This window comes from Rhinolophus hipposideros (genome assembly GCF_964194185.1).
Source record: "Rhinolophus hipposideros genome assembly, chromosome: 7".
NCBI classification, from domain to species: Eukaryota; Metazoa; Chordata; class Mammalia; order Chiroptera; family Rhinolophidae; genus Rhinolophus; species Rhinolophus hipposideros.
This window is the reverse complement of record NC_138053.1, coordinates 34568473-34708635: the sequence shown is the minus strand read 5'-3', so window position 1 is coordinate 34708635 and position 140163 is coordinate 34568473. Positions and strand designations below refer to the sequence as shown.

General features: G+C 35.2%; 1 protein-coding gene across 1 annotated transcript; it reads right to left on the bottom strand.

Moving 5' to 3' along the window:
• Positions 1-29625: 29625 nt before the first annotated feature.
• On the bottom strand, positions 29626-111576 carry CHD1 (chromodomain helicase DNA binding protein 1). Its single transcript, XM_081054291.1, has 36 exons — positions 111021-111576; positions 108801-108999; positions 84969-85170; positions 83292-83423; positions 80888-80952; positions 78758-78907; positions 78346-78617; positions 76631-76856; positions 76139-76239; positions 75729-75907; positions 74590-74717; positions 73389-73605; positions 72502-72591; positions 71260-71450; positions 70375-70563; positions 68985-69147; positions 68002-68154; positions 65812-65883; positions 65196-65345; positions 59856-60004; positions 59403-59499; positions 59196-59291; positions 57236-57412; positions 54223-54383; positions 52882-52923; positions 51588-51718; positions 50815-50953; positions 50441-50591; positions 49143-49265; positions 48182-48307; positions 46963-47103; positions 43530-43708; positions 37024-37120; positions 35948-35999; positions 35193-35403; positions 29626-34138 (listed from the first exon to the last, which is right to left on the bottom strand). The coding sequence occupies exons 2-36, from the start codon at positions 108851-108853 to the stop codon at positions 33793-33795; spliced, it is 5151 nt and encodes a 1716-aa protein (XP_080910417.1). The 5' UTR covers positions 108854-108999; positions 111021-111576; the 3' UTR covers positions 29626-33792.
• Positions 111577-140163: the final 28587 nt, after the last annotated feature.

The following is a 140163-nucleotide window of genomic DNA, read 5'->3' as shown; positions in this document are numbered from 1 at the left end:
TAAATGCTTATCTTAGAGTGTCATTTCCTTTCATCTCTTCATCAATTCAACATAAATTAATTTATTGAAATAATCTATATAATGTTGTTAAGTGTAGCAAAGTTTATAATCTAGAAATCATGTCTTCCTGTAATTTACAATATATGTCAAAGGACAGAAAAGTAATCTCTTCTTCAGGATTAGTCTCACCAGTGGTTTGATGTGTCCCTTATTATTGACTGTGTTTGTTTTTTGGCTTTTTTTCCCCCAAATTGCTACCAGAATTAGTTGCACAAAATACAGAATTAACTTTGAGTAGACTGTCTTTTAACTTGCATTAATTTAGAAAGAGATTCAAGCATTTTTTTTTTGCCCATCAATAGAGACAAGATCATTGTAAAAGTCTCAACATTTTCCCCTCATGCTCCATATAAAAGAGAAATGTGAATAATTTTGATGATAACTAACATAAATTAACATTGGGAAAACTGTTATCATCTCTTTGTTTAAACAGGGTCATTAGGTAGGCTTGGAAACACCAAAATATTTCCCGATGCTCAAAAATTTCTATTCTTTGTATGTTTTAGTCTTCTTAAAAAGACAATTTAGTTAAGTGAGGTCTTAGAAAATTCCAGATGATAAATATACAAGGTCTGGCATCAGAAAGAGAGAAAAGTGTGTGAGAAGGTTGCAGTTTTTTCTGACAAGAACTTCGTCCTGCCTCACCTTTTGGTACAATGCTCCATTGCTTTCTTCATCTCATGAGCAAAGATTCAGTCCCCAATCCTAGATCCTATCTCCAGTGTAAGCCTGGCTGCCATGTATCAGTATGGACAGTCCTGATGGCTTCCAAGCTCTCTGAATGAGGAGATTAAAAAGAAAGTAATGAGAGGCTGGTTCACTGGAGGGCACTTTGAATCCATTGTGAACATAGGTTCAGTATGTAGGTCAATGAATTTTGGGAGTGGGCTCAGGTGACTCATTGAAGAAGCTTACTTCCTTGGGCTACTTTTGACCTCAATTTAAGCAATTTACTTACAGTTGGAATAATGTCGTTTTAACATGACCTTAAAATAAATTGAACAAGCCGATTGACAATGCAATGATCACCCAATATGAAGTACTTTTTTTTTTTACAGGAAAGAGATGCATTTAGATCGTTGAAAAGAACTTTATAGGGACCAAGGTGGCGGACATGGGAAGACATTTCAGAAACAAAGATAAATGATTTGTTTTTTAGAAGAATAAATAGATCCGTGTTCCAGACACTCCATTTCATTAATCAAGTTGGCAGCAGCATCAACAATCTCAATTGCTAGCAAATGATTAGATTATGTAATTAAAATGGGAAGAATAGGCCCAAATAGAGAGTGTAGACTAAACTTTATAAGATTTAAAAATACTCTCAATATATTCTTTTCTGTGTTATGCTGGATCACACTTTTGTTGTGAGAATGAAAAATCTCAAGGATATGCTTCTTCTTTACAGATGATACATCCCTTGTTCTCTTAAAAATCATACTACTTTGATTCTCAAGTTTACTGAACTACAATTATCTATTTAAAAAACAAATCTGCCCTCAGTTATTCTGCTCTTGTTGTTAAAAACTAACTCCTGAAGGTCATAGTTTTACATTGTCCATGCATTGTATTGTGCCATTCCCAAGTATCTCTAGGTACTGAAAAAAGTTTAAGGTAAGCAATGAAATCACTAAAAGAAAACTGGATGCAATATGCTCAAATTTCAGAGAAGAAAGGAGTATTCTTTTCATTCCACCCATGGACAGTGAAAATGATAACTAAAGGCCTTGACTAACCACCAAAATCTTTCCACAATCTTTTCCAAGTGATGTTTCAGGTGGGTGCAGATAGGTATTTAGGACATTCAAGCTCCAAGTCCTGGGCCTTCAATGCCTCTTGGCAAAACACTCTGATGATTCAATGCTACAGCCTGATTTATCTGGTCCCCAATGACCTGGGGCTCTTGCTTAATTAATCTATCAGGTTGGTGCAAAAGTAATTGAGGTCTTTGCAATTATTTTTAACCTTTTAAACCACAATTACTTTTGCACCAATCCAATACAATGTATAAGAAGAGGACCTTCCCAGAAACATTTCTGCAATTTCTTTGTCATGAAATAGTTTGTAAGAAAGCTCTCCCATTGACACCTTACTCAATATAATATTGTATCTTGTGTAGATTAATATTACATTTGTCCCCAAATCATTTATCTGGCAAATTCAATACCCTGAACACAGCCAAGAATAAATAGGAAGATAAAAAGTCATGTGAGCCAACAAAGGAAACTTACATAATATGTGCACAAAATCTTGTGCATTTTACTCACAGGAGAATCTCTCTAGCCATCACGCAGGGCTTATTTACTTCTGTTTTAGATACAATTCTTACATGCTAACCCACCAACTTCTTATTCAGTATCAGAAGAAAAGCAACAAATATGCAGAGGGAAGAAAGAAGGCTGGCAGAAGCAGGCACACTGGCAATCAACAAAAATAAACCTGACAGCTGCTTTGGATGCAGGAGCGAGAACTTCAAAACATACATCAGAATAAAAGACACAACATTCTAAATTAGAGTTGGGGAGCAAACAGGCTTATCATGCATCTCAATATCCCCTTTCGGCCATCACTAATGTTCATAACTGTGGAACTGAGTCATCAGGAGAAAGGTTAAATTATATTTTAAATCCTCCAAATAAAAAGGCAGAATACGTATTGCCCATTATAGAATTTTCTCAATAAAAATGGCTGAAATAAGGGGTTTCATTCACTCTTTTATTAAATAGACATAGAGTGTTTATTGTGTGCCAAGTTCCATTTCCATCCTCTGCCTTTTGTTTTTAATTTTTGATAACTGAGACGTGGAAGATAAGCTATCTACTCATTCCTAATGACATTCTCTAAGTTACTCCTTGACTAGGCCAGGCCATAAAGATAGCGTGTGACTGCCCAGTGTTCTTCCTTCTGCAGGTTAGCTGCTGCCAGATTGCTCTCAGTGGGATGTTTACAATGTGATTGAGAGGAATGATGAGACACAGCCCAATAAAACCTGCTGCTTCATTAACTTTGAGAAACTTAGTGGAAATAATAGATATCAGAACCTGGGAGAAGCGTTTCTCTCCGTTCTTAACATAAAGGATAATACTATATCTTGTTTTCAAGTTATGGGCTCTATAAATCATATAACTGATCACCTTTCCTATCTTGCCTTGATACCATAAAGCTCAAGACTCAGATTGTGTGATCCACTTCTCATAAATGTAAGGGCATTTATAGATAATTAAAATCTCTCAGTGAGGCACTGAGAGATTAATTATCATACTGTGGCCAAAAATAGGGAAAGTAACCTCACAGGGTGATCTGAGGCCCCAGGCATATTATTGTTTAGTGAGAGGTTTATCTTTATCTTAAGCAAGCCCTTTCCATTGTTTCTGTGCATCTAGGTTAACACGTCTTTTGAAATAACATAACCCTCCTGAAGAGAGCACAAAATCTTGTTAACTATCCTGTAATCCAATCCCCACCTTGCTCTCTCTCACCTCCATATAATCTTCCTGAACTTCAAATGCATAAAAAATGATGCGAACCTGTTATTCCCTGGAACATTTGAGATCTTGCTCCCCCACATATGTCATCAGTTTGGCTCAAACAAACTCATAAAAATTCTCTACAGATTTAGACGTTTCTTACATCAACAATGTGTGTCTTTTAATCTAAATGAAATCTTTTTGGAAAAATAAGAAAATATATAGCAATCCATAAATAATTAATTAATAAGTGAACTAGAAAATTCACTTACATGTATATCCTTATTTTCTAATAGGGTCAAATATACCAGAAATAGATATAGACTTAAATAGGGATAGAGATATATAGATATAGGTATAGGTATAGACACAGATAGATATGTGCTTAAACTCAAGTGATTTTAAAGTGTTTTTTGAGGTTTTTCAATGCAACATGCTGTGAAAAGTATCTGGAATTATTGAAAATCATGGGACACCTGGGTTAAGTAGCTGGGTAAACTTGAATGGGCTCTTTACTCCCAATGCACAGTGTTCCTCTCCTGGATTGATGTTAAAGCCCTTGAGTTTGGCTCTGGACGTTTCAGAGGGTAAAGGAGTCATTATCAGCTCAGACAAGACTAATCTCACTACCAGGTACAAAATGGCAAATAAAATACCTCTTGACTTCTTAATCACTTTTAAATCAGCCCAAAATTGAGAACAGTAAAGAAACAGTAAGTCAATTTATGATGATTCTAAAATAAATCCATAATCACTGAACCTCATGTAAATCAGACATGAATAGGGGAAGAGTCGTCAGAGCGAGGAAACATTCAATGATGGTAAAGGAGAAGGGAGATATGGTGGGAAAGAGGCCCATTTGCCCTGTAGCCCTTCTGAAAGGCTCTGGAAGGGGAGGAATCTGGTGCTAACAAAGGCCTGGGTGATTCTGGCAGCTGAACACAGGTAAGTTACAGGTGAAGCAGTAAGACCCTAGGTCTCCACTCAAAAACTGGCCAAGAGAAACAACGTAAAGACACTACCATTGGGGGAAACCAATAGAAAAAAATAATAACTGAACACTCTACTACCCTACAGTGAAGCTTGCCCACTGGGTCAATAAGACCAACTACCCACACACAGATTTCAGTGAGTCTCTGAGTGCCCACACCCACACGTGAATGGGAGACTTGGATCACCAGCAAGTCAAAGGGCCCACCCCTCTATCCCCACCCCATTGCCACCCAAGCTTAAGAGAGAGACTGTCTGTCATGCAGGGATTCTGGTCCCGCTCTCGGCACAAGAATGCAGGATATGGTGAGACCCAAAAGGAACAGCCACGGAGCAATGGATAGGGGGTTCCTACCACTATATTCTCACTGGTGGCTTGGTTGGAGATGCAGGAAGCAGCCACATGATCTGCAATCTGCCGTCCGTTTCTCTACAGCCAACAAACAACCCCACTTGCTAGACACAATCCGTTTCTCTGACAACCAACCCACCCCCTAGCATAGCCACGGCAGTTATATTAGTGGCTATTGGCTCACTGGTAACAGCTGGTGGCCATCCAGCCACAGCGGATGGCCATCTGATTACAGCTGATGGCCATCTAATAATCAAGCCAGCATCTTTCCACATGAGGCCGAGAGCCTGGAAATTGCTCTCTGGGACTCTGTCCCCACAGAGACACACACACAGAGGAAGAAAATGGGGACAGTGCGGGGAGGATATTCTCAGACATACAAGATGTCACATCCACAAGCAAAGGAATTCAATTCTATTTTTTTAAATTGTAAGAACAAGTAGGAGCTCTGGAAAATTAAAAATATGATACTAGAATTAAGAAATCACTTGGAGAATTGGAAAATAAGTCTGGGAAATGTCCAAGGAGGTAGAACAAAAAATATAATAATAAAATGAAGTGACAGACAATAGAAAAATGTTTTGTGTTTTCTTTTCCAGTATCAATTTTATAAACATCCACTCTTAAGAGTTCCAGAAAGACCAAACTGAAAAACAATTTGGAGAAAGAAAATTGAGGAATGCCAAGCAAATAAAAATGTAAGACAATGAATTCCTACAGAGGGCACGGGGGGAGGGGGTGGGGAAGTTGTACAAGAAAAGTTGTGTGCAATATTTGGCCCAGGGAAGAGAAAGATTTGAATATAGTAATGGAAACACTATATGAATTTAACTAAAACTTGTGATCGTACTATGTTCAAAAAGAGAGGTGGAGGAAGGATGCAAGAGGCCAAACACTGTTATCTGCTATTACAAACATTTAGTAATAAATGTTTAAAATTGATGAACATCAATTTTAAGAGAAAGCAATAAATACATAGAAATACAGCGTTAAATACCAGTGGAACGGAAGCTAAAATTTTAAAGTGGTTATTTTTAGGGAGTGGGATTTGGGCATGAGAGGGTCATGGGAACTGTGTGTAGGTTTTTCATTTATTTGTTTGTTTTTAAGTCTTTTAGTACTTTAAAAAATTTTGACACCAGGAGCATGATTACTCCAAAAAATTAATAACATGATTAAAACATCTACACAATCTCCTCAGATCACAAAAATGACTATCCTTTGATATAGAGCTGTTGTTCATTGAAAGCATATGGATAGTCTGATGACATCACAGGGGATTTCCTGGGTGACAGAGTGAAATTTCAGGTAATACATGTCAGAATCTAGCTCTGTCTGCATTTGAAGTTCGTATAGCTCTTCTGTCAACTTACGTGTCTTCAGACTATTAAAGTTCTACTTCTCTGAAACACAGTACAAAGTTTTTACACTCTGAAGTAAATACCTCAGGACAGTTCTTTCCAAAGGGTTTTCTCCCAAAACATTTCTGAAAGCTTACAACTTTGCATATAGTTCATAAATTTGAAATGTACGATTAATTATAATTTTTGCTAAAATTTCATTTGTTCCTAATAATTTCTATGCTATTAGAGGTTGTATATTTAGACTGTGTTGATCAGAAACTCTTGCTTAATATTCAATTCAACTGATACATTGTCTTTTTTGCTCATGGTCTTTTCAAGTCAATTGAGCATCATCATTTAAATTTGTTAAATTTGCATTTTTCATTGTTATCATCCTAATTCAAAGAAAATACACCCATAGCTTAAAAGTAGTTCATTAAACCTTAAAAGGAGTGATGAAAATGGTAAGAAATACTGTAGCTCAGAATAAAAGTAGAAATATAACTAGGGAGCAGACCGCAGTGTGACTATAGAATGTGAATCTGCAGGAGCCAGAGCAAGGACATCTAAACGTGCAATGATTTTGCACACACAGCCAATAAAGCAAAGTGTGATTAAGTACGATGATGAATATAAGATAAATGAACTTTACTGGAAAATTGATCCACTGTCACCAGTCCCAGTGCATTATCTGTTAAAACACTTGTCTATGACGGCATATAGCCCTAGAGGATTTTATGCATAGGGACAGTTCTTGTAAAATCAGTCACAGTTTTATAAAACTATGCAAAATAATGCTATTTGCTGAATTTTTTTCTGAAAGCAGATAAATGAGCAAATTACAGACTGATATTTACTCATATTTATACATGTCCTACCCTTTATTGCCGTGAAGCCCTTAAAACCAAAAAAGGTCAATGTCAAATGTTATATTGGAGAGAAAGCAGAATAATTCTGAAGAAAAACATGTCCAAGCAACGTCTTACCAGGTATCAATAACTAATAGAATACCATAACAATGAAACGACGTGATACTGCCTCAGAATGCAAAAAAAATAAGCTAGTGAAAGGACTGAGAGCCAGAAGTTGACTCAAGTGTGCATAGGAACTTGATACGTGATGGACTTAATCAGTCAAACCGGTGGGAAAAGAAGTATTTATTAAAGTGTGCTTAGACTGTTGCTTATTCATATGCAAAAAATTAACATGGAAATACTTGGAAACACATTTCAAATGATTTAAAGACATCAATGTCAAAAGAAAAACCTCTTTAAATGTTAGAAAATATAGATTTATTTTTTTATGACCTTAAATTAAGAATTTCTTAAACAATATACTAAAAGCAAAAGGCAGAGATTTCCAGTCAAGAGGACGGAGTAGGTAAATGTTGTGCTCACCTCATCTCAGGACCACATCAATTACAACTAAACTACAGAACAACCATTGTTGAGAATCACCTGAAGTCTAGGTGAAGCAAAGCCCTACAACGAAGGATATACGAGTACAGAAGAAGCCACCTCAAGACTGGTAGGAGGAGCAGAGACCTGGAACGGATTGTCCCACACCCTCATGTGGCCATTAAAAATCTGGGGAGATATCTTGACTGTGGCAATCCCCCCACCCCGAGAAGGGAGGGGTCCCAGTCCCACCCCAGCGCAGGGTTTCAGTGCTGGGGAGAGAAGTCTCCATAAATTCTGGCTGTGAAAATCAGTAGAAATTTTGTGTGAGTCGGATGGAGGGCAGCTGCACTCCCAGGTGCACAAGGGGCCACACATGGACTCACTGATGGAGTCGCTTCCTCTGAGCGCCAGATAGGGCAGCAGCTCAAAAGGCACCAGGGACATATGGAGAGGAACTGAGTTGTCTAGCTTCAAGGTGAGGGCTGGAGGGGAAGCTTACTCTCAGAGGGAGGAGCTGGCGGAAGCCACTGTTTCTTTGTTGAGCCCTCCCCCTCCCAGCATACACATACATGCAGACGCGATATCCGGGTCTCCATCAAACTCGCTATCACCAAACTGGAATCACTGCCCCACCCTAGTGATTCCTGGAAAAGCTGCCCCACTCAATTTTCAGGCACAACCAAGCTGCTTCCAGTGGCTTTTCTGTATAAACAGCCTGTCTTGGCTCATGCTGCGGACTTTCCTAAAATCTCTCAAATGTTAACAAAACTCTAACAAGCAGCATCTAGCTTTGGTGTGTCTCATACCTCTGGCTGAGCAGCTCTAAGCCTGGCACTAATGACAGCAGGCCTTTGTTTGTGACTTGGCCTCTCAAGGGACCTCCAAGCACAGCACAGGTGGTAGCCATCTCTGGATTGCTTTGTGGCTCACGCCAGGTGGCCCCAGGCAGGGCACAGACCACAGCTGAACTTGGTCTGTGGCGAGTCTCCTCCCAGGAGGCCCCAGGTCTGACTGCCTCAGTGACCAGCTTGAGCCAGAGCATCAGCCAGCCACTTCCAAGGACAACACATGCAAAGGGAAGACTGGGCAGGCACCAGAGCCCTGCTAAAGTGAACCCTGCTCTTAAGGGTCAGCCCCCGCACAACAGCTCCTCCACTGTAGTCAGAGCCAGTCCTCCCAACCAGTCAGCCTGAGGGTCAAGCCCTCCCATTGATGTACAAACAACAATCACATCTCAACTACAACAGGAAGGCACACAACCCACACAAGGAACACACTGGAGCACCTGGCTTTGGAGACCAGGGAGACTACCCGACTGGGTCCCACAGGACACTCTACTAAGACCAGAACGTATAGCATTCTTACATAGAAACAAACACAAGAAGGCAGCCAAAATGGGGAGACAAGTAACGTTTCCCAAATTAAAAGGAACAGAACAATGTTCCAGAAAAATAACTAAAATAAAATGGAGACAAGGAATCTACCAGATGCAGAGTTCCAAACACTGGTTATAAGGATGCTCAGTGATCTCAGAAATCTATGTAATTTTACCTGAAATCTATGTAATTTTACTAACAATTGTCACCCCAATAAATTTTTTAAAAAATCAAATTTTGGGGCCTGCGTACTTCTCAGTGTTCATCACGTGTTCTCACCTCAATTGATTTCAACGGTCCAGAGGTAAGAACAGTCCCGTGTTTTCATTTGCTTTAAGCCAGTTAGGGCAATGACCTTCCCAGTGGCTTCTATGAAGACTTTCTAAGGAGTACGTACATGCACATGATTTCCAGATCCTCATTTCATACGTAGTATTTCCTAAAATTGTTCTGTCTGAAGCCATCCCTGGGGTTAAAGATTATGCTGGTTTTCCTTTCCCACTCCCTCTTCGTAATTGTTCTCCTGATTTACAAATGAAATGCTTCTCCCTCACCCATCCCTAGTCTTACCATGGATCAGTGCCTTGATTTGAAAAACTTCGGGAGCCTCCAGCCTTGGGACAATTCAAAATATTGCTTAAGTAAGTGAAGGACTAACGGATGGGTAACAATCATTTTACAAATCAAGTAGTTTTCAATTTTTTTCTTACCACAAAATAAGGAGGATCTATCTAATCCAGTCATCAACTGACAGATCATTAAAACATTTCTGATTATCAATCACTATGTCACTTTTGGCGTATCACACAGGAGGAGTTCAAGTTTGTCAGAGTAACAGAAATAAAACTGATGCTGAATCCTATCTCATTCTAAAATAAATACATCCTTATCCATCTCATCCATATCTACATTTTAAATACAACTTTACTTTTCAGGTTTAATAATTAGCAATGTTTATAATATATTCATAATAAATTAGTAACAACTAATAATTACAGTCACTTGAAAATTTTTAAAAATATATTTCAATTTATATATGTATAATATATTGTTGTTGTTAGTTTGTTTTTTGCAGAGAAGCATGAGAGGGTGATCCAAAAAACCTTACAGGTATACATATATGTATATGTATGGAAATATATATATGTATGGAAATAGAATTTATATACAAGTTAAGAAGAAAGTCAGGAAAAAATTTTCAGTTGCTAAAGAAAGCTTTCCATATAATTTTTTAGGGTTCAAAAAAGTCGTATTTAATTAATTAAATACAAAAAGAGGCCAGGCAGAGCCAGGGAAGAGGGGTACCACCCACAGAAGTACAAGTCCCTGGGGGTCCTCCCTCTCCTGCACCCCACCATCTAATTTTTAAATGGACGGTGATGGGAATCAAATTGCTGTGATATTTAGATTTCTTTGGCTATATGGAAAAGGTGATATAAATTTCATATTTAAATGTCAATATTTAAAATACACGAAAAATTATATCCTTTGTTATAACTTAGAAAAATTATGTACTTAGGTTGAGAATCTTTAGATATCAACTTAAACTGTTTGAGGTGATTCATAACTTTTGAAATTACTTTGGAAATCTGAGAGCAAAAGTTTTGCAGACACCTGTCAAAGGTGGTTCTGTTTAATGGGTGAGTTCATCCTGCCCTCTGGTGGTTATAAGTGGTTAGAACACATAAAGTGCAAATTCGGACATAGTGAAATTTTGGAAATACAGGAATTCCATTTCCTTTTGTTGCACTGAATAAATAGCAACTTGTAGAGATGATTACATCTCTAATATAGTCACAAGTTTTATGAAATTTTAATGTAGTAAGAGGATTTTGAAAATTAGGGTTTTACAATGAATCAAAAAGTCAGCTTTAATTATTGTAACTTGGCATTGACCAAGCAAAAAGATATTTGCTTTCCAGAGACATCCAGACAGTACTAAAGAGTCCAGAGACATGACATGGATACTCCATGAACGGAGTGAAAAAGCGGCCCATAGATTCAGGTTGTTCTCAGTGCAATGGTGGAGGTTTAGTTTTGTGTAAATCTCCTCCTAGCGTCTTCTCTCCTTGGCCACCTCTGCCCCCAGGGACTCCATGCCCTGATGCTGTAAGTAACTAGGATGTCCATTATGGAGAGTGTGGCATAGTGGAAAGGGCAGGGGATAATGAAATTGGAAACATCTATATCTGAATTTTATCTCCACCCATCACTAGCTGTGATCTGGGGGGAATCTCGGTCAGTTTCCTCAACAGTACAATGGTTAAAATAGTGGACTCATAGGAGCCATGTAAAACCATAAAAGCACATAGATAAAGTGCTTATTAATAGCAACCAACTGTAATTATTGTTATTTTATACATTTGAAAGATAAGCTGGTCTGTTCATCTGAAGGATACAATAGTTCTCTCTCTCTCTCTCTCTCTCTCTCTCTCTCTCTCTCTCTCTCTCTCTCTCTCTCTCTCTCTCTCTCTCTTTATACACAAAGGGTACCAAAAACACACACGCACACACACACGGTGCCAAAAAAATGCATACACATTTTAAGAAAGGAAAATTGAATTAAAATTGTAATACTCAATATATGCCTATAACAAAAGATGAATACAAGTCACATTTGACTTCTGCAATGACAAGAGGTGCTCAAAGTGGTTACCATCAGCGTCCGGACACTTCTGATTACGGCGAACTACTGCTTGAGCAACGTTGACCAAAGTGTCCACTTGTGTACATTATTTTGGCACCCCTGGCATAATCGGAAAAATACTTTGGAACCCTCTGCATTCTTAGAGTGAGAAAAGAGGTGACAGTTTCAAAAGATATCCTATATATGAGAAAAGTTCATTGCAATGGAGCAAAGGTATGCGGGGCCCAAGGAAAAGAGGAGAAAGGAATCTGCGAGTCTTACAGCAGCTAGTCACTAGTGAACCTCTATTCTTGCCCTCTTCTTTCTACAATAGCAAGACTATCTTGAATTCCATACTAAGTATAAATTATTTATTAATCTAAATGCCAAAATTACTGAAGAAATAAACATAGATGAGGTGGTGTTTTATTTTTGTTTGCGCGTGTTATTTTCACATCAGTTAGAATAAAACCATAATTAAGTAGATTTCTATTTACAAGAAAATAAGTTAGAAACTGAGGTGAGGAGGAATGGTTTGAGGGAGGAAAATGCGTTGCTAAAGATTAAACAGCATTTGAGGTGCTAGAAGACAACCAGATTAAAACGTCCAATAAGCCTCTAAAAATAGCACTCTAGGGTTTGGGGAGGTCACCATTGACAGTGATGTGGAAACCATCCACTGAAACATAAAACACAAAGCAGGAAAGTTGATGGGGTTGCCAAAGGAGAATGTGTGACGAGAACAAGAGCTTGGTGCATTTTTTAAGGATTTCAAACCGAGAAAGAGGTCTAATATAAAGAGGTCTAAGATAAAACATCCACTATGTAGCAGACACTATTGCTTGCCTCTGAGTAGCATTTTTCCTCTTTCATTCTTGTTTTCCAAACCGCAGTTTATTCCATTTTGCCTCACTTCGCTAAGGGAAGGGTGAGCTACTGCAAGCTCCAGGGGTAAATCCTTATTGATCTAAGCCAATCATTGTGCTCCATTCCTCTTGCCATCAACTGGTCTCAGCACATACACATACAAAGTCTGACAATTAAGTTCATGAACTAGTTGCAATGATGTTGCTAACCTATCTTTTTATTTTTTTTAAAGGACTTTATTGAGGAACAGTGTGTACTTCCAGACCTTTTAACCAAGTCATGTTGTTGGCCTTTCAGTCTTAGTTGTGGAGGGTGCCATTCAGCTTCAAGTTGTTGTCCTTTCAGTCTTAGTTGTGGAGGGCGCAGCTCAGCTCCAGGTCCAGTTGCCATTGCTAGTTGCAGGGGATGCAGCTCACCATCCCTTGCGGGAGTCAAACTGGCAACCTTGTGGTTGAGAGGACGCGCTCCAACCAACTGAGGCATCTGGGAGCTCAGGGGCAACTCAGCTCAAGGTGCTGTGTTCAATCTTAGTTGCAGGGGGAGGAGCCCACCATCCCTTGCGGGACTCGAGGAGTTGAACTGGCAACCTTGTGGTTGAGAGTCCACTGGCCCATGTGGGAATCGAACCGGCAGCCTTCAGAGTTACGAGCATGGAGCTCTAACCACCTGAGCCATCGGGCTGGCCCCGCTGACCTATTTTGATATCAGAGGAATTATTCATTATGATTTTGTACCAACTGGACAAACAGTTAACCAAGTTTACTATTTGGAAATGCTGAAAATACTGTGTGAAAAAGTCAGACAAAAATGACCTGAACTTTTCACCAACAATTCATGGCTCTTGCATCACGACAATGCACCAGCTCACACGGCACTGCCTATGAGGGAGTTTTTAGCTAGTGAACAAACAACTGTACTGGAACACCCTTCCTACTCACCTGATCTGGCCCCCAGTGACTTCTTTCTTTACCCGAAGATAAAGGAAATATTGAAAGGAAGACATTTTGATGACATTCCGGACAGGAAAGGTAATACGATGACAGCTCTGATGGCCATTCCAGAAAAAGAGTTCCAAAATTGCTTTGAAGGGTGGACTAGGCACTGGCATTGGTGCATAGCTTCCCAAGGGGAGTACTTTGAAGTTGACCATAGTGATATTCAGCAATGAGGTATGTAACACTTTTTCTGGGATGAATTCATGTACTTAATTGTCAGACCTCGTATTGTATACACAATTCTGGCCAATGAATTATAAAGGGAAGCCTGCTGTGGAGACTTCTAGGAAAGATATCTTTGCTGCTAATGAAAAACATGTGAGAAGAGAAGCTTCCAATAATATGCTGGATGTTGCTCCTCTTTGAATTGCAGCAGCCAGCTTGTAGTGATGAAAGAAATCATCTCACAGACAGCAGAGGCGAAAGTGGGAGGCATCTGGGTTCTTGATTCTGTCATTGAACTGTTGATTACTACTCCAGAGATACGTATTTCAGGACTGGGGGAGAAAGCTTCATGTTCAAACCAGTTGAGTAAGAATTTCTGTTACTTTACTTGCAGCCCAATGTGCAAATTAATACATAACATACAGTCAGTGTCTTAAAACCAAGGAGAGCAAGTATCATCAGTGTCAAAGTTCCCCATAATTCAGCAAGAATAAGAAGAAAAAGAATCACTGGTCTAGAACCAAACTGAAAGTGAAAAAAATTAACATCTTTAATTTTCTTTAATGTGCATGTGGTATATTTAATGCATGTAGCTTAGAAGGGCATTTTAATCATACTTGAGTGAATAAATAAAATATTTTGTTTCAGTCAGAGTTTAATCAGAAAAGAAGAAAAACTAGGAGATAGATGGTGGATACATAGATAGATAGATAGATAGATAGATAGATAGATAGATAGATAGATAGATAGATAGATAGATAGATAAATAGATAGACAGACAGATAGAGAGACAGATGAAGTAAAGGGATTTGGTACAGGAATATGACCGTATTGATTGTGGGAGCTGGTTAAGTCATTTTTGTAAGGCTGTTGACTTCGCATCTGATGCTGCAGCTTGAAGTCTATGCAGCAGACGTTTGGGAAAGGAAGATGCGATGTCAAGTGAGGAAGAGCAAGAACAATCCCAAACTCACAAACACAAGCTGGAGACCACAAGAACAGCCTGACAAATGTGTCAATTCTTGTTGCCTTTCACCTTAATGGAGTGAGTGTTCTGCAAGAACGAGGGCCCATCATTAAGCCCAGGAGTCGGAGAACTGGGGAGGCAGGGACTGTGCAGTCCTGGCCACTGCCACACACTAGCAGGTGAGTCACCACCAGATAAGCGACAAGATGTATATCGCATAAATGGCTGCTTCGTCACTTCTGCCCTCCAAATCCCCCACAGAATTCTCTCTCGTCGCTCACTTTAACTGGCAATGCACAGGGAAGGGAATTCTGGGGAATATAATATAGCGTAGCCAAACTGACACATTACAAAGTCACCAAAACTTGCCAGTCTCTTAAGAAAGACAGAGAGTCTGTATCATCATGGTGTTACTTTTTTGTAATCTAACAGGATGGACTTTGGAGAGAACATTTAAATATTTATATTCATCCTTACCAAAGTCTTTTAATGACATCTGCTTTGCAAAATACTTGCACTTGCTCGGGCATCCTATTTCAATTAGAAGTTATAAATAAGAGAGCTTATAAATAAGAAATTATAAATAAGAAGTATAAGTAAGGGTACACTGAACTGTACTCTGAACTTGGTGAATATGCAAATAGTGAGAATGCGCAATCTGAAAGCAGTTGCTTTTACAGACCTATATTTCTTGCTATGATGGCAAGAAACTTCTGCCAAAATGCCACCCTCTAGTCTCAATTTTGCCCAAATTGATCAAAAGTACTATTGTCCCCACCCAGATTTAAGCCCATAATGAGGGTCCTGTAGGAACAAAGTAATGTGAAAAACAAGTCTTTAATATCTGAAAAACCTATTTTGCAAACATGTTTTCCTGTGTTATAATTGAACCAAAGAATCAGCAGCAAATAAATCATAGATGTGTTCAGAACTATATATTTAATAAGGGCAAAGGTAAGAAATATGTATTTACTACTGAGTTCACCAAGAATTAACCTGTATCCACTTGAGTGGGTCAATTTAATTCTTTGTGTCTCTATTTTCTTATATACTAAGTGAAATAAATGAGGCAAATTTTAAGATTAATTTCTGACTCTGATTCTATATAAATAAGAACCTCTAAATGTATCTGTATACTTAGTCCCAAAATACTTAAGGAATATAAAATAAAACTATTTAAAATATAAAAATACTTCCACTAATTGCTCTGACATTGGCATAAATATACTATACACATATCATTGTAACAGATGCATTAACTGTTTAATAACGATTTGCATAGACCAAAAAAGACATAAATCCAACCAGAGAAATTCTACATCAAATATAGCACACATTTTTCTTTGCATATTTTTAATTTGTATTAATTAATTACAAACCTTAAGATCCAAATAAATAGATATATAAAGAAAAAATGTATTTGCCTAAAGATACATAAATTTCCACATCTGCTCTGAGAACAGCAAAGAGGGTAGATTTGTCCTACTACATAGTAACACTCTTGTGATACAATAATAATAAGGCGTCAGACAAGTGGAAGATTGAAACAAAATAGAAAGCACAAATTTGAACTCATATACATGAGTATACACAGAAATTTGATATATGTCAAAGGTTATACAACAAACCAATAGGAATAGGAAAGACTATTATCAGATAGTGTTAGAAGAACAGGTTCATGATATGGAGAACACTTAGCTTATATTCTTACCTAAAACCATAAACAAAGTAGCCTCCAAATTAATTAGAAATTAAATGTGGAATCTATATAAAAAATGAATAGAAAATAATATAGGAAAATATTTTGTGACCAAGTTGCAGTTAAAGGACTTACTCAAAAAAGTACAGGCCATAAAGCAAGGAAAGATAATGGATATGATTATCATTAAGAATTTTTGTTCAATAAAGTATCTTTTACAATATTTTAAACCAATAGGGGATTAATTTCCTGGCATTCCTAAGGAGTCATTAAGAATCAACAAGAAAAAGAGAGAAGCAATAGAAAAATAGACAAATTATATGAACAGGCAATTCACAGAAGAAACTCAAATGAATATGAGATATGAAGAGATGCTTGAACTCACTGTTAATCCAGAGAAATGCAAGCAAAAACAAAAATGAGAATTTTAAAAATAGCATATGAAAAGATGCTTTACATCATATGTCATTTGGGAATTGCAAATTAAAATAACAATGATATCCCACTACACATCTATTAGAATAGCCAAAATCCAAAACACGAACAGCACAAAATGCTGGAGAGACTACAGAGCAACAGAAACTCTCATTCATTGCTAATGGGAGTGGTACAGCCACTTTGGAAGATAGTTTGGCAGTTTACAAAACTAAACATACTATTACTATATGATCTCTGGTATTTACCCAAATGAGTTGAAAATTTATGTTCACACAAAACTCTGCATGTAAATGTTTATATGAAGGCTACATTCATAATCGTCCAAACATGGAAGCAACCAAGATGTCCTTTAGTACATCAAGGGATAAGTAAACTGTTACACCTAGACAATGGATTATTCTTCGGCACTAAAAAGAAATTAGCTATCAAACCATGAAAACATACGGAGGAAACTTAAATGCATGTTCCTAAGTGAAAGAGGCTACATACTATATGATTCCAACTGTATGACACTCTGGAAACAGCAAAACTATGCAGATTTAAAAGTACCAATAGTTGCCAGGGGTTGGGGGAAAGAAGGAATGAATAGGCAGAGCATAAAGAAATTTTAGGGCAATGAAACTATTCTGTATGATATTATAATGATGAATACATTTTATTATACATTTGTCAAATTCCTTAGAATATATACCACCAAGAGTGAATGCTAATGTAAACTATGGACTCTGAGTGATAATGATGTATCAATGTAGGTTCATTGATCATAAAAAATGTACCACTCTGGTGAGGAATTTTGGTAGTGTGTGGAGGTTGTGCATATGTGAGGGTAGGGAGTATATGGGAAATCTCTGAACCTTCCACTGACTTTTGCCATGAAGTAAACCAACTAAAATTGTTCTAAAAATAAAATCTTTTTTTTAAAGACAAGCAATAAAAAAATCAATAAAACCAAAAGGTAATTTTTTTTTAAAAAAATGTTCAATAAAAATGTTAAACTTCTAGCTAGAATGAATAAGAAAAAGAGAATACACAGTGATTAGCATCAGGAAAAAAGAAGTATTACTACAGATCCTACAGATATGTAAAAAATTAAGGAATAAGAATTACTATATGCCAAAAAAACCAAACCTGACAACTTAGAGAAAATGTACAAATTCCTTGAAAGACACAAATTATCAACACTGACTAAAGAAATAAAATATCTCAATAGTCCTATATTTACTAAAACTAGTCTAGACAGCCTCATTGATAACTTGTATCAAATATTTAAGGAAGAAATAATATGCCTACACAACCTTTCAGAAAATAGAGGAAAGGAATATACTTGTCATCATTTTATAAAGTCAGCACTATCCTGATAGTCAAACTAGAAAAAATAAGTTACAAAATAAAACCACAGACCAATATTACCATGAACATAGATGCAGAATCCTAAACACAATATTAGCGAGTGGAAGTCAACAGTATACAGAGAGTGGAATACATCTTGATAAAACGGGGTTTATCTGATGAACGCCAGGTTAGTTTAGCATTTAAAAATTAAAGTAATTCATATTAATAATAAACAATAAAGAACATATCTCGACAGACATTTATGATAAAATATCTCCTCAAAACAAGAACAGAAGGTAATTTACTAATGCTGATGGAAAGCATCTATAAAAATCTCACAGCTGAGATTGTGCTTAATAGAGAAAGGTAAATGCTTCCACCCTGAGATAAGGGATAAGCCAAGGATGTCCACTGTCACCCCCTATCCCATCTCAATAGTGGTGGTTCTACCCAATGCAGTAAGGGAAGAAAAAACTATATACAGATTAGAAAGAAAGAATTGAAGCTGTTTTTATTTGCAAACATGATCATGTATTAGAAAAACTTAAGGAAATTAACTTCCAAAATCTACAGAATTAATAATTGACATTAGTATGTTTGTGGGACACAAGGTCAACACACAAAAATCAATAGGGTAACTACACACTAGCATAAAAAAATTGATAATTGAAATAAACTATTTACAATGACATACAAAAATATTAAATATGTAGACATAATTTTAACAAAATAAATGCAAGTGCAAATCACTGAAAACTACAACACATTTGAGAGAAATTAAATATGCAAATAATAGGAAAGATAAATAATGTTCATGGATGAGAAGATTCACTATTATTAAGATGCCAAATCTCTCTAAATTTATATAGATTAAAGGCAATTGCAATATAAATCCTAACAAGACTTTTTGGGTAGAAATTTACCAGCTGACTCTAGGTATATGAAGGAATACAGAGGACCTAGAATAGCCAAAAGAGTTTGGAAAATGTACAAAGTTGCAGCACTCTTACCACCCGACTTCAAGAATTACTATAAAGCTATAGTAATTGAGAACTTTTTAGGAGATCCAAGATGGTGGAATAGATAAACACTGTGCCTGCTTCCTTACGTGAACAAATTAAAATTACAACTAACTTATAGAACAATCAACCTGGGGAACCATCGGAAGTCTGGTTGAACAGAAGTTTTATAACCAAGGATAGAAAAAAGAAGCCATGTAGAGACTGGTAGGAGGGGATGGAGAAAGGGAACTGGCTAACCCTAAACCTCCGTGTTGAGGTTGAGAACCAGGAGGGATATCTCAGTAGCAGAGGATCACCATAGAGGAGCAAGGGACCCCAGCCCAGAGTACTGGTGCTGGAAAAAAGAACCCCCACAACATCTACTTGTGAAAAACAGTGGGGATTCTGACCATTGGGGTTGGACGGAAGGCAGCAAGAAACCCAGGTGTCCTCTTAAACAACCGGCACACAGACTCAGTCACTCCCAGGAATTTACCTTGGGTTCCACTGGAAGAAGACTAACTTGGGGGACTGTTGGAGACATACCGAGGATAGACTGAGTTGTGTTGCTTTGGGTTGAGGGCTGGAGGACAGTCGCCATTTCCCTGTGAGGAGATCTCTTCCCAAGCAGCCAGCAGGCACGAATCATCTTTCCTGTGTTGAGCACGCCCCCACATGGCCAAATCTAAATCTGATTGTCCTGGTGAGTTCTGCATCTCTGCCCTGCTGACTCACTGGGACCCCGCCCTACCCAACTCCCCCACTTTCTTCAAGGGCAGCCAGCCCCAGCTCGCATTGCACTCTTTCTTGGAAAATTATCATAGTCCAACAGACCCCAGGCTGGCTGCAACTGGCCTCAGTATGCTCTGAGACTTTTGCTGAGTCACTTCAGGCTCAGCACTGGCACCAAACCAGAATTTACATTAACTAGGCGACCACAGATCTTCTCACTCTAGTGGCTCCCTAAGACTCTGCCTCACCCACCTTGCGTAGCACACGAGGCTTTATCAGTGACTGAACCTTAAGTGAGCTGGCATGTGGCAGCAGGCCTTGAGGTGTCCTGGCATTTTGCGAGGCTACCATAAGCCTGGTACTGGTGGCAGACATTCTCAGTTCACAGCATAGCCTCTCCCACATGCCTTCAGGGTTAGCAGAAGCAGTGAACATTGCAGATCACTTTGTAGCTGCTACCAGGTACTCCCCGGCCAGTCACAGGCAGTGGGTGACCTGGGCTTGCACCAGAGCCCCTCCCAAAAGGCCCCAGAACCAACATACTTGGAGGTTGGCTTCAGACCATAGCAGACTGCCACCCAATTAGCCCCAGAAGTGGCACATCCAAAGATAGGTCTTAACAGGCACCAGAGCCCACTGGAGTAAATCCCACTTACTGAGGTAAAGCCAGCCACATAATAGCCTGTAAGCTGTGGACATGGCCAAACCCCACAGCCAATCAGTCTGAGGGTTGATCCCCCTCCCTCGACATGCCAATAGCAAACAAACCTCAACTATAACAGGAGGGCACTCACAACCCACACAAGGGACACTCCTGGAGCACCTGGTGCAGGTGACCAGGAAGATTGTGCCACTGGGCCCCACAGGGCACCTACTACAAAAGGCCACCTGGCCAAGGCTGGAGGACATAGCAGACCTACCTAATACATGGAAATAAACACAGAGGCAGCCGAAATGAGGAAAACAAAGAAATACATCCCACATGAAAGAACAGGAGAAAACTTCAGAGAACTAAACAAAATGGAGGCAAGCAACCTACCAGATACAGCGTTCAAAACAATAGTTATAAAGATTGTCAAGGAACTTAGTGAGAACTTCAACAAAGAGATAGCAAGCATAATACAAGGACATAGAAACCATAGAAAAAGAACCAGCCAGAAGAATACAATAACTGAAATGAAGAATGCACTAGAAGAAATCACCAGCAGACTAGATGAAGCAGAGGATTGAATCAGTGATTTGGAAGACAAGTTAATTGAAAACACCCAATCAAAACAGCAAAAAAGAAAAAGAATGCAAAAAAATGAGGATAGTTTCAGGGGCCTCTGGGACAACATCAAGTGTAACACTCACATCAGGGTATCAGAAGGAGAAGACAGAAAGCAAGGGATTGAGAACCTATTTGAAAAAGTACCTGAAAACTTTCCTAACTTGATGAAGGAAATAGATGTATGAGTCCAAATCCATACGTTCAAGTCCAGGAAAGTGCAGAGTCCCAAACAAAATGAACCCAAACAGGCACACCGGAAGACACATTATAATCAAAATGGCAAAGGTTAAAGACAAAAAGAAAACCCTAAAAGCAGCAAGAGAAAGGCAATTAGTAACTTACAAGAGAGCTCCCATACGATTGTCAGTTGATTTCTCAACAGAAATTTTGCAGGCCAGAAGGGATTGGCACAATATATTCAGCATGATGAAAAGCAAGGATCTGCAACCAAAATTACTCTACCAAGCAAGGTTAGCATTTAAAATCAAAGGACAGATAAAGAGTTCCCCTGACAAGAAAAAAGCTAAAGGAGTTGATCACCAAACCAGTATTACAAGAAATATTAGAGAGGCTACTTTAAGATGAAAAAGAAAAGATCAAAATTATGAATAGCAAAATGGCAATAGCTACTTATCTATCAACAATTACTTTCAATGTAAGTGGTTTAAACGTTCCACTCAAAGACATAGGAGGACTGAATGAATAAGAAAACAAGACCCTGGGGCGGCCGGATGACTCAGTCGGTTAGTGTGAGCTCTGAACAACAGGGTTGCCGGTTCGATTCCCACATGGGCCAGTGAGCTGAGCCCTCCACACTAGATTGAAGACAATGAGCTGCTGCTGTGCTGCCAGAGGGGCGGCCGGATGGCTCAGTTGGTTATAGCGCGAGCTCTGAACAACAAGGTTGCTGGTTCAATTCCCTCATGGGATGGTGGGCTGTGCCCTCTGAAACTAAGATTGAAAATGGCAACTGGATTTGAAGCTGAGCTGTGCCCTCCATAACTAGATTGAAGGACAACGACTTGGAACTGATGGGCCCTGAAGAAACACTGTTCCCCAATATCCCCCAATTAGATTTAAAAAAAAGAAAGAAAACAATATGCTTACATATGCTGCCATATGCTGCCTACAAGAGACTCACTTTAGATTGAAAGACACACAGACAAAAAGTAAAGGGAAAAAAGAGATTTCATGAACAAACAAACAAAAACTGGGGTAGCAATGCTTATACTAAACAAAATAGACTTTAAAACAAAGGCTATAACAAGAGACAAAGAAAGTCCCAGTAATCCTACTTCCTGGTATTTATCCAAAGAAACCCCAAATGCTACTCAAGGGGACGTCTGCATCCCTATGTCCATTACATCATTGTTTACAATGGCTAAGATGTGAAGGCAGCCTGGGCGTCTGTCAATAGAAAAATGGACAAAGAGGAGGTGGTACATATATGCAATGGAACATTGCTCAGCCATGGAAGGGAAACTGTTCTTGCCACCTGCAGAGGCGTGGATGGACCTGGGGGCAGGAGGGATATTGTGCTGAGTGGAGTGTCAGACAGAGAAAGACAGATGCAATGTGATTTCACTTACATGTGGAATCTAAAGAACAAAATAAACAAACAAAACAGAAACCAACTCATAGATACAGAGAATATATTGATGGTTGCCAGATGGGAGGGAAGTTGGGGGAGAGTAAGAAAGGGAATGGATTAAGAAGTACAAATTGGTTGTTACACAGTAGTCATGGGGAAGTATCGTATAGCATGAGGAATATAGTCAATAATATTGTAATAACTATGACTGGTGCAGATGGGTACTAGTTTTGTTGGGGTGATAGATGGTAGGGGGTGGGGAGCAGGGTGAAAAAGTTGAAGGGCTTAAGAGGTACAAACTGATAGTTACAAAATAGTTATGGGGATGTGGGGTAAAGCATAGGGAATATAGTCGATAATATGGTAATAACTATGTATAGTGCCAGGTGGGTACTAGAATAGTCAGGGGGATCATTTCTTAAATTATACAAATGTCTAGCCACTATGCTGTACACCTGAAATTAATGTAATATTTAATGTCAACTGTAATTGAAAAATTTAAAAAGGGGGAAAAGGTGAAGGGGAATAAGAGGTCCAAATTCCCAGGTATAAAACAAGTAAGTCATGGGGATGTAATGTGCAGCATAGGAAATATAGTCAATAATATTGTGATAGCATGGTACAGTGTCAGATGGTTGCTGGAATTATCATGGTGATCACTTCTTTATGTATATTAATGTTGAATAACTATCGTGTACACCTGAAACTAATATAATATTGTATGTTAGCTATATTTTAATAAAAATCTTTAACAAAAAAGACCATTTACTTTGGCAAAAGGATATATAGTCAACAGAATAGAATGTCCAGAAATAGACATACACATGTGGTCAATTGATATTTTATAAAGAGGTAAAATAATTGAGGGAAAGCTTACACTTTTCAATAAAAGATGCTGGAGAAACTAGATATCCATGGAGGGGAAAAAAATGAACCCTGACTCTTACCTCACATCATACAGAAAAATTAACTTGAAATGGAACCGTGACCTACATAAAAGAGCTAAAACTATAACTCTTCCAGAGAAAAAATACAAGAAAATCTTTGTGAACTTAAGGCAGACAAAGGTTTCTTAGTAGATGGGATACAAAATGTATGGAATATTAATGGAAAAAAAATAGAAAATGGACTTGATAAAAATCTAAAACTTTTGCTCTTTGAAAATTACTGTTAAGAAAAAATAATGCCATTTGGAGAAAATATTTGCAGTACATACATATGGTAAAGAATAGGTATTCAGAACATTACAATGCTTATGGAGGATATTGATAATGGAGGAGGCTGAGCATGCGTGGGGGCAGGTAGTCTATAGGAAATCTCTGTCACTTCTACTCCATTTTGTCATAAACCTAAAACTGCTCTTAAAAAATGAAATCCTTTAAAAAATATAACAGAAACAAAAAAGCTTATAACTCAATAACAAGAAAACAAACCACCCAATTACAAAATGGGCAAAAGATTTCATAGGTACTTCACATAAGACATATAAATGGCCAAAAAACACATGAAAAGAGATTAATATCATTAGTCATAAATAAAATGCAAATAAAGCCATAATGTGACTGCATTGCACAACTATTATGATAACTTTTAAAAAAACTGACAATAGCCAGCACTGGCAAGAATGAAAAACAACTGGAAATTTCATATGTTGCAAAATAGTATGGCTACTTTGGACAACAGTTTGGCAGGTTTTTCTCTTTTTTCTTTCTTTCTTTCTTTTTTTTTTTTTTTTGATTAGTTTATTGGGGTGACAATGGGTAGTAAAGTTACATAGGTTTCAAGTGTACAATTCTGTAATACATCATCTGTATATCACATTTTGTGTTCACCACCCAGTCAGTTCTCCTTCCATCACCATATATTTGATCCCGTTTCTTGAAAAACTCAGTATTTACTATACGACTCTGCAATTCTTCCCCAAAGTATTTACTCAAGAAAACAAAACATGCACAAAACAAATTGTAAAGGAATGTTCTTAGAAGTTTTATTCATATTAGCTAAAAACTGGAAACCAGTGAGTAGCATATCCACACAATGGAAAATCACACAGCAATAAAAAAAGAATGAATTATGGATATAGACAACATGAACTAATCTCAAAAACACTATGTTGAGCAAAAGAAGTCAGACAAAAGAGTGCATACTGTATGATTTCATTAATTTACTTATTAAACTAGTTAGATAAATCTAATTTGTAGTAATTTAAAGCAGATCAGTAAGTGGTTTCCTGGGCCACAGTTTAAGTATGAGGATTGTCTGTGAAGGGCACAATGAAAACTTCTGGGGTGATGGAAATACTCTACATCATAATTATGTTAGTGTATGCACTTTTGAGATCTCACCAAACTGTACATGTAGAGTGCATGCAATTTATATTATATAGTAAAGTTGAGTAAAAAAAAAAAATCCACCCATTTGAGAGTTTCCCTCTCATGATGTAAATAACTAAGAGAACATTCCTCTTATCCGTTAACAAGAAAAAGATGGTTAATCTAAATAATCATCATTTTCCTTGAACCTGTTAGAGAGCAGAGGTCACCATGCAACCAAGCGAGCTGAATTCTAAAGAATGACAAGACTCTCCAAAAGCTGACATACATAAACCTTATACTATATTTGACATAATATGACACGAAGAGAGAGGGCACAAAGAAAGTAAGAATAAATCAGTTAAATTTTAATGAATTCTTAAAGGCTGAGTGTAGGCTGGTGCTGTAATTTCACTGCAAATGCAGTGAAAACACAGGAGTGTTGCAGGAAAATTTAAATTTTCAAGGGAAACACAGTAATAATGTCCACCGGTAAAAGAACAACTTAAGTACCAGGCTGAGATAATTCAGTTTCATCATTAGATTCCTTTACAACACAAAGCTATCTTTCGATGTTTGATAAAAAGCAAGTACTGTGAGAAAAACAGGTAATGAGGATGGCAGGCTCCAATCTGATTCCATGAGTTAAGAAGTTGCATACATCACATGAATAAGTACTTATGGTTCTTTTATGAATAAAAAACAAATTATGATTTTTCTTTTAATTCTCAGAAAACTAACGTTAGAATGGAACTTCTTTAAGATCAAGGTCATCTACAAAAAAACCTACAGCTAATACCATACTCAGTGGTGAAAGATCGAATTCTTACCTCCCCCAACCCCAGACAGGAATAAAGACACTCATTCTTATCAACATATTACATTAAGGCAAGAAGAAAAGGCATGAAGATTGTGAAGATATAAATAAAACTTTTTTCATAGAAGATACATTATACTATGTAGAAAATCTCAAAGAATCTGGAACAAGCTATTAAAACTCAGTAAGTATAGCAAGGTCACAGAATAGCGGTCAAATCTAAATATCAGTGAATATATAAAAATTGAAATTAAAAATAATTTATAAAAGCAGGAAAATATGAACTACTAAGGGGTAAATCTAACAATATATGTGCAAGATTCATTCAATGAAGAAAACCACAGCACACTGATGAGGGAAATTAAAGACCTAAATAATGGAGATATATGCTGTGGCCACAGACCAGAAGTTTCAATATTGTTAAACTGTCAATATTCTCCAAATTGATTATAGGTTCAGTATAATTTCAATCAAAATCTCAGTAGGATTTCTGGTAGGAATTGACAAGTTGATCCTCAAATGTACGTGGAAAAGCAAAAGAATTTAGAAAGCCCAAACAAATTTGAAAAATAACAAAATTTAGAACTAATATTACCCAATTTCATCTACCCATACTTTTAATTTAGTATATATAAAGTACAGTAATCAAGATAGTTTGCGTTGACACAGGGACAGAAATATAAATTAATAGGACAGAATAGGGAGCCCAGAAACAAACCCACACATATAGACAACCGATTTTCAAAAAGGTGGAATAGAAACTCAGTGGAAAAGAAGAGTCTTTTCAACAAATTGTGCTGGAAAAATTAGATATACATATCCAAAAAACAAAAACAAACCCACTCCCCAACACAACTTTGATCCGTACTTCATACTATATACAAAAATCATAGACTTAAATTCAATTCCTAAAAATGTAATCCTTCTAGAAAAAAACATGAGAAAAATCTTTGTGACCTCAAGTAAGGCAAAGATTTCTACACACAAAAAAATGAACCATAAGAGAAAAAAACGGATAAAGTGGAATTTATAAAAACTTTTAAAATACTACATTTCAAATGACAGTTAAGAAAATGAAAAGACAAGCCATAGCCTCAGAGAAAATGTTTGCAGTTAATCTAATAGATGACTTGTATGAACAATTCTATTTTATAAAATTGGAAAAAAATTTAAGATACTTTACCAAAGATAGGGATGTCAAACAAACACATGAAAAGATGTTGACTATCAATAGTCATTAGGGAAATGCAAATTAAGTTACTACACACCTATTAGAATGGTTAAAATGGAAAAAACCTCCAATACAAAATGTACATGGATACAGGGTAATAAAAACTCTCATCTGTAGTTGGTGGGAAAGTAACATGGTACGTGCACTTTGGAAAACAGTTTGGTAGTTTTATAAAGTAAAACTTGATTATACAATCTAGCAATCCAACTCCAAAGAAAAATTTTACCTAAGAAATTTTACCAAATTTTACCAAAGAAAAATTAAAATATGTCTACCCAGAGACCTGTACTTGAAATGTTCATAGTATCCTTATTCATAATAGCCAAAAGATTGGAAACTCAGTTGGTGAACGGATAATCAAATTGTAGTATATCCAACACCAAGACTACTACTAAGATATAAAAAGGAATGAACTAATAATAAATGCAAGAAAAAAGATGAATCTCAAAAACATAATGCTAAGTAAAAGGCAGGCTCAAAATCCTAAATTCTGTGTGATTCCATTCATATAACATTATGGAAAAAGTAAAACACTAGGGACAAATTAGTTGTTGCCATCAGATAGATTGGAAATATTGGCATCTTAAGTACATTGGTGGTTGCATAACTATAATATGTCGAAGTTCACCATACTGTATACCTAAAGTGGATGAATTTACCTTATGTAAATATGCCTTAAATTTTTTAAAATGGGAGAGTAATTTTTGCTATTTCCCTTTAAAAACATTGGAGATGCAACATATTTCTCTTGCACTACAGCATCTTTACAAGTTGTCTTTTCTTCACTTGTAAATAGGAAGATAGTGTATCATGCTATCTAAAAACATATTTTTCTACAAAAGATAAAATACAAATAAAAACATTTTGTATTTTCCTATTACATAGCACATATCTGAATCTCTTCACAAAGTATACTTCCTAAGTAGCCATAAATTACAGAAACCAATTTTTCATTGATACGGAGTATAAATGTATTATCTATAACTGTAATTAATCTCTACTATTCGTCAATAAAATATTAAAATCATATTACTTGGGGCCTTCCTCTGCCAATTTTAATTCCTAGACTTTGGTGTTTCTCTATTTCTCAGGTACCTCAGGTGATTCTTACTAGTCAAGTTTAAAAACTGGAAGATAGTAAACAGACTCTACTAATAGTGATACTATTGATAAGGCATACAAAACTTTCCAGTAACACTAACAAATCAGGTAACAGCGGCAAGACAAAAAATTTAGTAATGCAGGCCATTTATGGGACATAGCATTCCTGGGAAAGATACCAAAATAATGAAAAAAAAAAATGCAACTGGTATCAGCACTGTTTTAGTTAACTCCGGATAAAGCTGTGAACAAAAACCAGTCCTCGCCCTAATAAAGCATACGTTCTAGTGAGGAAGCAGTCAGTGATGAACGAAAAAAATAAAGACAAGTATTGGTAAGTGCTAGCATAAAAAGCAAGATAAGAAACATAAAAATAATAGGGGAATGAGTACTCCTAACCACTTTCAGCTTGGCACCGCCTGATTGGAATCAACTTTTGTTCAAATAAACTCTTAAAAATTTTTAATATGCCTCAATTTATCTTTTAACAGTTCTAGTGTCAGAAGAGGAAACCAAACTAGACTCCTCTCCCCTCCAGCCCCCACAGGAGCAATCAACAACCAAGCAAAGGTAACTGCTGAGCCATTTGAGCTGGCTGCTTTCTCGCTGCCTCTGGAGACAGTTGGTCGATAAATCCCTCTTGAATCCTGGATCCTAGCTCCACGCTTCTGCATTATGAGTTTTCAGACTTTGAGCATTTCTTTTTCCAGACAGAAACTGGAAATGGGCTGTAGTCAGACTGGGTCTGGGGTCAGACTGAGTCCGACTTAAGCTGAACTGGGTCCTGTGTCAGGCTTCAGGTAAATAAAACCCTGTGTTATGGCTCAACAAGCAGGTTAACCTTATAAAAAGATTATCTGTGATTACAGTGGCCACGGTGAACTTTTAACCTAGAACTGTTAATTAAACAAGAAGGCTATTAGACTAAGGTGGTTCAAATGTTGTGGAGGCCTATGTAAAAAAACCAAAACCTGAGTCTGTAAATGCCTCAAGGTTACGACATCTATACACTAAAGACAACCAATCACAAATAGCTAACTAACTAGGCTTTTAAGTATAGCCAATCAATAATTTCCTTGCTTTGCTTAGACCTTTTCTCTATAAAAGTCTCTCCCTGAGCTTGTTGGTGGAGCACTCCTAATCACTTCTGATTTGACATTGCCTAATTCTAATGGATTTTTGCCCAAATAAACTCTTAAAATAAAAAAAAAAAGATAGGGGCAAGACAGTAATTCGGAGAACTGAGATGGCATTTGAATGGGGACCTCAATTAAGTGAGGGAATGAGCGCTCTACAAATCAGGGATGAAAGCATTCTTGATGGAAGGAACAATACTAAGACCCAGAAGTGTTTTTTGGTGTATTCTAAGACCAATGGGAGTAAGCACGAAGGAGGCGAGAACACAAGTACCTGGGGGAAAGCGTCATAGATTAGAGAGTCCAGTCACTTATCAAAGACTATGGAACATTGTAATTTTTTTTTTTTTTGTCATTGGTGAGGAAGTGTTGAGTCTGGTTTTAAAATTTTAAGATTAGATACCTATTAGATATCTAAATGGAGATGAGTTCAGGGGAGTGACTGAAGCTGCAGATTTTCCAGAAATGGAAAAAAGAGAAATAGTAAAGCTGTTGAGAAAGAAGACAGAAATCAAGTATCATATGAGCAATACCATAGAAATTCCAGAAAGTAAAAAAAGAATTGGGCAAAGGCAAAACCTGAGCAAAGACTCAGTACAGTGCAACTGCTTGAACACAAGGCAAAGATTTAAAAAGAAAAAACAAGTAAAAATGCCAGTTCAGTTACACAGTTCATTCTACACATGGGAAACTTAGTTGTCTACATTAATGAAATTACAATGCAACCCACACTTCTGCCACATAAAACATATCATGAATGCAATCAATATCCTTAGCTCATTTAATAGAATCATTATGAGCTGTTTTTTCCTTTACTGTTTACACCTCTTTAATATTTAGATCAAGACTTAAATGTAGAGTGGAGCATGAAATTAAAAGCATCTCATTCATTTGGGACTTTGAACTACTAATCCTGTTTTAAACATGTACTTTTTTTAAACTGAAGGACAAGGTGGCTAATCGTCTTTTAGGATAGAAAATCTGACACATGAAGCCCCATTGGAGAATTTGTATAGATCCTTAAAAAATTCTGAAAAGTAGTTTTTAAAATCCTACTTTACCAAGGAATCTCACCTTTCATTCTTGGACATGGCTATCATTTCCTATACCTAGGTTTTTATAAAGAATCCAAAGATTTTCTGTAATAAAATCAACATACTAGGTTCAAACAAACAAACAAAAAAGTAAAGCATAGTGTTCTACAAATTCACTAGTTATTGCCAGGTGAAAATAGAATTTCAATTGAGCTGTTTTCTTGTAAATATTTTAAGTTACATACCTTAAGAATTTTAACACAGAATTTTTTACATTTTTGTCCCAAGATTTTTGTTGTTGCACTATTGCCTAGTGCCTCCCCTCAACATGCTCCACCCATCACAAATCTTGCATAAAGTGCTGCAATAATATGTAACTTTCGTTTTTATTTTTAAATGGAGTCTTGAATTTAAGTAATCTCTTTGAGGTAGCTAGATTAATATACGTAGATATATCAATTCTGAGATATTTTAAATTATCTTTTGTTATTACTTGCTAAGAAACAAACTACTCAAAATTTTAACAATAAGCCACATTTACCAGTTCACACTTGAGTTTCACATGAAGCTGGGATAGAAAAAACAAAATCCCATATTTAAAGATTAGTTGCTTTTCCATCCTTCTCCCTCAACCCCCCAAAGCTATCATAATTATATAAAGCTATGGAAGTTACGTATGGTCCAAAGGTTTTTCTAATCGGGAAGAGTAATGCAGTGTAAAGACAAGAATTATGCCATTTACTCCTACTACATGTTTTTCATAAATCTCAGGAAATGAAATCTGTGTAAATCAGCATACAATATACACAGCCCTTTCATTAACTACAAAAACAGATTACAAAAGGAAAATTATCACATATGTAATCTACTACATTGTACACAACTAAAGGGTCTAGTTTTATTAAGCCACTCACTCGAAAATTAGTGAATGAATCACTCGCACTCGTTTTCCAGCTTTTCAGTCTGAAAATTATTTCTAACATATCCTAAAAAGAATATCTTTATAAGCAAACAGGCCATTGCTTTTAGTAAGAATCATTTATTGTATATTATTAAAGTGGAGGGTTAATTGGTACAGTACTATGCATAATCTCTCATCCTTGAAAAATTAAACACAAATGGATAAAAAAAGCAAAGCAGAATGAGCATGTAAAGACAAAAATTAAGCATATTTTATAGAGAATGTTCTGTTATATATATGTACTTATGTTCTTCTCCACTGTGTCATAATAACTTTATGGCTTGTTCCTTTTCTATTTAATTGCTGACTTCTTACAAATAATGAACATATTTTCCATCAATTAATAAATGTTACATACAGTTTTCGATTTTTCATTCAACTCATTAGTTGACTGAAACATACAACTAAATGTAGCATTAAGAAAGTTAGAGCCCATTCCATTGTCTCAAAAAAATGTAATACTGTTCTTTTATAATTTGCGATGGGATACAATGCAAATATCCCAGCTAGAAAGTGATGAAATGCCAGCCCTGATCTGTTTTTTGTGTTAATTTTTTTGAGCATTACAATTTTTGTTATTAAATGTTATCTTGTGGAATAAAATAATTATTTATCGTAAATGTGAAAAAGCTTAAAAATTGTGTACCGGTACTAAATTATTTTATCATTTTCATACTTAACTATAAATCAGATATTCTAAAATTGAGTTATTCCTCCTGTTACTGATATACCAGGAAAAAATAGATCACCATTCTTCATGGTAATTACTGAAAGGAGGAATAACTGCTTAAAATAAAACAAATAAAAAATGGAAACAAAGCTTTGTTTTGTACCCAAAGTGTACATTTTAGACCTAATCGGATAAAAGGAAAATATTTTAAAAAACACATCTATAAACAAATTTCTGTCGATTGCTCCCAAAACTAAATCAATAGGGACACATTTAATATTATTGAAACATATCAATATATTTATCAGTTACGATTCAAATTTGTTATATCACAGCACACATCCAAGAATGTATGCTTCATCAGTCAAAAATTCCCACTGAATAGCATAACAAAATAAAAATCTGTGAATAAATATAAGGCATTCTAAAATAATATCTGCAGAAAACCAAAGAGTCCAACAAAATTTTCTATGATCTAAATTTTACTTCATAGATTCATATAGTCTTCAAAATAGATTTAGTTGTAGTGCTACACATTATTAACTATATTCAACTGCTTACCAAAATATCCTTTTGCTGGCAGCTAAATGTTACTACTTAAAAAAAAAAGTTAAGTGCTTGAGGGAATAAGAATGCAGCAGAAAATTACAGGAGCCCACATATCCTTTTTCTTAAATTTAATTTGTCATATATAAGGTTTTTATATACAATCAGTGTGCATTGTAACAGTTTATATTAAAAGTCAATCAAGTTTATCTAAAATGTTACCTGGCTGCATAGCACATTTGACATTATTGCCCACATGGAAAGGGAAAACAAATGGATTTACAATAACTTTTGGCTGTTTTGGATTCTGAAAAGTGTTCATACACCTACCCTTTTAAACCAAATGCATCTGAAAATGATTCCAGAGCATGCAGTTTATATTTGACATATTATCTCACCACTTTGTTACTACAAACACAATATTGACTAAAAAAGAAAAAAAGAGAAAGAAATAACATGTATCTAATAAAATAGTCAATATAAAAAGAGGACTAATGGAATTAAGTGGCCCCTTTCCCCATTTTTTACATTCTAAACAATGATTCCATCAAGACAAATCATTAAAAAGTGTTATTACACTGATTTTTTTTTTTTAAAAATGATAAGAAGGCCTGAGTTGGTAGGGAAAGGAACAGTCAAAAAAAGCCTGAGAAGGGGAAGGAAGTAAGGAAAGCTCATTTAATCCATTTACAATAATTTACAGTCATTTTTTTTTGTGTGTATGTAAAAAGGCATAATAATAGATCACAAACAGGAAATTCCTGGCTATTTTACAGATATAAGTACAGAATTTAAATATTCAAGCTTGTGATGAAAAGCGGCAAGGTGGTCGCAGTGTACAATGTAAACAAGTAGCTTTGGAAAGTGAACAAAGTCCTTGAGTGTTTTTTCTTTATTAAGAAAAGAACTCTCTTTCATTCCTTCCTGAAACATGATCACAGGTCAGAGTAAAGTTCATATACAAACATAATTTAAATGGAGGTCAGTCTAAAATCACTGACTTAAAAAGTTTCATCCAGCCTATATGGAAGGGCAGTGTTGAGGTCCCTGTAATAGTAAACATTTTCCATTTCTTTAAAAAAGAAAAAAAAAAAGCACTACAATATTTGTAGTACAGTGCAGCATAATCCTTAAATATAAAAATATTTTCTCTTCTGTTGGGATAATAGACCTTGCATCCTGGAAAGAAGTAACAATACTGCTACTGATAGAAGATCTGTTTATATCTTTCAAGTCATGTAAGGCAATTACTGTGTTGGTTTATGATATATGGCTAAAAGAAAAGTCCAGAAAGACAAAAATAGCAGTTTTTGTTATGTTTTCCGACCACTCCAGGTATGCTCAGGTGTACTTTTGTGTTCAGCCGAGTGTTCAAATGGAGACCTGGAGCCATAAGGAGGCCTCTGATCTAGTGGTGATCTTGGCCCACTACTGGAAGCTCTATGGTCCATTTGCCAATCTGAGTGATACCTATAATCCCTGGAAGATTTATGGTGTGTATATTCAGAACTTGACCGATGATCTGAATGAGAACGGTGATCAGAATGAGAACGATGATCAGAATGAGATCTATCTTTCAAACTTGCTTCCAAATTTGACCTGTGATCTCTACTCCTGTGATCATCCAGTTTTCTGTGTTTCTCTCTATCACTGTAATATCTAATAAAAAAGAAATTAGGAATTTTAGTTAAATTAATAGTGCAAATTAAATGTTTCCAAATAAAATCTAAGTAAAAACGAAAACACAAAAAGACTTTAAAGCATACTTTTAAAAAGCTTCATAAAGTGAGCTTAAATCACTGGTAATATCTCTGCATGCCTTTGGAAAAACCACTTGATTCATAAAACTAAAGTGAACCATACAGAGCACCTGAGATAGCATCTAATTTCACATGCCCATTTTATATTGGTTGCTACTTTTTATTTTATGCATCATTTGTATTAATGCATCTTAGTTACCTGGAAGTTGGAATTAAGACAACTACAACTATCTAGAATACCCTTGAAATCAGGTCCTTTTTATGAGCCTGTAAACATGAAAAAAAAATAACCTCTAAAATGCAGTTTATGAAGTAATTTGTAAAAGAGAATTTTAATTGGTTTAGTGATGCCTTTTAAAAGCTTTCCTTAAGTTTGATTAGTTATATATTAAGACTTAACACGTGAGTCTTTACTGCAATGCTCCATACACAAATGTGACAGTCTGCTAAAAAAATAATTATGACAGTTTAATGAAAAGACATCTCTAAAATGGTTGCCTTTTCAAATAAAATACACTGAACATAATTTAATGTTTTTTGGTTCAGGAAACAATAGAAATTAGTTCTATAAGCCTGTGAAGTTGTAAATATTTACTACTACAAATAACGTTTTCTTTTCATTTTGTGCCCTGTTCTAATTTTAAGAGCCATTCTACAATTGATGTGTTTATAATGTGACAGTGCTTCTCAGAGAGAAATTACGAATTGGGCACAACTAAAATACAAAGAAAGTAATTTATTTCTGATCTTTTATTCTTCTGCTTTTTATTGATTTTAGTAATCATCATTAACTAGTGAAAATATTCCTTTACTAATAAAATAATAAAATGTATTCTGTTGTTGTTACATTCAGGCTGTTACTGTTTAAAGTCTTCAAAAAATAAAACCCCAAAACAATAATATACAAAGTAGGACGTGAAAAAGCAAAATTTCAAAACTGATTGCCAGTTTACCTGCTGTCTTGCTTGTAGTGATCCCAATCACGGTGATCTTTACCATTACTAAAAGAAGAATAGGGTCTTTTCCTAGAATCACTCTTTTTGTAAGAATCTCCCTGATGTCGGTCTTTATGATGATCATGATACTGAGATAAGTGTCTATCAGATGAGTAACTGTCCCTGCTGCTATCATCGTGATTTGTATTCTCTTTTAATCTTTCCACATCTGTTAGATAAAAGAATCCAACTTTTATTAATGACTTAAAAAAATACATGGTAAACAAAAGTAACTTTGCTCTTAGATTATAAGAACTCTTGTGTCAACTCCACCTAAACACAATCAATTCCCAAATACAGGCAATTAAAGCCTTTAGAAATGGTCTATAAAAGCAGTAATAAGGCTTACAAAAGGGTCACTTTATTCTGAAATGTGAAAAATCACAACTGAAAAATATAAGGCCCATTTCCTGCTCAGACAGACTATACTTTTGTGATTCTTGTACAGAAGGGATGAATTATTACATTATAGATTTATTTTATTTATCATTTTAACAATTATTCTACAATTTTTGGAAACTGGTAAAAAGGCTGATTTACAGAAAAGTTAGTAATAAGCAAAAAAGGATTATTGAAGATAACAGATATAATAATGTGGGTATAATAATCTCAATATACAATAATAATGTGGGTATGTGTTATCTAAAACAAACCCAAGAAAGGGAAACAATTTTAAAATTTACTTTCCAAAATAATTAGTAAGATTGACTTACCTGGATTTCTAATCACTTGAGCATTCAAGTTGGTGTTCTGGTCATTATTTTGCTAAAATAAATGTACATATGTAAGAATCTTTTAAGTGGCTTCAAATGTTCTTACAAAACAGGAAAGAAAACAAAAAATCTAAAAAGACAATCTTGAGGCTGAAAGAAGTCCTTACATAAGATATTAGAATGTATAAATGTTTCATTTGCAGATACCTTTTCTGAAGTATAATGTATTTTCCCATGACTTTTAAAAACAATTGATTTTGAAATAATTTTAGACTTAACAGAAAAGCTGCAAAAATAGTACTGAGAATTCCCATATGCCTTTCATCCAGCTTCCTAATATTAATAACTTCTACAACCATGATATAATGATCAAAACTAAGTAATTAACATTGGTACAACACTATTAACGACTACAGACTGCATTCAGATTTCACATTTTTCCACTAAGGTCCTTTTTCTGTTCCAGAATCCAATCTGGAACTCCATATTACACTTAGTTTTCATGTCTAACTTAGTTTCCTTCTACATGGGACTGCTTCTTAGTTTTTTCTTGTTTTCCATGATCTTGATGAAGAGTACTAGACAAGTTATTATAGTGTAGAATATCTCTCAATTCGGGTTTGTCTGATATTTTCTCATAATCAGATTGAGGTTATGCATTTTGCCAAGAATTCCACAGAAGTGATGTACCTTTCTCAGTGCATCATATCAGGGGATTCAAAATGTCATGAACATGTCTTACTTATTACTAGTGATGTTACCCTTGACTGCTTGTTTACAATGATGTCAAACAGGTTTCTTCTCTAAAAAGTTATTATTTCTCTTTGTAATTAATAAACATCTTGGAGCAGAGACTTTTAGACTATGCCAATATCTCGTTTTCTGGTCCACTAATTTTAGCTTCCTTCACAGGATCTTACCTGCAAGTTTTTATTGTGGTGCTCTAATGGTAATTTTCTATTTCCTTCTTTCTACATCTACTAATTGAATTCTTATTAAGGAAGGCCGTCTCAGTTTTAACTATATAAATTAAAGGAAAAAATAAATTAAAGGAAAAAAATAATGTGTTAATTTACCTGAGATTCCTGCCGTTTTTTAATAGCATGCTTATATAATTTATGTAATTTTCTTGCATCAAACTCAGTAAACTTAGATACAAAAATCCACAGGTTTCTAGAAGAAGAAAAGGCAAATTAATCTGATGGAGGAAAATATTTAGCTTTTCCATGGAACCCCTGCCCTTTAGACAGAAAAACACATACACACATACTTAGTCCTCTATGGAATAAAGTCTAAGAAGATTATTTCTAATGTTTTAAAGACCTTCATATATTGATAAAACTATAAATGAAACTAAATATTAAGTTTTAATTCTCTTTCAAATCCATTCATTTTATAATTTTTGGAGTGAAAAGTTGTAGTCAATCCTAATTTGAAACCAAAGATATAAATTTACAAATCAGGAAGAAAATCAATGTGATTCTGATTAGATATGAAAGGAACAAGCTATGTTAGTAGTTTGAGTAAAGATGCTATCAGATAATGTGGATTTAGCTTGTGAAAGAAGGGTCCTAAATAATGCATTAAAAAGCAATTGTCATTTTATACTAGTGATGTAATCATCATGAGAAGAACATGACCAGACACTACAAATCAGGTATAACATGATGTCTTTAGGCCTCGCTTCCCATCCCAAGGTCAGTATTAGGTTAATCAGAGTGTTCTTTCATAAGTTCAGATGCAGCCTATGAATACTACTTCTCAATACAGATTCCTCAGCATCCATTCATAATCAGTGACACTGGAGTTGAAGTCTATCTGCCATCACTGAAATAGTAATGGCTTCACAAATTCACAATTTTTTCTAAATGATTAGGTTTTTCAGTAGATATGTTAAAACATGATTTTGACGAAATTTTGCTTTATATAATAAACAGGGTAGAGAAATTACTAATTAGCCAGTGATTGAGTTTAGCAAACTAACCAACATCAACATCTTTAATGAGTCAAGAAATAGATTTTAATGGATTAAAAAAATAAATAAGTAAACCTCTGTGTATGAACAATGGCTTCCCAAAAGAAAACCATCTTTCAGTGACATGGATGGAAAATAGAAGGTCCAAGAACAAAAATTCTTAGTTGGAAAATAACTTTTTATTCTGTTTTAAGGGAGAAACAATATTACACAGAAACATTTATTAGGTTGGTGCAAAAGTAATTGTGGTTTAAAAGGTTAAATATAATTGCAAAAACCGCAATTACTTTTGCACCAACCTAATAATTTTGGGGTTTCTTAATGGCTGAGACATATTTCTCTCAAATATCAAGCATCCATTGCTTATCACTACAAAGCATACATTAAGTTATAAAGCCTTGAATGAGATACTATTGATACCCAGGTACTTTATACAGTTTTTGTATTTTCGAAACTCTTTTCTATTATTTAATTCCACAAATAATCTACCTTAATGTAGGTACAGTAAATATAAAAGTCAGTTTTCAAAATAAACAAGCACATGAGGTACTGAGTCTAAGTGACTTGCCTAAACTCATACACAGCTAAGTAAGGCTAGAAGATAGGGCTACTAATTCTCTTCCCACCAAGATTAGTAATTCCTCGGCAGCCGGTTGGCTCAGTTGGTTAGAGCTTCAATCAACCAGACTGAAAACGACAATTTGACTTGGAGCTGACAGTTCAAATTTTGGATCCCATTAAGTGTATGACTTATGCATTAACTGCAAAACTATCCAAGCACATGTGCATACAGATATGGATATCTGGGGATTTTTCTAGAAACATTTTTATCAGTGTTAAGTCAATTGTGGCTTTTTCAAGTATTTTCTTCTCTTTCTTTGTTTTATTAATTATAAATTACCATTGGTATTACCAATTTAGTTTGTGTAGGTTGTTTGCTTAACTGTAGCATATAGCGATACTTATTCTTTATCAATATTTTGGCCTACAGCTTTACAAAAAAGAGACTGTAAAGAAATGCATTGCAATTTAAAAAGTAGTAATTCCCCTTATATTTAATGCACATATATGTGCATAATACTTTCAATATTTGCTTTATAGTGATATTTCATAGTCTGTATTTAAATTGGGCTATTTAAATAAATTGCAGCATATTAAGATATCAAGACTAATATTAGCAGGGTATTTTAAACTAATGGGGCCTTCACAATACATATGCATAGATTATTATTTTCCTCAATTTTTTTCCAAATCATGAATGTTTTCAAACATACATCAAAGATGAAAGAATTTTACAATCACACATATACCTACTATCTAGATTCACTTATTAACATTTTACTATGTTTGCATTACATATAATTTTATACATCCATCCCTGTCAATCTAATTTTTGTTTGATGCATTTCAAAGAAAAATGCAGACATTAGGACATCTCCCTCTAAATACTTCAGAATGCATATCACTAAGTGGTCAATACCTGCTTAGTTATTTCTTTTAAAATAAAATTTCCATACAATAAAATGCATAATTTTTAAGTTTACACTTGCTGAGTTTTACAAATTAATATACTGTATAAATGAAAAACTAATCAAGAAAGTTCGATTTTGCCTCATCACAGTATTTAAGTTCTTTTACAAATGGAGAGTTTGAACAATTGGGTAAGAAATGGTCCAAAAAATTAAGAAGCACTCTCTAGACTATATTATCCCACGTAATCAATTATCAATGGAGTGAAAGAACGAAGAAATAACTAATGCTTAGTCATGAAAGATAATTCTTTAAACAAATTCTAGAAAATTTTGTTACCAGGTAGCAGTTGGGAAAATTATTCAATAACTTCAACACTAAGAATATAAAATAAAATCTTTGTAACTGACATCTAATTTAATAAGCCAAATCCTGTTATTATCCTATGTTTGACATTATATAAAACAGCTTATTCTAAAATTAAAATGACTGCAATGTTCATTGGATTCCATCAGCACATAAAATAGTTGAACATTTATTAAAGATAATCTATTTTAGTTTTTATTTTGTTACTACAAAAAAAGGCTAAAAAGAATCAGCATATCTTTAAATTATTAAGAATACTATGTCAGAGTAGTGGTCGCCACAAAACATAAATATGTACTATAGATATGACATTAACCTTGAAATAAAATTTAAAAACAAACTTAGTTGAGAATAATTAATTAAATGATACCTGAATGAACTGAATTCACAGCAGCTGAGAAAATTTATCCACCCTTTAAAGGAAATTACAGACTAAAGCATCTGCATTCTATAGTTAACTCATAAGAGTAAAAGGTAAGAAATTAATAAACTTTTTGCTTATGATTAATTTCTTTGTAAAACATTTTTTCCCTAGAAAAATCTAGTCAGGAATTAGGTTCTATTCCTAATTATATCACCTGCTGAACTGTATAATCTTGGTCAAAACCCCGGAGTTGGGACTCGCATTGGCACTTACACAAACCTAAAAACGAGTGCCTCTTTAAAGTTCATGCCCTGGATACCTCCTTTGCCATATCCCGGTCCCAGCCCAACAAAGCTGTTCATCTGAGTCCATTTTTTCTTCTATACAATAGAAGTGACTGTTCAGATTTCCTAAATATAACATTGTTAAAAGATCAGCTATAATGAAGCATATAAAAGTACTTTGATAGACAAATGAACACAAATACATATTATTATGGTTATCACTTGATTGAAAGTGATTTTTAAATAAAAACTAGTATTGCATTTCCATACCAAATATTCATTTGGTCAATAGATGTATAAAAACATCTATGAGCAAGAAATAAAGCAGATTAATTATGGTTTCTGTAAACACTTGCTTAATGTCAATTACTGTTTACTTACAGGTCAAGTCCCTATCTTTATAATTACAGGTAAAGTCTCCATTTTCTTTCATTTTGTAGAATCAATCACTATAGCTGTGTTCTTCACGTAGGGTGGGGTGGGTGGGGGTGGGAATTAGCAAGCAGTTCAATGACAAATTTTAATAGTGGGAACTCTTTCCCTTACTTCTTTATATTTTTCCTAATGGTTCTCAGAGACAGCACTCAACCAGAGTAAAACCTAATTTACTTTCTGAAATATTTCTCAGTTGGGTCTTTCTGTTTTCCCTTCCCCTTTAAGGGAATCTGGTATAATCAGAGAAAAGTGGCAGCAGGAATAAGCACCAAGGAATATGAAGTCAAGGTAGATGAGAACTAAATGGAGGAAAAACAAAAAGGTAATTTGCCCAGCTGGGTAAAAACAGGGATCAAACCTTTGGAGGTAAAGATGAACGTGAAGAAGTAAGTCTCTTGGCTATGGGTCTCTTTCCTTTCAGAGGTTCCCCTCTCCCCATTCCTAATAACAAACTAAATCTGAAATAGCCCTTAGTTGTATTAGTTATTGTGTAATTTCAATAAAATGTTTATTTCTAATCTAGAAAACAACTGAAATAGATTTTCTCCCTCTTCACAACCTAAAAAATCTAAACTCTAATTATAGAATTTTAAAAACCGTTATGTAGTACACTATGAAATATTTTCAAATAGAAACCAAGCTCTTTTAGCATGGTACCAAATGGATACTAGACTTATCAGGGGAATCACTTCGTAAATAACATAAGTAAATGTCTAACCACTATGCTGTACACCTGAAACTAACATAAAATAATACTGAATGTCAAACAAAAAAAAAAAGGAAAAAGAAACCAAGCTCTTCTACACTAAAAAGTAGGAGAATTTTAATATAATCCTTTAACTAAATTTAACTTTAAGAATAATTTACTGGGGGCCGGCCAGGTGGCTCAGGTGGTTAGAGCTCCATGCTCCTAACTCTGAAGGCTGCCGGTTCTATTCCCACATGGGCCAGGGGGCTCTCAACCACAAGGTTGCCAGTTCAATTCCTCGAGTCCCACAAGGGATGGTGGGCTGTGCCCCTTGCAACTAGGAAACAGCAACTGGACCTGGAGCTGAGCTACGCCCTCACAACTAAGACTGAAAGGACAACTTGAAGCTGAATGGCACCCTCCCCAACTAAGACTGAAAGGACAACAACTTGACTTGGAAAAAAGTCCTGGAAGTACACACTGTTCCCCAATAATAAAGTCCTGTTCCCCCCTTCCCCAATAATAAAAAAAAATATCTTAAAAAAAAAAGAATAATTTACTGCATTGGGCTTATTTTCCTAATTTTATCAATGACAAGCAACAACCAAGCCACATTTGGGAGCCACTGACAGAGAAAATTTAAGTTTGGCTCTTGAATATAAAAAGAGAAATTGGCTATACTCCCATTAAAGCCTAATATACATAATTGAATTTGACTGTATTCTTGTTCTTTGATTTTGTGCTTTGGGAATCACCATGAGTTGAAAGAGCCTGAGAAGGATGAAATAATTCTGTTTTATGGTATTGTAAGGAAAGCATTAAAGCTCCAGTATATATATTCCAACCAAAAATAAGAGATTAAGATGGACACTATGATTATACTTTAAAATTACTGCCTCCCATTCCTCATAATATATCTTATCCAATAACTGGAAAATATGTAGTGCCTTATGGTTTATAAAAGGTTCAAGTTACAAATGTTATCATTTCACAGATGATTACTAATACTGGGGGCTCAGAGATATTGGTAATTATTCAAGGCCGCAAAGCCGAGCCACAATGGGGACTGAGCACATCTTCTGATGCCAGCTCCAGAGATCATTCCAGGATCCTTTAGGCACGACTTCGGGCTATTATTATTGTACACGCACGGCTCTAGTTTCTTTAGACATTATAGTTCAGTTTCATTTGTTTTCAAAAGCCTCGTGACAATGATCAGCTTCCTGTCCCCTCTCTCTACAAGGGGTCCTGGTTGAGTTTAAGGAAAAGGGGGACAAGAATAGGATTTTTTCTTTTTTCTTTTAGAGTAATAATCACTCCTCCAAAAATACGTCATTAGTTTTTTTGTTTTGATGTATAGCTGCACTGCATACAGCAGAGAAATCAGTAGACTAATAAACTGACTGGTTTGTGCTCACTTTATTTTTTTCTTAATTTGTCTAGTAGTTTAGCTTAACAACTGGACCTAGTAATCATTAAGTGATTTGTATAATATAGCAGTTCAGAGTTACAATTTTAAGATTAACTGTGTTGCTGCTACTTCTAAAATAAAGGGGAAAATAGAATTCTGCACGTTACATTGCTTGAGAACATTAATTTTTATAAAGCTTTATACTCATACCAAAAAGATGAATTGCAAAGACTATGTAACAATAAATTTATTTGTTTGGCACACCAATTTCTAAAGGTATTACTAAGAATAATTTGGTGAATTGTGAAGATTTAAAAAAATAAAATGTAATCTGAATTTTAATGAAACACCTCTATTTCTTATTTAAAGGCAGAGATGCCAACTGTGGTTTATCATGATGCTATAAGCAATCACTCACGAAAAGCCTTAAAGTTAAAAGAAACAAATGAAAACAATCATCCATAGGTTACCCCTCTAAATATTATTGTTACCTAAACTTCAGAAGTAGAAAAATAAATTCAAATATAAAAGACTAACAGATGGTTACATAATCACAAATTTAATACTTCCTGAAAAGTATATCACTTACTTTCTCCACTGCTTGATTTGTTCAGGATTTGTATATTCTTTCAGACATTCGGTTATATGGTCTCCAATTTTTATTAAACATTGTCTAGTATGCTCCAGTTGTTCTCTTTCTGATAGGCCTTTCTCAGGCCTATCAAGTTGTTTCAAAGCTGCTTTGACAGGCCTCATTCTTTCTTTACACTTTAAAACACGAAAATAAGAACATAAATACACGGAATTCAGCAAAGATCTACTTATTTCAATGACATTTACATGAGTAAATATAGCATTGTTTGATGCTAAAATAAGCATTAAATCTCACCTCACAGCTCTTAAATATCAGGGATTTCCCACTCAGATTCTCTTTAGAAAGCACGGCTTTCCATTGTCATTTAAAATCAGTCTTTGTGCAAATAAAAGCTTTGGATTTTACTATATAAAAAGGATACTTTTTACACTGTAGCACACCATGCTAAACAGTCTTGAACACAGAATATTAAAAGATAATAAAATATTTCAGAGTATAACTTAATATCCTATATTCACTGTAATATAGAATAAAATATAAAAAATAAGGATCTTTATATAATAAAATATACTGGCAAAGCTATTAAAATAAAAATAGCTACAAGGATAAACTGTCTATTTTTCTAAACCTTTGGGACAAAACAAATTGATGAATTTTGTTATTCTACTTTGGTGGGCAGAGAGTTGGGGGTGGCTGATAGAAATCAACCTTTTCCTTGGCCTACATATTACTGGCATGATAAGAAAAGGATGACATACCAAAAATTGCATTATTCAGCTAAAGTCCAATTTGCATAATAAAAACTATAACCTATAACAAAACCAGAATAAAAATATTACTAAAAATGCAAATTACAGAAAACAAATCCAGCATGGATGGAACCAAGTGAGTAAGAAAAGTAGCAGGAGATGATGGGGAGTAAACCAGATGCTATGTTTTCTAGGCTATTGTTATCAATCTGTTATCCTCAATAAGAGTGAAACCCATACAGAGTTTTAGGCAGAAAAGTAATATAGGGCGACTTTATTCTCCCTGTAACAGTCATTATCACTCTTGTTGCTGTGTGGAGTACAAACCGAGATATAAGAGTATAGGGTAAAATGGGAAGGGTGGAAGCAATGAGATCAACTATAAAGCTATGGAAATAATCCAGGAAAGAGATAGCTGGGGCTTGAATCAGTATGGTAGAGCTAATATGATTTGCTCATTGACTGAATGTGGGTGAAGGAAAAAGAAGAATTGATGACTAAAATCTATGCTAAAGCCAATGCCTGGAGATAAGAACTGGAACAATGACAACTAATATTTGGAAAGAATTTGTTAGGTACAAGAGGCTATGCACTGCTTTAAAAATGCACTGCATTTGATTCTGACAATACATCTTCACAATACTATTTACTCTGTTTTATTGAGGAAATTAAAGCTTAAAATAAAATGACATCTATTAAACCTAGGTCTGATCCCAAACTCTGTACTCTCTTACCTGCTTCATTATATTGATATTTAGAAATATCAAATCTATGAAACATTAAGGAAAATCAAAAGGTGTCAAGATGGAGAAAAGGCCACTGAACTCAATCAGAGCTATTCCTAAACAAAATTTACAGCTGACCGTTGAACAACACAGGGGTTAGACTAACACCCAATGCCTGAGTATAACTTAACTTAGGTCAGCCCTCCAGATCCATGGATTCCCAACAACCAACTGACTGTTGAATAACTTGGGCTTGAACCACATGGGTCAAATGGAAAAAATCCACCTATAAGTGGACCCAAGCAGTTTAAATCCACATTGTTCAAGGGTCAACTATATAGCAATAAAACCCTAATTATGCAAGCTAAGAAAGTCTGGCTCCAGAGTCTGTATTTAAAACTATTCCATCTTCCTCTCCATAATACAAAAGGTTTTAAGATCACTTATGAAGGTTAATGGAGAACAAATTCACTGGGCAAAACAGGCAATTTTCCATTTCAGCAGTTACATGAACAAGTCAGAAGACTAAGGAGGAAATGTGGGCAAAGAAAAGAGGCCAGAGGTGCAATTCACCTAACTCAGTAATAGAGCAGGCACAGTAGGGGAAGCCGTTCAAAGGAGTTCGATGTTTTCACTTCAGTAAAGCAAACACATGCCATCACTAACGCTGCACTCCCCACTCCCAATATAGAGGGTGTTAAAAAATTTCTATTTTTCAAGTATAGCATTTGATTAATATCAGTAATAACATTGACTTAAGATTATATCCGAGTCTAACAAGTGATGGGAGTATGTTAAGAGCTCCAAATAATGTAAAAGATTAAGATTCTAGAAATCCCTAAAGATGATTTTTATGTGAATATGTATTTACATATATTTGTGCATACACATAAATATGTTTATATAATAGACTATAAAATTTCCCTACAGTAACTAACTGTAATTGTATATTTCCTATTCGATTCTGATAATTCATACCTGTCTCATATCATTCAATCTTTTTCTCTAAAATTATTACTCTTCCCTGATTTTGTGGGACTTTTTTTTGGGTCATCTACCGAACTAGTGGCATGTCTGAATTCAGTAACAATATCCAACACAACCACTACAAATGTTTTGAGCAGAGCACTGTTCTGTAAACTTTTACATGTATCAACTCATTTAATCCTCATACTTTCTAATAGCAGCACTCTGGCTCCAGAGCCAGTATGTTGAAAATACTGCTTTCCCATCCCGCAACCTCACTAAAAAGTTTTCCTCAAAATTTGTATCACAATTAATTTCACAGTTGAGACCACTCTGGGTTCCTAACTATATCCAGTAACTAAACCCTTTGGAAAAAGGACAAGATAGATTTTCCCTTACTTTGATGAAAAGCACAGTAGCATGTAAAACCAATGTATTTTAGACCAGTGTTACTCAAAGTGTGGTGTATGAACCTGCACTAGTCCACAAGGGGTAAGTACAGAAAATTTAGAAACTTTTATCAACCTGACAGTTCAATTTTATGTCTACTGAATGTAGTAATAAAACAACAGGGTTATATTTTTAATGTATTTTTATAATTTTTACTGTTTTTATTATATTTTCTAAAAGTATTGGTCTGTACAAGACTAGAAAATAAGCTAGTCCTTCACTGTAGGTAAGAAGCACTGTTATATAGATAATAGGTTCAAAAATTCAAAGGTTTAAAAATCTACAGGCAGAGGAAAAATAGTTCACTCTAAGTAGTCCCTAAATGCCTCTCCTTGAAGTCTTTATTAAGAAGTTTTTCCAAGTTGATTTTAAATTTAAGATACCTTTCAAAATTTAAATACATTGTTTTTATCAATCTGAACTGCAGTACTATCAAATTCAAATACATTTCTAAATTAAAAGCTCCAAAAGATGAAACTTCAATTTAAATGTTATATGAATTATTACTAATAACCACAAACTCTTTCAACTACTTACAATGCTGAATGTCTTCTGATCCAGCTCTTCAGATTCTTCAGATATGGGAACTGGTTCACCACTTGCAGTGATATGAACTGGAGCGTCTGACACTGAAGATTTCTTGGCTCTTTCCTTACTATCAGACTTAGATTCGCTCAACTGAAGAAAAAGAGAAAATAAAAACAAAATCCAACAACAGCAAAGGCAAACTGATTTAACACTTCCAGAAAGTAATTACTCTTATTATATCCTATAATTGTTTATTTACATTTAATATTCTTATCTATTTTATCTTTCCCCAATTTTATTTGGGGAAACCAAAAATAAAGCTACTCTATAATGTTACCCTATAGGGAAGTAATTTTAAAAAGGATTCAAACCTGTTTTTCTCTTCTACTAGATACCCACATGTATTTTGAGTTTTCCCATTTTGAACTCAGTTATTGAGGCTAATTTGGGCTAGTAGGCAATTTATTTTCCTAAAACGTAAATAAGCTGATTGTGTAACTTTCTAAATTTTACATTATGATTTGCATCCCTTTTCTTCCTTTATGGCTTTTTCTTTCTGCATAGCTTCTTTTATTTTTTCTATTTTTTTCTTTAAAATCTTTTTCCTTTATATCTTTCTTATCCTCTTTTTCTTTTATCTCCCTTTTAAGTTCTCTTTTATTCTCCTTTACTTTTGCTTCCCTCTTTTCTTCTGGTTCCTTCTTTATACAAACATCTGGCTCAGGTTTTTCTTCACTGTCTCTTTATGTTTTAATTTTTTTATATGGATGTTTCACAGAAGTGATCTCATCCTGGAAAGTGCAAGTATGGCCAATGTGTTACTAAAATCTTAACAAAGATTAATTTCTTTGCATGATTATGGATTGCATGTACATGGATTCTGAAAGAAATAACCCAGAATCCAATTCATAATGGTACATGCAGTGTTTACCCTCCTATATAAAATAAGAGAAAGCCAGTCCCATTCAAAATTCGTAATAAAATTAAAGGAGACAGAACTTCATTTAAATGGCAAATGTTTGAAAAGGAAGGACCTTCGCTCTATCCCTCTAGTGATATATGCTACTGGATGGGTAGAATACTGTTCTGTAAATGAGACTACATACTGAACTATAGAAAAGAACTTCATTACCTCAAAGTAAAATTTCAGGCCTTAGTTCAAATTTCAAATGTAAAGAATACAAGAACATGCCATATTCCTGTTTGCTTTTCTAAAATACATTCTTACCTTATCATCTTCATCAGACTTTTCTGAGGGCAGGGGAGAAGAATCACTCTTTATTTCCTCTTTCACTTTTATAGATTTCATTGCTTTATTCTTCTTAGCTCTTGTTTTTCTCCTCTTTGAACCTCCCTAAAAATAATTATTTTTATTCTAACCAATTCTATAGATTCCATTTTAATAAACTTCTTAAACATTAAATCTAAAAAGTTAAAAGAACACATATTCCTAGCCAATCCATAGCCTGTTTCTAATGAACTGCACCAACTTTAGAAAACCAGTAAGTCATATAAACTTAATGAATTAAGTATGTATTAATACGAATAATAAATACTACCAACAATGATAATTTTTTTTCTTTTAAAAAAAGAATTAGAAGCAGAAATGAAGAGAAACAGAAAGAGGTTTTTTTTTTACCATCCTAAGTTATTATCTTCAACTAAATTCAATGCTACCGAAAATAGCATTAAGAATTACTTTTAGTGGTACATAGGTAGCTATGACATTGTGGGCACAGGTAAACTTTTAAAGGTTGCTGTAGTTTCCAATCACCTCTTTTTTTTTTTTAGTGTCTTCCTACACATATTTTGGAGACCCCTCATAAACAAGCTCAGTGATCTTTAATACTGTCCCGTAAGCTCTCCAATGTCTCCAAATAAAACAGTAACGAATGACTGACCGCTCAATAAGTACACCACTTGAACAGACTGCCCTCACTTCCTCTCAAATACTAGGAAAAAAACCAAAAAACACCTAATCCCACTTCTGAAAGATAAGACTGACTCCAGTGTTAACATGAATGCTGAGATAATTTAGGCAAAATACTACCATATTTAAATAATGTTACTAAATTACAGAAAAGTACACTTACAAGCTCATATTAACTACAGATGTCTCAGATAATAAACAAACTAGACTTGTCTTACTGAAAAGTAAACTACTCTTATGCATTTGAATTTTAACTTACTGCACCAGAAAGTCTCTGAGCTTCTTTTCTTGCAAGATCTTTACTAAGTAATTTGATGAGGTAGTCTGCACGTGTCTGCAACTGTTTTGCTTGTGGTTTTTTATCAGGATCATCTGGAAGAATCTGAAAAGCAATTAATTTTTTCAGGTTGTCTTAAATAAATGAGAAATTTATAAGCTAAAAACTGCTTATCCATTTTTAAAACTATGTATAATTCACTAACAAGTCATAATTCTTAAAATTTGTAGGAATAAACATCTTAGAATGCAAAGTATATACTTTTTTAAACTTTTATTTATTTTAAATGTGTTTTTCCAGGACCCATCAGCTCCAAGTCAAGTAGTTGTTTCAATCTATTATGGAGGGTGCAGTTCACAGTGGCCCATGAAGAGATTGAACCAGCAACCTTGTTGTTAAGAGCACCACGCTAACCAACTGAGCTAACCGGCCGCCTCCCAAAATACATATTTTTATACCTATACCACAGCCAAAGATTTAGTTTCCCTGGGAATGAATTCTAAATAAACACAAGGGAAAAAAATCCTCCATTCAAAATGGGAACATAGTGTGGGGTTAGAAATTTCTTCCCAATATACAATAGTGTATTTAGCGGCCAGTGTTATTAAACATTATTGATATTCTTAAGATTTCCTCTCTCTGAATAACAGTATATTAGCTATAAAGTATACAAAAATTCCTAAAATGCAAAGTATCATCTATCTAGAAGATGACCCAAAGCATGCACTGTCAGGAAACTTTTACAGTGAGAATCTAAACAATTTAAGTTTTGCTTCATAGTAGCAAATGACAAAATACCAATATCTGAAGGTTCCCATTTGTCCTTGACGAAGTAAAATATAAAAATGTAACTTAAATGTTAAGAATAAGGCAATGCTTCCAGTGCTTTCCATTCTAGGCAAAGAAATTATTTTAGCTAATATGGTAGCATCAAATCACCCAAAATCCTAAACATGGATATTTAAAAAAAAAATTATGCAAGATTTCAGAATCCCTTTTTGCTCTTGAATAATGCAGTTAATGATAAAATGAGAGGTTTACTTTTAACCTAAAGAAAACTATACCTTTGTCTTAGTAACAAAAATATAATTTCAGATACAAAGCAAAATCTCAAGAGATCATTGAAATTCAATCCCTTCATGAAAACCAGATTCCAAAGGTCATACAGCTAGCTAGAGTCTTGGATTCCTGACTGTAGTTGAGTTTATTTCTAACATCGTTTGAAAACAAAAATTAAATTCAACATTAATGATCAATAGAATCAAGGAATATTTAAGTACCTTGTGTGTTAGGCTCAGGTCAGGATCCATTTTAATCATTTCCCAGCTTCCATATCCATATTCATAGATACCAATTAACAAATTGGAATCATCTTCTTTGCCCCAGTCTATATCAAAATGAGCTGCCTTTGTGTGGCATGGGATAGTATACCTAGCATTAAAATTAACAAAGTTAAGTTTATAATAGTTTTATTAAAAATTTTGAAAAACATATTTGAGCCATTAGAAATTAAAATACTGTGCTTTATTTTATATTTAAGAACACTGAATCAAAACATTTTTCATATGACATGAAAAATATTTTTAACCTACATTCACATCCGAGTTATTGAGTAACAATGAATATTTTACAATGGAAAAAATAAACAACTCACTGCTTTCTTTCTTCTGGATCTGAAGGAATGGATTTGTGCAATGGTATTAATTCTTCTTCATGGGAGATGACTAGCTTGGCATTCACCTGTACTCCTGATATTCGGAATGTTGGACCCTTTACTTTTCCAAGTCTACCACCTTAATTGTTTTAAAAAGAGTATAAAAAAGTATAAAATATATAATTCTAAAAAATAAGCAACATATGGCATTACTTATATTAATAAGTATTACTTATTTACCTATATTAATAAGTATTACATACTTTTATTATTAAGGGGGACTTACTGGCAAACCTTAAATTTTACTATAAGATTTTTCAGTACAAATTAGTGATTATAATATAGGAGATGTGGATTCATAAAAAAGTATTTACATATTTGCTTTATCAATTGCACAAGAGACATCAATCTATTAATTACGGTCAGCTTCTAAATAAGAGTTCTTGTATGATTTTCCCCCCAGTGTATCTGATTACTAAATCTTATCTAAATATTTTTATTTAGGTAGATTTGCTAAAAATATAGTATAAGTAACAGTAATTTTTGATATTACCTCCCAGCCAGAATTATTCCAGGCAGATAGAATCTATCGCCTTCATTAATACAATTCTGTGACCATTTCCTATTACCCAGGAATGGCCTTGCTCTGTTTTATGTTACCTTTTAAGACTGATGAATAGGTAGCTTAAGATATAATACCTATGTAACTCAATAAAAGCATACTTTGAAACTTCTATTTTTCTCTCTTTAAATCACTCTCATTTTAAGATTACCTGTCCGTTCTGTTCCTGAAGAATTATCCTTTAAAGCTTTAATGCAACCATTATGTACCAATTCTCCTAGTCGTCTGAGGTCTGTCTCTGACTTATCAACTAATTCAGCATCTCGAGCAATGGCATCTAATCTGTAATAAAATAATATACATTTCAGGTAAATATGCAAAATAAAGTGGTGCCACTTAAGATAGACTCAGTTTCACTTTATCTCAAGTTCTACAAATCATACTACTGCATGCCCTACAAATTCTACTTCACCTAACTGGCACAAGGTATGTAAAAGCTGGGAAGATTTGGCGGGCAAAATTCATTTATATATTCAAGGATAATAAAGTTAACTGATTCATTACAAAGCAAATGGTATGCTCTGAATTTGAAGATTATATAATATTGTATAAAAGCTTTTCATAACTGATTAGCTCTTAAGTTCAAAAGGAAGTGGTTAAGCATTATGATAATTATAAATAAAAAAGGATGCAAGAGTAAAATTCCATACTTTTTTTACTATGCACTGAGTCGATAATACAATTAATGTTCAAAATGTTTTTTCCATCATATACAAGTAAAATAATTATGTAAGTCTTTCATTGTATTACATGCAAGTCATCTCAAATTAAAACAGTTGGGGGAGTTTTGGAGATTAAAGAAACAAATCAATTTGAGTCTTTATCACTATCTAGACAGTGGGTTTGCCACAACAAAGGACAAATATCCAAATCACTAACAATTACTGAGGTTAACAGATAACTTAAAGAAAAAAAAAAACAACCTGTCATGACAAGTTGAATTTTAATATAGTTTGTGTAAAAAAGAGTTGTAATTAGGGTAACTTAAGAAAATTTCCCTGGTAAGGGAAAATAGAACTGCCCTTTAAATCAGGTTAGCAATTCAGCTTCTCTAAGGATGAATCTGCTAATTTATAAGTTTGTGATTTTAAAAAAAACACAAAACATATATATATATATATATGTGTGTGTGTGTGTATATATATATATACACATATATATGATAAAGCATTTGAAAAATAAAATTATAAAAATGCAAAGTGTTTCACAAACATGTATTTTATAGAAGACTCCCTTTGCAGATAAAAATTTAAAGAGTAGAAAGAATTAAGGGTAGTAACAAAAACATTAAAAATATACTTGAATTTTTCTTTCTGCAGATTAACTTTGTAAATGCCTGTTTAAAGCAAATTTAACAAAGTAGCTAAACTGAATATTAGTACAGACCAATAAAGCTGACAAGCATGTAACACATGCTATAATTCTATGAGAATAGATGTATTTACCTTTCCAGAGGGCCACCGAATTTCTTGTAACTCTTGATAAACCTAACAGAAAATAATTGTTTGGTTTAAACGTGCGCTCCACTATCCATTAAAAAATAGACATGTTTATAAATAAAAAATAAGAAATACTTGTTAGTGCAAAAATTAATTCAAAGCAACGTTTACTAACAAAAAAATGAATAAACTATGCTAGAAACCAAAATGTTAAAACATTAAAACATACCAAGACAAGACATATTTTAACACCCAGGGTGATGTTTAGAAGCCAATATAAATAAAACAATAGAAGCTAAATTTTATTTTAGAAATTACTTTATTATTTTACAAGACAAAAAAAGATTCAAGACTACCACAGGAAGTGTCTCAAGAATTGTCAATCATATTATACTTCCTCACATTCCAAGGGTTGATAAAATTTCACTGAATATAGCTTTAATTTAGGTGTATGGTATTATACCAACAATGGAAAATAAAACTTTTACTTAAGAACAAAGCTACCTAAGTGGTTGATGGATGAGAGAAATTATCCAGGAAAAGTAGAAGTTGAAATGCCTCTTCAACTAAAGACAGAAAGTCCAGCAAATCAGGTGGTCATAAAAGTACCCTTAATAAAATCTAACAATATATTTAGTTTTCTGGAGAAAGAATGAGGAAGAACTTTTTATCAGTCAGGTCTATGATGTAAAAAAAAAAAAAACAAAACAGTTACAATGGCTTAAAAGAAACAACTTCTCAAAATACAATGAACAACCTTTTTACAAATTTCATAAGCAAAAATATTATATAAATTGTTATTGTATTACCCTTAAGTAAATGTGTATATACAAATAAACATATTTGGAAAGAAAACTACAATTTACATTGCATGGCCAATCTTACCTCAATTCCTAAGTGGAAGTTTTAGAAATGCTCTTAATGTGGTTACTTTCAAAAAGAGTTAAAACTAGAAAAATATGGAACTAAATTATTTCCACATAAAAATAATAATGTTGGGAATCATAACCGCAGTGAAAATTTGTAATAAATCTAATGTACTGAAATTTATACATTCACTATTCAAAAGGGCCACTACTCTGAGCTACATTAAAAAAACCAAAAGAAATTTAGCAGTCTAAATAGACTAACAATAAATAATATGCAAAGATTAGATACCAAACTTGTTTTTCTCCTCATAGTTACAATGAACACCTACCTAAAAGCGGAACTACCCAACCCCTACACAATTATCATGTATTTGCCTCCTCTAAAACTTTTATCTTAATCTTTGAAAACTATGGGATTTCTCTATCTCAGTTTCACCCTCTAATGAAAAGAAGTTGAAGTGGTCTCATGTCATCTTACCGCCGAATTTCTGCATCACTAAATCCTTTAATATTTTCTCGAGGGATAGTCCGTGGTCTTCCACGTTTCTTTGGCCTTTTCCTTTCTGAGATCGAATCACTATCAGATCCCGAGTATCTCCTACTTCTACTGCGCCTCCCTTCACTTCCATTGAAACTAATCTGGAATTTGAAAACAAAATTTACTCAAACTTAAAGAAGGTTTCTATTTTAAGAGCAACGAAAACACTACAAAAGATTGACAGAATTAACAAATTCAAATGTTTCTCTATGTATCAAAAATATTCTATGAACAAAATTAAAAAGCAAACAAAACAAAAATATAGCATGCTAGTGACAAAGACATATTAACAGCCTTTATACTTAAAGCATTCTTAAAAACCAGCAGGAATATGCCCATTTTCCTTTTGTAAAATACGAGAACAGTTATTAACAAGCAATTAATAAAATAATGTGAACATAAAATTATACATCGGTACATTTTTTTAAGACGAGAAACTAACAATGAAATGCAATTCTTTTATTCATCCATCAACTTGATGAATATCAAGTAAGCAATAATAGCTAATATTAGTAATAGTAGCAGAAAAATGAACAGTAATACACCCCTGGTGGATACTTAAACTGGGACAGAAGGCAATTTGGCAATATTATATCTGTACAATGGAAATTGGAGAAGCTATTAAAAATTTTATACTGTCAAAGAAATGAAATCAATGACTCCAATTAAATTTGGCAAATGATATGTATAAAAACCATTGGAATTATGTATACTATAGTATTATTACTAGTGGTATCTCTAGGTATCTCTATATTGTGTCATTTTTTTCTGTTCTTCTAAATATCTACTTACTGGTATTCTTCTAAGTAGGCTGATCAAACATTTAACAGAAAAAAAATGACAGTTGAATCCCCATAAAAGCCTATTGGTAACATTAGTTGTTTAACAGATACATCAAAATATATTTTCTGTATGTCTTCGGAATTTTTCAAAGTCTCAGTGTATATTCTGAAAGCCTAATAGCTAAAAAGCTTAAGAAAATCAAGGATGGGCATTCAGTTCTTGTTCTAACCTCTAATCCTTTTATAAAATCTAGTATAATACTGTGCTTCTCATGCACTATAAAAGGAAAGCAATCTGGGGTTTGGTTTCAAAAAACTGCATCCAAGGTCACTTTTAGGCCAAATACACCTTATTTTGTTCCATTTCAGCCTGGGATGTAGAAAGTTGGTAGGTAGCTCCTTCCTCAACAACAAAATCATAATCTACAAAATTTTACCTTTTTTTAAACACATCAAAATCACAATGCAATCTAGTAGTCTCAAACATAAGGAAATACAGCAGCTTGTAAGAAGAGATGGATTTCAAACACTGGATCACTCGTGACAGTCAAGTACCACACAAACAAGCAGGTAAGAGGAAGTTAGGTAAAATTTGCTAAAGGCTAAGTAAGTGTGGGCTACGATGAGAGCACAGGTTCCCTAGGAACCAAAGACACACCAAGAACCTGCACCCACTCAGGCGACTGATTCCCCACAAACTTCCACCAGGTGCTCAAGAAAAAGACTAGAAGTAGGGTGGAAAATTAGAGAAAACTTTCCTTCGTGGTGCAGCCCTGGAGAAAGGAAGCAGTCACCTTTGAGAAGATAGTAGGAAACTTTGCCAGATCCATCTCACCTACTAAATTGAGGGCGCAGGAGAAAACCTAAGATAGTTATAGGAAAAGAGAAAGAAAATAAAAAACTCCACCCCTGGGCGAAGGAGATAAGGACTAGGGTTAGGCAAGTACCTCATTTGCCTCAGAATCAAAATTTAAGGAGGCACCAAAAAACTCAGTAATCAAGACAACTAATCTTGGAATGCAGTATTCTCAAAAAAGAGAAAAAAAGAAAAAAAGAAAAAAGTTAATGCAAAAAAAAGAAAAAAATCTAGTATTCAAGTTTTTTTCCCTTTACAGCAGGATCCAATATATGTAGCTTGGCATTGCACTGTTACTGTTATTTGAAACTCTGATATTTTGTTCATTTGGGCAATAAAATAAACATCAACAAATCACATGAGATATGCTCTCTGACCATAACAGAATCAAATTAGAAATCACTAACAAAGATACTTGAAAAATCTCCCAAATATTTGGAAATCAGACAACATACTTCTAAAAAAAAGAAAATCCTATGGGCTAAAGAGGAAATCACAAGGGAAATTAGACAATATTTTGAAATGAATGAAAATGAAAACACAGCAGATGTAAAAATGTGGAGATTCAGAAAAGGCAGTGCTTAAAGAGAAACTTGCAGTATTAAATACTAATATTAGAAAACAAAGGTCTGATTTAATGGTCTAAGCTTGTAACTTAAGATATTTAAAAAAAGAACAAATTAAAGCAAAAGAAGGGTAAATAATAGAGTAGATATCAATAAAATTTAAAACAGAAAATCAATTAAATCAAAAGGTGGTTCTTTGAAAAGATAAAATTAACCTTTAACTAGAATAATCAAGAAAAATATTACCAGTTTAGAAATGAAAAGAAGGGAATCATTAAATATCCTACAGACACTAAAAGGATAATAATGGGATATTGTACATAACTTTATGTCCATAAATTCAACAACTTAGATAAAATAAACAAATTCCTTGAAAGAAACAAACTACCAAATTCGCTGAAAAACAGATATTCTGAATAGTTCATAATTATAAAAGAAATTGAAGTTATAGTTAAAAAGTCTTCTAACAAAGAAAACTCCAGACCTAGACGGTTTCCCTGACAAACGACACCATACACTTAATGAAGATAATACCAATTCTAAGCAAGTTTTTCCTAAAATAGAAGAGGAGCGAACATTCTCCAACTCATTTTAAGAGGCACGGATTATCAAATTAAATGAAGACATTACAAGAAAAGAAATATCTCTCTTAAACGAAAAGAAATCAGTCCAGGTGTGAATACTGTTACAATTTAAGGAGCCACCAAAAAAAGATATTGTAAAAATATCTTTTATATTTAAAAAGTCACCTGTTTAGCACAGTTTCTCATTCTTGGAAGCATATAAATTTCTTCAAGTTCCTTTTGTCTTTCTTCCTCTTCTAGTCGTCTTCTTTGATCTTCTGGAATGATTTCTTCCCAATTCTTTGAATTTCTTTCAGGTTCCAATTCAATGTCATCCTCATCCATATTTGAAAAGTTAGCAACCTGATAAAATTCCAGAATTTTCACAGAATACGCATTAAAAAAGAACGTTCTTAAATTTTATTTTTCTTTTTTAGGGGCAAGTGGCATACCAGAATAAGACAATAAAAGTTAAATATTCTCAGGATAATGAATATATGACTATGGATTAAACCAAATATGAACGCTAAACCATCTAAGTTCATTTCATTAGGTCAAAATAGATCAAACCAAATGACTTCTAAGAATTCTCTTCCAGGAATGAGTCTCTTTTGTCCTGTTATTCAACAAAATTATTACTACAATAGAACTAGAAAAAATTAACAAAGTAATTTATAGTAGTAACATGCTAAATCACCTTCTGCAGGAATTACCAAACAAGTCCATTAACTACCAAAGTGCTGTAGAACAATCCAATATTTTTATTTTTGTCATCATAAAATAGTACCTAAAGAGCTACTGACAAGAGACAACAGTTCTAAAATCCTAGATAAATTTATTTAGGTTCCCTAAGCCATAGTTTCTTCATCCCTAAAAAAAGGGGGAAGTAACAACACACTAACTTTTGTGAAGATTAAAGAAGATAATACATTTAAGGAACTGTACAGTCTGGTATATAGAAAGCATTCATTAAAGCTAATTTCCAATATTAGTACATTAAAACCTATAGATAACTGGATGAAGACAAGAAAGCTGCTTATCCTACATAAAGAATGGGGCTAAAAATATTATGTTTATTCTTTCATGTCTATTACTTAAATGCGGTGACATCCCTACAGGCAGCAAAGTGTGAGTATCAATTCACTGGCATAAAAATAATATAGAGTTAATATAGTCTCTAGTTAACTTGCCGGTGACTTTTTTCAAATTTTCAATTAGTAAAATTAAAAAAAAAACAAATAGTATAACTTCATGTGAAGAGTTAATTAGGCCATACCCAGAGTCCGTGAAAATTCCAGAAACCTTCACCTCTCACCAGGACTACAGAAATAGTCTTACTAACTTATTTCCCTTCTTAAGTTCTTTTCCCAACACAGCATATCCTTCACATTGCAGCCAGAGTGATCCATTAACATTACAAAGATTTTATTCACTGCTGTGTCCCTGTGAATGGCACACTGCAGGTGCTCAATAAATATTTGTTGAATGAACAAATGACAAATTGAACTGAACCTTAAAATCCTTAGCTTGTGGAGAATGGCTAGGATATAAAGGAACCTGCTTCTTTATACTAAACAATTGGCACACAACTTACTCTCTGAGGTCAGTTGACTTACGTTGCTTTAGGACTCCTTGCAACCTTTTAGCCTTCTCCAAACCAGGAGTACTTATAAATACTAATAGAAGCTTATTGTTTACTTTGCCTAACTGATTTACTTGAGCCTTCTTAGTTGTGATAATGCTTAAATTAATCTAATGTCAAAAACCGCTCCAATAAAAATCAGCTAAAAGCCTTCAGTCCTGGAAATCTAAATAAGAGATCATATTCATTCATTTACCCCAATATTTGAGGACATGCTATTTGCCAAATACTATTCTAAGTGCTAATCTAAAAAAATAACATCCCTCTGCATTCACTAAATAAATGTAACTATTCATAAATGATTTTGTTCCTTTCAAATCAGGCTGCTACTGGTTTGTCAGAATAAGGAAAAAAAAAATTTATACACCAGAGAAAATTTTAATACACACAAAAAAATTAAGTTTTGTTTAAAAATTACCTTGCTGATGGTACTTAAAGAAATTAAAAATTATTCCCTCTCAATTTATGAGTATATTTATAACGAAAATTTAAAAGGAAATTTACCTTGAACTGGGAAAGCAATTCATCTCCTACAGTTAAAGGGCCTGGTTCATTTTCATGAGTTTCAGCCCTCTTCAAGATTTCATCTATATCCATTTCCTACAATTAGACAGAAATCTTTATTTTAAGTATATTTTAATATGTGTTAAAGTAAATATACTCTGTATTAAGCATAGTTTAAATAGATGACACATTTGCAAGTTTTGTTACCTGGGGTTCTTGTTCTTCTCCTTCAGGTTCCTTAAAAAGTTCCTCAGCACCAAACTTTAAAATGGCTGATAACTCTTCTTTATTGAAAGGAGTAGAACTGAAATCAGGGGGAAAAAAATATACTTAGCACCCCAGTTAAGTATTTAACATTTACATACCCCCTTTATTAATAATTAACATAGTCACAATAGTTATATGACATAGATATGTGAAGTATTAGCAGTATACTTATTTCAAAACTAAAGAACTTGAAGCCTAGATGTTAAAGAGATTTTCCCCAAGATTACAAAAAAATAGAGTGACAAAATCAAGTAGTGAATGTATGTCATTGATTAAAAATTAGTTCAGTGCTTAAAAAATAAAAAAAATATATTACAACACTAGATACAGTAACATTGCAGAAACATGAGTGTAGGAGTCTAAAATGACATATTTTTTTTTTACAGTAAATACCTTGAAGGGGCAGAACCTGTGTGTAGTACTGTCTTCCCAGTTGTGTCCATTCTTTGAATCACAAGATGATCTAAAACCATCTTTTTTTTGGCTCTTTCAAGAATATCTTCTTCAACCGATCCCTTTGTAACTAGACGATAAATATTCACCTGTAAAGATATGCATGATGAAACATAAATGTTTCAGTAAACTGAAAATTAAAAAATATATAGCAATGTGTTCAAAGCTAACTTTCTTCAATTTAAAGATTATTTTGAGGGTATGTCTTTCCTCCTTACGTTTTGGTTAGATTTTGTTTGCTTTTTCTTTTTTAAAGAATGACAGTAATTTTTAAATTATCTTTTAACTGGAAAGAAAAATGGTAAACTTATGACAACCTTACACCAGTTTTCTCAATTCTGATTCATGTTTTATCATTTCATATAATCCAAAATTCTATGATCTACTCTCCAAGTTATGCTAAAGTCCTGCCCTAAAATGAAGCTCTCCAAAACAGACAAAAGTTGATGTGTAGTCATTTTGCCCTATTTCTCAGTCAGTGGTTCAGTAACAAATATTACCACCATATAGATAATTTGAAAATTTATGGAAACATTTTTAGTTTTCACAATGCTTACATGGGCTTACCAGCATTTAGAGTACAAGAACCAGGGATAATAGACATTCTGCATTAAACTGGACATTCTCACAGTGAAAAACAATCCTGAGTCTTTCAAATGATTTTTAAAAACCTTTTTAAATTACCTTGAGTCTAAATTCTAACTCTATTTTAATATAAACAGAACATTTTTACAAAGTTATGACACATATTAATTTTTTCAGGATTGCAACTGTGTAAATAAGACAATTTGGTAATTATTTTGAGTCTTTATCAAACGTTATCATTTCCAGCTGTTTATATAATAGTAGTGGTGTCACCAATAAAACTCATCTGCCTGAAGATGATGTAGAATAATATTGAATGTCAACTATAATTATATATATATATGGCTACAGGATATAAAGTACAGCATAGAGAATACAGCTCATGATACTGTAACAGCTACGTATCTATGATGTCAGAGGGGTAGTAGACTTGGGGGGATGGTTATCAATTTTTTAGGGGTGTAAATGTCTAATCATGTTGTTTTGTACACCTGAAACTAATTTAAAAAAATAAAACAGATCACAGCAATAGTAAAAAAAACTCATCTGTATTTATCACCTACACCTACTCATTTTGTAGTGCTACATGCAAATATTTAACAGGAGATCTGAGACTCCTATCAGATTTGGAGCCAAATACTACTTAAGTAGCACGTACATGAAGTATAAGAATCTTACTATATTTTATCAACAATGAAATTAATAATGTTGCTCATTAATAATCATTAATAAAAATGCACTTCATATTAATGTTTAAAAATTTTGTTAACAAAATGTTAAGAAACCTGTATTGCCATTATTTTGTGATCTTATTCAGATACTCTTCCCACAGATCTACCATACAACTTTCCATAGTACCTTTCTTACTAATTCTTTTCCTAATATATCCTCTATTTTCTATCATCTATTAGAAAATGTGGTGCCCAAGGTCTTTAAGTAGTGTAAGTGGAATGTAAGTTATGGCCGTGTGTTGAGGATTTCAATATAGGTGGTATCTGTTAGTGCAACTGATCGCTATTGCCCATCTCATTCATAATACAGGGATATTCTGACTCTTCCCATATACATTAGGCCCAGCTCACCCGTGAGAATATCTTCTTTTCTTACTTTGTCCTCTTTTAATAGTCTATAATTTATCTTGGTATGTTGTCCCTACTTCAAGTTCCCCTCTTTATAACGTATAAAGTCTGTTATTATATTACCTAATCTAATAATAATTTTTATCCACTTATGAGGTAAACAATAGATGTCAAAAAAAAAAGTTTTAAATAGCGTTGTTTCTTTTTCGCTACCCCGGTTCTTTTCTTCCTTTGTCCTTATGGAGAATGAGTCCTGCTCTTATTCTCTCAACTCTAAACTTATTCTTTATATTCTAGAATAGTCATATATGTTGAAATACATACTGCATTTCCCCCCAAAATAAGACCGGGTCATATTCATTTTTGCTCCAAAAGACGCATTAGGGCTTATTTTCAGGGGGTGTCTTTATTTTTTCATGTACAATCTACATTTATTCATGTATAACAATCTATTTACCCATTTATTCATATACAAAAATCTACATTTATTCAAATAGTCATATCATCTTTTGGAACATCGTCATAACTCTCCAAATCCCAAATTCCGGCTTGAATTTCTTGCAACTCCATTTCCCGTAGAACCACTGGCTCCAATCTCTCATGTCCAGCAACATAGCTCTCCTTAAATAAGCACTTCTTGTCCATGGAGCCTGTTCATAGTGCACTGGCAACACAGCTGTCAGTGATTTTATCCCACGAATTCTTCACCCAAGTTATGACCTCTTGCAGGCTAGGCTTCACAAAGTTTCCACGCTGAGTTCTCTCCATTCTATTTTCAATGTAGTCATTGATTTCCATGTGCAAATCATCCTTGAATGGCTTGTTTATTGCAGTATCGAGAGTCTGGAGATAGGCAGTCATTCCTGCGGGAATCATTATTTGATCTATTCTTCTCTTTGCAAGGAAGTTCTTCATGTCTTTAGTGTGGTGAGTGCTGGCTGAATCCCAGACTAGCAGACGTCTTTGACCACCTTGCAGAACAAGTGGCAGCATTAAATCGATCCCTTTCCTTATAACTGCCTGTGTGCACCAGGCTTTTTTGGTTTCAAGAACATAAATGCCTGAAACAAGTCCAACCTTATCTTTCTTGCCCTTAGTGATGATTAGAGATGGGGCTTTCTTTCCATCCAGACAAACCGCCAAAATACAGGTAACATATGTACTTTCGTAACCAGTGGAGAGAATGTAGATTGACGAGGCACCCTTCTAATCAATTGTCGTTTGAGATCCTTGGCCCATAAACACTGGTTTCATCCATAACAATAATGTTGGAGAGTTGGTATTTAGAAAAGTCGATGCCATCCACAAAGGACTTGAATGAAAATGCAAGTTTAATAACTTCAGTATCTTCCAGCTTGAACAGTGTTGTCGATCTTAGAGACAGTTCATATCACTGAAGGAAGCCATCTAGCCACTGCTGCGATGCTCTGAATTCTTCTGGGGATATTTTTAACTGTGGTGCCATTGCAAGGTCAAATGCTTGAATATCAGCCCTGCGCACAACCCAAAGCTTTTGCTCTTCTGTCAGAAATCCATTCACAGATGATGTCTTCCAGCTCAGGAAATAATGGTTGCTGACCTGATCCACGCTTGCACTTCTTAGCATTTCCCTGGTCCACCTGTTGACTGAGATTATCATACTCTGCTCGCCATTTTCGGACCATTGGGAGATCCAACTTCTTCTCTTTGCAGTCTTTGCAGAAAGCCGTAGGATTCTTGCCCCAGGAGTCCTCCATGATTCCTTTCTTGTACTCAATGGAATAGCTTTATTTTTGCACTCATCTTGTCTGGGGGTCAAGACATTATTCCCTTTAAATCCACCATTAAATTAAGTGTTAATTGAAGACTTATAAGACAGGAGTGGCAATAAAAATGATGACAGTTAAGAATGATGATCCACACAAAAGTGATGAAAAATTGCAGGTACCAAAATTCAGAAAATGTTTATTTCATATGAGTGCATTAAGTACGTCCGCTACAACACATGACGTATTGAATTATAAAGATTCATATTAGACACAACCAGGTCCGTTCGTTCAAGTGTACAGGTTATTCATACACTGTGTCCCTACTCCGGTCATTCGGCAATAAGTCTAGAGTTCCTATGTTTACATAGGCGTTTACCTCTCGTCCAAAGGTGCCCGCTTGGGTATTTGCAAATACGTAATTTTAATTTATATTATCATTTACTTTAAGTATTAATGTCAATAATATTATTTATTTATATTTAATTATATATCATTATTTTTTTTAACTCAACACATCCGTCATGTGTTGCAATGGACGTACTAAATGTGTCCGTCTGGCTGACAATCTTAATTGGGGCTAATTTTTGTGATAGGGTGTATATTATGAGCATCCTGAAAAATCATGCTAGAGCTTATTTTCCGGTTAGGTCTTATTTTCAGGGAAATACAGTACTATTTCAAAAGAACTTTTTTACCTGAATTACTGTAAGGGCATTAGAATTCAAATTACATGTATCGATTTCAAGATAGAAAAGCAGATACTAAAAATAGTTGTTATAAAAAAAGGGGTCACTTGTTCTGATGAAGTTGAGAACTACTACTCTAAACAAGCTTTCAGTTAGGGGAATGTCATCTTGTTCCAGAGTATAAGAAATTACAGAAAGAAGCACGATACGATACATTCCTGATGAGGCAGTTTTATTAAAATTATTTGAACAAAACATTTTTTTTTAGTTTTAAATTATGCATTTTTTTCAGTAGGAAATGTTTTAAAGGTATTATAAATGAGCTAAATAAATAAGACTTTTTGTGCTACTTGCTCATATCTCCTGCTTTGGAAAAGTTTGAGAAGAACTATTCTAGATGGAGGTAAATGAATTAAAATACAAAGACCAAGGCATCAAAAGGATGACAGACGGTTTTTCTCAAGGCCTGTTACAGCTGCCAGACAGTTATACAACTATAAAACAAAAATGGCTTTTGTGCATAGAGAATCTTACAGGAACATGTATAAACTACAGGCTAACAAAAAGGTAGCAATATACTAAGCAAAACCTCTTTCAATAATTAAGTAAATGAAGACATTACAAAATTTATAGTCAATGAAAAACATTGTGTCCTAGATGATATGTTACAGAATTGTACACCTGAAAACTATGTAACTTTACTAACCATTGTCACCTCAATAAACTTTTTTTTTTTTAACTTTTATTTATTTTAACTGTGTTTTTCCAAGATCCATCAGCTCCAAGTCAAGTAGTTGTTTCAATCTAGTTGTGGAGGGTGCAGTTCACAATGGCCCATGTGGGGATCGAACCAGCAACCTTGTTGTTAAGAGTACCACGCTCTACCCAACTGAACTAACCAGCCACCCCAATAAACTTGAGTTAAAAACAAAAACAAAAACAAAAACACTGTGTTCTATAGTTGTAAACAGAATGCATGATCAAACGAGAGTGCATGATCCTACTGAGGCAGTTATCTCAGTGTCAGACTTTCAGGGGATTTTGGTAAATCTGAGTTCCTCAGTACTCTACCTGTTAAATAGCAATATGACTGTGTTCCTATGATCTGATCAGGAGGGTAAACCAAAACCACAATAATCATAAAAAGATTCTGAAAGAGTGAAATAAGGGGAATAAAAATACCTGTTTCTTTTGCCCGATTCGATGAGCTCTAGCCTGTGCCTGAAGATCATTTTGCGGATTCCAATCAGAATCAAATATAACAACAGTGTCGGCAGAGGCTAAATTAATTCCTAGACCTCCAGCTCTTGTGGAAAGCAAAAAGCAGAAATCCTGTAAGGAATTATAAACAGGCATGATTTTAAATTCTTCTAAACTGTGACAGTAAATAATTGATATAAAAATCTTATAATTAATTTTTTTAAATGTAAAAAGCATTTTACCAATAAAACTGATAGTTTTTAAAAATATTAAAATACATAAAACTCTTAACAAAACCAAACAAGACCCCAAATTACAGCTATACATGGGAAACGTAAAAACCAACTTCAACAAGAATTCTAAATGAAAGTGGGCTAATTTACTTTGAAGCAAATTAACTATCTTTATGCTGAAATAGTATTGATAAGAAAGGGTGAAATTTTTCAAACTTAACATAGAATACTGATTTAAATACTTCACTTGTAAATGAAAGCTAGCTAGCACCAATAAGACTCTAAAAAAAAAACATACAACAAAAAACTACAAGTATGACTAAAATAATGACCAAAACAATTTACAATATTAAAAGCATTCATACCTCTGACCCTTCGGCATTAAAATGATCTAGAGCTTGTTTCCTCAGCTCCCCTTTTATTGATCCATCTAATCTCTAGAATAAAACACATTAAAATACTTCATATAACAGATTGAAAAATTTTAAAAAGGAATCAAAATCAATTATAAAGTTAAGTATGACCATGCACCATTGTTTTGCTAAGACTGTAACACTAGAAGGTACTTCTTAGGTAGTAAAACAATGCCCAGTCATTCTGTCTCTAGAGTCTGTGCTCTTAACCACTAGCACTGCTTCCCCAAATAGTAAATATTAACATGGGCTTTAATTCTGCCTGACACCCACTGTATGAAATACATTTTACATGTGAATGAGTACACAGCTATACACTCAAAGAAAGTTTCATGACTCAATGTACTGTGATATCCTCATATTTTATAATCTACTTCATTTTTTTAAAATGTTGGTACAATTCATTAAAGTGATTCCCAGATCCATGAACAGATTACAGCCCCCAGTTTAAAAAACACTGATTAAGTCCAGTGTGGTTACTGGACCAACAGCATCCGTGTCACCTAAGAACTTAGAAATGCACACTACTGAACTCCATCTCAGACTGACTGAATTAGAAACTCTAAGGGGGATCCAGCAAAAACTCTCGGGTTAAAGTTAGAATCACTGGTTTGGGGCACCATGGGCTCCAAAGAGCCCACATGTGAGTATTCATGGGTGCCTTGGGCAAGTGATTTGATTTTTCTCCTTGTCAGTTTCCTTCTCAATACATGGACATAATGACAGTACTTCATAGATATTCAGTGAGAGAGTAAAACACTTAGCACAGTGCCTGACATGCCGAGTGATTACTAAACATGAGCTAAAAAGATGTCCAAAATAAAACGTTTTAAATACTGTTGTTTCTTTTTCATTAAAAATTACAATTAGAAAAAACTTTTAAAAAATAGTGGTATACCATTTATTGAGGTATAACCTAAACCAAAAGAAAGTTAAAAATGATTTTATCTGGGAAGTGATCTGGAAATGAGAAAGGACTAGGAGCAGAGAACAGTTGCTTACAAATACTTCTGTACTATTTCTTTTAGTTTGGCCATGTACACATAACAATTGGTCTAAAAACAAACCAACATAGGGATATGGTGGGGATAGGGGGAACAGAATAGGGATGACAGCTGAAGGTACAGCTTCTTTTTGAGGTAGTAAAACAATTAAAAATTGACTGTGGTGATGATTACATATATTTGTGAATATATTAAAAACCACTGAATTGTACACTTTATAAAAATGGATGAATTGTATGGAATAGAAATCACATCTCAATAAAGCTATTAAAAAAAAATATCAATGGTACTTTCTACTTTTTCCCTTAAATGATTACATATTTCACAATCACGTTCATTATCACCAAACACCTGTCCTTCACAGAGCTTTCCAGAATGTAATGTTCTATTTGTTCGTAATTACCTGCTTAATGCCTACCTCCCACACCAGGTTGTAAGCTCCAGCAGAGCAGGGATTATGTGTGCTGAGGCTGATCATTATAATTCTACTTCTATTTTACTGCCTGCACTAAATATATATCATTCACTAGCTGTATATACTGAGTGTTTGCTATGTTCCAGGTACTGGTCATAAAATTGCTGTAAGGATTAAAATTATTAGATGTAAAGTACTGAGATTAGCACCTAACTCTAACATTAAACACTCATTCATATCATCTTTAATTATGTTGAATGAATTTCAAAATAAATATTGAATAGATGGAAAATAAGCCCATTTTGGTCTTTGGTATCTTCCCTGAAGTCATCTGGTTTTATTTAGCAAACTATACATTAGAATAATTATAAGCACATAAATCTTCAGAATCTGCAACAGTCCTGGGAGCAATATTCACAAGGATTTGCTCTCTTTTCATTCCTCAGATTCAAGTCTAATATATAAGGCCGCTCCTTTAGATTTGAAATCAGAAAAGAAATACATAGAATAAAAAGAAAAAATAGAGAAAAGAAATTGCTTTGCTATTAAGGTCAAGAAGAAAAAAAAGAGAATAATGACAAATGGAATTTTTTTCACACACATTTTCTTAGTTTATATGAAAATCTATACTTCATTTACAAAAGATGTTTCAAAGATTTGTAGAATATGCTGAGGAATTAGATGAAATTTCAGGCAACAAAAATGACAAAATGAAATGCTTACTTGAAAGGGAAATTGGCGATATTTCAAATATTCTGCAAGTATGTCTAACATCCGCACCATTTGAGAAAAGATAAGAACTCTATTGCCTCTTTCTCTTAGGCGAATTAACAGCTTGTCAAGAAGAATCAATTTTCCGCTACTACGGATTAAGTGCTAAGGAAACAATAAATTACAACTATTATAACGTGTTAAAAGAACAAATCAAATGAAACAATTGCCCCTTTAACTCTCTAGTTTAATTATTTTAAATGAGATTTAAAATTTTCATAATGTTGGATCAGTTTTTAAAACCTAGGACCTTTATCATTTTGCTCTGTGATTAAAGCTAAAAATTTCCTTGCCATTTAGCATCTATGCTTTTGTTGTTTTTCAGGAGGAAAAATGGCATTGTTTCAGTCTGTTTTCTAGTTATTACACTATTTCTCAAAAAATCTAAGCTGTAAAACAATACAGTGGAAGCAGCAGCAACTAAGCAACCAAAAGTTTGTAGAGTAAGAAAATGTATTCTAATTTATACATATAGAACTTCATGATCCTAGCACTTTAAAGCACTATTGTGGCTAGACGGCAACTGTGCTTTGTTGACTTCTCATTTGTCTTCCTGAAACGAGAGGAAGGTTAAGATCTGAAGTCAAGATATTCATCTTAAGACTACCATTTGCAACGTCATGAATTCAAAATAATCACTATTAGTGAAATGTTTTCACAATTATGAATATACTAAGAGATTTTTGCTGGATAAATTACAACAGCCTATAATTAGATCCATTTTTATAAAAATGATCAAAATAACTAATTGGATAAATTATCATTTTAATGGCTTTTATAAAGACTAAAAAACAATACCATTATTTACATATACCATTAACCAAAGAGAAGTTCTAACCGATATATTAAAGCATTTTGCTATTTTCAGTTATAACTGAAATAAACATTTCTAGAATTTTGCTTTACCAAAATTACAGTTATTTTAAAATTCTTACTTGTAAGGCCTCCTGTTTATTATAGAATTCATTATTATCTGGTGGTTTAATGAGGTAGCAGTGATTACAACATTTCTTTAGCTCCATCATAATATTCAAAAAGCCTGAGGTACTGCCCTTGGAACCTTTGCTGAGGGCTTTGTAATTTCTAGTTAATATCCATCTGTTTTAAAAAAAATCATGAAAATGATGTTTAGCAGAGAACAATTACCAGGATGAATTCTAATACCAAAAAAATAAGCACCAAATCAAAACTGTACCATTATAAAGTTCACAGCTGGATATGTAATGGACCAAACCTTGTTCACAAGATAGATGAACCTCGTTCACAAGACTAATGAGAACACGTAACTTGTTATCTGAATCATTAACTATAGATGATAAAAACTTAATAAAACAGTGAATATTGGGTATTAATCCTTTTCTCCAAAAATTTACTTTAAAAATGGTCAATTGTATTGTCTGTCTTAAGCTTATAAATTTCACTACTTTAAGCAGCTAATACAGACTTAAAAGAAACTTCATAATACCTGGTTTAGCCACACTGCCTTCTCTAAATTACGATTACACAATATATGTGCAAGCTATAAAAAATTATGGGTGGTTATTTTATCACTCCACAAACTATACATAACATTTCCTCTCAACATGATCTATTATTTTGTTTTCTACAACCTTTTATTTTCTTCCTTTTTACAAGGTTAGTCTTCAAAGGATGTAAAGCAGTTATATCTCTGATTTGCCTAAAAATGATAGGGGTTGAGGGAACTGGGGGTGGCTACAGATAAAATAATACTGGCTATGAGTTGAAAAAAACAGCTGAGTGATGGGAGTTTGTTTCTGAGAATTCAAATGCTTGTAGCAGTGCATTTTATGCAATTAAATGTTTAAGTAGATACTAGGAGAGTCCTTTTATTCACTGAAGTGTTACTATATAAATCTGACATGCATAATTTATACAAAAAAATTCAATATTAATATCAAAAAGCAAGCCTAACATTTTTTAGGGAGGCTTAAAATTTTTTTCTAAGTTTCTTTTTCTGAATTCTACTGCTGTCAATTACATAAATATCATAAATTAATCATGTCTCAACATCAGGGAAATTTGAATACTTAAAACAAACCCCCTGTAAGGTAACAGAATATGAAATAGAGAAAAGCAACTAATGATGTGTTAATGGTGAATTATTTAATCTTGTATCACCCATGATCTTGGACATGTCATTAAATCTCTCTTTGCCCTAATATGCCATAGAATAAACCTATTCTAAAATTCAAGAATTGTTACTGCTCTATGAGCCTAATAGGGGAGGGGACACCTCAATGAGACAAGTACAGAGCGGTTATTTAGAATTAAAGGTTCTGAACATGTGCTCAGTTTACAACTTACTTGTAATATTGTTTCTGTAAAGCACTCATTTCCATTCTTAAAATCTGCTCAACCTTGGCAGGAAGGGATTTTTCCACATCTTTCTTAACTCTGCGTAACAGAAATGGCTCAAGCTCCTTGTGGAGGCTTGCGTAACCATATTCTCTGCCTTTGCCGTGTTCTTCTTCAAAATCTTCCCATGAAGAAAATCTTACAAATTAAAAACAAATGGAAGAATCACTAAAAAAAGTCAAACTGCATCTGAGATTTTTTTCAGGGTAGTCACATGTAAATAAAACATAGATTTTAGGAAAACAATTAGCTAAAATTAGTCACTCTTAATACCTATCCTTCTCAAGAAGTCTATTATACACTTATATAAGATGAAATATAAGGAGTTGTTTTATAAAAATGATTCTCCTTAAGCTAAATAAAGATGAAATATTCTCAAACATGAGAGTATTACTAAAATATTTCACAGAGAATATAATTAAGCTTAAAGTTCTAAAACTACTGAGAGTATGTGACCCTGAACAAGCTGTTTATCCTTATCTAGTCTAGCTTTCCTCATTTAGAAAATGAGATTACCTGCACCTTGTTATTTTTACTGCTACTGTTAATACTGAGAATGATACTGTTTTGTTTTTTAAGCAAGATATATTTTGAACATGGGCAATCAACTGTTTTAATTTTTATGAGTTCAAGCTTATTTATTTACAAACTAAAAAATAAAATACTACAAACGAAATATTCCATCCCATTTCGTTTTTTTCTCCTTCTTAATAATCTGTGGTTTAATGTTTTAGGGCAATAAAACCTCTTGCTGACTTTATTATCTACACTAATTATTGTCCTCCTAAACTTAGCATACAAAACATCGAAATTGTATATCCCGATTTATCTTACTTTTCTGGCATAATGAAATGAAGCAAAGACCAGAGCTCTTTGAGGGAGTTTTGTAGAGGAGTTCCAGTGATAAGGAGACGGTGATTGGACTTAAAGTCTATTAAAGTTTTATACAGAAGAGAGTCATCATTCTTTAATCGATGTGCTTCATCTACACCTATAAATGCCCAATTTAGACCTCCAAGGAATGCCTTAAAGTGAAAAAGAACATAGTTAATGTTTTGAGAGAAAAACTAAATTCAAACTTAGCTTTCCCATTTGACCTAAATTCAAATGATTAAAATGAGGCAAATTAAAATTAAATACAAGCTTTTGTCTAATTTTCAAATAAAAATTGTATGATTTCAAGATTTATTCGAATACTCAAATCAAGTAATTCAACATGCAAAATAAAGTTGTTTCCGTGACCAATTTAGCTATTATAAAACAAAGCATAACATCAAGTGAAAGCTTTTACTAGCTTACATATTCAAATAAAGGAAGAAAAAATGGTATCATCTAAAAATTTTACAAAACATTCTCACCCTAAGTTCAGTAGAAGCCTCTATTAATGCCAATTTGTAGAGAATATGATATAAATTTGGAACAGTGTCTGAATTCAAGTATAGGTATAATTCACTGTATAATCCTATGCACTATAGATTTCTCACATATAAACATGGGTCTCTTACTTAAAACAGAGACAGGTCTGATTCTGCTACTTAATAGTTGTATGACATTAGGCAAGTTCATTAACTTCTTTCAGACTTGGTGTTTCTTTCCAGTAAAGTAGGGGCAGCAATCATCTTGTAAAGTAGATAGGAATTACTTGAGATATTAACTATAAAGAATTAAGTAGGGCAATAGCTATAACACATTTAGCACAGTGCTTTACCCAGTGGTAGTTTAATCCTGTTAGCTATCTATCTTCCTCCTCTTATAAATCAACAGATACTACATTAAACTAGTTTCATATAAGTCAGGAGTTGGCAAAGTTTGATGTAAAGAGTCACATGGTGAATATTGTAGGCTTTACAGACAAATGTGTGGTGGTCTGTGTCATATATTCTTTGGTTTGTTTTTATAACCTTCTAAAAATGTAAATATCATTCTTAGTTCAAGGATCATTAAAAAATAAGCCAGATTTGACCCATAGATTGTAGTTTGCTGACCCCTGATTTAAATTATCTTCTCATTCTATCCATAACACATTGTAAAGGAAAAACCGATATCCATCAAATAGAAAAACATAGCAATACACACCTTATCCTTCAATAAAATTTCATAAGTTGTTAACAGTATATTAAATTTTAACCGTTTGGTCTGGGGATGCATCCATTCATGAGTTCTTATCTATCAAGAAATTTTAAAGATAATTTTAAGAAACACATTAAGAAAACCATACTTTTACCTGAATATCTAAAACAAAAAAAAAAACTATTATGTAATAAAATAGTTTAAATTATTCTTGATATAGTCCAAAAAGTTACACTGCCTATATAGTAAGTAAAATGTAAATACCACACCCTATCGAAATCGTCTATAAAAAATAAAGCAGACATGTTTTTAACACTACACAATTTTCACTGAAGGATGTTAACAAAACACTAGTGGATTAACTCATTTAATAACATTTATGGATGAAATATGGTATCTCAAGTTTGCTTCACAATAATTGGGAGGAAAGTACCAAGTAGAGGTACAGGTGAAACAAAACTGGCAATGAGCTAAAATTGTGAAGTTGGAGATAGGCACACGGAGGTTTATTATACTCTCATGTTTGCTTTCATGTATATTTGAAACTCCATAAGAAATAAAAAAATATATCCACCATGTTTTCCCCGAAAATAAGACCAGGTCTTATATTAAGTTTTGTTCCAAAAGACGCAGTAGGGTTTATTTTCAGGGGATGTTATCCTGAAAAATCGTGCTAGGACTTATTTTCCAGTTAGGTCTTATTTTCGGGGAAACACAGTATAAAGTAACACTAAACCAAAACCTGATTTTTATCATAGTCAATTAAACATGTATCAAACACTTACTTTATCGCCAAGTTCTATGCTAGAAACTAAGACTATAAAGACAAATAAAATACTTGTTCTCGAAGACAAGTATGCCTAGATTTCTAAATTTGTGGAGAAACAACTTACCATGTTTCTGCTGTTAATGTCGCCTAAATAAACCACAGCATTCATTTGAGAAGCCCATGTCTGAATTTCCCTTTGCCAGGAAGTGAGAGTGGAGAGTGGTACTACTAATAGAAAAGGTCCGTATAATTGATGTTCATGAAACAAATAGTTCAGAAATGAGATCGTCTGTATTGTTTTTCCAAGGCCCATTTCATCAGCAAGTATGCAACTATTTCCTCTATAAAGTTAAAAACAAAAATTATGTATGCAATAAAGATTCAAATTTACAAAGAAACCTTTTTACATAACCCATGTACAAGTTTATATGAAAAGTTAAATAAAATTAATCTGATAGGTATTATATACAATATACCACTTTTATTAGCTATAAATAATAAATGTAACAGAAGTGGAGAGAATTTACCATTTTAGGCCAGAAGCTTAAAGATTGACAGTATCATCTTGAATCAATTATGTAGCCAAGAACTCAATCCACCTACAACTGGTAGAGTCCAGATAAACAGAGGGTGCCAAGAAAATGTATACACATTTTAAGAAAGGAAAACTATTAAAATTGTAATACTCAATATATATACACCAATAACAAAAGATGAACACAAATCATGTTTGACTTCTGCAATTACAAGAGGTGCTCAAAGTGGTTACCATCAGCCTCCAGACACTTCTGATTATAGCGAACTACTGCTTGAGCAACGTTGACCGAAGTGTCCATTTGCATACATTTTTTTGACACCCCTGGTATTAAGTAAAAAGTAAACAGAAACAACATATAGCAGGAAAAACAATAGCTATGGTTAAGTTAAAAAAAAATTGCACCCTAGAGTCATCTTATATTGCCAGTAATGAAGCAGGGGAAATAGGAGCGAGGGGAAAAAATGGAGGGCTAAATGGGTATTCGAAACAACTGTAAGAAAGAGAAACAGTTCAGGACTAGTATGGGACAGGACTATACTATAAATATTCTGACTTTAAGTTCAATAAAAACTTTAAGTACTGTGACAATGAAACAGGTTAAACTCAAAACTCCACTGGATTTTCTGCAGAGTATGTAATAAGTACTGTTTATATATAAGGAAATCCAAAGACCTGCATAAAAATACCAAAGGGTATTTATCTTTATGTTGGTAGAAATCTTTTCCAAATTCTGTATTTGTAAAATTATCATCCTCTCAAATTAAACAGATGATTCAAATATACTTACTTGCACCAAGAGTGAGCAAGCCAATTTAAACCATTCAGTTGATAATCTCTTAATTCTAAACCCTCATGTCCTCCAATATAGGCTGGCTGCTTCTTTAGTGCTACAAATCTTGGCCTTTGCTTCAATACCTTCAACAGAAATAAATATTAATATGAAAAATTAAATGTAACAAATTATATTAAAAGATGAAAATCTCAGCTTTTACCATAAATTTTGAAATTTCATCGCAAATCATCAAACTCAGAAATTCCATGACTCAAAATATATCTGAACATTCAAAGAAGACTGCTATTACTATGACAAGAATGTACAGTGAAATATTTTGCCCTGTTTTTTTGAAAAAATTAGAGATAAGCTCCTGCTGTAATATTTGGGCTTTGTGTATTTCATAAAGGAAAGCTATGTTAAATTCATTCATTTTTAACCAATGCTCAACTCTGACCTAGAAATAAACCATAAAACTGGCTTGACTTCCCACTTAATTTCTGATTTCTAAATTACCATTATGACTATAGTTCAATCTTGTAATAAGATTGTAATCTTGTAATAAGAAAATAAATTTTACTGGTACTTAGATCCCAAAACTATCACTAATAATAAATTATAAAGATCTTATACGTGTTTCCCCCAAAATAAGACTGGGTCATACATTAATTTTTGTTCCAAAAGATGCATTAGGGCTTATGTTCAGGGGATGTCATCCTGAAAATTCATACTAGGGCTTATTTTCCGGTTAGGTCTTATTTTCAGGGAAACACGGTATTAGGCAAGGTCGTTCTGAATACCTTTTTAAGGGTACATCTCTCTCTTCGTTTCCTACTTTCAAAGACAATATTCACTACCTTTTAAATCAATCATATACATCTGGATTAGGAAGGAATTTTCCCTATTTGATATCCCTAACTTACCACAACTACCACCACCATTTTTCTGACAAAGTTTTGCTCACCAAGGCTAAAAGACAGTGCCACATCTAAGATCACATAGCAATTACAGGAACGTCACTTACTGTAAGACCTACCATTCAAGCAGTTCTCTTCCTTAGCCTATCTCAAATCAGAATCTAACTCTTTATCTGGGCTTGTAATATTTATGATGCATAAATGTATTTTCAATAATTAAAAATGTAAAATACTCACCTTGCAATCTTTGAAAGGAGTGGTTTTTGATTGATTCCTGCTGAAATACTCGTCTATGTATGCTTGAAACTTTTTGGAAATAAGAGCGCCATCCTCCCAGCTGCACTCTGAGTATGGAAGGCCCTGCCATTTGCAATAATAATCAGGATAACCAGCTGCTGATTTTTGATTAGAATGAGCTGTGAGATAAATCAGACATTTATTTAATCTTTTTTTACATCAAATCTTATCCAAAGAATAATTCTTGGTAAAAACTACACAAGTAAAAATTAGTCATCTGGTTTACAATACTCTATTACAGTTAAAGCAAGCTACTGCATTTGATGTGTATGTGACAAATTTTAAATTTTTTTTCAGATCATTTCAAGCATGGAACGATAAAAATTCAATTAGAATTATTTATTACTAACCAATTATTCGCTCCACTATTTGATACTGTTTATGCAGATCATCTGTAAGTTCTTGCTGGCAATTATAATATTCCACATCTTCTGGAGAAGCATTTTTCAACCTGAAAGATTATTAAATCCAGGGAGAGACTTCAGAATCTCCTCTAAATAACCCGTCCCCCAAACATTATTAATAGCATAAAATTTCCCATTTTTGCTTTTATCATGTGAGCCAGTTTAAAAAGAAATTGAAACAGAAATAAAGTAAAGCATCATTAATTTTTTTAACTTTAAAAATTAAATATATAAGACACCTTCTGTGTGACTATTATCAAGGAGAGTGTTAGGTATGGTTATTCTTAAGAACTTTTACCTTGAGATGAAATACAAAGAAATATATAAAGTCATTTTAGATTATTGTTTGATTCTTGACAAGGTATTCCTTATTAAAAAAAAAACGTTTAGTAATTATCTTTGATCTATAAACAATTAAGTATAATATAAAACATTTACCATCTTTTTGTTTCTTGATCTTTTTTCTTGTAATTATCCAATTTTTTCATTCCTCTAACATTCTGCTGCTTAAGGGTTTCTTCTGTCTCCCAAGTATTGTGAATATGGGACCATCCTTTCCATTTAATTAAATACTGGATTTCTCCTGGCTCCTTGCTTTTTTCAAATCCTGCATTTGGGTCACCATCTGCTTCAACTGCGTAGATGGTTGTAGTAGCACCAGTAGCTGAAAAAGAAAGCACAATACATTCCCTTTAATTCTGTTACAGGAGTACTTCTTTGAACTCAAAAATTCAAGAATATGAATAGAAAAATATATGCTCTCAAAGTATCAGAACAAGAATTTAGATGAAGTTATATTGCACGTACATAACAAATTCAGAATTTTAGAACAGAAAGGTTATCTAATTTAATCCCCCTCCATTTTAAAATTAGAAAAAACAAGGTCAAAGACAGTGGCAGGAGCGGCCGGTTGGCTTAGTTGGTTATAGCACAGTGCTCTTAACAACAAGGTTGCTGGTTCGATCCCCACATGGGCCACCATTGTGAGCTGTGCTCTGCACAACTAGACTGAAACAGTTACTTGACTTGGAGCTGATGGGTCCTTAAAATAAGTAAGAGTTAAAAAAAAAAAAAAGACAGTGGCACACCTAAGATCATACAGCAACTTATAATAACTGATGATTGGGAGACTGATAATTAGAAATTAAAATAATTTAAAAAACATCTTAAAAAACTGCATGTCTGAAATCACTGTCAAAGAAGTATCTGCACCCTCATGTTCATCGCAGCATTATTTACAATAGCTAAGACATGGAAACAAGCTAAGTGTCCATCAACAGATGAATGAATAAAGAAGTTGTGGTATAGATACATACAATGGAATTATATTCAGCCATAAAAAAAGAAGGAAATTCTGCCATTTGTAACAACATGGATGGACTTTGAGGGCATTATGCTAAGTTAAATAGGTCAGACAAAAAAAGACAAATGCTGTATAATCTCATATAAAAAACTCAAAGAGATTAGGTTTATAGTAACCAGAGGCAAGAGGTATATGTAAAAGTTGTTAAAAGGTTCAAAATTCCAGTTATAAGATAAATAAGTACTGGGGATGTAATGTATAACATGGCTACAGTTAACAATGCTGTATGATACATTTGAAAGTTACTAAGAGAGTGGATTCTAAAAGTTCTCATCACAAGAGAAGAATTTTTCTTTTTTTAATTTTATCTATGAGATGATGTATGCTACCTAAACTTATTGTAGTAATCATTTCGCAATATATGTAAGTCATTATGTTGTCCACCTTAAACTTATACAATGCTATGTCAATTACATCTCAACAAAACAAAAAGAGGGAAATGCATGTAAAATAACTAAAAATAACATGCATATTTGAGATAAGATTAAAAAACAATTTAAAAACACAAACTGTCTGTGAAATCCAAAGTACCTAAATAACTTTTATGGATGGTGATAGAAAAACACTTACACAGGTCAAAATTTTTCTAATTATCTGCAAATATGAAGTGAGGTCAAATGGATATTTTCTGAGAAGAAAATATTGAAGCTAAGAGCAAAGTATATTCACAGCAAACATGTAAAACAGAAGAAAATCCACCCTCTTTGCTTTCAAAATTGAAAAATCTTCAAGAATCACTTAACTCTACTAAATATTATTGAAAGCAGCAAACAATAAAAAAAAAAAATACCTCCTTTTCTCCCAGTCCGACAATCCATAAACCGTTCTATAGTTTCAAATTCCTCTTCCTCAGGCTGAGGAACATCCTCTCCACAAACTTCCAACAGGTCATCAGAATCTGTTTTCATTTCTTCGTCTTCCTTATAGCTAACATTGACAGTTGCTTGGCGTCGAGAACTTCTTTTGTCAGTATCATAATCTTCTTCATCCTCCTCCTCCTCAGATGAATCAATCTGTCTCTTTTTTTGTCCAAGAATCTTCTTTCCATTTTTTGTCTTAGATCTAGGGAAGACCAGAGGGAGAGAGGTGTGTTACAGAAACAATGGCATAAAACCAAATTTGCGAAACTATATACAAAAAGAATAAATACCTTCTTATAACCAACAATTTTCAGCATCAAACTGAGAACACACTATACTTACCTATTTTGAGGTTTTCTGCTTTTAACTTTGTTTTTTGGCTCATAATCAGATTCTGTTTCATCACAACTGCTTTTATCTCTTTCTTCTTCAGATTCTGAATCTGAACCAGACTGAGATGGAGATCCAGACCCAGACATCTGCCAGTCTTCACTGTATATAAAATATGTAAAGTATGTTTATTTACACTTACATCGTATAGCAAACTTTGTCTCTGATAAAATGCAAAACTAATCAAATTACATTCTAGTTAATAATACTAAAAATGTTGTTTTCATCCATATTAAAAATATCTAAATGTCTGTAGAAAAGGAAATGCTGGAAAATGTTCTTCATAGATTTCTCTCATAACTCCAGAGTTTTCTTAATCATTTAGTTTATACTTTGAAGAATGGCAAATGAGTACATGTTCTTCTGATTATCACAATGGATGAAAATATAGTATGTTAATTTAAAGAATCACAGGGTTTAATTTTGAAAATCTTATATAACTATTATACTTGTCCTCTCAAAAAGATTCAAGTGCCTTTCATTTTAATTTTCTAGAGATTGTGATTTTTAAAAATTATATCCTTCAGAACTGATTTTAAAAAATAGTACACGTTCATTAAGAAATTTAAAATACAGTATAGAAAGATATTTTTAAAAAATCAGGCCACCTTAATATTTATGATTACCTTTATTACTATTTTAATCTATTTAGTGTATTTAATTCCAATCAACATATACAGAATACTGGATGCACGTTAATATTCTGCTATAATATAAACTTCAAATAAAAGATACACATTAAGTTCTTATATATGTACTTATATCCTGTCTCATAGTCACTGCTTCTACTCCATTGCTATGTGTATGTCTTGCATCAATGACTATGTTATTGGTTATAAAATCAAGTACATATGATAAAATCTGGATTATGATAAAACCACAATAGAGAAACAAATTCTTTTGTATCTTGAGATTTTTTTTTAGAGGTTACACATTATAAATAGTAATAGGCAGGATGTATGAAAAAGTCTCCATTTTATATTTTTTATAATATAAATCATGATGATTTTTATATCAAAGCAAGTCTACCCATCATCCTAAATTACTCATTTTTAAAAATATTCTTTGCCTGCACCCATGCTGAGTTTAGAAATTATTAACTTGGTGGAAAAGTTAAATAGTTTGTAAGACAGCAGTTGGAAATGCGGTTAGTAAACTAGAAGACCCATCTGAGGAACAGCCAGTTTGTGGCACAGCAATAAATGGATAAAAAACATGACGCTCTAAGATTCATGGAGGATAGGGCGGAGGATCCAACAGATATATACAACAGATACGATCCATGACAGATTCAATACATATATTCATTAATAATAGTACCAAATTTATAGAAAGAGAAAATATCCAGAGACACAATGATAGAATTTTCAGAAAGCAGCAAGAGATAGAAGTCTTCATATTAAAGATGCATAAAATTTAGGGCATAAAGTGGAATAGACAACAAATTCAAAGCTAGACACACCAAAGTGAAAGGGCAAAATAACGAAGAAAACTGAAAAACAAGAGACACAGAAAGAACATTATTTTTTTTAAAATCAGAAAGAAAAATAAACTCAAACCATCTAGGTATCTGAATTGAGAGTCTGAAGTACTCTTAACACTTTCTGGGTCAAGATTTTTATGAAATTACAGTGAGTTCTTAAATAAATTCTAGAGAGGAAGTAAATTTCATATGCAGATGAAAACTGTAACTATTAACGTAAATTAAAAGAATCACCTAAAATCCATCATCAGCTGGTCCCTTACACACCTATACAAAGTTAAGATTTTCCAAAGTTAAGATTTTCTGACATTATAAGTAGGCAGACTTTAAAAATCTATGTATATAGATTTTACATATATAAAATATATAAAAATATATAGGGGGGATATAGGAAATCAACGAGTGGCACAAAAACCTCAGGTCATCACAGAAAGATAAATGTTAAGAATTAATGGTTTAAATTAACTTAATAAAATGCCATGAACTAAGAATTTACAAAAGTCCACATTTGGCAGCAACTTTTCATAAAGGAAGAAATACAAAATCATTAGGATTTCCTTGTTATGAAAGTAGGTAATCAGTTGAACAAAATGACATACTCTTTATGCTTTTTCCTTTTGACCTCACTCGATGAGTCATCAGAATCTTCACTGCTAGAGGAATCCTGGAGAAAAAAAAAGGTTGTTATTAATAATTACAATTTAACCATGATATCAAGTATTTCTTGCCATGCTATTTAACGTTCACTTTGCTAATAACACTAACTATAAAACCTCTTTTTCTCCATGTTGTTATATTTATACCATTATTTAGCATATAAAGTAATTAACAATTTTACTGCAAATTTATAACACAGCCAGTGAAATTAGGTAAATATTACAATGTCAGCTTTTTGTATAAAACTTTAAAATCTATCATCTCTGTTACGTATAAGGAAACTCCCATAATATTGTCAGCTGATTTCTTAAGAGAAACTTTGCAGGCCAGGAGGGACTGGCATGAAATATTCAAAGTGATGAAAAGCAAGGACCTACAACCAAGATTACTCTATCTGGCAAAGCTATCATTTAGAATTGAAGGACAGATAAAGAGCTTCTCATACAAGAAAAAGCTAAAGGAGTTCATCACCACCAAACCAGTATTACAAGAAATGTTAAAGGAACTTCTTTAAGAAAAAGAGATATGAATAATAAAATGGCAACAACTACTATCTATCAACAATTACTTTCAATGTAAATGTGTAGATTAAATGTTCAAATCAAAAGACATAGTGTGGCTGAATGGAGAAGAAAATAAGATGCATACATATGTTGCCTACAGATCAAGACACACAGACTGAAAGTAAAGAGATTGAAAAAGATTGTTTCAAGAAAATGGAAACAAAAAAAGCCGGGGTAGCAATACTCATAATCAGACAAAATAGAACTTAAAGCCTGTAACAAAAGACAAAGAACATTTCAGATACAATAGCCAAGATATAGAAGCAACCCAGTGTACATCAATAGACAATTGGATAAAGAAGGTATTTTACAATATATACAATGGAATATTGCTCAGCCATAAAAATAAATGAAATCTTAACATTTGCAACAATACCCTTCTAGAGGGTATTATGCTAAGTGAAGTAAGTTAGACACAGAAAGTCAAACACATGATTTCACTTATATGTGGACTCTAAAAAAATAAAATAAATAATCAAAACAGAAACATCATAGATACAGAAAACATTTTGAGGGCTGCCAGATGGGAGGGGGGTTAGGAGGCTGGGTGAAAAATATGAAGGAATTAAGTACAAACTGGCAGTTACAAAATAGTCGTGGGGATGTAAAATACTGCATAGGAAATATTGTCAATAACATTGTAATGACTATGTTTTGTGACAGGTGGATACTAGACTTACCAGGGGGATCATTTCGTAAGTTATGTAAATATCAAACCACTATGCTATATACCTGAAACTAGTATAATGTTGGATATCAATTGTAATTGAAAACAAACAAAAAAAACTATCATCTTTAGAGACCATTATTGTTGCCTAATATGGCCTCAAAAAGAAACCCTAATTGTTGGTATGTCAAATTTTAATATTTTTCTTCCCCATTAGACAGGTTTTGATACAGTTCTTCTTGAACACTTTTGTGGAAACACATGCATATATGCTCACATGCACACAGGAATTACACTGTTTACAGCTGCAGGCTATTCTTTTAAAAACAAGTTGAGAATTCTGTGAATATTCTGTAAAGATAGTACAATATTTCTTAATTCATATGTGTGTGTGCATACATAAGGGTCTGTGTATGTTTTCTTAGTATTCACATTTAGTGTATTTCTAGTTTTGCTTTAATGAGCAAATGCACAAAAACTTATCATCCCTTGCTGTGGATCAATCCATAAAATGGAATTATTGGATAAAGTATGTTTATATTTCAAGACTCTTGATATACATATTTAAATGTAGTTATTTCCTATCGATTCTTTAAAAAATATTGTTTGTAATAATTTCTTAAGTACCTACCTAAATGATTGGGTATCATGTTTACTTTTTTTTTTTTAATTAAATTTATTGGGGTGACAATTGTTAGTAAATTTACATAGATTTCAGGTGTACAATTCTGTATTACATCGTCTATAAATCCCATTGTGTGTTCACCACCCAGAGTCAGTTCTCCTTCCATCACCATATATTTGATCCCCTTTACCCTCATCACCCACCCCCCACCCCCTTACCCTCTGGTAACCACTAAATTATTGTCTGTATCTATGAGTTTTTGTTTCTCATTTGTTTGTCTTGTTCTTTTTGGTTTATATACCACATATCAGTGAAATCATAGGGTTCTCTGCTTTTTCTGTCTGACTTACTTCACTTAGCATTATACTCTCAAGATCCATCCATGTTGTCACAAATGCTCCTATATCATCTTTCCTTAACGCCGAATAGTATTCCATTGTGTATATGTCATGTTTACTTTTAAAATAATAGCTTTCATAATAAAAGCTCACCTCTTCTGATCCACTATTAGATGAAGCTTGATGTTGCTGCTGCTGCTGCTGCTGCTGCTGCTGCTGCTGCTGCTGCTTCTTGAGCATTGCAGATCTCTGAACAGCCAAAATACTAGGGCTAGATTTCCAAAACTGTAATACAAACATGAACCAGTGAAAGATGAAGTTTTGAAAATAAAAACTGTAAAAAGACTAATCTATTAAAAAGAAGTATCAACATTTTTACTGCCTCCAAATAATGAATTAAGACTATCTTCCTTACTCACATTACATACAATACAATATTAGTGCAATATAATTAAGATAAAATGTTAAGCTTTGGTTGTATATAAAAGCTTCATAGACAGACAATATTAAACATGTTCTTTGTTGTTACAAGTATTACTTCTAAAAACAAAGTAGTAACATGATACACCAGTGTTACTCAAAGTATGGCTGTCCATTTTTTTAAATCGGTGTGAGATGAAGAGTTTGAGTCAGAATGCAAATCAACTATGAGATGTAACAAAAAAATACAGTGAATGTTTCCATTTAAAAAATTTTATTATAGTAAAAGACATTGCAATTAATCCCCCTCAAGATACTCCCCCTCACTTCGAACACACTTATCCCATCGTTCTTTCCACTTTCTGAAGCAGTTCTGGAAGTTCTCTTTCATGAGTGTCTTTAGTTGCACTGTCGTGGCTGCCTCCATGTCCTGAACTGATTCAAAATGTTTACCTTTCATAGTCATTTTGACTTGGGGAAGAGCCAGAACTCACACGGTGCCATTTCTGGTGAATAAGGTGGATGAGGACAAACCGTAGTGATGTTTTTATTTGACAGAAATTGCCATACCACAAGCAATGCGTATGCGGAGCATTGTCACAATGGACGATGAAGACACTCACAAAAGGACTTCCAGAACTGCTTCAGAAAGTGGCAAGAACGATGGCGTAAGTGTCTTTGAAACGAGGGAGAGTATTCTGAGGTGGATTAATGGCCATGTGTCTTTTACTGTAATCATTTTTAATCTAATCATTCACTGTATTTTTCAATCCCACCTTGTACTCGTATGTCACTAAGCACGATTTTAGTTCAGTTGACCTTTTCCTTTTTTTGGTATAAATTATTTTCTCCATGAAGGAATCTATGTGTTGATTTATATTCTGGCCCAAGCACCTCATTATGACTGGTACTCTAAGTGACATTACTGTATACTATTATGAGGTGTAGACAAGTTTTAGTAAATTTTGTAGTAGCTTTTTTGAAACAGAATGTCCCTTAGCCTATTCTACCAACTTCAAGAAAGCAGAGTTCTTCTGCTGTTAGCAATAAAGTATCTCATTTGAAGATCTTGAAAGTAGCAATCAGACACTGTAAGATTAACAAAGACTTTAATTTTTATCCATGAAACACTGAATATTTATGAAACACAATTTCTGCCTCAGAAAGTGGAAGAAAAGGTTTTATTTCTGTGTGTGTATTTTGCTACTTGCTGTTTCTCAGTTACAGACTGCTTCTCTTCCAAGCCACTTATTCCAGATATTTAACCACAACTTTGAGAATCACTAGTAAATTTTAATGTTTAAAATTAACGTTTTCTAAAAACTGTATTAAGAATACTATAAATTAATGTTACAAATTCTCCCAAAGTAAACAAGAATTCTACCTTTCATTGGATATGTTATTTATTACCTCAGCTCCATCAACTTTCGGTGGTTTTGCTTGAACTTTGTTCTCTCGGGAAGTGTCTGACTCAGACTCTGACTGACTGCCCGATTCAGATCCAGAGTCAGAGTCACTGCTACCTGACTGGCTACTACTTCCATCACTACTGCTGCCAGAACTTGAACCAGATCCAGAGCCTGAAGCTGACCCAGAATCATCATCCGACTGGCTACAATTTGAAAAGAAACAGATTTCAAACAAAATTCATTACGATTTTAATTTTTCTTAAAAGTCAGCAGAAAAGTCCCAAATCATTCAACCTTATTTATTTCATATTTCAACTTCTATGGCCAAATAGAAAAAGAAACTAATGTTACTACATAGTAATAACTGACATGGTTGATAGATTTTGTACAGTTTTGGCTAAAACATAAGCAATCAGATCACAATCTTCCTACAAGATAATGAGCATATTCGACCAACTATAAAATCCTGGGCTAGAAATTTGGGAAGTTTAAGCCAGAGGGTTATCTTTAAAAGACTATTTAGTAGTACTAAATATAAAGTAGGAATTGTGTGAAGGAAAAGTTAAACATGTGTTGAAAATTCTCATACTAACAGGTAGAAAAGAAATGTATTTGTAGTGTCTACTTGTTTTCAAGTTTATATCTCTATGTTCTATCATTCCAGGGAGATGTAATTTATTATAATTAGGCTATGATGAAACATAGTGTATTAAAAATCAGTAATTGCTTCTCTGAGAGAACCATTGACTTTCATGGTTCAACAGTAATAAACCTGAAATAATAGCAAATTCTCACAATCGTTCCTAACCCTATACACACACGTGAAAGTAATTAATAGTTGATTTGGAAACTATCATTTTCTATATTACTAATTTTCAGTACAGGGAAGCCTAGAAATGGTCTGAACTGAACAACTGATTGTGTAAATTATTATTATCTCCAAGGCCATTTGGTCACACGGTATTCTCATATTAACTGTTAAAAACTAGGGCACTAAATTTTTAATACACATGGTAGACAGCTTTTGATGTAATTTCATCTAGCTTTATGAGACACAACAGGTAATGTAGTTCATGTATATACAGAAAAACCCAAAGCTTCAAATCTTCTGCCGTAATCTTCAGGAAAACCAGCAGATGGAGTTATTACTCTATGAAAATAGATTGCAATATTAAAAGTAATTCATTTCTAAAAGTAATTTCTCCTTTTCTAGAGCAAGGAGTTAATGGTTTCTACATGGAAACACAGACATAAAAGTTCGCAAGAAGATTTTTGATTCTAAAAGTTAAGTATAAATGAAAATGCTTAAAGTGCAAACAAATATATACATATTTTTAAAATCTGGAAATCTAGTGGAATATTTTCCTTCATAGAAACAAACAGTAAACAAAAATTTGCCTCTTAAAGGCTATCATATCAAAATCATTTTGCCACAATTTCTCTGGTTATATGGTCCTGAGGTCAAAAACTGCATAGTGCCTTTTAATTAAACAAACAAAACAAAACAAAACTTTCCATATTTTACTTGGGTACCTCGAGAGAAATTTCAGCAAGCTATTAGAGAAGATATTTTCCTTATATCCAATTTCATTTCTCCTTTAACCCTCTAGATAAGAGACATCTTTCACTCATTCAATAAATTTTAGGTACTGGGAAAACAGATGAGACAGTCCTTAACATTAAAACAACTTCTAGCCTGGTATGTCAACCAATAAATACTATTCTGTGCTGTCTAAGATAATTGATCCAGGTGTATGGGAAGCACTTAAAATATGATCAAGTTTGCTACAGTAATAGGAAAACATTTAGAAGAAAGTGAGATTAAATTAATTATTTAGGAAAAAATAACTAGGTTGAAGGGGTATCACTTTAATTGCTCATAAACTTCTTGAGGGTACCGTTTATTTTTCCCAGAGTATCTACCATAGTACCTTTCACAGGTGAATGCTCAATAAGTACTTGGAAAGTAGATGAATGAATGATTGAATCTGGAGGACTATCATGGACCTATATTCTTAATTATAACTTAGTTATATCTTCACATCTTAATTATATCTTAACTAGCTATTCAAGATGAATAGCTAGTCAAAATTCCTTGTTAATAAATCAAAATTCTTAAGTGAATGTAGGAATCTTTCTTTTCATATTCTTTAGGCAGAAGTAGTTCTGGCTGGAGATAAAAGTAAACAGCGTTAAGTCTAGGCTACTCTAACTAATGGCATTATGTTTATTATCAGAATGCCTTTATCTTAGGTATTAGAACTCTTTATTTTATTTTTATTTAGTTGTTCTTAGTAGGATTAAGAATATATATAAAGAATAAGTAAGGAATATCTTATATACTGCCATAGAATGATCTCCAGGATATAGCTAAGAAAAAGAAAAACAAGATACAAAACAATGTTTATAGCATGCTCCCTCTCATATAAGAAGGGGAAAACATTTATATCTTTTCTTATACTTTAAAAAAAAATCATGGTAGCATAAACCAACAATTAAGTTAAAAATCACGACCTACAGAGAAGGGAAGAGAGAAAAACATGGACTGAAATAAGTCATCATTTTTTGAATCATGCAAATGTTTTATATAATTTATTTTAAAAGAAAATCCTAAAAATTGAAAAATATATATATAGGTTCAGAAGAGAAAAATCTACATTCAAACATAAAATTTTGAGCTAAAATAGATGAAAAGCTGTTCCTAATAAAGCAATTCTATTTCAGCCCACGATGCAAATGCTCCTTCTAGAATAAAAGCTTTAGCGCGGTGTAACTTTCTTAAGTCTCCGTGTTTCTATAACAAAGTTCAAACACCTATGAGGCCATTCAGGAATCTCTCTGCCAGTTTCTATTTAAATCCTTAGTTCTAGCAAAAGCAAACTACTTATACTCGTAAGTCTCTGAGAGCCAGTTTCTTTTCTCTTTCTATTTCCTGCTTTTGCGCTTTCTCTCTCTCTCTCTCTATTCCCCGCCCCCTTCCTCTTTCCCTCTGTTTTCCACTATATAATTTCTATTATACTTGGGCACTTCTTCAACAAATATCTCCTGAATCCATTCTCAAATCAACATTAAATTAGGTATCCTTCATCCTCAGCACTCCCAAAACATCCTATACATACAACTGTTTTAGCTGTTGAGAACACCGTGCAATAATCACTGTAATTCCTGTTTTCTTTTGTTTCTTGGTACCCTACATCTTTGGTATTCTACCGTGTTTCTGGAGTGTTGGGATTTTCACTTGTTGCTCTTTGTATTTTGAACACTAAATGAAGAGCTCAATATATGTTTGACGGGTGAGTTTCTTGGTTTCAAATGACACTAATAAAATTATTTATTTGCTTTTATCTTATAATTTGTGTATAGTTTCAAAATAACAATACCATTTTTATTAATGATATGATTACTAAATGTTAAGATTTCTTTATAATGCTTTTTGTCCTTCAGGAGTACTCACTCCCATAATCAACTTTTTGCTATATAGTCAACTGAAATAATTTATTTCTATATGGCTACCAGTTTGGATTATTAGGGTTATTTGCTTTTTATCATTTATAAGGACTGCTTTTTATTCTTTTGATTTAATGTTGCTTTATTATTGGAATACAAATTTAGAGCTGCAAAAGTTATAGTCAAAGTCCAGCTTCCATTCTTGTCTCCTCTATACTATGTCCCCTCTCTCCTTTAGTAATTATTTTTAAAAGTTTTATTTTCCCTTTATTAATTTGAGCAAATTATGAATAAGAATGTTTATTTTCCCCTTTTTATAAATAATCATATTTACACTCTCATGTCAATGATACATTACAGATAGTACCCCACCTAAAACGTTTCAACTTACAATTTTTTAACTATAATGGTGCAAAAGTGGTAAGTACTCAGAAGAAACTGTACTTCAAATTTTGGATTTTGATCTTTTCCTGGGCTAATGTCATGTGTTAAGATACTATTTTGTGATGCTAGTCATCATCTGTGAGATTATGTTGCCCAGCTACATGTTAATGGTAAGTATTCTGAACATGTTTAAGGTAGGCTAAACAGCTATGATGCTCGATAGGTTAGGCGTATTAAACACATTTTTACCATATTTTCAACTTACAATGGGTTTCTTGGGATGAAACCCTATCACTAGCTGAAGAGCATCTGTATACACACTGTATCCTGGAGATCATTCCACAGCAGTAGATATAGTCCCCACTCCTTTATTCAACTATATATACTATTTTGTAGAGACAACATGGTTTCAACTTTCTCTCAAAGGTGAATATATTTTTGCTTCCAATTTTTGTTATTACAAACAGTGATACCAAAAAGTGGCCCTTTGCATATATTTTTTTGTATTTATGGAAGTGTATCTTTCGATTTGCTATTTATCAACAAATGTAAACGTATCCCCTTTGCAGTTTTAAATTAATAATCATTTAGAACCCAGATCTTGATTTCTAAATACTATTCTACACTTAAATAAACTAGTAGTCCTTTGAGAAATGAAACCTTCTAAGGCTGGGACAGGGAAGGTGAAAGACAAACCCAAACAATCTTGCTGTGCCAAAAAGCAAAATATTAAAAAGAAAAAACAAAACAAAACCCGGGGGCATGTCAAAGTAACAGGGGAAAACAAAAACAAAAAAACAGGGCATAGGAGCCAACCTGAAGAGGCTTCCATTGGCCAAATCTGATTTGACCATCAAAACAAACAGTACAGGATTATTAACTAGTAAACAAAATAGGATTCCTGAAATCCATGCTGATGATAGGTAGGTACGTACGTAGATAGGTAAGTAGACAGACAGACAGACAGATGAGGACTCTGATAGAGCTCTGAATGCCGACTGGTAAATGTGAATAGGGTGGTAGTGTTAGAAAATTACCATTTTGCAATCATTATAGAAAATACTGGTTTGGATAAGAATCATTAAGAAATGCTAAATCTAGGAGGAGAGTTTGATGAGTAAGGCATTTGCAGTCTCAAAATATCTTCTCACAAATCGCTTATTAGCTAAAGTGGGTAAATTAGAAAGTACAGTGGAGGGGCGGCCGGATGGCTCTGCTGGTTAGAGCTCGAGTTCCCAACAAGTTTGATGGTCCAATACCTGCATGGGATGGTGGGCTGCACCCCCTGCAACTAAAGATTGAAAACGGTGACTGGACTTGCAGCTGAGCTGCGCCCTCCACAACTAGATTGAAGGACAACGACTTGGAGCTGATGGGCCCTAGAAAAACACGCTGTTCCCAATAAAAAATTTAAAAAACAAAAAAGGGAGAGAGAGAATGACTTGCACGTTGAATTAAAAAAAAAAAAAAGTACAATGGAAAAACCATCAAAACTAGTTATCTCCAGTAGGGACAGACAAATATGAGCCTTTAATTATGATACCTTTGAGAAAGACATATCATCTCTTACACAGTACTCCAGTCAGGGTGCATAGGGTAGGGGGATGTATGACTTGGACCTAATCATAAATGAACGTAAGACAAACCCAAATTGAGAAATATAGTCTATAAAATGAATAACACATAGCTTCAAAATAGTAATGTAATAAAAGACAAAAAAAAAAGAACTGTTCTAGATTAAAGGGATTTTTAACTAAAGATTAAAAAGACATGACAGCCAAATGCAATTTGTGATTTTAGACTGGACCCTGTACTAAAAGATGAACTGGGATGATTGACCAAACTGGAATACAGGCTGAAGATTAAAGTATTGTATCAATGGAAATTTTCCTGAATTTAATAACTATACAGGGGTTATGTAAGGGAATATCATTATTCTTAGAAAATATATACTGAAATATTAATATGTAAAGAGGCATGATTTCTGCAACCTATTCTAAAATAATTCAGGAAAAATAAATATGTATTATATATATAGTGTATATTATATATATATATATACACACACACACATATATATATATACATATATAGAGAGAGAAAGAGAAAAACGGAAATGTGGCAAAAATTTAAAAATTAGTGAATTTGGGCAAAAGATATATAAAAAAGTTCTTGGTAGTATTCTTGTAACTTTTCTGTAATTGGAAATAAATTCAAAATAAAAATGTTAATAAGCAAAGAAATATTAGTCCAATACCACAAGCTTTTGTCAGTAATAGTCAATATTGTGAAATCTCATTTGCGGTAGTAAAAGGTACAAAGATAAGGAAATTTAAAAACCACAGAAGTCAAATGATTATGAAAGAGGCAAGTAAGTAAACATTCAGTGGCATGAAAAATAACAGTATGTACTATACAATCAGTTACTAAAATGGCCAAATTAGAAAAGTAGAAGTATAAAAACTGCATAAAGTTTTTCCTTACAGAGACCTGGAAAGGCAAAATGTTAAGGGAAATTAAAGACCAATGGTGTACAACAGCTGTCTCAGAAAGTGCTAGTTGCCTAATTCAGCATGTCATCTTCTTTTCCTTAATAACAGAAATTCCAATGTTATGGTCACCCAGTATGAAAGAGTATATAGCACAAACTTCCGGCAACTAAACGTGACTATTAGCTTAAGTTCTGACAAATGAGATAAGACATAAGCAGAAATGTTGGGTTGTTACTTCCCAAAAGGCTGTTCAGTAAACACAAAATAATGTTCTTAGCAACTTGAGTGACCAGAAAAAATTAATATTCTGTTCAATAATAAAGACATGAAATCCATTTCGAAATTGTTCCTTCAAGTTAAATTTTTAGGTGCTTTAAAGTGCAGCTATTGTCAATAGTTTACTTCCTCATGAGTTCCTTTAATTAAAATGTTACAATTCTGGATTGGCTTAGAGAAAAGGTTCTCAAAGTCTAACAAACAAACATCAAGATCAGCGTCCCTCTCCAGTTTTTCATTGCATATACCCAGCCCAGCCCATATCCTATGGTGCCGGCAGCCCTAAGACTGACCTTGTGGGTTTTAATGGCTCACCTTTGTTCTTGGGATAAAATGTCTACAATTTGATCTCTGCCTACCTCACCAACTTCAACTTCAAAGCCCTCTCCTATCCCTATTCCGCACACTACCTTCACTGACTTCCTTCAGCCCTTGAATTTGCAGTGCTCTCTCACCTTACAGCCTTGGTATAAAGCAATTCTCCCCACCTGCAAAGCTTGTTAACCCTCACCCCACCTTCTTTCCTAGTATTACTACTCCACTCATCCTTCACTTCTCAAATTGAGCTTTTCCTAGACCTACTCCCTCAGACTACGTAAGACACCCAGAACACTTATTACATGCTTAAATATACGAGTAGGCTAGTGTGAGGGTCGGGGTGTTTTGCTTAACAACCATATCCCTAGTTTCTAGTACTGTACCTGACAGACAGAAAATATATTTGTGAATTAATAAATGGTTAATCCTACCTCCCCTCTGCTTTTAATTAAAAAAACACAATAAGCCTAAGTCTTCCACACAAATTTTCTTGTTCTTTCCTACTTGTTTCTCTTCCTCTACTTTTCTTTTGTATTTTTTTTTCTTCCTCCAAGTCATCTAAAACCGTTTTGGGGGAAATAATTTAAAGAAGCTTCTTTTGAACAATCAGAAAATCTAAAAACACTGGGTCCACATCCTACATGGTCACAACTATCTAAACCTAAGTAGCAGTGGTTCCTTTCAATGATGCATATAATCTCCAAGTCATCTGCCATACCCTCCCGCTCCCACAAATGTCTTATACCTGGAGAGTTTCACTGATTTATGTTATCTGCTTGGTCCTTATGGTCCTTTCACTTATTCCCTAATTAAGAAAAAAAACATAAATAGCTCTTTACAGCCTACAAAATATTTTCATAATGTATTCCATTTTATCTTCACAACAAAAAAATGTCTTTGAAAGCACATATAGGGAGTTTTTCTAGACTCTTTTCAGAGGAGGCAACCCTTCCAGCGTCCCAGCTTTAAGGAAAACTTAATTCCATAGTCAAATGCTTAGTTCCAAACCCAACCCCAACCTCCTGACCTGAGGGCCTATATCCCTCCAAATATCCCATGCTACCATGTTTGCTCAGAGCTTAATGCTTCTTACTCCGAGTTCCCTTTTGTTCCTGGCATGTGAAAGTTTTCTGTAAGTTCAGCCATGCATCTACTTCTTTTCCCTTTGCTGTTTTATTTACCATTTTCACGTGTTTGTGAGTAAGAAGTGCTTGGGGAGTCTGAGTCTGTATTAGTTCAGTCCAGCATATGATGGAATAGCATCCTCCTTTCTCTGTACAACAACTTTCCACTCAAATCAGTCCTTTGAACTAAAGAAAACACTAAGACCTACACATGATTCATGAGAACAATGTATTCTCAAGTGAATAAACAAAAATTCTTCTATATTATTTGGGGGGAAAAAGACAAATATTCTTTACTTTTTTATCACAGGAATTGGAAATTACTGCAATGGAACATAAAGGAAGAATAAAAATAATGAACGACCTAAGAAAACGGTAGTAATGAACAGCTGCTTTCCTGACCACCAGATCAGAACAGAAGAAACTGGCCCTGATAAATCTTGGAATAGATAAAAAAAAAAACTCAAGAAAGTGATACTGGACTGGGGGTAAAAGTACTGAGAAGGAATGAGAAGAACATTTCAAAATAGTAGCGCTGAAATACAAAAAAAAAAGAATATTTAAACACTATATGTAAATCAGATTACCTGTATCAAGGGCTTATATTAGTGATTTCACATTTTAATGCTATTAAATAATGTATCCATTTACTTACTTCTTTTGTTCCTAGTACATAAAGGTTTTCTTTCTAGTTGATGCCATTTCCTTTCCTTATTTAAAAAAAACGGTAGTAATATTTTGATGGATTAAGATTCTAGGGAGGAGGGGTAGGAATGCTATAGCATTCCTACATTAATTCTACATTAATAGAAGGTAAACTGCTTTTCCACAGAAATATAATAGAGAATGGTGTGCCTGACAGAGTAATACATACACAATCAAAGAACTGTATTTATTATTCGAAAGAACAAGCATACTGCAGTAAATTCTCATTTTATGCTTTGATCCCTTCCCCTTTCTACTGCTTATTAATGTCACTCAAAAGGACTTCTTGGGGGAGTTTTTGAATTTTTTTTGACACACACTTGTGGGGAAAATTCAGGGATAACCTAATGGTGTTTTGAAGTTCAATCTTCACTTATTTTCTCCTAGCTTTCTAACCCTTTCTTCTCTTTATAATTATATCTGTACACCTATTAGATGAGCCTTGGGTTTCTGCCACACAGAAATAATAAACATACTTAAGGATTACTGCGAAGATTAAAAGATGTAAAGCATACTGTCTGACATATTGGAGTTCAATATTGATAGCTATTAGAAATAAAAAAAAGAAACACTCATCTTTTTCTTGAATTCAAGATCAGATTCATTATTTCAAAGTTCACTTTAGGTGATTTTTGGGTTGTCATAATTATAAATATGTAAAATGTCTATGAATAAAACCTATAGACATACTAAAATTTTCAAAACAAATTATTTAATGAAAAAAAGGAAGACAGGGTGATTACTAACTGGTGCTATGTGCCATACATTTGGTTCTCTTTACTCCTTTCATTTTCATACAATAAACAAACAGAGGCTCAGAGAAGGCTAAGTGAAGAAAACAAACACCAATACTATAATTATAATTAAGTATATAAATTATGAACAACTGAAAAAAAAATCAGAAAAATGAAAGCCCCTGATTTTTAGGATGACAGGAGTGATATATTTTGAAACAATATCCTTTTATGTTTGCGCCACATATATGTTGGCTACTTGCCCCTTCCCACTCACCCAGTATCCATTTTCTGTTTGCTCTTTAGTATTACATAACTTCGCGCTCTCTGCTTTTCAGTGGCACATGCGCACCCAGCTATAGATTGACTGTATTTTCCAGGATCTCTTTCAGCTACATATGGCCATGTGAACAGGTTTTGGCCACTGAGAGGTGGCTAGAAATTATGTGGGATTTCAATGTCACAGCCTTAAAAATGAAATGACTTTCCTTAAACCCTCCACATTCCCATCTCCTTCCTGCTAGCTGACAATGGCAACCACTGGAACAATAGAAGCCATATATTAAGGGTAACAAAGCTTTCCCACTAGCCAGAGTACCTGGGTAACTTCTTGGGTTAGAGCTCACTTCCCTGAAAGTGAAAAAGAAGTAACTGTATTTGAGCCCTGGTGTTCCGTGGTCTCTAGTATATACAGGATCTTTAATTAGTTCTCTAATATGATAATCATGTGCTATAATGATGTGTAAAAAACATTTTTTAAAGAACAAGTTTTGTGCTTTTTGAAAGAACAAGTAATTTGAATTCATTTGTTCATCTCTTCAACTAACAAATACTGAGCAAGAGTATCTAAATAGGAACAAAATGCCGTGGGAAAAAAGTAAAACTTATTAGAAAAATATATATAAAGATGGATCAATTTCTGGAGTTGAGGGAAACGGAAGCAGGAGCAAGGCTTTATGGAGGGAGTAATTCTAGAGCTGTGTATTGGTAGCATACTCCATACTTTTCCCTCTAGAAAATAGTTCCTCTCAGAAGCAATGCATAAAACTTCTCCCTCTTTTAAGATTACTCAAAAACATTATATCCTCTATGCAACCTTCTCCAATTTCTCCAGACAGAGGTCACTATTCCAGCATATATTCACAATATTTTGTTCATGCTATTAATAATTCCCTCACAACATTACAATTATTTTTATACACGTATCTGCCTTCTAACTAACACCCTGAAATTCATTAAGTTAGGGACTTAATTTTAGCTATTTTTATAAACCATTATCCATTTTAAAAGGACTAGGGAAACAATATGAAAATTAGTAGGTATTGAGTAAATAACTTACAATTAAAAAAAAATGAACTAGTGGCCAAAGGCAAAGGCTTTCAAACTTTTTGGACCATGACTTAAATAACAAATGCATTTAATATCATGACGCAGTACACACGTGTGCACACATGTGAACAAGTTTCATGAAATACTCTATAAGAAAAACACTCTATTTTCTATTCTTGTTTATTTTTTCTCACTTAAAAGAAACATCTGATCATGATTCTCTAATGTGACGCAACTCCCTATTTAAAATATATTAGCCTAGTCATTTAGGAAATGAGAAGGGTTCAGCTAGATGATGACTAAGATCAGACCACCTTTAAATTCTATAAAATTATATTAAAATTTGCTATCCACATTATCTTTTACTATAAACCATAAAATAACTGTCAAACATTTGAGAGATCTCTAGAACGTATCTATCTACCTATATGGTTCTGAAAAACAGTGCCAAGGTTTGTTAGAAGCTGAACAAACAACAGTTCCTTTTAGCGTTCTAAATTGCCAATCCAAGACAAAATTCTATTTAAAGTAAATTTTCTTTAAGTATGATTCTATCACTTTAAAGTCTCTAAATGAATAAATAAGAATAACTCTGCTAGAAATAGACACTAGGAAGGGTAACATCTAGCACGACTAATAGCAAAGATGATTCTTTGGCTTTAGTCATGTTGAATCTGACGACAATAAATTTGAAGTTTCTCTATTAAGGAATTAGATAAGAAATAATGGCTAAATAATAGTTCAATAAAACATATGAAATTTGCTGTATTAATGATATAGTAAATTACTAATTATATAATTTATAACAAGTAGGTAAAACTTGGTAACATTGTTTTCCTCATTCCTACCATGTGGAAGTCTAACACACATAGAAATCATGTTTTAAAATAATCTTTAAGTGAGAGGGGGCAGTAGTAGGTAGAATTTAGAAATTAAACTGGATTGGCCCTGAGATAAAATATGCTGAAGCTACATGATGTGTAGGGTTTATTTTACTATTGTTACCACTTTTGCATATGCTTGAAATTACCCACAATTTTTAAGTTAGCACAAACAAAATGTCTACATTTGAAAGTTCAATTTTAAAGAAATTATCCATTGAATTCTTTTCTTTTTTTTTTTTAAAAAGGTTTTAAAAATATTTATATGCTCTTAGCTTACTTTAATAGTCACAAAAATACAAAGTTCCCAGGACCATATGCTTTACTTCACAACAAAATTATTTGTAATTTGGTATTTCATCAGTCTGCATATACCCATGGGAGTGGGCTGCACATAAGAACAACCTCCATGCTGAGTCATTAAGTGAAATAATCAATGTAGGATAGTATGACTGAGATAAGCTACCGCACACGAGGCCAATCCTTTGCTATAAAATACATGCCAAAACTGAAACAAAGAGAAGATAATTTATGTTTAGTACTTGTGTACAGCTAATCGTAATTCTTTTCTTACAAAATTTCTTTTCAAATCAAACTTCTTCCTTTTATTAATGTAATCCAGAATTTATTCATTTAGAAATGGGAACATTATAGTAGTTGTATCAAATGGCAATAATCATAATCTACCTCAAGCACAAAAACAAGAATAGTCTTCTGTGAGGGAATTTAGGCTGTAACTCCACTCCCCTAATGCCCCCATTCCTTTATATAAAAACTTAAAATATTTTTTTTTGTTGTTTCAGGTCCAGTTAACATGCATTATATTAGTTTCAGATGTACAACAGTGATTAAACATTTATATAACTTATGAAATGATCACCCCAATAAATCCATTACTCATCTGATTCCATACATAATTATTACAATACTGATTATATTCCCCATGCAATACTCTACATCCCCAGACTATTATGTAACTACCAATTTGTACCTCTAAATACCCTTCGCCCTTTATCTACTCCCCCTTTACCCCCCAATCCGGCAACCATCAAAATGCTCTCTGTATCTATGAGTTGTTTTTTTTCTGTTGTTCCTTCGTTTAACCTGTTCTCTAGATTGCACATATAAGTGAAATCATGTAACATCTGTCTTTCTCTGTCCGACCTACTCCACTCAGCACAATATCCTCTAGGACCAACGATGTTGTTGCAGATGGCAAAATTTCATTCTTTTTTATGGCTGAATAATATTCTATTATGTATATGTACCACCTCTTCTTTAACCATTCACACACTGAACTCCCAGGCTGCTTCCATATCTTGCCTATTGTAAATAATGAACATATGAATGCAAATGTCCCTTCGAAGTAGTGTTTTGGGTTTCTTTGGATAAATACCCAGAAGTGGAATTACTGGGTCCTTCTTTGTCTCTCATTATAGCCTTTGTTTTAAAGTCTATTTTGTCTGGTGTATGTGTTAAGTGTTGCTACCCAGCTTTTTTTTCATGTCCATTTTCATGAAATACCTTTATCCATCCCTTTACTTTCAGTCTGCATGTTTCTTTCGATCTGAAGTGAGTCTCTTGTAGGCAGCATACATATGGGTTGTTTTCTTATCCATTCAGCCATCCTATGTCTTTTGATTGGAGCATTTAATCCATTAACATTGAAAGTATTGTTGATAGATATGTAGTTATTGCCATTTTATTATTCATATTTTATCTTTTTTCCCCTCCTTCTTAAAGAAGTCCCTTTAACATTTCTTGTAATACTGGTTTGGTGATGTACCCCTTAGCTTTTTCTTGTCTGGGAAGCTCTTTATCTGTCCTTCAATTCTAAATGATAGCTTTACTGGATAGAGTAACCTTGGTTGTAAGTCCTTGCTTTTCATCATTTTGAGTATTTCATGTCAATTCCTTCTGGCCTGCAGTTTCTGTTGGGAAATCAGCTGACTGTGCTATGGGGGCTCCCTTATAGGTTAACTGCCTTTCTCTTGCTGCTTTTTAGATGTCTTTGTCTTTAACCTTTGACATTTTAATTATGGGTCTTGGTGTGGGCCTCTTTGGGTTCATATTCTTTGAGACTCAGCGCTTCCTGGGCTTTAATGTCTGTTTCCTTCACCATGTTAGGCAAGTTTTCCGTCATTTTTTTCAGATAGGTTTTCAATTCCTGCTCTCTCTCTTCTCTTTCTGGTACCCCCATTATGACAATTTTGGTACGCTTGATGTTGTCCCAGAGGCCCCTTAAATTACCCTCAATTTTTTCTTTTTGCTGTTCCAACTGAATGTCTTTTGCTACCTTACCTTCCAATTTGCTGATTCAATCCTCTGCTTCATCTAATCTACTGTTGATTCCCTCTAATGTATTCTTCAGTTGTATTCATTTCTGGCTGGTTCTTTTTTGTTTTCTATCTCCACTTATGTTTCCTATTTATTTCTTTGTTGAAGTTCTCACTGAGATCAGTGAGCATCCTTACAACCAGTACCTTCAATGATGCATCTGACAGATTGCTTGTCTCCTTGTTTTCTTGTTTTGGAGCTTTGTTCTGTTCTTTCATTTGGGAAATCTTTGTTTCCCCATTTTGGCTGCCTCCTGTGTTTTTATGCATTAGGTAGGGATACTGTGTCTCCCAGTCTTAATAGAGTGGCCTTATGTAGTAGGTGTCCTATGGGTCCAATAGTGCAGGTCTCCCTAGTCACCTAAGTTGGGTGCTCCAGGTGTTTCCCTTGTATGGGTTATGTGTGCCCCCGTTATAGTTGAGCCTTGGTTGCTGTTTGCACGTCAATAAGAGGGACTGACCCTCACGATGACTGGTTTTGAGGACTGCCAGTGACTACGATGGAGCAGCTGTTGTGCAGGGGCTGACCCTTTGGAACAGGATTTGCTTTAGCAGGGCTCTGGTGCCTGCCTGGTCTGCCCTGTGGATATGTCTTTTGTGGAGGTGGTTGGGTGGTGCTCTGGTGTGGTCTGAAGCTGACCACCAGGTGCGTTGGTTCTGGGGCCTCTTGGAAGGGGTCTCTATTGCAGGTCAAAGTCAGTCACTGCCTGTGTCCTGCCCAGGGACACTTGGTATGAGCTACAACGTAATCTGCAGGTGATTGCCACTTGTGCTGGGCTTGGAGGTGCCTGGGAGAGGCTAAGCTGTGAACCAAGGCTGGCTGCCACTAGTGCTGGGTTTGGGACTTCTTAGCGAGATGTACCGGACACTTCACTAAAAGGCGAGATACTGCTTGTTTGGCATTTGTGAACCTTTGAGATTTTAGAAATGTCCCCATCATGAGCCAAAACAGGCTATTTGTATGGAAAAGCCACTGGAAGCAGCTTGGGTGGGCCTGCAAGTTGGGTGGGTGGGTTATCAGGGAATCACCAGAGTGGGGCAAGTGGTATTAGCCAGTTGATTGACACAGATATGGCAGCCAATTATGTCTGCATGCTGGGTAAGGGGGGGGTTCAACAAAGGAACAATGGCTTCTGTCAGTACTTCTAAGAGAAAGATGCCCCTTCAGCCCTCGATCTGAAGCCAGACGATTCAGTTCCTCCCCGTGTGTCCCTAGCATTTTTTGCACTGCTGCCCCAGCTCTGCAGCTCAGAGTGAGTGAGTCCATCAGCAAGTAAGTCCATGCATAGGCCCTTTAAGAGAAACGTCTGGGACTCCAGCAGCTCTCTGTGTCACTCAATCATAATTTCTGCCAGTTTTCATAACCAAAGTTATGGGGACTTCTCTTCCTGGCACTGGAGCCCTGGGTTGGGGAGCCTGGTGTGAGGCTAGGACCCCTCACTCCTCAGGGGTACCTCTGCAGCCAGGGTATCCCTCCCAATTTTACCCAACACACAAGAGAGTGGGACCAGTCTGTTCCTCATCTCCACCTCTCCTACTAGTTCTGATGTGGCTTCTCGTGTATAGCCTTAGCTATAGAATTTATGTTCAGCTAGACTTTGGGTAATTTTCAATGATGGTTTTCTGTAATTTTGATGTGGTCGTGAAAGGAGGCAAGCACAACATTTACCTACTTTGCTATCTTGACCAAAACTCCCCAAAACTCTTCAGTATAGTATTTATTGCCTTCTAGCATCATTTTTCCTGGGTATAAAAATTACTCTTTGCTTTTTTGCCTAAGTCTGTCAATATGCCTCACCTTATAAAACCCACATTGCCAGGACTTTTAACATACATAAAATTTAAGATTACCAAAGTTTTAAAAGACCTCTCAAAAATGTTTTTTTAAACTTAATTTTGATATGGGGCATGATGCAGAAATTAACCATTTGTCTTATGATCAAACTTCTGTTGCCTATCTTTGAACTGCTGTACTGTATCTCTCTGTATTTACCATATCCACCTGATATAAATTTTAAAGTCTCTTTTGTGATTATAAACTTTAGAGAAGAATCTTAAATTTCAGTACGTCAGCGTATCTACCTCATAGTAGTTGCTCAGTCATCTCAAATAACTATCTGAGGAGAGAGAACTATATTTCTCAAAGCAGCAACAGGAGAGATGTAAAATTGTTAATGGGAATAGTTTTCATTAAGAAAAAGGCTCCCCACTATTTTTGTGCTTTATGCCTCAACTGTGACAGATACTGTAGATATTGGATTCCAGAAGCCAGTACTGCTTAGCCAGAACTTTGAGTATCTCTGTATTTTAATTTCAATGATAACTCAGATCTCACTTGTGTATTGTGTATTTAGGTTGATTGTGTATTTAAACCTGGCCATTCCATTATCACCTCTATATCATAATAATCTTTCTTTATGTTAATTTATACTTTTAAAACACGGTAAGATACTAAATAACTCCAGGTGACTATCCACACTAAAGAGACTTTTGAATGCAGTTTAACATTTACTTAAAGTTGACTCTTTCACTAAGCTGTTATCTCGTATCAGTTGCAGATAATATATCATTAAATACAAACAGCAATGTTTTCAGTCACTCATATATAAGAACTTGATTCTGGAAAAATAGATTCCTAGAATCTCTCCCTAAAACCAGTGTTTCTGACCAGTCCATTCACATGGGTAATACACTCCTCCCATGGGTATTTTGCAATACATTCAGCAATGCTTTCTTTTTCCATCTGGGACTAAACCATACAAAAACTTCAGCATAACACTAAATAAACCTCAGGGTACAGAACTGCAAAGGTAAAACGTCCAACACATTCTCTTTATTAGGGAACTTGCACTTTATTACGGGACTATGACTTCTGTAAAAACTTTTCTCTCCATCGCACTTCTGAATATACACCATTTGTTTTTCCTTTCTTTCTACATCATCTCTCAAGATTACAAAAGTTAAAGAGCTCCATAAAATTTCCCACATAGCCCACTATATTACTCTAGTAATTTGCCCTATTCCATTTCCTTCACCTCACCAGCATACCTATATAGCACCATGAATTTGAGTATACTCACTTATTTGATCTTGTATTTAAACCTGGCCATTCCATTATCACCTCTAGATCATAATATTTCTTCACGTTAATTTATAATTTTAAAACATGGCAAGAAACTAAACGACTCCAGGTGACTAGCTTCACATATATGCATATGAATTTAATATGCATACAAATCTCCTGGGAATTTTGTTAAAGTGAGAATTCCAATTCAGTGGATCTGGAACACACAGGGGAACTTTCAGGGTGAAGGAATCTTTCTGTACAGTGCTCAGGTGGGGGATAAATGATTTTATCTATTCTATTTGCCAAAACCTATAAAACTGCGTATCGACAAGTAAATATATGTAAAAAAAAAAAAAAAAAAAAAAGGATGAAAAAAGCAATCCATGTGACTGACGATTCCAGGATGGAATGCAAACTATGACAAAAGAATCTGACTTTATTACAAATTTATGGTACAGCCACAATGGAAGAAGGGGAAAGCTAACTTGAGTAACTTGGGAAACAGTTTTTTGACTAGAAACTGTAAGACTAAATGTAACAGGAACTATACACTGTACATAAACATTGTAACGTAGTTGGTAAATTTGTTCTGGGAGTATGGCTTAAAAATTCTGAAGCTGCTTTATTTATTTACTGTGGCTGGAGTACATGGATGGTACATGGTGGCAGCTAGGTCTCTCTGATGGAAATGGAAGTTATAAAGGAGCAAGAAAGGAAGGTTAGGATGAATCCTATAGTACAGAATTAGAGGTGGAGACGTCAGTTTGAGACATCAGTACGAACTCATGTTCACCTTACATAGATGGACAGATACAGAAACAACTACAGATATGTAGGTACACATGGTTTAGTATACCTATATTACCTAGCTCTGCCTGCTCTGTCTGCTGAGATGGCCTAGAAACAGTGACACCTGAGTAGCAACAACCATACTCAGCACCCAAATCTTGGTTTCTGACATCCTTTACCCAACAAAAGGAATCAGAGTCCTTTGGAGAAATCGAGATTCTAGGGCAAACCAATAGGAGTGTCTAAAAAAACACATAAGCCAGAGAAAGAGAGCTCCCAATGGGCAAACCTAGAACAATTTAAGCTACAAAATAAAAATCTTATTGGATTATAACCCAAAGTATCAAATACATAAGTCTATGCCTATATAAATGAATGACTGAATGGGGGACAAATGACTTCTTTACAGAAGAATTCCATTTAATATATGTAGATACACCGCCCTCCCAACAGAAGATAGAACTTAATTCGCAGGCCCCTACTCCCACCCACTTGAGAGTAGGCTAGACATAGTGACTTGCTTCCAAAGAATACAGTACAAAAAAGGAAAAACAATCAACTTTACAGTGGAAAAACCTGGCAAATACTACCTTAGCCAAGTAATGATGGTTAACATCACAGTAATGCCATGCTCTCCATACAATGTGACTAGAAGAGCACTTTTCTGTGATATTCTTTCTAAAAACTGATAACCCTAGTTTATCCTAATAAAAATATGAGGCAAATCCATTGGCGGACAGACTACAGGATACCTAGTCTGAACTCGCAAGACTGTTAAGGAAATCAAGGAAAGACTTAGAAACTCTCACAGACCAAAGGACACTGGAGAGAGCTGACAACTAAATGCAACATGTACCAGTACCCTTGATTGAATCCTGGAATAGAAAGAGCACACTAATGGAAAAACCAAGGAAATCCAAGTGAAGTCTGGAATTTAGTTAATAGTTTTTGCAAAAATATTTTTTAAAATGGCTATAAAGGTTGTTTCCCCTTTTAGCAAGTGGGAACCATTAATACTATGTATATCACAGGAGTTTTGTGAGGATGAATTGTGATAAATTCATGTAATACACTATGAACTATGTGTATCATGTCTGGCTCAGTAAGAGTAAGAGCTCAGTAATTATTGGTTGCCGTTATTGATTTTAGAGAAATTAAATGTACTCAGCCTCTTGCTGGCATGGCTTATGATACCATTTTTGAGGGGATTCCCCAAAAATGAAAAGCATGTGTAATAAAAACAGCATCATTAGCAAAAAAGAACAAACAGCAAGGTACTTAACGACTCCAGGTAAACAGCTCCATATAAATCCATATAAATTTAATATGAAAACAGATCACATGGGAATATAGTTAAAATGAAGATTCTGATCCAGTGTGTATGGGGTGGGGCCCAAGGTTTTCCATTTGGACAAGCTCCTAGGTGATGCCCATGATGCTGGATCACAACTGGAGCTGCAACTTTTCTATTGCTGTATGTTTTTAAATTTTCCATAAGAAATGTAAATCAAAAGTCTTTGTCTATTCTTTCTCTTTGCCACAAAGAAGTACTTTTACTTTTAAACACAGAATTGTAGCAGATGTAAGCCGCCAATTATCAAGATCTTAAATAAGCAACTACTTAGGCAGTACTGAAAAGGGGCAATTACACATTAATGTTTGCCTCCACCTTATCTCATGCCTGTGTCAATAAAAGTAGTCTTTGAAAGTCAACCCATATACAATTCTCTCATCCTTACCAGCTAAAAGTCTTAAGTATTTTATAGTAATCTACATTAACCACAATCCTAGAAAATTCTGTGAAAATTTTAATTTAGTAAATTCTATTTGAAGAGAGAGTAACCTATTACTAACGCTCCTGCTTAACAGTTTGAGTTTTCCAAGCATAAGAAATGATGTTAGATGATCTTAGATTCAGTACCATGTACAGGTTATTTGAGGAAAGAAAAAACTAATAGGAAAAGATGAAGAAAGCACATATTGAACGGAGAAACACGAATTAACAAAAAATGAGATGGAAAAGTCATACTTTCCTGCAATTAATGACATCACAGGAAATTTTAAAAACCAGTTCCCTTAACTCAATTTCTTGCCATTCTGGCTTTGTAATTTCACATTTTTCTGTTTCTTTAAAATGTTTCTTAGCACAAACTTTTGAAATTTAAGAATGAATTGACTTTTTTTAAAACTGAGGTAACTGCAAAGCAAACTCAGGAAACACCATTTTAACTGATATTGCCTTTAAAATTTGTTCAAATTTATTTAGTGAAAAACTAACTGATTATGATGGCAAGAAATCTTTCTGATATGTGTATACTTAAAAGCAATGTTTTCAAAAATGGTATACCATAGTGGTATTCAACAGGACACGAAAAGACAGATGGTGAAAACTATGGTCTGTGTTCAACGTTCAATTTAACTTTGATTTGCTGTTCCTTAAATTTAACAGGTCATTTAGAACATAGGGCTTCTCAAAAACCTTTAAAAAGCCTTTTAAAGACTGAATTTCTAAAAAGGAGATTTTTGTTTACAACATTTCCATTGATCCTATATTTCCTACTCACTGCCTACCCCAAACACGTTAAAAGTTGAGATCCAAAGATTCTTGAATCATGGAACAGTAATAAAATATTTTCTATAAGCCAAGGAAATTTAAGTGCAACATAGTGTTCCTCTAAGTAAATGTAAAATTTACACACATGTATTTAAAACACATATAAATATATTAAATCAAGCATCATTAATGCTTTAAAAAGCTACAATAAAAAAAGAATTCTAAGAATCAAGGTCAACAATGATCAAGTGACAGCTACTGATTAATTCTAAATGGTTAAGAACATTATTACACAACACCAAGTAAGTTCCCTCACTCTATAAGAATGTTTCAAGAGCAAAATATATAGAATAATTTAATTAAGTGATTCAAATAAATTCTCAAATTTATATGGACTAACTTACATTACTGAAAATTTAATCTACAGGCAAGCAGAGAGATTCTTCTGAGTATTAAGCATGTATCAATCATCTAAAAATTAGCAAAATGTAACTATATATTTCTGGTCTTTACCTATAAATTTATTCTTGAAGAAAATCATCATTCACCACAACTTTAAAGTGAAAACTGTCTAAGTAGGATTTGAAAAACTTGGTTGCAAATAACATAAAACATACATCCACACAGCTGAGAAACGATGCTGTGAAATCTTCCAGTAGTATCTTTAGAAAGCTTAACTTCAGTTATATAATAAACTTTGTGCTGAGTTGAAACTGATGTACAGGTGCATCCTGACCCACATTTCTTAGTAAATAAGTTTCAAAATTGACAGTTACAGCATAGGCAAAGGGACATTTTCCTGTGTATTCTTCTTCCTTTCAGTCAGTGGTTAGAGGGAGCTTTCCACATGGAAAGAATCAAAAACAACATTTTTTAATAGAAAGCTAATTACACCCACCAAAAATGCCAAATGACTTCTTGCTTAATTCTATCTCATTTCATAAACTTCCACACGGGGAATAAAAAAATCTGAAGGAAAAATACATTTAAAAGTTGTAGCCAATAAAAATCCAATTTACAATGTTTAACACTTTTAAAAGCAGAGCATATCTCTCCTCTCATCACTCTATTAATATTCATAGTAAGGTAACTTTTGTTGTTTGTTTTTGCAAGAAAATTCCTATATCTATAAAATTCACCTCCTCACTTTTTATACTAAGCACAATCTCCCTTCTCTGTACTGTCTTGTTATGAAAGCTTGGGGACATGGGGGAAGAACCTGAGGGTTAGTAACAATGACAGCAGAGCCAAGGAAAAGGATAGCATAATAGCAGTAAGGAAGAAAATGAAAGCAAAACAGAAGCAGGTCCTCCTGATAAACACTAAGGCAGTTGCAAGAACTAGATAACAACCAAACTTCTTAGAAGGACATAAAACCCGTGTGGGAGAAATATTGGTTCAGAATAACAAGGGAATATGCTTTGCAATTATTTAAAATGAGCATGCTTTGTAAAAGAGTTCTATAAGTAAATCTGATTTCACAGTTTAATTTTTTTCACCTACACTATCAAATTTCACTTACTACTGTACTCCCCTTTGCTTTAGATATGGAAGCAAAATAAAAGATTACTATTAATAAAACAGGTAATGGGTCAGAATATAACAGTATGTGATCACTTTGCATACTCAACTAGAGGATTTGCTCTCAAGAGTTTTATTTCCTATTTTGTGGGTAGTTTGGTTCCTGTGTTTCCTCTATATATTTCTACCTATTAACCATTTCATTGGTCACTAATGAATAAGAATGTGGACAATGGACTATGATTCACTTACTAGTCAATATACCTATAGAGAGTTGAATCAAAGCTGAGATTCAAGTTTTCTAATTTAGCCTCTTAACTCGGATAATTCTAGTCAAACTCTGTTGTCTGATACCTTATTATATACTTTATAAGGTGGTAGGATGAAACTTCAAAATCATTTAGTTCAACTCTTCTTATCTTACAGCCAGTAAGTACATCATTCAGAGAACTAGTGCAGAGATAGTATCAACTAAGATTTTATAACTCCTGGTCCAATACTTTTTCAACTAAATCATGCTGCTTTCCATAACTGCTCCTTTTTCTCTATGATGTTCTTGTTTATCTAACCAGTTGGCCTGTGAAAGCTGATAAAGTATATCTAGCATGACCAGAAAATCCCTAGTCTCATCTCAGGTCAAATGCATAAACCACTGCTTCATTTTCTATCCAACATTTTTTCTGAAACCTTCTTAACTGACAAAACTTTCCTATTTCTTGTCCATCACTATAATTAATGTTTCCGTTATGTAGTATACTGCATGCTACATAAGACATGATGTTAATTCCAATAAGCAAATATTGAGTGCTCACTGTATCAGGAACTATTTTAAGCCCTTAATATGTAGCATCTCACTTAATCATGAACCACAAGTAAGATAAATAATACTGTAACCTCCATTTTATAATCCCCATTTCAAAGCTTCTGATGTTAAATAATTTGCCCTAATTCACACAGCTAATAAGAAGTAGAACCGGAATAAGTGATCGGGGAGACTGACTCCAACGTCCGTAATCCTAATCTCTACATGTGGTAAGTGTATATATAACTACACAGATTGTATTATTACTAATGTGCAAATAACTCACACTTTGGGGTCTACAAAAGGATTTAATGACTCTGTAGTTGAAGAGGTTTCTCACACATTAAAATAGCTTATTCTTATAAACTATATCTTCTTTGCAAAGACACAGCCCAAGTAACTCTTATTCATATATAATAAAAACTCAAACTTGAAAGAAAATATAGGAAAAAAGCACTGCAGCAATACTTTAACAAATGTCTGTATCAGCATTGTCCAAAACAACTTTTTGCAGTGATGGAAATGTTTTCTATCTGCACTGTTCATCATGGTAGCCATGAGTGACTACTAAGCATTTGAAATCTGTCTAATGTGACTAATTGCATTTTGAATACTTTGTAATTTTACTTAAATTTAAATAGCCATATGTGGCTAATGGCTACTATATATTAGACAGCACAGGAATAGAAGACAATATGCCAGAAAAAGATGAGTATAGAAATTTTCATTGCCTTTATTTGGAGAATGTACTAACAGTCAAATCAATTTCAATGTTTATTCATTTTACTTGTTCTAGCTTCAATTATTACCCCAAACAATATAAGCCTCCATAGAGATTTAAGTATGACAAACTTTCTATATTTAAATTCTTCTTTGTGTATCTCAATGGAAAAAAAAATAATTACTCTGTATTATCAAACAAAACTTCATATATGAGAAACTTTTTAGTATTTGGATAGCTAAGAAAAAGAATCTGAATCAGAAAACTCTGCTGCCTATTAAGAAACTAAACAGAATCACACAAGTTTTCGATTCTCTTCATAATAAATACTTGATAATAAAGTGCTTACTTACCTTGATTCTCCACTACTGTTTCTAACACTTTCTTCATCACTGTGTCCATTCATTGTAAATATCAACAAGTTTTAAAATAAAATATAAATCTTCCCAGTTTAAAAGATGAATATAAATATTGACTCCTCCTTGAATATCAAAAATCACAGACGAATTTTCTTCAACATTCGCAGGTTTCCTGGGACCCTTTCTGATGCACCTAAAAAAACATATTAAGAAAGTAAGAAAATTTCTTGTAGAGAAAAAGATAAAAGAAAGTCTATTTAGAACTTATACAAATCGATCTAGGCCACTTAGATTAGAGGTGGTTAAGGAAGGAGTAGGGGGTTTTACCCCAAATTCCCAGGCTTCTATTAACTGCATTACTGGCTACTAGAATTTATCATACCACTGTGTATTTTTGACAGAAGAAATTAAAATAGTGGAGTGATAAAACTTTCAGACTAATTGCAACTGTGTAGCAACATGTAAATATACTGTAACAGACAACTAAAGCAAAGTGGCAGTATATTATATACATACATCCCAACAATAGAAAATGGAGTCTTATTAAATATTGGTCAAACAAATGAAGTGAGGAGGGAAAAGGTTATCTTTAATCAAGCACTAATTATTATCATGAATAACTTCATATACTCAAGTGAGGGAAAGTTTACAAAATGCTCACATGAGAACAGAATAAAAAAGTGACCTATAATCTTAAAAAATGTTTAGGTCAAAATAAATACGTTCTTTCACAGGTAAGCAGATAATGAACTGAAAAAAAAAATTAAACAGTATTTATCCAGTTTGGACTTGCAGTGATTCCATTTTTAAGGAAAGTAATAGAGCATGCACTATGATATTTTTAAGTAGGGGGTCTGAGGCAAAAATCATGGACCAAGACACAGCTTTCCACCTTTCAAGATTTTAGCACAACACTGGAGAGTCACCTACAAGCCATCCACGAATAAACAAAGGAGATCTGTGGCAGGGGAGGGAGAGGAAGAAGCGGGGGAAGGAGACGTCAGATCCTTCCCCAGCCAGAAAGTACCGAGAGCTGACTGAGAGCAGAGCTGTCCTCCGACCTCAGCAAAGAGAATTCACTCCTACGAATATTTCCATTCCACCAGGAAAGAGGGGAAAACAGGCCGCTGACAACTCAATCATAGCAAACTCTGCATCTAGATCGGGATTTTCGTTCTCTAGAGACTACAGTCCAGTAGATTCTGCAAGAACTAGTTATCCAAAAAGTAACTCTTCCACGCAACATTTATTCCTAATGCTGAATACTCATTCCAACTAATCAAAGACCTTTACTGTTAAACAAGTCTTAAAAATCTAGTTGCTCTACCAAACTGCCTTTCCTGAAAAGTCTCTCTTTTGAGAAAGTTCCCTCTTCTTTTCGTTCTTTACTCTCACCTTCCTTTCGTCCCTCAAAATGGCTTTCTCTGTATATTGTAACTTCCTTTCCTCCCCTCATCTTTCTTCTCCGAATGAGTCCTCCTCTGAGACCCTTCTCGGAACCAGAAGTCCTGAAGCTCCAAGCGCACGCAGCTCTCTCCGGCCTTTCAAGCGTCTCAACAATGACTCTCCCCCAAGTCGTTAACCCTCTTCAATCCTCTAGGCCCCCGTCTTTTAACAATTGCTTTGCTTCTGCTAAGTTTTCGAAGCGGTACGCGACAGGAGGTGGGAAACCTTCCTCCCCCCATCCCTCCGCTCTTCGGCTCCTATCAGCCTCCCAGCCGAACGCCCCCCCCGCCCCCGCCCCCCAGGGCCTCCATCCCCGTCCCGGAGTCTCTTCCCGCCTCAAACTTCCCGCAGACCCGCCCCGCGCCCTCCCAGGCTCGCCCGGGCCGTCGACCCCTCCCCCTCCCCTCCCCACGTGCAGGGAGCCCGTGTCGCGGCGGGACCCACGCACCAGCCAAACGCACGCTGCTCGCGCCTCGCTGCTCTCCCCCTCACGGGCCCGCCAGCCCCACGCCGAGGCCCCGGGGCGCCCGCCCAGCTGCCCGCCTGTCCCGCGGGAGGATGCGCTCCGCGGCGCCGGCCTGCGCTCACCACTCACACGCCCCCTACGCCGAGCCCGTCCGCCGCCACCCGCCCTCGCAGAGCCGCCCCGGCCTGCGCCCGGCGCCCGGCGCTGGGCCGCCGCCCGGACACCGCGCCGCCGCCGCCCTCCGCCCGGCCGGCTCCCGTCCTCCCCGCCACATCCTGACCCTCCTGCCGCCTCTTTCTTACCCGCTGCCGTGCGGGCTTGGCGGGGCGGAGGGAGCCGACTAGGCTCAGCGGCCTCCCCCGCGCCCGGGTCCGCGGTCGCCGCCGCCGAGTGAGTCCTCGGGCTCCCGGCGTCTCGGGGTAAGCAGGAGTCCGTGAAGGGGAGGGGAAAGGGGAAAGACGCGGAGGGGAAGGGGAAGCCCCGGCCCGCGGCACCAACGCGCGATCCCCTGCGGAGCGGATCCAACAATCAATTCATTATTGAAGCACCAACGGCTAGAGCAGCAATAGCGACAAGTAATTAGCCGTCGTTGTCGCCGCGGCCACGCGCGCGCTCCCGCTCTCGCCGTTTATCGGCTCCCGGCAGCCGCCATGACGCTGAGAGAGCGAGCGCAACCGTCTCCGTCGTAGCCACCTCCGCCTCCGCCTCCGCCGCCGCCACCGCCACCGAGGACGCAGTCGCCTCCGCCTCCCGCGCGACGTAAGCGCCTCTGCTCACTCCCCTTCCCTACTCTGCGCGAGACGGGCGAGCGAGCGAGCGAGCGCGAGCACGCCGAACACTTCGTGCTGGCGCGCGGGCGGTGGGTGGGGCTACGTTGTGGAGTCGTGGGGCGTAGGAAGAAAGCGATTGGTGCTGACGGAGCGAGTGCGCGCACGCGCCTTGATGGGGGCGCGCACGCCGACCGCGCAGAGGCCGTCGGACTCTGGCCACGGCCGTGGGCCGCTGATCCTTTCTTGGGTGCCCTCCCTTAGTGGCTCTGAGTTGAGTTCCGGGAAGTGGGAGCTACAGGCTCGCTCCGTGCGGGTACGGACGCTACTGTAACTCGGGACGGTTGCGCAAGGATGTCGCGGCGGAAAGACTGAGAAGAAACCGGGGAAGCAGGGGGGTAGGGAAATGCTGAAGACTGTGATGAGGTTCGGGGAACCGCAGACGGGGCGCAGTGGATACGCCGAGAGGGCCAGCTCGTGCGTGGGGTCCAGTCGTCCAGGCCTCGGCTGCGCCTGATCGCGTATCCTAAGCGGCGGGGAGGGGGCTGCCGCGTCACACCAGACAGCCGGGGAAGCCAACTGTTTGGCAACTGTGGTCCCCTCCCGCCGCCTCCTACGCTTAAACGACCTGAGACCGATGCTTCCTGGGGGTCTAGTCCCCTTTGTGGGCGGGGCACCCGAGAAGGAGAGAAAATAGAGAACAAGTTGTTGACGTCCTGTGCCACTTTTAGTTCATTTGCGGGTCGCCCAAGCCGGGTGCAGGGGAAAGAACAGCAACAACAACGACAACACTTTTACAACCTTTCTAGGTTCCCTCCCTGGAGGGCGAGGTCGAGGGTGTGGTGCAGAATCGCAGCAAGAAAGTCATTCGAGGGAAGTTAGCAACTGTCTCAGTTTAACGTGCTGCAATTTAGTTGACGGTTTCTTTCATAACTAACTGCAGGCCTCAGATACAACTTTCAGAAGTGTGGAAGGAAACACTATCATAGTTTCCGGCATGATGGATGGTGTCCTCCTTCACTTTTTGAAAGCATCGTTGTAAATAAAAAAAATATGTTACACGTCACTATTTTTCTGATCCACTGGTCAATCTTCAATCACTCAACGTTAATAATTTTTGAAACCTTCTAATCCCATTCTTCAGTTATTCGATTTGGTGTAACGATCCACCGTTCAAGTCCGATGAGTTAGTGGTAATTGCATTCCCAAAAGAATGATTTTCAACGTGTGGGAAACATTCAAGTTTTAGTCTACCAGCTGTTTAAAACAGTTTAGTTCAGAGCTTAGTTCAAAGACACAGAACTCCCTGTGTCTCCTACTGGTTTCTTTCTTGGATTATTAGAGTGATCAGTAAAAAAATAAACCCCAGAAAAGCAGTAACCATGGGAGATAAAGGCTTGTAATCAGAAATATTAGATTAAACCTTCAAGTGTATTTATACTACATTTTTATTACTTTATGGATATAGTCTATGCTTTCTGAAAATACGTGTCAAACCTTTTTAAACTACTGATTCGCCATTTGAATGTGATATGCTACATATGTGATACACTTGGAGATTTATATATCTGGTAAAATCCTAATATACTTTATGACTCCACAGAATTTTAGAATAACTGTTGAGAATGTGGAGAAATACAAGGTAAGTGAAAAACTGGGACAATTTTTGTTTTTTTGTTTTTTTAACATTTGTTATCTGCAGTTAAATTCTCAGTTTCATTTTGTTTGAATAAGCTGTCTTTTTGTCAACCTATTAGGACTACACAGTAGAAAAACAGTTGGTAATTTCAACACATGACTTGTAAAAAATCCCTGAGAATTAACATCAATCAGGCGGTCTTTATTATTATCTGATTTCCAATTTGGGAAATTTCGTATTCTTTGAAAAGAATATTACTTGCACAAAATCTAGGACCCACTTTGTGGGTTCTTGATTCTACTAGGCCTAGTTACCAATGGATCCCCTTAGGTGGAGATAGATTGAGATCCGCGTATCCATAATTGTAAGATTTGTAACAAAGATAATGATAACTCTGCTTCTCTGTTAATGTTTGGATGCCAACATAGGATATTAATTCCATAATTATGTTGCTTAAAGAATTTGCTTATGAGAAATTGCTAAAACGATCAAAATAGTATTAAAATACCCTGGAATCTGAACCTATGACGACATCATCTCCCATCATGTCCTCATTGCCAAACAGAGGAAGAGCTTCCCAAATACGATACTTACATTTACAAAGTCCTCTACAACTAGAACCCATAAATCCCAAATAACTTTAGTGAAAATTTACTGTACATTTTCTATTTTCTTAATAAAATTTATAGGAGAAACAATGGTTCTCCGTATTAGGCAGGGGGCAGGAGTCAGTCACCTAGGAAGTTTTTTCCTAACTACATACACATGCCTGACACTCCCATTCCTCCCCTCTTCTATGCAGAATGTCTAGGTTCTAGGTAGTGTTTGGAAAAAATTTCTAGGTTGTTCTGATATCCATCAACAGTTCATCTACCTTGTTTATAGCCACTGTGTTGGGATTTTTACTAGTAAATTCTTGAATCACAAGTTAAATTTCAAATGGAAAGTTCTTACAGATGATACTAAAAGGCAACTATATATACAATCTACTAGGCATTAAGTGGATACAAAGGTTCTAGTTTCTCTACTTACAAAATTAAGTGTGCACACAGAGTAAAACAAAAAAGTAGCTAACCTCAAAATACCAAATTGGTGCATTGATGCTGTATCATTTCTTCTCCCCCACATCCTTTATTTGCTGTCCACGTATATTTTCTTCAGCTTTTATTCTTAATCCCCACTACCTTGTTTATTTAGGCCTTATTTTCTGTACATCTTCCTCTCCAGCTCACCCTGTGGGCTTCCTTCAGATTTGAAATCTTCTGAAATTACTTCCCAGCTTTAAATGCATATATTTAAATATACCACATATATTTGCATACATAATATTTTAATTAGTTAGTCTTTTCACAGTTTGACCCCAGCATCTCCTCCCATTCTTAGCAGACACTTGACTCTCTAGCCACATATTTCTTCAGGTTATTGGCAAGGTATCTCTCTCATTTTAAATGGATGTTATCTTATGAATCAATCTCTTGTAGGTTTGTTTAAGTAAATTGTCAAGAACCATTTGATGCCCTGACACAGTTGTACTGACACCCTGTGAAACGTCACACAGCTTTTTTACCTCCCTTTTAGGACATTAAATTGTATATTCTGTAAGTGCAGCATGTCATCGTATTATAATAAAGCATTTGATTTCATACTACGCTGTGAGTTTCTTGAGTGCAGACTGTGTGTACCCAGTGCAGTATATTAACATTCATTCAATAAATTGCATACCAAACATTCTGCTGGGGCTGAGGAGAAAGGATTATAATAGAGCAAAAACAGGTGCTTTCAATAGCCAAAGTCTAGTGCAGGAAACAATCACACTGCAAAATCATAACAGAAAAAATGGTATGAAGAAGCTTGTAGTACTGTGAGAATACATAAGGGAGAGCCCTAGTCAGAAGAGTCTCCCCAGAGGAAGTGACATGGTTTAAGAATTGAAAAATTTGTATAAATTAGTCAAAATGGAAATGAGGAGCTTTCCAGGTAAAATAAACAGCATAGGCAAAATTTCTGGGGCCAGAGAGATGATGTCAGTTTGCATCCCAGTTTACCAAGATAGGCCTTTTTTACTTTCAGAAGTGCCCTAATTTGGATGATAAGTTACATTGTCACCATATCTGTAGGGACTACAGGAAACAGTACTACTGAAACAGACTAAACTGAGGGAAATGAAGTTGCACAAGGGCTAGGCTATTCAGGGACCAAAGGCAAGGGAAAGAAGTAGGTTCTTTAGAACAAGTGGAAACCCTTGAAGGATTGAATACTGGGTGGTAATGATGGAATTTGCAAATTGAAGGTTTTACTGTAGCTGTAAATTCCAGAAAAGATTAGAGGCTGGTCTAACTTAAAAGGCTAAAAGATTAGAAATAACATGATGGACCAGGGTAGTGCTACAGAAGTGGAGAGAGTAGATAAGGAAGGAAATCACAGGATTTGTTAATGTAATTGGATTCAGAGTTAGGACAAGGAGGGAAGCTCCACACAGTGGGATGAAATGGAGCTTAATGGCGATGACATCCACTTGAGTGGTAATAAGTTTGAAGATGGGTAGGTGTAACATAAATTTAGGGCTTATTTCTGATGCCTTTGAATCATCCAAAAGGCTTTTGGGTAGAAGTCTGGAGCTGAGAAGGGTGATCTAAAATGAAATTAAAATCGTAAAGTGTATAGGGAGAAATTACATGAGGTCTCCCATATACATGAAGTAGACTTGGGAGACAGCCTAGGATTTTGTAGTAAAGAACTTCCAATTAATTTCGGCTAGGTACAGGATGATGAACAGGATAAGGAGTTGCAGATTTCAGAAGGGTGTTGTACAATGGAGGGCAAAGGCATAAGTGCTTCAAGGAAGGAGTGATGAGTAGTGTCCTATTGCTGTTGAGAAGTCACGTGAAATAAGGCCTAAATAATATCCACTGGATTTAGTAACATGCTGGTCATCGGTCACCATAGCCAGACCTGTTTTGTTGGAATAATAGGTCCAGAAGCTAGATTGGAGTGGAATGTGATAAATGAAGAAATGGACTCACTCTAAATTTCTCTTTCAGATGGTTTGACTTTGACTTGAGAGGGAATATGAATTTGCTTGGGGAGGGTTGTGGATTTTTATTTATTTAGATGAAAACCTTAGTGTTGCAAAAATGGGGAGATGAGTTATCACTTTGTGAGGGGTGTAAACGTCTTAACTATTACGTTATTTTGTATACCAGAAACTAATTAAAAAAAAAAAAGGAAATGCCGTTTTGAGAGAAGGGCATTTAGAGAAGAGTTAGCTATAAGAATTAGCTGAAAGGATCAATATATTAATCATTCAAACAAGAAAATATGTGAATGTTTTAAAAGCCTGATTTGGGAGTGAGATGCCACTGTTTATAGTTACGGCTATAGGTGGTCACTGAATTGGTGTGATTGAGTGTGTCTTTGAGCCTTGTACTTCCCACAGATATCTGTCTCGTGCTCTACTAATGTTTAAAAAGTCATTGGTAAACATCTATTTTAAAGCATATATTCCTGGGAAGAGTAATATGCTAAAGTGGTTCTTAGCTGTGCCAACATTTAGAATTACCTGAGGAGCTTTACATTAAAAATGCTCAAGTGCTACCTCAAGAGATTCCATTCCATTGTTCTGAGGTGAAGTCTTGGCATATGCGTTCTTTATAAGCTTCCCTTTTTAAAAGGTGATTCTAGTGTGCCATTAGTACTCAAAAACTATGGAAATCATTGTATTAACACTGCATTGACTATAGCAGGTTAGAAGAAATGTGGAGAGGTAAGGCCACTCATTTTGAAAATAGTGGTTATTGTTATAATGGGACCGAGGAAGATTTTCCTCCACGAGAAACCTTTGACAAACTCTGGAGTTATTTTTGGTTGTCACAGTGAAGGGGAGGGGTGCTGCTGATATACAGTGGGTAGAGATCAGGGATACTGCTAAAGATACTACAATGCATTGGACAGTCCACCACAACAAATTATGTGACCCAAAATGACAATAGTGCCATTGTTGAGAGAAACCCTACTATCAAAGATGGCAAAATCTAGGTAGTATTTTTTAGTGAAATCTTACCAGGTCGGGGGTGTGGTTTGATAAGGGTGCTAATGAGTGAAGATCTATTCTACCTAACAACTTAGCGTAAACTCAGCCTTGCTTAAAACCAGCAACAAAAGAGCCAATACATTTGCAGATCTAAGAAATGTGACTATCACAATAGACTATGTTATTTTCCTTGCTTAAAATATATATGTGTATATATATATGTATATATATGTATATATATGTATATATATGTATGTATATATATATATATATATATATATATATATATATATATATATAGAGAGAGAGAGAGAGAGAGAGAGAGAGAGAGAGAAATTATAGTGCATCTAAAACTATTGTTGATGTGGGTATAAATTGGTTACAGCCACTTTGGAAAATTTATAGGCGGTATCCATTACAGCTGGATTTATACCTATCTGATAATTTAGCAATTTCTCTCCTGAGTGTATATCCAAGAGAAATGAATGCAAGTGTCTCCTAAATGTCTTTTACATGAATGTTCATAGCAGTTTGATTCATTATGGCCTCAAACTGGAGCAAAGTGAAGCATATTCATAAAATGGAATACTTACTACCCAGCAATAGGGGAGAGTAAACTGCTACACACAATAACATGGATGGAATTCATAGGCATTGTGTTGAGTGAAAAAGACACAAAAGAATTCATATTGTATAATTCCATTTATATGAAATTCAAGAACAAACAAAACTAATCATGGCGATAGAAGTCAGGATAGTGGTTAACTTCTCCAGGCATGGGTATTGACTTAGAAGGGGAATAAGGGAGCCTTAGGTTGGAAATAGTCTATATCTTGATCTGGGTGGTTGTTATATAAGTGTATACATATGAAAAACTTCATTGAGCTGAACATTTAAATTTTGTGAACTTTACATATGCTTTACCCCAATTTTTAAAAATTGGAAATTAGGGAAAAAACCAGGAAACCTAATTTTGGACTCTTTGAAGTCATCTCAACAGTTACTCAATACGTTCTCAATAAATATAAACAACTCTAAGGCATTATTTAGTGAAAATAAATTTTGGATTTGGTGTCAGACCTAGTTTTGGATAAACCACCGCTTTATCCATTATTAGCTATATTAACATTGGGCAAGTCACATATATTGGGGCTTTGTGACTATGGAAGAACAGGAGGATCAGTGAGTTGAGAAAAGTACACAAAAATCTTTTATTTTTTTTAAATTTTAGCTTTGATTCATGAACTCCCACTACAGAAATATTACATTCAAGGGTGGGCCATATCAGCTATATATGTTATTAGGTGACTTCACGCTTGTGGCTTTAGCTAAGATGAACTACGGAACCCGATCTGGATCCATCCGATCGTCCTGAGAATTTAGATTTGGAATTGAGAAGGATTATCAGAGAGCTGATCTGTTCTGGGAAACATGCAAAGTTAGATCAGGGCAACCTTGTTTGAGAGCAGCACGTGGAGAATGAGAGTTATGTTGCAGAACAAGAATAATCTCAGATTACTTACTGTGTCACTCTGTATTCTAAATGTTACAACTCTCTGAAGTTGGTACTATTATCCCTAATTGACAGGTAAGGAAACTGAGAAGCTTGACTAAAATAAGTGCTGAAGCTAAAGTAAAACCCAAGCAGTCTGACTCCAGAGTTGGTGCTTTCATGCAGCAGTTCTGACATGTCAAACACAGATATAATAGTTGTCTTGGCTCCTAATAGCTTTCCAGTTCCTGATCTCAGTCCCCTGAGAAGGTACAGTCTGCTCCCTATTTTTGAATTATTTATCATAATTTACCTTTACAATAAAATTTCATGTTTGTTTAAGCTGACTTATGTGGATTTTAGCCATTTGCAACTGGAAGGGTCCTGCTTCAGTTTGCCTAGGAATGTGGTTGTGAATAACAAGTCTTAGAGAAACAAACTGGCCGAGTCAAAGCAGTGGGTAGCAGGTAATAAAGACTTCCCTGCCTTAAGGCGGGAACTTGTTACCTTGTGCTATGCAATAGAAAATCTTTCACTAAGGCTTTCGCCAATAGTGTCTTAGACTGTATAATTCCTGAGGTAGGGCATTAGAGAACATGGTAGCCAAATATAAAAAAAAAAACACGTCAAATGCATTGGTTTTACTGTATGTGGAGTTTGGAAAGTACATTAGGAAAGAGAAATTCTATACAAAGTTGCCTGATGAAAGTAGGTTGGAGCAAATTTGGCGATTTGACAATTATTGGAAGCCAGTTTGCCTTTAGTCTGAGAATATATAACCAGATCAAGAAATTACTCGGAGAGTTACTTGAATAGCAACATAATTTCTTTTTTGGCACCCTTGTTTCTAACAACTTTTTACATTGAATACCACAAAGTGAAATTTCAGTAATAGGAATAGGATTCTCAAGGAGGAGTAAATGATACAAAGGAACTCCAATTCCTCAACTACCTCCAAAACATTTTCCACTGCCCATCCCCTTCCAGGCCTCACAAAAGTGTGATGATCCTTCACATTGTCTCCCAATAGCCACTAGGATTGGAATGCACCACTATTACTAACTGGCATACTGCAAGCTGCCATGCCCCCTATTTCTGGTGTTTGCTTTGAAGCTAAAGCAGAGAACAATGAGGGTAGACAGAGTCCCAGCTGTTGCTAAGAAACAGAAGTCCAGAAGAATTGACAACTTAAGGAGAAACCTGACCCACTAAGGTCTTAAGCATTAGCTAAACACAAAAGGAATCTCCCTAAATGAAAATGCCTGCCTACTGTGGCAGGCAATCCTCCACAGTAGAGCGTGCCATAAAACCCCAAAGTAGACTCAGACCACAGACTATCTTAACCCCTCAAGCACTTCCCGTTCTTGAATGCAAAAGAATCTGCACCAGCCAGAAGTGGGCACCCTTGCCACAAATGAAGAACCTTAGTGTCCCTTGTCAGGAATGGCCCCGAGGAGGAGTCTGTAAAAAGAAATCCAAATTGGGTGCAGCCAGATTTTCCAAAGCTGACTAGGACGTGGCTCAATTATCTCATCCCTTATGAGATTTCAAGGGCCTATTATTTACTATCCCACTCCAGTTGGGTACAATATATACTCTAGTTGAGCTAGTTAAATTTATATTTAGTCCACAGATTGCAGAATTAATTCAAGTATTGCTTAGATGTTCTTTATATGCCTCTTCTCAGGCATATAATACATGAAAAACAGTGTTAAGATGGACAAAGGTTTTTCTCACTTGGAATTGAGAAACAACTAGTTTGGGGGAGGGAGAAGAGAAATGAATAAGGAAATAAGGTTACAAATTGGGATGGATTCTGTAAAGGAAAGATAGGGTAATACCAGAGAGGGTAAAGAGCAGTGAATAGAGCAGTAAGGTGTTCAGAGAAAGCTTCTTTGAGCTGTAACTAGAAAAATGAGGTGGAGCCTATTGTAGAAAGAACAATGGGGAAAACAGGAAAGAGAACAAGTGCAAAGACCCTGAGGTAAGAAAGGGTTTGTTACAGGTGATGAACTGAGGGCTAGTATAGCTGAAGCATAGTGGGTGAGAAGTTGAGTAGATATTAGATTGAAGAGACAGTCAAGGAACTTTCTTCGATCCAGAGCCTTGTGGGCTATGGAAAGTAGATGGGGTTTAATTCCAAATACAAGAGGATACCATTGAATGTCATTCCACGAAAAAAAAAAATAGCTAAACCTGATTTACTTTCTACAACATTGTTCTAGGTGCTACAATTGATAGTAGTAGTACGAGTCAATGTGGTTCTCCACTTCCTAGCTCTCCATTTAGGAAGCTATTCTATTACCGTGTTTCCCCAAAAATAAGACCTAGCTGGACAATCAGCTCTAATGCGTCTTTTGGAGCAAAAATTAATATAAGACCTGGTCTTATTTGACAACAATATAAGACTGGGTCTTATCTAACATAATATAAGACCAATTTTTGCCCCAAAAGACGCATTAGAGCTGATTGTCCGGCTAGGTCTTATTTTGGGGGAAACACGGTGTATAATGGCTGTTAGGATGACAGGAGTAGCTTCGGAGATGTGGAGAAGATGGAATCAAAATAAATTTGGGATGTAAAAGTCACAACATTTGAGTTGATGTCCTTATTTACCATATATTAGAATCTAAATATGTTAATGAATAGGAATATAAGCGTATTACGGGTATGTGGAATGTGGAGATAAAAATAAAAAAGCTAGAAATGTTGAAGGTACAGTTGAGAGGGGATACTGTTTATTATAAATATTCAGTATGATTTTCTTATAAAAATTGTATTTGGATAGGTAAATGTGTGTGTGTGTGTAAGCCTTGCTTTGCTGTGAAAAGGTTAGAGAGGTGTGTGGTGGTGGACGGAGGAAGTCAAAGAAGGATTTTTGTTTTAAGTAGAAAATACTAATGTTTGTTGGTGGACTGGCATGAATAATAAGCAGAGAGTGAAATCTGATGTTGTGTAGTAGACAAATGGAATAACTGAAGAAGCAAGGTATTGAGAAGAAGAGAAAATATAGGTATCAAGAGTTAGAATTGCCCATGATTGGAAAAATAATAGTCTTTCGATTTTAACAGAAAAGAAGGCTAAGAAGGTTGAGTATAGATGCAGAGAGGTTTGAATACTTGTTGGAAGGAAAATGAAGTAAATCCTCCCTAATAGTTTCTGTATTCATCGTGACTGATGGAGTAGGATCCTCAGCTGAAAATGGGTAGAGTGAAGGAGTCTGAGATAACAAAAGAAGTAAAGGGGGGCATTTTTACCTCAGAAAATGTAAAGATGAACTTCCTAGGGAAGCATAGTAGGATTGCCAGGTTGGCTTCAGTGCTCATTTGCTGTCTCTGGTCATGACTTTAAAGAGAAATCAGTCACCTAATTGTATTATTTCTTTAATAAGTTGCTTGAGTGTCTGCCCAAAGAACCAAATAATTGAGTTTAAGAAGGTTTGGATTTTGCTATAATAAAAAGTAGTGTGCGGGGTGCTCAGTGGACTGGAGGTCTCTAAGAGGCTGAAAACTTATTGCCCAGCTAAAGAGAACTGGACAGCTAGAAGAGGGAGGACTGAATAGGATGTTCAAAATTAACACTTCACAGGTAGGTCAGTTATCAGTGCTTACAAGGTCCGGTGTTAGTGAGGGCGTGAAATGAGGTTGAGTAATATAGTCTTTGGAGGTGATGAAGTGACAGAATTAATTTTTTTTTCCGGTTCCTTGTGTAAGGAGTTTACAAATTGCCACTCCGTTCTAACGGACTAAAAATCAACAACTCTTCTTAGGTGCATAAGAGAGGGGAGGACACAGGACAAACCTCTGTCCCCAAGATTGGATAGACAGGCAAATAAATACAGGGACTCATAGTTTACCTGAGCAAAGACGAGCAGAAACCACTGTGCGAACCAGTCCAAGGCAGGAAAATCTGAACTGTAATTGATGAATTGCTGGAGGCCCAATGCAGACAACTCAGTTAAAAACTTCAGGATACCCACTCAAAGGGAGAGCCTCACAATACTGTGAGATTTATCTCCAGGAACTCAACTAGATTCCCACAGTAAAAAATCTGACAAAAATTTTCTGGACTTCTGTCAGAGCACTCTGTTCTTCTAAACAAGAACTGCCTTCAAGGGAAACTAGTTAAGAAAGCCTAACCTGCTGGGGTATTATCAGAGCCTAACTGACCTAGGGGAAGGGAAATATCCAACTCCAGATGCTCTAGCCACCTTGTCCTATGTAAGGAGGCGGAGGGACACAAAAGACTGAGAACCACTTGAGAAGGTCGCAGGCTCACTAAAAAACTGAGACCTAATTCTAAGTCAGGTGAATGCTTCCCTGCACCCACACCTCACTACCACATCACTGAAGGCCTATCTACAACAGTTCCTTGTACCCAGTACAACATATCCAGCTATCAGGGAAAAGTTACCAGGCATGCCAAAAGGCAAAAGACAAATGAACAAAATGAAAAAAAAAAAACACCACCAGAACCAGACACGGCAGGAATGTTGGAATGATCAGATGAGGAATTTAAAACAACTGTAATTAATGTGCTAACAGTTCTAACAGATAAAGTAGATGACATGCAAGAACAGGTGGATAATGTAAGCAGAGAGATGGAAATCCTAAGAAAGAACCAAAAAGAAATCTAGAAGTAAAAATGAAAACCACTGTAACAGAATAGAATTCAAAGACAATGTTGTTGGATGGGTCATCATATATTTTGAAAGTCACTGAGAAGAACTGTTTATAGTCTTGGAAAGGGAAAATATGGTAGTAAACCAGGAGCTCAAGTTGGCTGTAAATTAGGGAATGACTAGAAGTCGACAGCTATAGAGGACTGGCCAGTACTAGAGCTGATGACATTAGCTTTATAGGCACTTATATTTTTGGAGACGAGGACACAGACCCCCAGATCCTCATCCTGAGATTTAGAACATAGGAGCAAAGAAAATGTTCACTTGAGAAAGATACAGTTGAATGATTATTAGTTTATCATGGACGCTGTTAATGCTATGAATGTAGGTCTTAATTTAATAAGGACACATTTTATTCAAATGTCATTCACAGTCATTGAACATCTGTGTATCATCATGCCATTTGTTTTAGATGTTTGAGATATAGCAATCGATAACAACAAAAAAGTTTCTGCGTTTTTTTGGAACTTATATTCTTGTGAGAGGAGCCAGAAAACAAACATGTTATATTTGGTAGTAGTAAGTGCTATATAAGGGGGTATATATATATATATACATATATTTATATATATATATATACACACATACATATAAATAATATATATGATATATATTATATATTTATATAAGTATATAAATATAAACATAAATATATAATAATATATGTGTAATATATACACACATGTAATATATATACATATATGTATATATATAGAGAGAGAGGTGATGTGAATATAGGTCTTAATTTAATAAGGACACATTTTATTCAAATGTCATTCACAGTCATTGAACATACATATATATATATACATACATATATGTATGTGTGTATGTGTATATGTACATATGTGTGTATGTGTATATATATTACATATATATATATATATATACACATATAAAGAGAGAGAGAGAGAGGTGATGGGGATGGTATTTTAAGCAGGGTCACAGAGAGCTTCTCTGATAAGGTAATAAACATGTGAGCCTACAACTGCATAAAGTGAAGAAGAGAGGCTTGCAGATATTTGGCAGGGGCAGGGGCGTTCCACGTAGAAGGAAGAGAAAGTGTGTGCTTATTATATTTCTGGAACATCAGGGAATCCAATGGGGCTTCAGTAGAGTAAGCACTCTCATACTAAATTTTTTAAATTATACCGGTACTAATTTTTGTATTAATATTTCAGAAAGTAAGAATACTCATTTAGCTAGAAGCTTCTCACCTATGTTTTCCTCTGACTAGTTAATATCACTTTAATTAGAGACATGTAAGAAAAAATTACATGAAACTGTTGTCTCATATTTATCACTCACAAAACTTCCAGAGGAGATGGTAGCTGAGCCTACATGATTCATGTGAAATAATTAGCCAAGACAAAAAATATATTTGAAGGAAGGGCAAATAAGTGCAAGTACTTTGTCTAAGTTTGATGTCCTATGAATCGTCATACTTACACTAATAACTAATTTTTAAATGCTGACACATTAATAAATAAAGCTGATTAGACATTCAAAACTCTTCAAACTCCTTTTCAAACAAATTCTTTGTAGGACAAAAAGTACAATCCAGTAAAATTGCTACGAGGAAGAGAGTGGCAATAGTACCCTGCCTGTTTTTCATATTTTATTTCTGCCCTGTTACTGACACCCCAAAATCCACTCTCAACATAGAAAACTGAGAGGTCTTTAAAACCATGAAGCAAATCATATTGCTTCCCTGTTTAATGTCCTTGCATGGAAAATCCAACTTCCTTTCCATGGTCTTCCACGAGCCTGCATAAGGTCTTCCACGAGCCTTCAGTGTAGCAGTGGTCATGAATTTAAAGAGAAATCAGTCACCTCACTGTATTATTTCTTTATTAAGAGATATTTGGTTCTGCCCAAAGAACCAAATAATTGAGTTCTAACAGGTTTGGGATTTTGTTGTAATTAGTCTTAACCCCCATCATCCTCCCCCTTCTCATTATGTTCCAGCCACGTGGCTTCCTTTCTATTCTCAACCCTCCCAAATTCTGTTCCACTCACAGGCTATTGCTTTGGTGGTTTCTAGGCCTGGCATGCTTCTCTCAGCTCTTCTCATGCAGGCTATTTGATATCCTTCAGGTCTCAGGCCAGCTGTCACTTCCTCAGAGAGGCCTTCTAAACAACATTCTCTAAAGAGACTTTCCTCAGTTACTTTTTCTAGTTAACTTGTTTATTGTCTTCACAGTAATGATCATGATTTACTCATATATTGAGTAATTTTTTTATTACTTCATTTTACTTGTCTTACTTGTCTATTGTCTTGTCCCCCACTAGAAGGTAAGCTCCCTCATAAACTGATATGATGAAAGATTTGGAAAAGTTAAGGCTATGTTCAAAGTAAAAGTTGTAGGATTTTTAAAAAAGCAATTAAAGTTATAAGTAAAGCATAAAGGCTCTACAGAAAGGAAATAAAATAATAGTGTCCTATTGTCATCTTTTCTATGGTCATCATGAAGTTAACACTAACTGATTTAAATAAATCTAGTGATGGAATTCTGTTGGAGCTGTAGGGGTAGAAGTGGTGTGTGAGTGCTAAATGCTCATAGAGGATGTTGGCATTATCTATCGAACATCCATTTTATCTTTCCACCACTGCATAGAGGCCATATAATACAGCTATAGAGGTCAGCCTGATTAATCTAAATTGTTTAGTGTAATCCAATCCCTTTGCCACTCTAATAAACTTATGGATGGAAGGGCAGGTCTAAGCCAATAAATTGTTGGTATTCCCTAGGCCACAGGGGAGAGTTCAGGAATGAGCATATTACCCAGTCTATAAGAAGGAGATCTAAGTGGTTTGTCAAAGAATTCAGAAAACACATTTCCTTATTCTCATGTGAAAGATCAATGGATGAACCTTTCTTCCTCTGGATGTTGGATGTGTCTATGTGAGACCAGGAACTGTTATAGCTCTGCTGGCCCCCCCAGAAAAAGCAGTCTAAGGTTGAGGCCATCACACAATAGAGAAGTGAAAAATAGAGGCAGAGTCACTGAATGAGGCTGGCTCAAGTTCATCATTAACTGGTTTCCAGTTGTGGGAATCAAGGAATTTCTTATTTCTTAAACCAGCTGGGATTGGGCTTACCAGAAGCTGAAGCATCCTAACTGACAAAATCCTACTCTCTCGTAACAAAAATCAGATAACATCTAAGCCGTTAAATATAAGTTATTTAGGAAAATGGAGCTTGCTAGCAGAAGAAACTGCTTTAAATAGTTGAAAAGTATTTGGCTCTGGGAAACAGGGACCAGAGATGGAGACAAGAGAGATGAGGCCCAGGCTGTTCTTTTTAATTGTTAGTCTTTCAAAACTATTTGATTTCTTAACCATGTATTTTAATTATTTGTAGTTATTTAGACGTTTTCAAAAGAACCTAATGAAGTTTTGAATTTTAAATTGAGTCCATTTTTTAAGTCATTTAATTACTATTTTAATACAGGCATTTTAAAAATTAAAATATTTGGTGTTCTAATGTAGAAATGGTAATAGAGGAATGAGGTACATGGAGTAGACATAGAAGGAAAGGCAGGGTCTCAAAGGATATGAGGTTTGAAGTTGTTTTTTTAAGTACCTAATGACTAATATCTTTAAATGTATGTACTATGCTACAAAAGTATTGAACAACCAAAAAAGTACTGAGTGCTTGTTGTTTAAGATAGATTTCTTAAAACAAAATAAACATTTAATGCATATGGTTGTCATAGTGTTTCTGAGTGCTTGTAAAAACCAGTTTTTCTTTTTCTTAGATTGATATTGATAGTATGCTGTCTCTAAGTAATATTGTGACCCCATGTTCCACTTGTAAAGTACTTCCGTTTCAATGTGAAGCAAATTTATTACTCTCCAATAGATTTTTCCCCATGCTCTCATGTTCACTCTGCATAAAATTCCAGATAAGTGTTTGATATTCTCTTCCTCTTACTACACATTCTCTTTGCATATTTTCGCATCCAGATTTCAAGTGTCATCTGACATATATTTTAGTGGAGCGTGTCAGTATCTTCCACAACCACTTAATTTTTATGCAGGATAAATAGTTGGAGATACACTGAGTAATTTTTTATCACACAAAATGCTCAGGCGAGGGGAAAGTGGTAGCTGCAATCCAGCCTGTGTTCACTCACAGTGTAATCTAGAATTTGCTGCCAGGAAAAAAGAGCGCATTTTGTAACTCAGACAAAGTTTTCATATGTATTATTGGCGACCAGGGTTGGAGAGGGAAATAAAAACAGCAATAGGAGACAGTCATAGAATATTTAATCAATTTTAACTAAGAATTTGGAGCACCCACTGAGTGTTAAGCACTGAGATCACAGAAATCGGAACATCACTGGGCCCACAATGAGTAGTGTGATCATAGGCCTGTTTGCATAGGAGTACTGCAGTTTGTAACTCTTTCTTGTCCCGTTTCATTCTCACATGTGCACCAGTTTGGACAATAAATTATGTAGTCACTCTAGAAAGAAGGAAAAATTCATTCTAGACCGAGTGACAATGTCATGGGTAAGTGAAAACGTGTTGTCTCCTCTGCTTTGGCATGACAGGAGGTTTGGTGGGGTGAAATGGCATGCGGTAGAAATATGACTTCAATAGTAGGGTGTCTGAGCTTGTGAAGGGTCTTATGCACCACTGTTTAGGAATTTTTATTTGTACTGAAGGCATTGGGGACTGATGGTGGTTTGGTGTCAGGCAACTGATAAGACAGGCAACTGATAAGATCAGATCTGCTGAGTGTTGAAAAGAGCAAAAGTACATTTCCCTGCCGCTACCCTTCCTGCTTCACCCCCTCCCCAATACACACATGTGGGGCGAGGGAGAAAAAGAAAAGAATCATGTCCTTTTTGAATATAAACACTCTCATAGCTGAGCTCCACTTCATCTTAAATCCACTATAACTCCTTGGAATGCATAACCAACTCCATTCCATCTGTGAAACATCCTGACGGCTGTCATTGGCATATTGAAGCTCTAAATGCTTACAGGTGGTAAGTTACTCTAGTACAACCTATATTTCTGCTCCTATAAGTTCAAATGTATATTTAAAGAAATATGTATTTGTACTTAAATCTGTTCATGCTAGTTGTACTAGTTATTGCAATTATGTAATTGAAAAATATGTAAATCGATGAAAGCAAGTAGTTGTTTCTATGAAAATTCTGTGAACCACTTTTGAAAAACTGAAAGACAACTGGCTGAAATTCAGATAAATGAGGTGTGAATGAAACAATTATATTTAAAAAAAAAGAAAAGAAAAGAAATAGCATAAATATCCAGAAGGTTCTATGCCCAGTTTGTTTTATCATATACTGTATAACTGAAGCCATATTAATATGCTTGAGTGAAGAGACAGGTTGAGTCTGGCAACTACAGTCAGGACTACGACTTGGTTAAGCTTGCAGTCTTCTATGATCATTCTCCAGGAGTCATCCAGTTTCTGCCGGGGGCAGACAGGTAAATTAAAAGGAGGTATGTTAGGGATCATGTATGTATCCGGGTTCTCCAGAGAATTGAACCAATAGGATATACAGAGGGTACCAGAAAAAATGTATACACATTTTAAGAAAAATATGTAAGTCGATGAAGAAAGCAAGTCATTGTTTCTATGAAAATTCTATGAACCGCTTTTGAAAAACTGAAAGACAACTGGCTGAAATTCAGGTAAATGAAGTGTGAATGAGACAACTGTAAAAAAAAAAAAAAAAGGAAAAGAAATAGCATACATATCCAGAAGATTAAAAAAAAAAACTGTATTAAAATTGTAATGCTCAATAAACTGGTGCCAAAAAATGTAAACAAGTGGACACTTTGGCCAATGTTGCTCAAGTAGTAGTTCGCTGTAATCAGAAGTCTCTGTAGGATATCCAACGGACCCTTGTCTTATTAGGGAGACCACTTCAGGGATGGTGTAGATGCCTGATCACTGCGCTATACACCTGAAGCTGAAGCTGAATAATAATGAATGTCAACTATAATTTTATATATATATATATGTATGTATGGTCACAAGAAGTGGAGTACAGCATTAAAAATAGAGATAATGGAAATGTAATGGCTGTGTGCGATGTCAGAGGGATAGTAGATTGGGGAGGGGGGTTATCACTTTGTGACAGGTATAAATGATAAATGTCTAACTATTACAATGTTTTGTACACCTGAAACTAATTTAAAAAAACAAAAACTAAAAATAGAAAAAAAGCCAAAAAAAATATGTATATGTGCATAAGAATAAAAAAACAATGAAGTGTCTGGACGCTGATGGTAACCACTTTGAGCACCTCTTGTAATTGCAGAAGTTAAACGTGACTTGTATTAATATTAATACAGTTTTCCTTTCTTAAAATGAGTATATATTTTTTGGCACTCTGTATGCCGATAACAAGAGATGAACACAAGTCATGTGTATACACTTTTTTGGCACCCCTGTATGTAAAAGGAAATTTATTATAAGGAATTGGCTCATGCAATTATAGAGATGGAGAAGTTTCTAGATCTGCAGTTGTCAAGCTGGAGACCCAAAAGAGCTGATGGTGCAGTTCCAGTCCTCGTCCAAAGGCCTGAAACCCAGGAGAACTGATGGTGTAAGTTTCAGTCCGAGTCTTACTCTGAAGGCAGAAGACTTGTCTCGGCTCAAAAACAGGCAGAGAGGTTAAATTCTTCCTTACACAGCCTCTTTGTTCTATTCAGGCCTTCAACAGATTGGATGAGGCCGCCCACGTTGGGGAGGGCATTCTGCTCAGATTAACATTCGAATGTTAACATTCAAATGTTAATCTCATCCAAAAACACCCTCACAAGCACACCCAGAAAGTTTAATCAAATAATCTGGGCACCCTGTGGCTCAGTGAAGTGGACACATAAAATTAACCATCACAGACCACCACCAGGCATCCTTATAAATCTTAAGAGTGACACTAATCTCCACCCTCCCCACTCAAAATATGATATATTGCTTTTGGTTTATTTTGTCTGAAGTGGGCTGGATATCCAAGACTTGCGTTTGGACTTCCCCACTATAGCAGCTCTTACTAAAACCCAGTGAGGGTATTATGCCAACTGCCCAGTATGTGCATCTCAATTGTAGCCTTAAGGGACTAAGGAAATGATGGCTAGCTGTTTCCATGGTCCCAGTGTACCCACTGTGAGCCAGGATTCAGCCAGGAGTCCTTTATTATCTGCCTCCATATGCTCCTACTGTTAACAGGGATAGCCAAGATGATACTCTGGGTCTCCAAGTATCAACATCAACCCAGACCCTGTGCCTAATTTTCCCTGAAATGTCTACCCTTTGCTCAGTGCATGATTACCTGAGAATATGGCCTAGGTCCCTTTGGGGAAGGGTAGCAGAATCATCATGTATACTTGTCATAGTGTTGTGGAATCCTTTCCTCTAAGACCTGGTTATCACTCTAGTCAATGGGTTCTGGGGCTGAAAAATGGCTCAGGTCTGGGAATTGGGCAAGGGATCGTGATACTTTTTATTGTAGTGACCACGCTCAGTCTTCTCATGCACTCTCACTGTCTTTGATTACATATATTAGGCAGTGCCCTTGCCCATCTGTTTTCCCACTAGGGACACGGGGTTCTAAAAACCATCTCCACAACTTTTTCTAGGTTGAGCTCCCTTGGCTGTCACTGTGATTTGCCAGTCCTTATGAAAATTGTGACTCCCCCTGATTTCTGGCATTAAGTTCCTCTTTGCTTATCTAATGTGCTTTTGAGCCCCATCATTCCTATTGCTATTAATAAGCCAAGTTCTATGACAGCATCTACTGTGAGCCCTGGTTTTAAGAAGTGAGTTGTCACTGAATTTACAAGTGAGACGCTTGTCTCTCTTACCAGGAATGTTACCTCATTCCTGATGATCTTGGTGAATGGCGTATCCTCTGGCCTCTCCCATGGAGTATAATCATCCCTGTGGGCTTCTGACCTTACTAGCATAGGCACTCTAGCCTGCATGGTTCCCTGTGCTTTTTAATCTCATCCTTCACCATCTGCCATGGCAATTCAGGCATTTCAACATCTCTCAGCAGGGGCCATTACTTTCTCTAAGGACCATCCTAACAGGGATTTTGCACCATCCTCTGGGACCCTGCCACAATAGGGTGTTAAACCCCATATCCCAAGAATGCCTCCAAATCAATAAACTCACCCTTATCCAGTCTTACGTTCTAGCTCTCTTGATCAAGCACGCTCAAGACCCAGTCCCAAATCCTCCCCTATTTCCTGCCAGTGTATGCTGACTAATTCTTGCAACTTCTTTGGGACACAGATGAGGCCTAGCACATTCCCATGTGGATTATGCTGTGACTTAACCCTAGTTATTGGTGTGGTAGCCATGAGAGGAGGTGAGTTTCTGAGAGGGCCCTCTGTTGCCTTCTGAAGAGCTTGCTGCCAGGGCTTCTGTTGTGCTAGCTTTTAGTAATAAGACAGGCGAGGAACCTCTGCAGATTCTGAGCGTTCAGAGGAGTCTCAGGAGCCAAAATTTTGGAGGACATACACCCAGCTATCACCATCCCATGTGTCAGGGTCCCAAATTTTCCAACAAGTTACCTGTTCTTGGCTTAAATTGTTTTTGAAGCTTCTTGACAATTAAGTTCTGAGTTTGGTGTCCAAGCTTTTTTTCTTTTCCCAAGGCAGGAGCTAGAAGCTACTAAAGAAGCCATCCAGCCTACATAGTGAGTTTTCACTTCTTTGTTAACTGCTCTCAGGTTATTTATTTATTTATTCATTCATTTATTTATTTTTAACGAGGGTGTAGCTCACAGTGGCCCATGAAGGGATCGAACCAGCAACCTTGGTATTATCAGTACCATGCTCTAACCAACTGAGCTGACTGTATACCTCACAGGTTTTCATTAACCTTCTGTAGGCTTCAATGCAACTTAATAGCCAGCCATTAATAGTATGTACCCATTGTTTGTACACATACACACACTTTTGAACTCTCTGCATTTTTACTCTACCCAGGTTATTCCTCTATGTCAGAATAATCTCACAAGTTTGGTGAAATGTTTTAATAACTGGGTCACCACATTCTACCAGGGACTATCCATGCACCAAATACCACATGTAATGAAAGGTTCACAGACAGTTCTGGTAAAGTGGAACAGTTCTGAGCTAGTTCCCCAAACGCCATCTTACTGCTTTCTCACCTTTTACCAATTGTGTCACTTTGGGTATTCTAAGAAACAAGATGACATGAAATTAGGAGTATAAGAGTCTATTGGAAAAGAGCTAAAGTGGAAGAAAGCAAGATTGGGAAGGAAAAGCTTCAGATGTGGTGCAGATCTGACCAAAGCTCAGCCAACACTGTGTGGAGCTCTGGAACAAATACTTCCTGTGAGAGAAATCCTACATTGGGCAGAAACAGCTAGGCCAGGTTCAGGTGTTGGCTGAGGACTGCTAGGGAAGAGGTCACCTCAACTGGAACGCTATAGCAGGTATTGAAAATGCTACAGACGAAGGCAGTTAGCTAAATAGCACTCAGTACAGCTGAATGACAAGTTCTGTCTTAGAGAGACATCTAAGTAGTGCACTTCTCTACTGATCTAGGCCGAGAAAGGTCAGGGAATGCCAGCAACTAGTAACAGAACTTGATCAGGGAGGCAGGAGGAAAGCTGAATCATGGAAGGCTGGTTGAAAGCTGCTGAAGAAGCAATTAGAATACTAGATTGTGCCAACTCCTTATCACTAGGCAAAGGCCAACTGCAAACTGGACTTTTATTGGAATATAGCCATAACCATCTGTTTACATATATCCGTGGTTGCTTTCTCGCTACAACGCAGAGCTGAGAAAATTGGAGGTATTTACTACCTGGTCCTACACAGAAAAGTTTGCTGACTCCTGATCTATGTATGCTCTTGAAGTTATTTACATCTTTGTATTTCTGTGGTACAAACACTATGAAATGATGGGCTGCTGCATATCTCTTCCCAACTCGGCATTCAGGGGAATCACAGTGGTAACTTGAAATTGGCTGCGATGGGGAAATTTTTACCACAGAAATAAGCAATTCAGAGCTTTTTCTTTGTAGAGAGCTGCTGCTTGTTAAACATTTACCAGCAGCATTTGTTGCTGCATAGTAAGTGTTGTGATCTGAATTGTGTCCACCCCAAATTCCGATGTTGAAGTCATAACGCCCAGTACCTCAGGATGTGACTGCATTTGGAGATAGGATCTTTAAAAAGAGAATTAAGTTCAAAAGAGATCATTTGGGTGAGCCCTGGTGGAAAATGACTCATGTCCTTAGAAGAAGAAATTTGGAGATAGACAGGTACAGAGGGAAGACCATATGAAGACTCAGGAGAAGATGGTCAGGGACAAGCCAAGGTGAGAGGCTTCAGAAGAAATCAACCCTGCTGACACCTTGATCTCTGGCCTCCAGCATCACAGAACTCTGAGGAAATACATTTTGTGCTGTGTAAGCCACCCAGTCTGTGGCGCCTTGTTATGGCAGCCCTAGGAAATTAATGTAGGAAGTGACCCAAGAGAGTATCAGAGTTCCAACAGAAGTAAATTTATTGAAAAAATCTCAAAGAGCTTTGACAGAGTGTCTGCACCCCACTGTTTCTACCCAGCTGCATTTTGGTGTCATTTAGTAAACCTGTTGGTCACTTCAGGTGCCAAGTCATACTTTTGTGCTCCTTAAAGATCAGTTCCCATAGAAAATAAACAAAACTATATAACTGGTAGTACTTTACTAGTACCAGAATATGTATTTGCGTAGACAGTCGGCAAAGTATCTTTATTACTCCTTTAGGCACAGTTTGACTTTAAACCCTTTATAAGTACTTAATTTTTTTAAATGAAATGTTTTAGGGAAGATGCTATTCTATTTTCAATTCTCAGTATTTCAGAAACTATGGTCAGACATACGTTTTTGAAATGTAGATAAGATCTGCATTCAGTCAGTAAGTACAATCATCTACCCATTTGTATTTTTTTTCCTGTAATTTTGATACCTTAACTTGAGGTCAGTAAATGAAAAACCCTTTCTTTTTTGGTCTTTCAAATATGTACAATATATTTTTAAAATTATGCTAGCCTGAAAAATGAGCAATTCTAAAATATGTACTATTTGCTAAAAAACCTGTTAAGTGTATGGGTGGTGTTGAGCAGTTTTCTAGACAGAATACTTAAACTCTGTGTGTAGTAATAGGCACCTATCTCCTCTGGATGATGTGGAGTAGTTGGGCAATTTCCAAATTTGTTTAAAATATACCTATTTTTTACCAGTGAAGCTATCTTTAAACAATAGCTGGCCTGGAATCTTATGAAATGAAAAAAGTAAACGTGGAGACGCTAGCGTTTAGGTTCGGGAGGAATGTAGAGGCTATTCCACTCATTCACACCTCCATCATCCTAGAAGTCCTGTAGGCAATTCTGAGAATCCTGAGTCCCTGAGAAATACAGCTGGGAAACTGTTACAGAGGAACAAGCACTAGGTAAGAATCTGAAAGCTTTGCTCCGAGTTTGTGAATTTGAGCTGGTCAGTAGCTCTCTTTGGCCTTTGGTTCCCTGATCTGTATAGTGGAAATAGAAGATATGGAGTTTTAAGGCACCTCCCGACTCTAAAATTCTATGATCTCCAGTTTTACCTGGTGACAAACCATTCCACATCTGTCCAGCAAATACCAGAGATTTAATCTAAGTTCAAGAGCAAGACAGGTTATGCCCAAGGGGAAACAATTCGTGATTCTGTCCTCTGCATTGTCTTTAACTCTGGAAGCACATTCCATTTTCCACACTGGCTAAATTCATCTCTGCTCAAGAATTATTCCAACATTGCCCGGTTTATCTGACATAGGTAAAGAATGCTCATGTTGTAATTTGAATACTCAGACTTCTGGTACATGAATATCAAATGGGACAGAAACTTGACACATAGTAGACATTCAATAAATAGTGGCTGTCTCCGGTGACTATGTAAAAACCACTGAATTATACACTTTAACAGGGTGAATTTTATGGTTTGTGAGCTATATATCAATTTTAGAAGACGTATGTGAATGAAACAATTATATTTTGAACATAGAAGGGAATTCATGTTGCTGATTTCTGGTGCTCAAAATAAAATAATGACAGCAACAACAACCAAATAAATAAATAAATAAATAAATAAGAAATTTAAATTAAATACCTAATAGCACCAGTAGTTGTCAGGAGACGTTAAAGATATTTGGGATACATGCGTGAACTCTGAGAGTTTGGCAAGCAATGATAGAAATTTTCTTGCTGCTTTTTCAGAGGCAAAATAGAGACTATATCAGCTCTGCTCCTTTATGGCATTTAAAAATATTTTTTGCTTTGTAAGTATTACACTTACCTTTAATGACATGAATTCATGTTGGCTAATATGTTGCATATTATTTCCTTGGGTCAATTTCTTAATACAATGATAGCCATGGGCTCTTTCATTCATTGAACATTTTTACAATGTTTGATCAAATTCACATGAATGTGGTATTTTAATATATGTCCTCCTTTCTGAATAAATGCATACTTGTTGGGATGAATGGTAGGAAACCTTAAGTTAGCTTAAAATAAAAATGCTTTGTATTTGGTTTATTTCTTCTTACATTGACCATATAATTAACAGGAGAGGGCAGTCATAGACTACTTGCAAGAATTCTACAGCTTACATGTATTTCAGAGGCAAAATCTTATAATTCTGCTTTAAACGTAGTTCCTTCAGTAACGTGTGCTCCATGCTATATAGATTCATGGCTGGTGAATCAATCATTTACACTTCTGATGTATCCCTTACAGCATGAAGGGTATGAATAATTGTCTACCCCCCTTATTTTATAGGAAAGAAAATAAAAGCCTAGAGAGGTCACATGTCTCCAAGATTACCTAGTCACTTGATGGCAGAGTTTCTTTAATTTTGTCCTTATTACCACCTCTCTAACACAAACCATTTCTTTCATTTGTATCCATGAAATGGAAACTAGTTATGAACTTTGTAGTGGATGCAGAAGAGATCTGAAGAAGTTTAGGCTTGCGTAAGGTCAGGTTTACCCCCTCAGAATTACTGACTCATAATTACTAGTAACAACATCGTTAATGTACATTATCTGAATTCACAAATCTGATGCCTGTTCCTGATCCTATTACCTTGTTTTCATTATTTTTCCATTAGCGTGTTAGTATTTATATACATCTGAATTCTTTACAAAAAGGACTTGAGACAACCCAGAAACATTTCAGCAATCATTTTTTATAGTACACTTACTGACAAACCAGAGAATCATTCAACACACACACACACACACACACACACACACACACACACACACACCCTATAAAGACGTACATGTGAACCTGTAGTGTATGTTGTGCTATGACACCTAGATTCCAACCCCTAGAGGGACTCAGATGCTCATGCCACATGTGCCTAGGGTGGCTGCTGACTGCTCATAGCTACATTCTTTTCCAAAAATTGATTTTGACTTAAAGAATCTATTGCATCCAAGTTTATATCCCCTCTGTTGGTGTGGGATACAAAGATGAGGACCTCTTGCCGTAATTCAGAACTTTTCCAAAGGGCTTCAGAGCTCCCGTAGGTCAACTGAGACGTCTATTACAACTGCCTCACAGTTTAGTTTCTCCCTCTGTCCGATCCTACTTCTTTTACTCTCACAGATCTTGTTCCCAAGAGTAACCCACACCCCCAACAGGCCTCCTACATGCAGCTCTCCAAATCTTAGTCCGTCTCCTGGGATTCCAACCTGTAATAGCAAAGATATATGTGTATATGGAAATGAGACAAGAAAGTGGAAGAAATTTGAAGGAGCTGATTAATTTTGGCTATCACATGTGGCATAATCTTGGATGAAAGGACAAGAAAACAAGGCTTGGATATCAAATTCGTTTTCTTAAATACCACAGGTCCTGTTTCACCTATATTCCTTATACTGGATTATTTTCTTCCATTTATCCCTAAATGTTAGACTACCTCATCATTCCGTCCTTCACTGTCTTTTCTCTATATGATTCCATGAACAATCTGCATTCAAATTAGTCCTATGAATTAACACTCACACACAAATGGATTCCTAAATCTTAGCTCCAACTCTAACCTCTTTTCTGAGATCTAGATGAGAATTTTCCAAAGGACTTTTTGACCTCTGAACTTGAATTTTCTACACACTTCAAATTCATTGTGTTCAAAACTAACTCATAAAAGTAATGAGTATGTGGGGTAACAAAACTACTCCCCTATAGAGTCTCCACCCCTTTTTAATATTATACAATCACTATCTTTCCAGTTCCCCAAAGTAAAATTACCTTAAACATTGTCATTCTTCCTCTATGTCATACTAGCAATTGGTCACCAAGTCTTGAAAATTCTTATCAGAAACGTGTCCAAAATCTCTTTTGTCCTCTGCTTTCCTCAGGCCTTCACAATTTTTTTTTTCTTTTTTAAACCCCAATGCCAACCTACATGTCTAATTTTCTTTCTTTAACCATCTTCCCATTTTCTCTTTCAACCCTGTACCTCTTAATCTGTCTAACTCACCATGTGCCACTTACCCATAGGCCTTTAAAAGAAATGACCCAATGGTATTTGCAGCAACCATCTGGGCCCTGCTTCCCTGTTTCTGGTCCATTTATTATACATATTCTGAGTCTTCATTCCATCTCTTCTACTTCCTACACTTAGAATTTATGTCTAAATTCTGGCTCTTAAATCTTGAATCTTGGGATTCTGACCTGGATTTCTCTATTCTGGACCTTTTCAGGTCATGTAGTCAGCATTTTCATTCTCATGCCCAATGGTCTATGGCCAGACAGCCTAACACCCAATCCCTGTGTGGGGACAATGGACATTTTGCTGCTAACTGTTGATTGTAGGAACATACTTTTCTTAAAGATACATGCAAAAATATACTTTGTATCAGTAATTTTTTTCAACAAATATTTTTTGAGCACCTACTATGTGCTAGATTCTGTTCTGGCTACTAGTAATAGAGCTGTGAACCAAATTTCTTACGCGCTAGTGGGATAAGTGCATCTGTTGAAGTCCAGAGATGAGGGGGGTGGGAGGATGAGGAATGCTGACCACAATACATATACATAAACACCTGGCTGAACTAGTTTGTTAAAAAGAGAAACAGCTTGTCCTGCAGTACCAGCCTTTCCTCCCACAGCTGTCCAAGTGACCTGCATGCCATTACTGCTTCTTCTCCTCAAACATGTCTTGGGGGCAATAAGAAAAACTGCGTTTCTTGCTTAAGCAACTGCAAATCCATATGGAAGCCCAAGACTCATAATTGGCATGTTTACTAGGATGATATTTTACAATATTATACTGATAGAATTTAGTGCTTCTTTGCAGCCTTCTTTCCCCTGGGTTTGAGGCTTATTACATAAAAGAAGCCAGAGGCTATTACACAAAAGAAGCTACACCCAAAAGAACATTGATGAGCTTTAGATTCAAAAGCTGACTTTCTTGACCTCTCTAAGAAGATAATTGTCTTGCAAAACCTAGAGAGTAAAAAGGTTTTACCAAACTCCTTTTACTTACATTTAACATATCAAAAGCTAAGGCTTTCAAAGCACCAGTAACCACCATAGGAAATATTGTGTTATGACTTAGATCACATGTATATATAATATTCAGTATATATATATATATATATATATATATATATATATATATATATATGTACATATATATGTTATAGCTGAAACAAAAGTTTCTCATAAAAAATCTCACACTTATTACTTGCAATGCATTTTGATATACTCTATCCACTACAATTTCATTTCTTTCCAATACACTATTCACAACACACTGAACTGTGATCAGAATTTTTAAAAAAGAAAACCACTAGCCTAGGATTTTTCAAAAAGCAAAAATGAGCCACAAAAAGGAGAAAGGTTAAGTCAGTTTCTGGATGGGCTGCGCAGGAGTTGGGGGCAGTGCTTAGGAAGAGAATCTGAAGGATCAGTTTTCAATTCTCGGTGTTGAGTAGAACTGATCAGGAAGAAACTATCTTATATTGGAGAATGGAATGGTGTTAATTAGGTTATAAAAAGCAGAATGTATCAAGTCACCGAACTCAGGTCACCAAGACATTGTGAAAAGTAGATAAGGATGAGGCAAATGCAGAATGTTTGTTTCTTGTAGCAACAAACAGGATGAGCTAAAACCACAATTGGAGTTTGACCAAAGGACAGGCTATGACTGACAATGCACTATATATAGACCCCTCTCCTGATGGCCTAGGCAATGGAATCCCTTATCACGATAATGGTATTTTAATAAGAAAATGAAGTAATTGTTGAACAGTGCAATCTATGGTCTAGTTAGTGTCACTTTGAGAAAAAACTAGGGAGCAATTGTAGGAGTGAGGAGGAGGGAAGTGTGTCAAGAAAGATGAGAACATAAAATTGATAAACGTGGGCTAGGCAGAAAGATGTACAGACTTATGCACTTGGAAAATCCTCGGGTGCCTTAGGCCTGTTACTATTAACTGACAAGGTAGTGTTCAGTGTAGGTAATAGAAGTTTGCGGTGTCCATTGCCTCACAAGCGTGTCCCATCTGACACATCTGAGGCAACGAGTAGATTCTGCTGAGGTTTTCCTAGGTTGGATTAAATTTAGATTTTTTTCTTTCTTGCTTCCCTAAAGGATAGGGCCTCACCAGGAAAATCAGATAGGTCAGAGAAAATGAAAACACCTCATTGTCATTGCACATCTGCGTATAGTCAGTAAACATGTGACCTTATCCATATGACCCTCACTCCAATGTCACCTTTCAGCAGGCCTCCGCTAACAACGCTGTTTATAACTGTATCCCAACTAACCCTT

Excerpts from the sequence above, each read along its gene's own strand:
- CHD1 (XM_081054291.1), bottom strand. The coding sequence starts at position 108,853 with ATGAATGGACACAGTGATGAAGAAAGTGTTAGAAACAGTAGTGGAGAA. Across the intron at positions 76,240-76,630 it reads GATCAAGAAACAAAAAGATG|GTTGAAAAATGCTTCTCCAG; the intron begins GTAAATGTTTTA and ends ATAATCTTTCAG. Across the intron at positions 35,404-35,947 it reads TCAAGTGATTAGAAATCCAG|ATGTGGAAAGATTAAAAGAG; the intron begins GTAAGTCAATCT and ends TTTATCTAACAG.